A 144,179-nucleotide genomic window follows, 5' to 3' on the forward strand; every position below is an offset into this window, starting at 1 on the left:
TAACCCAACATGAGATCTCTGTCTCTTAAAACACAATATGTAAATATAGTGTTTAAGTTCTTTTGGTTATCTAAACCAAACTAGATCATGTGGACTGACTTTCTGAGTTTGTTTCTAAAATTAGGGCTGGTTGTATAAAGTGTATTTAACTTAAAGAAGTATACAGGCTCATTTATTTTGGTGTATCGCTACTTTCATGTAACTTATTTACTGCAAACTCAAAATAAATTAGTATAACTTGCACCTCATTTTTTGCAGGTATTTATTTATTTTTGAGGACAACAGTGTGCACATTTTTAAAGTTAAGTCACCATATCAAATTTTATAGTATAGCATTACAAAGCAGATTGTCATGTAGTATAAATGTGACCGTGAATGTCTCCGACTGCTAGCGTGAAGAAACAGGAGTTTCTACCAGCCTTACCCACCTCGTCTAGATTCAAGGCTAAGTCGGAGTCTGCATGCTGTTCTCTATTTAGGAACTGTGAAGTGGTTTCGGTTGTGTCAGTGCATGTCTGTGTGTGTATGTAGGTGTGGTGGTGGGGTAAGAGTAAGGCCCATGAAAATCCCACTGCTAAAACTACCCGCAGCTGCTGGGGACACAGGGTGCATTGTCAACTGCGTGCGTGTAACACATCCCCACTTTTATGCCAACATACAATGAGTTTGTGTATTAAAGCTTACAATAGTTCTTGTTCAATTAAACCTGACCAGAGCTGCACTTTATGTAATATCCTCCCAGTAGATGATTCTGAACTAATCAAAGAAACCTAGCACACTGTAATTTTCGCATGTGCTTGATGTTGTTTCTAACAAAATTAGAAAGAATTAAATTAAAAAACAAAAATGGAAATATACACTTGAAAGTCTTAAATTATCACCCTTTAAAACAACATGTTAAGGGAAATGCTCTTGATGGTTTCCATGCAAAATACTGTATACAGGCTATTAACTGTGCCATCTGGTGGACATGTTGATCCAAAATACTTTGCAGTTCTATTTTTAGTGAATGTAATGCTATAGTGGGAATTGAACTCCTAAATCTTTGGAGAGTTCGGAGAGATTTAAGCAATAATTCGACCTCAGTAGTACACGTCCTGGCACTCTAATTTGGAGTGAGATACGCTGCGCAAAGTCGAAGCTCCCTGTCACAAGGAGCTTCGACTTTGTATTTTAACATGGCTTAAAAGGGTTGCTGCGATTAACATGGAAGCGACTGTACTAGTGCCTTACTTGCGATCCTCGAGCACAGCAATCTCATTTTTGACCTGGTGGAACTCTCTTGCCATCCTGCAGTGTTCCTTGTACACCTGAACGCTCTCTCTCAGAGACACACAAGGAGGCACTGGCTGCAAAAGGTCAGAGAGAAATAAAAGATGTAAAGCATGCAACATGAGAGAGATGAAGTATTAGTTCTGAATCATATCAGAGTATGGTACGCCGTGTCCTTTACGGTTTCTTGGAATTTGAGCCGTCAGTTTTGTTGTTGGCTGTCTCAACAACAGTCCAAAAGAGTAAATCTGCTTTAAAATCATCATATCTGAGAAGAACATTTAGTTAGCAGCCAATTAGATTAATTTAATTCTTTCAGCTTGAGTAAATTTATTTTTTATAACCACTAAAATCCTGTCTTAAATAAGGCAGAAGGTCCCACAAGTTATCCTTTTAATATGTGTATATTGTGTAAACAAGAAAACACTTTCCAAACTTTCCAAAGCCTCTTCTTTGTATGTAGTGTGTAATAATACACTGTCTGAAAGCTATATTTAATGGTCTGGTACCATTATCATTTGATACTCTTGTTGTTTTGGTACTCCACATACAATTTATGTGCCCCTGTCAATGATACTCGATGAAGGATAATTCAATGACAACACTAACCGTATGGGGAGGGCAAAGAGTGAATTGGGTTTTTGTTTTGTTTTTTCAATTTACAGAGGTTGATTACTACAACCCAGGTTGGTTCATATTTAAAGATTCAACTGCTTCCCTGACTACAATGGAGATTTGAAGGAAAATCCCAGCAGTATCCAATTTATTTGTAACCAGCAATGTCCAATGTATGTTTTTTTCTTTTCAACTGTTGTTTATTTTCTATTCTATTTTTTACATATTTTCTGATCTGCTTCTTTTACCTCAGTAAAAATGTTGTCGGAGAAATTGTGTAGTATTTATAGATGTAACTTTGTACAATATGGAGCAAATAACAATGACAACAGTGAGATTAAAGCAATTTAATGAAATCCACATGCAGTGCTATACATTCTTAGCTTTGTGAATTTTCTGCTGTATTCATCCTCTTGTGTGCTGTACTGCAAACAAATGCATCAGTACTGCTGTAGGATGCAGCATGGTGAACAGATACCTGTAGCCGCTGTTCAAGATCTGGGAAAGTCTGGGAGAGGTCCTCCACATCTTTTACATCTGTTGAGACATCTTTCATTTAGAATTAATTAGAGTAAAAATGTTACAATGTTGCGCAACATAATGTTGTAACATTACAAAATAATGTTACAATACATTTATAGCAAAAGAAAGCTTGTCACAGTGAAATTGTAGATTTTCAAATGATATAAAACTTATAACATTATACTACCTTTGCCACCTAGTAGAAGTATAGATCTACTAGAGTCTACTAGATGTAAACAGAAAACACTGTAAAGAAAACTGAAAAAACAAAAGAATTTAAATGATAAAAAACTGTTCAGAATAGCACAGAGGTTTTGTGTATTTTATTTAGTGCTAATTGCTGTATTAATGATGCATTAACATACTGTATACCACATGTAAATCTGAGATGGTGATGCGAATTTACACTGCTTAGTATTCCAATATGTAAAATGCTTCTTCAGAGAAGTTATACGTTTAGCTGAAAATCCTAAAAATAAGTAACCGCGGTAACTGCAGATGTCAGATAATTTTAATTGCCCGAAACCTACAACATTTTCACCTGAAATACACTGAAGTAAAAGTAAAAGTATGAATGAGCTCAACTTTGGTGTCATTTTGACCAAAATATGTCATTTGACTTTAAACAAATCTCTAGACCTGCCTTTATCCATGGAAAATATGATAAAATTAGAAATATTTTTGTCTCAGAGTGATGCTGAAAAACTAAAACGTATACCCTACTTTTAGGCTTAACTACCTGTTATCTGGCTGTTCTAAAACCTCAATGAAAAGCCTTCGGTTGAGCCTGTAAAATCCTGTTGAAATCCCTGAATGATGACGTATCGTCATATCTTCAGTGTCTCACTGTACTGTGTTACTTTGCTCTCAGAATGAAGGCTTACTTTATGTTCCTAGAGTTTCTAAAAGTAGAATGGGAGTCAGAGCCTTCAGCTATCAAGCTATCAGGACTCTCCTGTGGAACCAGCTCCCAGTGTGGGTTCAGGAGACAGACACCCTCTCTGCTTTTACGATTACACTTTTCTTGTCTGCTGTCTCCCATAGTTTGCATTTTGTTCTGCAGTTGTTCATGATTCCTCACCGTTCCTGTTTTCTATCTTTTCTTCCCCCTCATCTCCAGCTGTTCACAGCAGGACCAGCCCGGTTCTCTCAGAAGTCTCTTCCTGTTACTGATCACTGTCACCCAGTGCTGATTTCCTTCCTTCTGATACTCATATATATCAGGTCTTATCATAATTCATCTACAGAAGCTTGGAATTTGCACAAAACTAATAATTTTCCAACAACTGCAAAATCAAGAACTGTATGAACTTTCTAAATGATCAAACCTTGAAGACAAACAATGCACGGTTTATCATTTCACCTGCTGTTGGTGAAGGACAGTCTGAAGCATAAGGCCTCTCTTAAAAAAAAAAAAAGAAAGTGTGAATGAAAACTTGTAATCTTAAACTCTGCATGGTAACATTAATGGCTAAATTTAGTGCCAGTAAAGTAAGAATGTGTCAATATTATTATTGTTATTGCTTTTTTAGTTATAACTTTTTATAACTTTTCCCATAAAAAGACAGATAACAGTGTTTTCCTTGGATGCGCCACTTGTTCTACAGGCTTTCCTCCGGCTCATAAAATGGCCAAAATTGAAACACTATATGGGTCTCTTGTATGACACCACAACATAGCAACATAGTGCTGCACTTATAAATGAGCCACGTCCTCTTACTGAACAGGAGTAATGAGATGTCAGGTTGAAAGACAGGCAGGATAAGAATACAGAGGGACATCTATGTGGCAGGCAGACAAACAAAGTAAGCAGGGCAAACAAAGTAAGCAGAACAAACAGACCACATGTATAGACAGCGAGTGGTTTAGATAAATAGGAAGCCAGACAGAAACAGACAGGTTGTCTGCCCCAGCTTCTGCCCTGATAGTAATGCCCCCCTGGAGTTGTGGAACACATGTGGAGAATCCCAGGATGATGCAACCTTCTAAAAGCAGGAGAATTAGACGGCCTGCCAAAAACCATGGGGGCAATTATGATGTGGAATAAATACAGTTCTCATGCTTAGAATTGACACAGTGTGGGGTTATAACTATGCCAGGCATGAAGCCATGAAAGGCCTAGGGGATGATCCCCAAACAGAGCACAGCTCTTAGCCCCCTTGCTGAGAAACATGAGTTCAAAGACACAACAACATGATTGCCAAGGGAAGATCCAAAGTTGGACTTTGGAGGTTTAGAGTCTGAGCAGCTCCAGAGCTACACCTACGTACAGCAAAGACCTCTGTGACCATTCATCCATCCATCCATATATGTTATCCTCATAATATCCTCATGAGAACCATCCTATTCATTTATGTCCTCTGTAATAAACAATTGTTTTTGGTCTATATCTTTTGACTTATTTGAGCTATCCTAATAAGATGGACTAAATAGAGGACACTCTGGTCTTTCCATTGATATCTCATGCGTTTGGGTGGCCTCTTTTAGCTCCATAGAGAAAGGAAATCACAAAAAACATTCAATGGGAAGATTCATTTTTCCTCAGTTATCAGGAGGATATGAATGATAATGGATATTGATATAGTATAATGAAAAAAATGATAATTCAGGAAGAGACACTGAATTACAAGCAGATGATCATGAGACGATCGGTCTCTGTTGAAAGACATATTTGAGTATCTGCTTTCTTCTGTGGCCTCATCTTGTTTCCTAAGAGAAAGACAAGGGATTGGGGGGGATCAGAGGGTGGAGCTGGACTGGAACTGTTAACTGCTTATAAATTTAGACCAGTGTTCTAAAAGCTGAACAGTGAATCAGGCAGCGGGACACTGTTAGTATTAGAGAGGAAACCCGACTCTGGCATTGCATAGTTGCAGCTGCTGTCCCAGTGCCTGGCCCCACTGCAGTAAAATATCCTGACAGACAGCACCTAGAACCATAGGTAGTGTAGGTGTTTGTATGTGTGTGTTACTTAGGGACAAAGACAACTGTTTATGTTTGTACTAATAAATGATGGAATATTATACGGACTATCAGCTGACTTGTATATGTTTGCGCATGCAGATGCATGCAAGCACACAGCTGCACATACACAAACGCGTGTGATTTTTTCTTTCTTTAATATGCTATGGTCATACAGAAATAGAGAGAGCACCTGTCTCAGTTACAGTGTAGAAGAATGAAGACAGTTAAAGTCACAGGGTGTGCGGGTTGTATCATTCACATGTTCCCCACATACTGGAAATGCAGTGAAAGTTGAACCTCGGGATTTATTTGGTGTTGAATGCTATATACGTAACTATCCTCAAAATAATGTGTTAACTTCATTTTCGGATACTGCAACACAGATTTGTGCGTGTGTCATTCGATAGCTGGTGTTGTGTTTGTTAAATTTAACAGTTACATAAAAAAATACAAAGTAAACATTTACATCTGTTTACAGTTACCGTGAGATAAATGTAGACTGATTACATTTATTAATTCAATTTTTTGTGATTACACAGGTGCAGTAATCCAAGTACTTGTAGAATTTAACATGTTACCATTACTTTGCAGTTTTTCGGCTGTGCAAGGAATCCTTCCAAAAAATGAAATAGCAAAGCTATCGTAGCTAGGCTGACAGATAGGCTTACATTTTGACAATTTTTCATTTGGCCTTTTCTATGAAAATTTGCTTTCCAAGTCAGGGTCATGGGGGAGGTGGAGCCTATTCCACCAGTAACTGGGCTAGAGGTGCTTTAAATCCTGGGCAGGTTGCCAGGCCATCACAAGGCTAACACAGGTAGTCACATTCACAACATTAAACCTAGCAAGCATGTCTTAGGACTGTGGAGGGAAGCTGGAGAGAACCTACTTGCCTACTTCACACAGCAGGCTGCTAGTCTCTAAACCAGGACCTTCTTGGTGAAATGAAACAGTGCTAACTGTTGCACCAAACTGCTACTAATCTCCACCTGCCAATCAAATAAATCCTAAATGGTCTAAACAACCTGCCAGTGCTATACCCGAAGCATTTGAACATATGTGTGCATTTGCTATGATTAGAGTGATGTAAATTTCCTTAGCTTATAGTACTCCTCATAGTACTCAGTAATGCACGTGGAGGGCACATCCACAGTTAGTGCCCTTGTAATGTAGTGTTGGACTGAGGTCTGTACAATGACAACAAATTGCTGATAGATAACCATAACACTGGCATACTCTCCAGAATCAATACCCACTATGCACTGCTGAGCCACAATTCCTGCCATTTTCTGTGTCATCTGCATTGATCATTTTAGAGAGTAGAGACAGAGGTGCTCACAGACTTGTGACGGAGGTTACACGTTACAAGCTCATAAAAACTGGAAGGCACGCAACCACCTCAAAACAATGAAAATGCACACACACTGGAAGTACTGATGTGCACCAGAAACTATAAGCTCATCATAAAACTGTGTTATTTTACCTTGTGGATACATAGCTTTGGACAATGTGATATATATTTGTTCTTATGCTGCTTTTTAGTGTGTTTTAAGCTCTTGGGAGAAACATACAGCACTGACCGTACTGGAGGATAATGTAACTCCTCAATCTATAACAGATTCACACTTTTGTCTATACATGAAGTCAGCATTTTTTAGAGTAAGGGTGGTAAAGGTAAGGTTTGATTTGACAGCTGTATAACTCACATTTAACCATCCCTGATGGAATAGCACCTGCACAGGCCCACATGCACACCATCTGTGGCAAACCTGAGGAAACACCTAGACTACAGCCTACAGCATCTGAAAGTTGTTGTTATTTCTGTTTTCTCACAAATTAAAATAATTTGTTATAAAAAATAAAGTGACTGTTAAATTATTGAAATGATTAAAAAGATTGCTTACATTGACAACAGAAGTTATCGGTAACGTGTTATCATTTTTAAAGTAACTTTCCAAATTCAGTGAACTAAGCATAATATGAGTGTGCACCTACAGTATGTATTTGTGTGTGTTTACCTGAGTTGTCATCAAGGCTGAAGGCAATTCTAACTTCAGATTTATCAGGAGACACTCTTCTGGTTGAGGTGATCATTTATCCCTTTGTAAGGTCACAGGCACACAACAAAGCTGTTAACACAAGCCAAATGACCCCATGAGAGACAAGTGATGATGCTACAATGACACAGTTAGTTAATCAGCTAATAAGAAATAAAGAAATCCGAATAGACTGTTAATAAATTCAGAGATTCTAACTGAAAGTAGTTTCCAGCTTCATGAATGTAGCAGTTTCCATCTTTTCAATGTTTTATGATGTGAAATTTGCATTTTCTTGATTTTAAATGTCTCCTTCTGTCTAAGAAATTCAAAGGCATAATTTTTTTAACTGTTTCCACATCTCAGCTTATTCAGCAGATCAGCAGATTAATCGGTAGTAAGACCAGGAATGTAGAACTAGAAATTTTCTATCTGCCATGGAACGCACAAACTCTTTTTTATCCCAGCATATTAATGTGATTTTACCTCACCAGAGAAACTAAACACTGAACTCAGCAGGTGTACAGCAAACCCTTTGATATTAAAACCACTACAAAGGAGCCCTATCAGAGCACACACACACACACACACACACATACAGGCACACAGCCGTCGGTTTCATCATGCATTTGGAGTAGCTGTGGGATTAAATAATTTGGGAGCTTTGACAGACTGGCTCTGAGGTCTGGATTTTGCATTCCGCTTTCCAGTGAATGTACTGGCTTTTTATAACAGTGCGTTTGCCTGCTTTAACCCTGGTACACTCACTGTCTCAGCCAACACACCTCAGTGACCTTCTACTGCAAAGAAACATTCTTTCAAACCATAATGCGTCCTTCTGTAGGGAAACAGAAGGTCCGATTTTGGCGACAGATCAACACAGGTGATGCATCTAAATGCAACCGTATTATACGTTATTTAATCAAAACTGTGATGGAGACTATAGGATATTCCATAAATATGCACCTCTTCTGCACGCACCCAACAGTTGAAATGCACCGTCTGTGCCAACAAGTCATTATTACCTGAAGCAGCAAGAATTCGACGCAGAAAAGTCAGTGTTGAAGTTTTAAATCAGGTAGCAGTGTGAGTCCTCAACACCGATTCGGTCCGCTTCCCGTGAGGTCAATGTTGAGGTCTCTTCAGAAGAAAGGCGTCTCAGCCGTCAATCCGCAAATCCCAGCAAAGATGGCACCACTGTCTCTTCGAGAGCTTACCTCCGCTATCTTGAGACTATAACTCTATTATTTTGTAATTATCAAAGTTTACGTTTTCCAGCACGTAGCCAAGGCGTCAATACATTAGTGACAGTCAGAGGGACTCCAGCAGCTCATGTTTGCGCAGGCATGTGCATGTTATCCACAGAGCCACGCAGCGAAGAGCAACACAGGGCGCAGGCAGAGGAGGAATGCCGTCCGCTGTCCCCCTGTGGCGGCCCGGGCCCAATTAAAAGTCTCAGATGACATGACTTTAGCCCGCAAAAATGCCCATAGCTGCGGCACTGCTATGAGTGACACGGTCACACCGCTCGGATGGTGTTGGGCTTTGCAATAGCTGTGCAGTGAGGCAGTTGTTCAGAACGAGCATCTCGTGTTATGATAGCTCATGTGGACGACAAAACAGGGCATCCTTGTGTGTTTATATTTTGATTTATGGGGTTGCAGTAGCCTCCAGCTCAAACCTAAAAGGGTTAGGTGATACACTGTTTAGGTGCACCTAATACAGTATACATGTTTTGTATACTGGTAGTGGATAAGGGTTAAGTTAATATTACATTGTGCTTTAGAATGATATATGCTTTTTTTATTGTATTAGATACAAATTAAAAGTTGGGGTTTCATCATCCCATCGTTGTCAGAGAATTAAAGGGAAAACTGTGTATCTAGAAATATCTGTGCTGTGACCCAGTAGCATAGGGACCATTTAAAAGCCAAAAAGCCATTTAGACATAGAGAGTTTTTACCGGAGAACCAATTTTTAATGAAGCTTTCAAATGTAAAATGCTTTACTGAAAATGCATAAAGAGGGGTCCTAAATCGGACGCTAACTATAAATCCCAGCATATTTATAATATGCGCCAGATAAAGCTTGAGTCTGCAAAGTCTATTTAAGAAAAAATAAATAAATAACTGAACGTCCCGTGTAAGAACTGCAGAGGTTTTCAAAAGTTTTCAGTTTTTTATTCACAAGCCCAGTTCCCCTGCACACCAGCAGATGGCAGCATTCACCCTGGATTTTTGCAGCCAGGACTTCACATAGCAGGAGAGAAAGGCAGGCGCAGGGAGGGAGAAACAGAAGGGGATAGATAAATAATGCTCTGCGCCTCTAAGAGTCCTCCTCCCTCTCGTTTGTCTTCATTGACAGGAAGGTTGACAGAGATGTGCCTTATCAGCCCCAGAGACTGTTCATTACATTGTGATGGATGGGACGCACTCAAATGTCTGTGCCTCTTTTATTCCGCAGTCATTATTTAGATTTGGGCCTTCTGTACTTGCATGTACAGTTAAGAGCTTTATATTGTAATACATGGACAAAGTCTGACAGGTCTGAAGGACTTAAATTGGTGAGAAACAAGCTTTTCTCCAGAAATGTGATGAAATCAAATTTAAACTTTGTCCTGCTGAGTTTTTCCTGTTCTTTGTTAAAGACTCTCAAAACCACCTTAGAGAAAGTGCATTCTACTTCTCCATTTTGGCATTGAATGGAAAACAGCAGGCTCTGTAATTTACCCTTTTTTTTATTTGTTTTCTGAAGGCTTTCTGACAGCTTTCTTCTTCCCCCACAACTTCAAACTTACTGACAGCAAAAACAGACAGACGCCACAATCCCTTCATGTCTCCACATCTCTCTTTCACCTCCCCAGGTTGAGAGCTCTGTGCTTTGAGATCATTGCGACGAAGAGTTTAAGCCAGAGACAACAGAGCATTAGTCAGGTGAGGACATCCTGGCTTAGCAATAACGGTCAGTTTAGCAGCATGCCAAGGTTGGAGTTGTAATCCATGGCCTCATTCGTGATGGATTAGATAATGATAAAAAAAAAAATACTGCCTTTGGTTTTGATTAAGAATTATGGGGTTAGGAGATTAGGGGCAACCAAACGCTACGTTGGACTGAGCCCAATCCCAGAATTAATCTGAATACCAAAAAAGAGAAAACTCATTACATGAAGAGATTAAGAAACGCTTGGTCGAATTCTCTCAAGATACACACAAACCAGCATACAGAGTCTACAGAGAGAAACGACAGCACAAAACCTCTGACTCCAACAATTTATAAGCTATTTACAGCATTTAGTGCTCTGTCCTGTTTGAAATGTCATTGCATTAGCTGCTAAGATCAGGGAAGTGAAGGTCAGTTTTGAATGTCCTGACATTATCAAGACTTAAACTTTAAGATGATCCATTAACAGTTTGTCTTAGTTTCTGTCCCCTTGGAATTGCTTCCTTACTATCATTTGGTTTGTAATATTCTGGAGTTAACTCTAAAACCGATTGCAGTAATGTTTATACAATAACTGAAAGAAAGGAACAGCAGATGGCTTCAGGCACAAAGGTGGACAGAGCACACACCCAGCTAGAGTTCAGGGCAGGTGAGCGGAAAGCCTCAAATGGTAAAAGGAGGACACAGTCATGAAAAGTACACAGGTTGGGTAAGAGCTGGTTATTCAGTCTTTGATCTTAAAAAAAAGTCCAAGAGGACAGGAACAAAAGTTGATATGGGGAAGCTTTGACTGTAATGTGGGGACTGACCAAAAGGGGAACGAGAGTTGGATTTGTCAGTAAAGACTTTGTTGTCACATATGTTAATCAGTGCTGTGCCGGGGTATCCGTTTGATGTGTGTCAAGTGTCAAAGTTGGTATCCTTCACCGTGTCCTCAGGAGTAGAGTTCCAGCAGGGGTGCGTGAATTAGTTAGTAATGCTGAGAGATAATACTGCTGAGGCTCCTAAGAACATTTTCATCAGCATAATCCTCACCTGTCAGTTGAGACATCTCTTGTTTGAGTAAGAGAGGGGAATAAAGACACACTGAATGTGTACAGTAGTCAAACAATATTAAATTTAAATGAAGCTGTCATAAGCCTCCATCCCTAAAACCAAGCTTTTATAAAGAATACTAATGGGAATATTCTGTATTTCCAAAATATAGGCTTTTATTAATTTTATGGTTCAGTCTGAGGCTTGGTGCTGTAAATTCTAAATCTGCTGATGGGTCTACTGCAGCGTGTATGTCAAGCTTAAAATGTACTTAAATGTAACAAATCTCATTGTGGCATGCAAACATCCACTGGGATCTACTGTCACTCCTGGAAGACACGATTTCTCCTCACGTTGTCAAATTTGACAAAGACACGCTGAAAAAAAGGAGGCTTATTGAAAAACAAGACTGTTACTCTCAAGGGAAGGAAAAAACTGTGTTTGTCTTTGACCTCCTTACAGCTTACAGCATTATAAAACGTCCTTTTCACTTTGTCCTTCCATTCTCCCTGTATTATATTCTTTTTTCTGATCCATCTCCGGGATGACATCATGATCACAGGTGTTTGTAAGGAGTCTGTGTGTGTGTCTGTGTGTCAGGATTGATGTTTGAGATGCTGGTACTGGAAGGCTATAAAACAGCAGGTGTGTTTGTGTCTTTCCTTAGAGGTCGTTATCTCTTTTCGCAGGTCAGCGTTGGCTCAGCAATCCTCCCTGAAGCTACTTCAGTGTGTGCCTACAAGAAACGCACACACACTGCTGCCAGCAAGAAACGAGAGCAAGAAATCATTTAAAACCATTTAAAAAAATGCAAAAGTCTTTTTATTGTTAAAATCAGTTAATTTTTGTCATTAAACGATGGGAGGTTCTATAAAGTCTGCAGATTCAACTCTGCGGACGCCTTAACCCAAACTACAGCCATGAGGGAACATCGATGGTTTGCACTATGACAGGGATTTCATTCTTGCGGTCATCACCTGTTTTAACATTATTAATGTTGATACAAGGCTAAAGTGTTGTCAACTACATTTACGGTACAGTATTTAATGCGTTATCCATACACAAGCAGTCTACAGGTGCTCAGGAAATAACGTCATAGCTGCTGGTGGCCCACACAAAAAAATAAGAGAACTGGAAAATGATCAGATACCAGTCTCTGCATTTCCATTTCTTTTCTGATTCAAAGCTTAAGTGTTGGAATCTCGTCTCGCTCCCTCCCTCTTTGAAGTACGTTTGGGTTGACAGAAGATGCAAGCGGACCTCGCACCGCCGTGAGGTCGTGACCTCCTCCGGATGCCTTTGTAACACTGCAGGGAGATCCCCAAGTCTTCCATCACGGCGCTAAAAGACACACACTGCCAGAGAGATAAAGAATTAAAGGCCGGAGTTAAGACACCAAAATAAACTGATTTCCAGTAGATACATGCTACTAGGAGTTTGGGTGAAGATGAATTAGAGAACTGGTTTGAGTCAGGTGACCAGGAATGGGAAAACTCACATATATTGTAAATTTTCTCTGAAAGAGTTGTGAAACATTTATAAACTCTGTTGTCTCATCATGAAAACCAATTACTGACAGAGATAAAGCACAGTGTCTGCTGTGCATTCTATTGCAGGGAGCTATGGATTTATAGTATGGTAATCATTTGAAATTATAAAAAAGTAGGCCATCTGAAATGAAAAGCCTCAGGCTTATCTGAATCTGTAGAACAGTACATTGCATTGAACACATTAATCTTCAATCGCAGTTATTTGCCTTTTATTTTGCCCTACTCTGGATGACGTGCTCATGAAATCATAATTCACAGCAGAAAGTCATCCAGTTTTTATCTGCTGAGCTTTACAACATAGAAGAAAACCTTCCTGTTCCATCCTTGGGCTTCGGGCTTCTTGATCTAGTATGGGTTTCCTATGAATACCAGAAAAAACTTCTTTTTTGACCTGAACAACTGACAATTCAAGTTTTTTGGTGACTAGTTGTAAAAACAAAATCATACCTGATTACAACAACAACAACAAAAAAGTTATATTTACTTTACTTGTGAAAATACCAATTTATCACTGGATATGCATACATTAAATACAATGTTCATTCTTGTATAATTTAAGTATCTTATCAATTTACTAAGTAGGTTATAGGATATGCACTCGTTGCATGCACCGACTGTATGCCCTGTAACAGTAGTAAAGTTATTAATTCACAGTAGTAGTTAATATTTGCTTTATCTGACTGAATATTGCATTCACTCTCATACTGCCTTTCAGAGAAGAAAAGGAACACAAGGTCAGTCCAGGGATAAAGTGAAAATTATTTTCCTCTGCAATACCATCCATCATTTCCTCGCTGAGAATTCTCTGCAGTAATATAAGTTATTAATGAAAGGACGACTTTACTTCTGGCCCCGGATTTGTGTCAAGGGACATCTTAACTCAACACATTGTTCAGTCACTGCTATCCTAACCTCAGCCAACCAAACCAGTCTACTAATGAGCTTAATGAGGAGGAAATATTCAAATGAGTTTTCCTATCTTTTGATTTCCCAAAAGGCATTGAGAGTATACACAAAAGTCTACTGAGACTACACTGCCAAAAGAAAGGGTACTTAACCAGAGTGAAGAAAACATCAGTAGGGAAGACCGGGGATAGTTGTAACATTTTTGACATTTCTGTCTGTAAATTGGAGCTCTTTTAAGGTGGTGGATTCAAAATGTAATGCAAAGTATTTACATGTCTCTGCTATTAAATAGTGCAGCTATTTTCTCTGCAGCACAATTACTCATTACATGGTATGGCCTCAAACACAAAGAGTGAAGTGTTGCAATTAACCCCATAGTCTGGGTTAGTTGTAACATATCCTGGGGTAAAATGTAACGCAATGAAATAAGGATACTGACAAAATCTTAACATGTAATCTTTGTTATTCAACACCTGAATGCACTTAGAGCCATTTATGTAGCTATGTGTGTGTGACAGAATGCAGAAATCTAGCTTTTCCAACCCCTAAAACAAATTATGGAATTTTCAAAACTGAATATTTCATTAATTTTGGTTGGTCTTCCTTGAGTTTGGCCTCATTGGCTCAGTGGGCCTAACCTACAACTCTTGCACCAACTTTTGAACATAACAATGAAGCTGAAAAAATGTAGTTGTGCGCCAGTATCGCAATTCCATCGCAATGTCCATGGGAAGAAATACTTTTTTTCATGGCCTTGGTGTGGTTTGCATAGTGCTTCAGAAAGATGAGGAAATCTGTTTCTCGCACCCATCCTGATTTATTTCCACTACCAATACTTCCTACTGCCCATCTCTGACAAAGTGGTCTGCATAACGTATGTGTGGGAGCACAAACATTGGAGGAATTGTGTTGCCAATGGCATTAACCGCATATACAAAGGTGACCAGTGAACCTCTCTGCTGATGTCGTTGCCCCAACTTGTTTAATATAAGTTAAAGTAGTAGTGTGGTAAGTTGTAACATTTGCATTATTGTTACAACTAACCCAGATTTTTTCTTTTACAAATGACCCAGACTCCTATAGCCATGAACTAGCTAACATTACAGCCAACGGCTAAAACATTAGCACTAAAGACCTACACAGAATATATCCCCATAGACATACAAATAACATGATTTAGGTTTGATGAGTTTAACTGCAAAGCAGATAATGCTATTAAACGTTGAAATAAAGTTTAAAAAAATTACTATTTATCTTCTTAGATTGTCTGTGTTTGCCAAAATGTGCTAATTTTTCACATGTGATAGAAGAACTGAATCGGGCATGTACAGGATGAATCACATCATTTGAAACTTGGCCCTGATTGGAGAAATTGGAAGTCTTACAACTGACCCACATTACAACTATCCCCGGTCTCCCCTATAGTGCCACACTTAATGCACATTGTAAAACTAGTTGCTATAATTTAAAGCTATATTGAATTTTTAGGATTTTTAGACTCCACATTACCAAAAATGTGCAACTATTTTGAGTGCTTTCTGGAACGGAGGCTGTATTTTAAGGCTCTAATCATTAATTTGCTCCTTACAGATAAGAAACAGCATACAAATGAGAGGGGAGGGCAAGTCATCACGGAGACACGCCAGCACGATGCCACAGAAACCACTTGCAAGTACTGTAATGCAAGTACTGCTCCCACCACCCTCATGAGGGAGGGTGGTGGGAGCACTTTGGAAATAAACAAGCACTTTGCAGGTACACGCTGAAGGAAAAAAGGGTCAACTATAGAAATGATTAAGGATTAGGTGACGCTGAAGGTTGAAGGTTTAGCTATGCTGGCATATTTTGGGAACAGTGGCAGGGAGAAGGACACCCGGTTACAAACCTATCAATAAGAGTGAGCATGTGTTGTATTTGTGTTGTCATGGCTACTCAGTGTCATCGCCCAGTAGCCTGCCACTCTCTAGATCTGTAGATAAGGAAGTGCCAGAGGAGGAGGTGGAGCCACGGCGCTGAAACTGACGAGACTGCACCCCATAAAAGAAACAAAATGCCTGATGCAAAGAAAAAAAGGGATGGATGAGAAAAGATAACACAGAAAAACTTGAAAAAAAATATTCTGATAATAAATAACAATATGGAAACAACATGAAAGAAAGAAAAATAAGGCAGACTGAAAACACGAATCATGCGCATGGCATTGTTGATCTTTCATGATATAATACTGCCTTTGTTACGTGTGAAATGGTATGCTTTTCTTGAGAAATATATTTGTTACCTCCAAAAAGAAGATTAAAATCATGTGAACTGAAGGATAATCCAGTACTGATATTTGTAGTATATAAAAAAAACACCCCACACAGACCTTTGTGTTTTATTTGACTACAATTTCTAGTTGTATCAAAACCTAGCATTCACTGTGTCAAAGCAATAAGTCACAAATCATTCTAATGACTGTCTAGCCAAGACACCGGCAGCAATTGCAAATTTTAATTTGAGTAATATCACTCAGATGAGCCATTGATTTCAACAAAAAAACATACCTTCCAACACGCAGAATGAGGAATGAACAAAATTTTGCTCGTTGTCAGTGCATACTTCCAGACATTAATCACTTCTGCTTTTAAACGATCTACAGAAAAACTAGGTCTTTTCTAAAAAAAGAAAAGAAAAAAAAACCCAACCCTCTACTCAGAGCAAAATGTAACCTTTAATCTGGTCATTTCGCATCATCACACAGCAGTTTATAGCATCACCTCACTTACCTCCTCTATGTCGGCGTTCCTGCGGGCCTTGTAGATGAACTCTCCAATGGCCACGAACACAGAGAGAACCAGACCGGCAGCCAGGACAATGAAGATACCGCCAATGTTTTCCACGCCCAAGGCATTGGCTTCCTTGTTGTCCTCTTCTGGACAGCCGTTTCCTCTCCACCACTTCTCTTTCATCATGTGCAGCTTCCCTTCCTCCTGGAGCTGAAGGATGGCAATGGTCACTTTATCCCTGTAAGGAGAACCTGGTGAGAGGGAGGGTAGAAAAAAGTTTTTAAAGTCAATCTTTACAGTTTACATCACTACATTTATATGCCACTATTTGCTCATTATTATTTGTTGACGAATACCATTATCTAGCATTAAATATCCATGCTATTAAATTGGATATAAATATTTATTGTGTTTTTCTGAAGTAGTATTTTTTTTTTCAGAAACAGCAACAGTCCCCAGAACTGGAGCCTTACTTTTATGTGACATAAGACTCAGTCATAACCTTGCAGACATAACATGCAAAAAAAATATGTCACATGCAAGTCAAAACATGTCCTGCATGTGCTTCGTCTGCCCTTTTAAAAAAATCATTCCTATGTGATGGGGAGGGCACATTCTCATGTTAAAGCAGAATTTATCTGAGTGATCTAAGTCTGTAATACTAAGTGATGAAGATTATTTTCCACCTGATTCACCATAATTTGATTAGCAGAACAGGAATAATAATAACAATTAGCTGCAACTCCACCCACATGCATGTGAACATGATGGCAGTCACCACTTGCATGAGACTCTGCACATTTTTATTTTATTTTCCTACGCGTTTGAGATGACAAGAAACTAAAAATTCTAAAAACTAAACACTGCCAATATCTTTCTTTCTCCAGCCGCTAAATTTGGAAGGTATTTTTTGCGTGCGAGAACAGTGTGTCACACCTTTTGGCCTGTGAGAAGTGCTGCAAAAGAGTTGTGTTTAGTTTGCGAAGAAAGAAGGAACATGGCTACAGGCTGCACACAAGATTTCCCAGAATAACTATTTTGTCTGTACTACACTGGGCTTTTCAGGTTGACCAGCTCTGGAAGAAGACTTTTTTCCTTGTTTGTCCTTTCTGTTGTTGTTTTGCCTTGTTGGAGCTTACATTGCAGTATACAGAGTTTTGTACATTTTTATTGAGTAAAACTAGTCGACAGTCTTTGATATATCCACACACGCGCGTGTGTGTGTGGGTGAATTGTGTTGCTTAGATTGTTGAGATATACATTGCTGTGCTTGAGAGTCACCATCTACCGGAACCAAATTCCTTGTATGTGTCTGTGCATATACATGGCCAATAAACGTGAGATAGATATCTATCTATCTATCTATCTATCTATCTATCTATCTATATATATATATATATATATATATATATATATATATATATATATATATATATATATATATATATGGTTTAAGAATTCTTAAACAGTATTAAGAACTCTTACACCCTATAATCACTATTTCCTGTTATTTTCTGCATCCCCCCTCTTTTCCTGCTATACTTCCACACTCATACACAACTTTCACTCTATCAGAGCCTATTGATCAGTTGAGAAAAGCGCTGAATGGACTAACTTTTTAGCACAGCGTGGGCACAGCTACCTCTGCTCCGAGGGATTTAGCCTAAAGCAGTGAGCCGCTCATCTGTGTTTATCTCTTAAGGATGTCTTTAACCTAAACCTGACCATGTACCGAGTTCCCGTGCTCTGAAAAAAACATCCTACCAAACACACTAAACCACTACTCTCCACTACAACAGCAAAAAAAGTATTTAGAGAGACTGGTCCTGGTCTGGCCTTCCTAGATAATGCTTTGTCATTTCTCTTGCTTTTACCACTCTATGCACATCTCATTTTTGTGCTTTTTTGGCCAGCAGGGAAGTAAAACTGAATTCAGAGAAATAATAGGTCAACATCAAACTGGACTGGATTAGAAAAATCCTGTACAAGAACAGTTAATGCCAACTTAACTACCCAGGGAGGCTTTCTGTTTATTGGCCCTCTCTGTCATACTATGCTACAGATGCTCCTCCATTCTGTGGTGGCCTTTAATATTTTCAACAATGCAGAATGTTTTCTACAGGAGCAGCAGAGTGAAAATTAACAGGCTTGTCAGGTTGGCTTGCTGTTATCAAATAAGCCTGAATCTCTGACGGAGGGTTTCAAACCTACATCAGTTGCAATACCTTTGCATCTTGATAAGAGAAGAGAAGAAAGAGAGATATATATTAAGTATTGCTTGAGTAAACATCCAACAGTCCTGACATCAAGTGCAGAGGTTGACCTGCTTCCAGTTCAAATTCTAACAAACTGGCCTAAAGCCTTACAGCTGGCAGAGCTTTCTGATGGAAGGGTATTTGCATTTTGAGGATAAAGGGTAGCTGCTCTGCACTTGAACTCCTGAGAAAAATATGCAAATTCCTAATGAAATAAAAATTTCTATCTCTCATGCAAAACATTAATTTACAGACGTTTCTATAAAAAATATTTTCAAGTAAAATAAGACCACCAGGATCTTTTAATCAGAATTTAATTTGTTGTGCTTGAAGATATGCAGTAATTGTCTATGGCTTGCTTTAATTGATATATTTATTTAATAAGAAATGAGTCTTGCTGCAGTGAAATATGTCAAACACAAGGAGTTCTCAATTCAAAATATGTGACTCTACATGACTTTTTTCTTTACTTTTTCAGGGGCTTTTCATTCGGAGATAGGTGACAAAGATGATGTTGAGGCATAAACATCTTTCTTGTTCATCCTACCAATAGGTGTTCCTACTCCATAGCCCTTGGAGTCTATGAGACCCCCAATCTGTGTGAGGTTGCAGTTCCTCTGGCTGATGTACTCGATGCTGGTGGACTCCATCAGCATGGCGTAGTCTGTTGTCAAGACGCGGGTGATACCTTCTCTGTTGTTCTTAACCAAAGCGGTGTTCTTCCTGCTGCTCATAAAGGCCCACATCTTTTCATAAGTGGAGATCTTTGATTTCTAAGGAGCAAAGCAGCCAAAAGTTAATAAAAAGTGTACAGTGTTTAAAATAGACTTTGTGCGTTCGTGTCTACACAAGCGCAGTTATATGTGCTTAACTGGATTTCAACGCTTCCATAAATGCATACAAGTTTAACAAGCAAGCTGTGTGGGACTGTGTTTCAGCGGGAGTCTCAGTCGATGTGTGTGAGTGTGTGTTTCGCTTTGCTCAGTCAGAGAAAATGGGACAGCTGTGTTCTAAATCTCCTCCAGCTGATTCAATTTGTTCAAGCCATCAACACAGCCTGCTTCTTCCTATCGAGGCAGCCATAATCACTGGCTGCAATCTGGGAGGATAAAGCCGTGCATGGATCACCCCTGCTGAGCCACAGGAGGCACAGAGCCAGGGTAGCTGTGAGGCAAGGAAGTGACAGCCCACCCAAGGACACTAGTACACTAATGCATTATATAATAGGAACTCACAAATTACCGTATACTTCAACACAGACACTCCCAAATTCTCGATATGCATCGTCTCCATTTCCCATCATACAATCCTTCTTGATGGATTCACATCACCAGCCATGAAAGAATTTATTTATTTATTTTTATTTAATTTCATTATAACAGAATTTTGGCAAAAATGCAGGATGATACAGAAAGGAAATTATATGATTTTAAGAAGTATCTGTTCCCGTGAATTATGTTGAGAAACTGTAATAAACTCATTTTGACAAAGGTAAATTACAAATTTAGTGTTGAGGCACTAAGGCTATGCCCAATGGCTGATGTTAATTTTGGTTGGTACTGTGACTCCTGAGTTATGTATTTAAATATATTAAAACCTCATAGTTTTAAGAAATATGAAATATTGCTATGGATGTTATTGCTATGGGGTGAACTGTCACCCCATAGCAATAACATCCTGGGTTTGAATCCACCAACCAGCTGACGATCTTCTCTGGGGATTCTGGCCTCCTCCCACAATCTACAGACATGCTCATTAGGATAACTGGCAATAGATATGAATGGTTCTTTGTCTCCCTGTGATTAACCAACAGTGACCTGTCCTGGGTGTATCCTGCTTTTTGCACAGTTGGTATAGCCTGCTGCCCGCATGTAACCCCGAATTGGAGAGAAATGGAAAAAGATTAATGGATGGACAAACAGCCTTTTGCAAGCACTTAGTTTTACTGAAAGATAACAAAACATTTTCTTAAAGGATGCAAAAATCAAATATCTATGGTTTGCATTCAGTGTGAAAAATCACTTTCCTCTCCAGCAGCATTACCACATATTCAGTTCGTCACCATGGAAAACATATAGCTTAATATAAACATAAAGAGAGAGAAAAGCCCTTGAAAGACAGATTATATAATGTAATACGTATTGCGTCACATATTTCTAAAAGCCTCATACTAGACACTACAGCAGGTTTACCTTGAAAAAAGTCATAGTGGATCCATCCCTAACTGCACCATATTCAATCCTGGTCTGCTTTGCCAGGTCATCTGCTGAGTCGATGGGTGCGTCCATTCGTTCCACTGTGAGGAAGGCTGCCAAGTTGGCCGTATAGGATGAGATGATGATCAAGGTAAAAAACCACCAGATGCCACCAACTATACGTGTGGATAGAGCTTTAGGCATCAACTCTGAGCCTGGAAGCACGGAAAACAGAACCAAGGGGTTAAGAACGAGCACATGTGGTAAAGGTTTAAGAAAGGGAGAGTGAGAAACATGTTGATAATGCAGGAATCATTTTGTTAATATCAGAATAGTGAAACTAGAATAATAATAGGTGTTGTTTGCATGTTTAAAAGATGGGAGAAACCGATTTACATTGTTCTTAATCGCAATATTTTTTCTTAATCCTAATTGTGAGATTCACAGTAAATACAATGGTACACTTTAGAAGATCTGACAAAGGAAAGCTGAAAGTAAAGAAAATGTAGCAGCACATGTAAAAAGTAATGAAGTGCAACACCTAAGCACCAAAATAAGCAAAGTGCTTTATATTTTTATTTGAAGGAAATTGGGGAAAACATATTCAGATAACTGGAGAATACATTTGCCACTTTTAGGGTTTGAGGTTTGGATTCATCTGTGCTCGTTTTTTTATTCACTCTGAGTGAAAAGAATCCCTAAATGTGCTTCTAGAGAAGAACCCACAGCATCAAAAAGCTCATATGCAGAATACAGTGCGGAGAGTATAAAACCTGCCTGAGCTTGTTTTTTGATAAATGCTGAAAGGGAATCAGTGCAGCAGGAGACATGTAATTAAAGCTTTATCGGCAATCTGATTTACAGATAAGAAAATAAACCAACATTGAAATTTGCACGAATCCAAAATGAGCCCCACTTGCTCATCTCTTCATTTTCTGCCTTTCTAAAGAGCTAACAAATTACACACATAGCTTACTGATAGTTACACTTGGCTTGCACTCGGCTGATATTGTCAGTAGGTTTGCTGACCACTCAATCAGGCACGTCAGACTTTGCCTGCCCAAATCTCCTGCCTTTAGAGAGATAAAGTCCTTATGATGTGCAACATAATTCTTATAATAGGGTTTGGATGCAATTCATGTGAACTGGAGCCAGGATACATGGAAAGGGCATTCAAAGAAAATAGGAGGAAAATATTGATGTTTGGCATTAAACAGCTCACAGCCGAGCCGCTGTGCAGGGTTTTCATTTACTGTAGCTCTGCAGTAAGACCCCAGTTTTTGCTGCTTCTATTAGTAAAGTTTTAACTTTTTAAACAATAGCATTTTTGGTTTGTGTGTGCTTGTGTCCTAACCTGATAAATTTAAATCAAACATTTAACTGATGTTTCTTGTTATGTTCACCATCGTTGTGCTAACTGTCTGTCTGCTGTGTGCTGCTGGGTACATAGTGTACAAAGAGTGAGATCGAATCTGTCTGAGCTGAAAACCATATTTTAAAAAAGAATTTAAGAATGCACAAATATTTTTAGGTTATTATTTTTTGGGGGGGAAACAAAGCCACTGCAGAACTACCAAAAACTGCAGTGAAGGTTGTTTCCAAAGTGAGTCAATGATTATAGAGCCCCAAATGAATAATATCCAGGTGGCCTCCGATTTGATCTGACTGCAGGGACACACTAATAGCATAAAAATTTTAAAGCACACACATGTTGGTAAATGCACGTTTTGCCAGGTGTCTGAACAGAAACACGTTCTTCATGATTGTCAAAGACACCGTACATACCAAAGCATTTTGTTAATTTGACAGTCAACATACAATTTCATCAACCGACTATATAAAAATAGTTTACTTTGCCGCATCAGCGCTCCAACTCCAAACCAGAAACTGTTGAGTAAAGTGAAATTGTTCTGAATTAGAGTCGAGGACGGGTTGCACGGGTGTGGGTTGTACCACTCGTAAGGAGTAAACCTGCAAGACAACGACAGAAAGGAAGCGAGATTAAAAGAAGTACGGAACCAGTGTGCTGCAGGTAATCATAATTCAGTCATGCAGTTCACATTAAAACAGGCTTCCATTAGTGCTTCAGTGCAATCTGCACTTTCACAGAATGCAAAACACGTATTTTGAGTCTCACATTTTCATTGTCACTTACAGGTTGCAAGGTGCAACCAGCTGGCAGATTTCTTTTTCGTACTACCGTAGAAAAAGGTGGAGAGTTTGCAATTACTCCCAGCTACTTAACAGCCACAATCAAATCCACTCTGGCAGCTGATGGCTAAAAGCACACTCTCCGTTATTTCTGAGTAGCAGAAATTTGCTAAAATATAGTCGAGCCAAAACATCACAGCTGATTTGTGATTCTTGTCAGGCTCGCCCACTTTTTATTGTTCTAAAAAGCTCTGTGGTGGCATTCCTTAGTAACCAAAGAAGAGTGTGGCAGAGCTGAGCTGGGGCTTTGGACAGTTCATCACACCTCAGCTCGTCCCCTCAAGCATCAGTGCATCCTCTCACCTGGCAATCACAAAGAGGACGCAGCTGACCCCTGTGCAGGCCAGCAGCACGTACATCCAGATGTCCGGAGACAGGGGATTAAGAAATGAGAACACGCCTGGATTGGTGCCGTTAGGTTTCCGGTACAAGATACTGATGCCTAAGGTCATGAAGGGCTTGGAGAAGTCGATAACTTTCTCTCTGACATAGGTGATGGTTAAGGGAGCCACGGCAAGGTCTGCAACCTAAAAAACACCAAACAAAAGTAACCCACTGCAGGTGAAGTGAGCACTGTTCAAGGGCTCTCATCGGTGCATCAGTATTCACATGATGAATACACCTCGTTAAAAGATTTTCTTTACTTGAGAAAACTGTTAGAAAGCAATGTAATATTTATTTATAGCTCATAACTCTGGTCAGATAGCTTTGTTTTTGTTAGAAGCCTTGTTAATATAGTCAGAGGGAGCATTGATTTTTATCAAAGAAAGAAGCTTGTACTGGTCTTTAAACAAGGCCTGCAAACAGGCTTGAATGAAATCTGTGAATTCAACCGTGGAAAACGTTACTCTACTTTATTTCCCAATTTAATTTGAGGGGTTTACACTTTATCTAGTAACTCACATGGTCGATCAGCTCCCGGACCATCCCGTTCCACTCTCCTTTATCATTCTGGGCTCCATATTTCCCATCAGCCACCAGTCTGACTTCATACGTAAAACCCAAGATGTTTGAGAGCTCTTTCAAAAGGTCCAGACAGTAGCCTTCGTAGCGATCATTCCCAACCAGCTCCTTGTCTGACTTTCTCAACATCACGTAAGGATTTTCCTGTGTAAAACAAAACATTCATCTTTTTATGGTATATTCTTTATTCTGACCCTTTTTTATGCTTAGTATCCTAAATGAACTAGTTTTGTTATTTTAGCTTGTAGATCCTTTGCATGAGCACGTGCAAATTATTTTATGGACGGGATTAATAAAGAATCGGCTTCGCTCTGTGCTGACAAAACGAGACAAAAACTGTGCAGCCACATCTCCTAAACACCTCTTTCCGTCTTTGTATCCTTCTCCTTTTTCATTGCATTCCCATCTATTGTTCCCCCTATCTACATTAACCATATCTCACATGTGCTTCCCTTCTTCTTTCTATGCTGTCCTCTGTTTAACCTTCCTACTCACCAGTATTGTGGTGACAATGAGAGTCCTGTTAGCCAGAGAGTCTGTCACATTGTTATTCTTGTCTCGCCTGGACTCCTCCGTCAGGTTCATCCCCCTGTACGAGTTCCACACAGCAATCTGCAAAAGCAAACAGGGCTTCAGAATTATTGAACCACATTTGCTCCTTTGATCAAACACAGGATGTTACATTTGACACCTTCTGGAGTCTCTGTGTAAGACTGTTTTGCAGCGTATAGACCTTTACTTCTGTTTAAGCTTTAAACAACGCTGCGTTTTTATGATTAGCGATCACCTGTGCAGGAAAATAAGCTGACTGATTACTCCACTTATTTCAGAAAAATAAAGAATAACGAAGTTGATTTAATCTCCAGATCTTAATGGGAAAATAGAACTTGCTCTGACACACCGCATATTAATCATATTTTCTGATTCGCCGAACAGAAAAATGAAAAAGAAGTATAAAGGTTTAAAGACCTGACACTGCCTCCTTTTCAACTTTCTGCTTCATTCACTATTCTACAGCATTTTCCCTTTGCTGAGCTTTGCTCTGATGATTTTGGGCAAAGAGCTAAAAAATGTAATTTTATATACAGCAAATATGAAACTGAAGGAGCAGTTTGGACCAAACAGATTTTGAGTACAACAATTTCATTATGACAATTATTGGATCAGTTAGCACTCGTATTTGAGTAGCATCCAGTGATGTGCAAAAGTCTTGAGCCACCCCTCATTTCTTTGTATTTTGCAACCTAGATGCTTGACTTTTGAGCAGTTTTTTATAAAAGGTGGTCTTGAGGAATAGTTCTCCAGGCTTTCTGAGGGTCTTTTAAAGTTTCTTTGGACATTGGCTGCTTTTTCACTCATTTTCAGTGCAGTCCTTGTACCGGACTGTTTTTAGATAAATTATTTTTGTTGTTGGTTTATCCACTTAACACTGACCTATAAATCATTCAAGCATTAAAAATGACACCTAACTCAAGGGATGAACCAGGGTTGTGTATACACATAGCATACATGTGAGCAAAGAACCCAATTTAAATTATATCTTTAGACGCCATCAGCTTGTTGCAAAAACACACCATTTGTTTCCATTTCTTATGTTTAGCTACAAAAATGCTAAAGATAACACAGTTTGAAAGATATAAAATAGTATTTTTCCAACAACTTGATTCTCAAAAAGCTATCAGATGAAAAAGGAGAAGACAAAAGAAGATGTGGCAGACCGAGGAGCTTTCCACAGAAGATGAGCATTATTTCTTCCCTTAAATAATAGGAAAAGAAATCCAGCTAAGACCTGACACAGGACCTGAGAGATCCATCTGGGTCCCCATTTGATCCATATATTGTTCATTTTCCAGCATGACAATGATTCATGCTGAGAGATGAAGCCATGCCGTAAAATCAAAACTGGATAGAAAAACACACAATGGAGCACTATCGGTTATGGATTGGCCTCCCCAGAGCCCGGACCTCAACATTATTAAAGCAGTGTGGGATCATGTTGACAGAGAACAGAATAAAGTGCAGCATCCAAGGAACTCTGAATATCTATAATGGAGCCTGGAGAACTATTCCTTAAGACTACTTCAAAAAATTACAAAAGCGCTTTCCTAAGAGAGTTCAGGCTGCGTGTTGAAGAATAAAGGTGGTCGTATCAAGAATTGATTTTTAAGTTTGGGAGAACTATAAAAACGCTGGTCCTGTTTTATTTCCATGTTTGAACATGTTTCAATACAAAGAACATAAAGGAATGTGGGATGGATCAAGACCTTTGCACAGTACTGAATATGTTACTGAAATACATCCTTTACTTTAACCTGAAATAACTGCTGCTGACAGCAAAAGGGAAGCCCAGTTTAAATATATAAATATATAATACTGAATAGTAGAACTACAGTGCAAACGTGTTACAACAATACCATCCAGTAACTGCTAAACAATTTATTTTTCTCCATGTTGTCATTTTAACAATGAGCTGAAACAATTAGTTGACTAGCAGCGTGACAAAAAAGTCATTTTTAATTAAAATGAACAATTATGCTTCATCTCAGATAAAAAAAAACAAAAACAATAAGAATTGTTGGGATTTTTTTTTGTCTTTTTTATTTATGTGATCATGAAATTAAATGATGAAAAGCATTACATGAAAAGACATCTGAGGATATTACGCTGGGCTTTGGGAAATTATTTTTGCATTAATTTGGATTTATTACATTTCTGACCATTTTTTTCTAATAACTACAAAAAATAATATCAAAACCAAACATTAATTAAAAAAAAATTCAGTTAGTAAACTTAAATAAGTAGTGGAGAAAGGGAAATTACACCAGCAGTCAAGAGAAAAAGAAGGGTAGATAGGGTTGGGAGGAAGAGAGGACAACATGGTGAATGAGATTGTCTTAATCATCAGACCAGGCGGCATAATCCAGACAGTTATCAGATTAGAACAGATGTCTGGCAGCTGGATTTTTTTTAACCTTTCAACTCCCTTTGCTTTAGCAAAGGTCATGACAGGTCTGGAATGAAGCTAAGAACATTAAATTATTAGGCCTTATTGTTAATAGAACTAAAGTAAGTGCCAGATAAGCTTTTCTCCTCTGGCGAGTCATTCTGTGAACAAAAATGTGCCTTTTAGTATTTTTATTCAGAAACAATGCCCTCTCCATTCATTCACTGCCTAAGAGGATGAAGAGAAGTGAACGCATCAGTACCTCTCATTAAACTGAGCTCTGCAGAAGGTACAGTCTTATTTTTACAATTTATTTTTCTGAAAATGGCTGGGTGGGATTACCTATTCCAAAAGATGAAATGCTTTTCACTCTTCATTACACTCTGTCTTATTCTGTTAACCAAGTCCGACTGATGGAAAATGTGTTCACTTATAACCTCGCTAAAAGCACTCCATATCTCCACCGAGTTACTTTTTGCAAGGGACCATAAATCTGTCTTATCTGTGGACACTGCAGATGAGGAACACTGTGAGTGGGGATGGATTGAATTAATTGCATTGTCCTCAATCTCCAAGATAATTTGTCAGAGTGAGAATATTAAAGATGTGGAGAGTATTTTGGTCTAAAATTGTTTGGTCTTGCATCATTTAGCTTGCGTTACATGCTGTTGTAGAGGGCTGCTTCTCCTCTGTCGAATATCAACAGTATGATTGCACAGTTTGAAGTTTAGGTAAAAGAGCAATCGAGCCAAGTCAATGAAATTAATCCTAAAATATAGCCTAGGACATCCGTACCGCATGCAGCCAGCATCTTTAAAACCCCCGAGTCATGGATTTTCTGTGTATAGCCTTGCAATTTTATCGTGTACACCAGAGGAGCTCCCAACAACTAAGTGTGCTATAAAAACTGACATGAATTGGCTCATATATGCTGTGAGGAAAATGTTATCTGTGAATCCTAACGCTCATCCTCATCCAGAACCAAATCAGAGTGGAAAACCGTTACCACAGACTTAGTAAGCCAGGCCAAGAAAGCTGAGGAGAAAAAAATATATATTTTCAGGAAGTCAACAACTTTAAAAAAAAAATACTTTTTTTTCCTCAAGAGACTTTCACTTTGTTTTGTCTCATCATCCTCTTCAGAGTGTATTTAACACTCCAGTGCCCAAGAACTAACACAACTGCAACGGACTGATAATTCATTTTTTATTACCATAAAGCCAGGCAATTTATGTGATGTGCTTACTATATAATGGCATTTCCTCTGAGGTGAGGCTTTTGAGGACTGAAGGTATTGAATGGAATTAAAATTACAAATAAATCAGAGCTTTTGCAAACTGACAGTTCCTGCCTGCCTACATACCTGTCTGACAACTGAGACAGACGCAGGTGCTATGAATGAATCGAACATTCACTCTTTCAATCATCAAAGCATTGCTTTTGCATAATTGCTGTTAAAATTTAATTTAAACTAGAAAGGAATCTGAATGGAGTTATGAAGTTGATTTGTTGTATAATCAGTGCACCAGAGGGTGTTATAACTCTGCTCTTTGTGCCAATCAAAGGCCAGGAAAGTAAATCTACTCCTTTTATAGATTTAAAGTTTTTAAACTTGAGATGAGGTGTTGCTTATGCTTATCAGATTCTTTTTGGTACAAATAAATCTAAAGGTATTTGGACAATGGCACATTTTTGTGTTTTCGCCTCTGTAGAGCACCACAGGGAGTGCAGACTTTGAGCTTCAATTCAAGAAGTTTAACCAAAGTGTTGCATTAGCTGTTTAGGAATTACAGCCATTTTTATACATTGTGTCCCATGTTCAGAAACTGAAACCTAATCACTAAATTTTTAATTCAATATTTTTGTTAAACCTCTTGAATTAAAGCTTAAAGTTTGCACTTTGAATATGTGATTTAGAGTCCTCTTTAGTGGTGTTCAGAAGAAAAATTTCAGTAAATATCATTTTTCAAAAACATGTGGCCCTTATTGAGTATAACCTGCATGATTTCCATTAAAGTACGTATGAAGGCAATCTAATAGCGAAGCAAATTATAGCTTAGTAGCTGACAGAGAGCTATTTTTATATATTTGCTTACGTCTTTCCTGCCATCAAAGAATGTGAAATTGCAGCACTTACTTCCTAATCCTAATGGAGGTACAGCTATATGCATTTAAACAAAGTAAATTTGTACTTTTTTTCCTGAAAGTTTTGACGAGTGTCAAAGCAATGCCTGCACCCAAACAGGGGAAAAACTGAAACGTCAAACACATGGCATTGCTGCACACAAAATCAGTGAAGAAAGACAAAGTTGACAAGGCAGGGAGCAGCAAGGTGCACGGCATGTAGAGTGAGAGTAGGGCAAACAAGAAGAGGGGGCAAACAACAAAGGCTTCCACCAAACAAGGCACTGGCACAAACCTCGATCCACCTTTTCGTGAGGCGGCTTCCGCCCTCCACAACACCCTTTAGGAATTGTGATGAGAGCAACGTGAAGCACAGACAGCGTGGAAATTAATAATCAGTTAGTGCAGCATTATTAATATTCATGGCTGGACAATCTAAAACAGCTAGTAAGTGTGTTTTAAAAGGATGTAAGTACAGAAAACTAAATGACTAATCAGCTCTCGCTCTCGCTCTGTCTCTCATATACACAAACACAAACACATGCCCTAATGGAACGAATAAGCCAGTGCGAAAGCAGCATGAGAGCGTTGTAATTGGCTGTTCCAGGCCTCTGTGCTCACCCTGGCAATGCCGTCCTCTTTGAGGCTGATGATGTCCAAATCAAAGTCTCTCCTCAGGCCATCTGTCTTGTTAAGAACAATGTGCCCTGTCAGTCCATCCCACTGTGCCTACAAAAAGGGGAGAGAGAGAGATTTACAGAGAATTGGAAGACCATCTGAGTTCCTCGTCTATCCAGACCTTTGGAAGTCGGACTCTAGAACAGGCTGCTTGCAGGAGAAGTGAAGGAGGTCCATGCAAGAAGAGAGGAAGCTTGAAGGCTCACGGGATCACAACAAGTGAAGATCAACAGGTTGTGTAGTCTCAATACGCATGAAAGCTTTTGTTTAAAATAGCCAAAGCAATTATATGCATACATTTTTTTTCTCGCTTAATCAAATAAAACCAAAAATATTTTACCTTTTTCTGAATATACTTCCTATTGGATGATTCCCTTTGCTTTGCATGTATACCATTCTTTTCTTGTTTGTCCTGATTATTGACAGACTGTGATGGAGGTACATCTGGCACCTCTTTTTTATTAGAGAAGAGAACAAATATAAACCCTACAGCTATAGCACTTCAAATTGAAATGTTAATGGACTGTTCCTTTTTATTTCACAAACATTAAAAATAATTGCACCACATGCAACCATATAATGTGTCGCCTTTTTAGGAACTGTCTGCGAGTCTGTCTTGCAGATCACGTCAAGTGCTGAGATATTTTTAGGGCTGTCTATTAGGAACAACAGGTTTATGATCTACCCACAGATTTGTTCAATCATGGGACTGTAAGAACTGCTCCAAAAGCTTCAGCTTGTGTTTCTAGCAGTAGTTGATGGTGGAGTCTGAGGTCTGTGTTAGATCATTGTCCTTTCAGACAGCCTTGTTTTCATTTCACTTTCTTCACCGACTACACATTTGCATCCAGAATTTACTCAGATTTAGTGGAATCCCTTCTTCCCTCTATCTCTGCACTGTTTCCTGTGCCTCAGGCTGCCTCACAACCCCAAAGCATAATATTTTTGTCCTTCTGACAAATTCTTCTCCCCTTTGTTTTTTCACAAACCTACTTTTGTTGATTGTGGCCAAAGAGCTCACTTTTGACTCCATCTATCCAAAGCATTTGTCTGCAAAACCACCCCGGCTTACATACGATTTTGTGACATTCTGTGGCAACAGTCATCCCCTGACTTTTGCCGTTTCTAATCTGTCTGCAGATTTCATGCACATTTAACAAAAAACTCTTTTTTAACATCTGTTTGGGGCCAAAATCCACAAAATGTGCATTTTTCTCTGATCTACCCAAACCTTTGCTCTAACTGCGTACTAAAAATACAAACTAAGTTAAAGTAAGTTCACTCCACCTTTTACTTATTTATAATGAGAAAAACTGAATACAATCTTTTGATGCATGCCAGAAGTGTAATTTGCTAGCATCATTCAAAGAAATTCAACAAAAAACACACAACTGTAGAAACGGACATGTCTAAAACATTTAAAGTGTGCAATGTGGCTCTTTGTTCTGTGTTTCCTGATTAAAGCTGACTAAGAAAAAAAGTGTTCAGACATGTCAAATAGAAATATGCTCATTTGATCCACAGAAACACACACAATCGCCAGAGGAGAGTGATAACATTTTGGTTAAAGTGCCCAGGATTTGATTTCTGTCACTGAAATAAAAGCTGTGTCCTCATATTCTGTGCTCTCTTGTCAGCAGTACTTTTTAATTGAGTGTAGTGAGAGAAATATCACTATTGGATTTTTCCCCCCGAAAAGGCTATTATCAAGTGATGAATAGCACATGAGGACAGATGCTTCAAAAAATGAGCAGTGGAAAACAAAATGAAAAGCTGAAGAGGAGAGCCACTAAGATGCTGGGGAAAAAAAGAAAAGATAAAGAAAAAGTGTGAGAGAAGGAAGACGGGGGGCATGAAGAGGAAAATATGAGTGAGGCGCCTGAATGATAATGTTCCTTCTCCGTGGCAGGCAACGGTCCTCTGCTGGATTTAAGACTTAAGAGATCAAAACACTCGTGCATCAAAGGCCTCATTTCTGTCTGTAGGCATCAAGTCTGACTGTTGGGCTGAGCCGCACGCTTTAAACTTATAAGTACATAAATACCGTGTATTTTCATGTTGCGAGCTTTCAGAGGCAAAGCGCGGACTGTCAGAAGGGACCTATAAAATATTATATCAGAAGAAATGATCTGACACCCAGTTTTGGTAAATTTTTATGTTTGCATCTGAGGCATCTGTTACAAACATGCATCAAAAATGCATCGTGTTTAGGCTAAAGGCAATTGAAGCTCCTTAAGCCATGCTGCTGATCTTGCATGTTTTTCTAAGTTCCCAATAACTTATCTAACACTGACCTCTTTAAAAAGGTTCATGAAGCGCGGACCAAAGCGCCAAGGCTTGTGGCGGTGACACTGCAGGGAGCTGACGGTCATCTGAGTGGCCCGCTGGGACGCGACAGCAACCATGTACACGGCATCATACATCAAAGCTGCGTCTGTCTGTAGAGGATGCAGTGAGAGAAAGTTGCTTTTTTGTGTAATAAAATTGCACTTAAATGTCAGTTGTAAACAGCTAAATTATGAAACCAAGAGAGCAGGTTTTGCAGATAAAAATGCTCTAAAAACTCTAAAAGTTCCTCTGGGAAAATGTGCAAAACATATAATGTTTGGCTATAACGATGAAATGAATATAACTGAGAAAATCAGCATTTCAATTCTTACTAAGCTTACAAAAGCATTACATGTTAGCTCATACTTTTTTGTTTGCAACTGTATGATGCAGCTTATAGAACAGATGTGGCTTTTTGCAGGTGCAGGTGTTTGTTATGTAAAATAACAGCAGCTTACGGTCATGACTCCATCCATCAGACCACTTTCTTGTTTGGGACCCTGAAGTCTTTCCATGGCCCACCTGTCCATTGTAGATGCGACCCAAGGGTCATCAATGTTCAGCAGTCTAAAACCAGTCATGTTGACCCCGCTATAGCGGTATGGCTCGAGATCCAAGGCATATAAATCCTGCAAGAGATGCAAGATGAAGGTAAAGGTGCAAGATGGCAGGAAGGATGTGCTGTTATGTACAAATGTAAGGACTGGTTCAAGGTGTAACCAGTAAATTTAAAAAGCCAGTTAAAGGAAAAATGAATACGCAGATCTTTATTTTACTTATTTGCCTACTATCGCCTTAAAAAACTATAATAAAACTTCAGCTGTGCATTTTTCTAACTCACCAAAGTTGTAAAGAAAAAATGGTAGTACTCTGTCATCATTCCCATTGATGAAAGCTGCAACAAAGGAAAAAATAAAGTAAGAAAAAGAAACTGCCAAAAAATGTATTTTTTTTTAATATCATGATTTCTCCAGTGCTGCAGCTAATGTAGGAGCTTGATAACAAAGTAATTTGGCAGGTCATTTCTCTCTTGCACAGCACGTCAAATATATCATGCATTTTCTTTAAGAGTATTCATCAAATTTATCAGTCTTTAGGTATGAATTAAATAGCTGAATTCCCCGAAGCTGAATAAAAAGGACAATGAAAGTTTTTCTAAGTTTCTGTTTCTGTAAGATTGACACCAAAACCTATCTGGATAAAAAAAAAGAAACAAATTGATTATTACTTAATAATAGACAATGGATACAGAAACAACACAAGCAAATAATACAAATGTAGTGTGAGAAACCCAGCAAGTACCAGGACAGCAGAAATGGGTTGTTATTAAATATGCAAGACGATCTCAGCTCTCTGTATGTAGGAATCAGTGCACGGGGCACCGTCCCGTCCCCTGTCCCCCAAAAGATAAATAAATGTGGTGTAAAATCCGTGGTCTAAACAAATAAACTTCTGAAATGAATCTTAGATAAAGTACTGCACAGACCTGCTTAAGGAGCTCAGCAGCCATGCGGTAGGAGCAATCAAAAAGAATAAAAAACTCTTTGTCTTTCTTCAGTTCCTTAAGCAGCGGTCGAGCATCCTGGTTACCCGGCGTCAGCTGGCGGATCTTGATCTTCAAGTTGAACTTTGCTGGCGCTTTGATCAATTCTTGCATCCGCATCAGACCTTTTAAAAAAAGTTAAAAACAGTAAATTATACTTTCCCCCTCATTAATTCTAATTGTTACTTCCTTCTTGTGGTCAGATACAAAACATACACTACATCATTTTAGCTTCTCCCCAGACTGATCGCTATTCTGTTACATAAGCTGGACGCACGCCTTGCTTTCCTGTAGCCTGAACGTGTACATGCACAATAGAGTGTAAATGCGCAGGTGTGTGTTTATGTGACATTTCAGGAAGAATAAATCTTTGGAAATCTATAAGCTATGACATTTTAGCAACAGAATTTCATATTCTCTGTGTTGTGGGCAGTTGCTGTTTATGGGAAACCGCAGGATGTGGAGGCTATCAGTGTTGTGGTCTGGATGTCTGCAGTTGGAAGTCAGAGGGCAGGAACATTGGCAGCTGTCTGATATGAGGCCCTGGTGCCCTGTCACAGATTGGGTTCACTGGCCAATGCGATGGAGGTGACTTTGTAAGACAGAATTTTATTTTGTAATTACGACCATGACATATGAATATGTTGCCAGGTCCAGAAAACGCCAGCTAGCTCCTTTGACCTCTTATCCCTCTCAGTTCTTCACTTTAAATGCCATGCCATTTTAAGGTTGACAACCAGCCTTACAGGAGGAAATAAAATCAAAGATAAAATGCTGTCTTCAGTCAAATATTATTAAAACACTGAACTTGAAACTTAAAACGATGTTTTTTTGTTTTTAAACAAATATCTATATTCATATTTTACAGCTGGATGATAAATGTTTATAGCACTTCTGGTTATTGTCACGTGGTGTAAAAGTTATTTTTCAAAGTCATAATGGAAATAAGATATTGTGAGCGATTAATCACTGAGGTGCAGTCAAGCAGAAACGTCCAGGGCAAAAAACAAACAAACAAATTACATAAAATACATGCACACATACATAACTCATGGCCCAAGCTCCAAATACTAAAATACTGCAGTTACTCAAACGGACACTTGCAGGTGTTTCCATTAGCAAGGACCATTATGGCAGAATTATAAATATTCATAGTCAGGTGCATACAGGAGTTTTGGTCACTAAAGTTATTTGAAAAGCAGTTTTTTTTCTTTTCTTCAAACTCACCAATTATATAAAGTATTTGTATCATATATCAGTATTAGGGAGTGGCTGCAATGACTTAGCACACTTAGTCTCTGCTAATTTGAGTCACTGAACAGTGTAGGTTAGGTTTTTGAGGGTTTTTTGGCTTTTGGCTCGAAAGAATTAGGTGATGATGTCCAAAAAGAGAAAACTGAGAATTTAAAATGGGACTTTGTGCAGCAACAGGTAACATCACAATGACTGTGGCTGTTGTTAGCTCAGTAGAATTGGCTAATCTTCTTCTTGAGCATACTGATTTATTGCATACAGATAAACTGAAAAATAGTGAAATAGCTTTGACAAATTCACTTAATCCAAAACCACCTGACTGTATCTTAAAAGTGCTCTCTTTGACCTTCTTCACATTTGAATCCTTGAAGTAATGTATTAATCAAGTGCTTGTGAATCAATTTTAAAAGCTACAACAGCTAACAGAGCCTACCTGTGCTGTCCTCATAGACCACCGTTAGCTTCCTCCATTTGAAGAACGTGACTACATCCAGGATGGCCCTGGCAATAGCGGTGTACTCCGGATACAGGTTGATGAAAAAGGTGTCTTTGTTGTCCACCGATGGATGTTTCCATCGTGTTTGTATGTGAGGGACTTCCAGAGCATTGCAGATAGATTGAACAGCACTAACCGAGGAGCTGTGAGAGGGGCCAAACACAGCAACCACCCCAAGAGCGAGCTGGTCACACACTAGTGGAAAAAAACAGAACAGCAGAAAAGCAGCTGGATGGATTTGATTGTTGCAATCAGATGATTCTTGATTACAGGTGAAGACTGTTAATGTGCTTCCAAATTCAAGTGTTAAACTGGTTATGTAATTTAAAGGGATAGCATTAGACTTTGATTTAAAAAGTAAGTTGTCTTCCAGCTACAGGACAGAATTATAGCTTGCTATTATTTTCATTGTGATCACAAGTAAATTGTCAAAAAAACATGTCCGTCTTAACCAGATTCTTAACCAGAAGCTAGTGGTTCTTTATGTGCTTGATAAATACTGAATCTACCAGTAACATTTCATTTTTGGATTTTGCGGAAAACGTATGCATTTAAACTAGTTAAAGTCAGCGTTTTAGACTTTAACTCCCTACCTCTCCTGGAAGCCTCAAAGCCATCAAAGAGGTTGATCCTCTGAATGTCGTAGGTAAGAGTGGTGTTGGGCATCAGGGTCTTGTTGCGGTTTATGTTGTTAACAGCAAACTTGAAGGCCAGCTCGTCCGTACTCACTAACTCGCTCTCTCGGGTCTCAAAAATCCCACCTGAACATTGAGACAGACGAGAAGGTTAAAAAGAAATCATTTGTGTTGAGATCAGGAGACAGCTGCAAAAGACCGCACCTAGTGCATACGTGTTCTGCACCAAACCACTTTTACTGCACTGAGTTTCACTTTATTTTACTTGATCAAACATAGGAAACCACCACCAGAAGACCAAACATCATGACCTCAGTCAGCAGCTAAAGTGAATTAAAGTCAAGATGTGCTTTGTTCTCGGTAACAGCTTCATTAAAGATGTTATATAGATGAGATGCAACGCCAGTAGGACTAGAAAAAACAATTTTGGCATTATAAGCACTTAATAACATTATCATCACAATATTATCAGCTTTTCAAGCTGTTAAAAATGTTAATAAGTCATTAATATTCATCCAGTCTTGGTAGTAGAAGATAATAGGATAATAATAATAGTAATAATAATAATAATGAATGGACTAAGTCTAAATAGTAAAACACAAATTGACAAGCAAAAGTATTTTTATTCTGTGTAAATAATCATTCTGTACATACGATAATTTTTAATCGTACAACTGTTTATAACTTGCATAGTTAACATTTCTGTATAGTTTTTCATATTTATATCCTGTTCATAGCCTGTACATACTTATAGTTATAGAATATTCATAACATACTTCATACCGTGTACATTATAACATACCATAATAGACCCATTTCTGTAATATACTTACATACCTATATTATTGCTAATATATATTGTAATATATCTATATCACTTCTGGATGGATGCAAACTGCATTTCGTTGCCCTGTACCTGTGCATGTGCAATGACAATAAAGTTGAATTCTATTCTATTCTATTCTAAAAAGTTATGAATGGAAACATTATTAACAGTTAACAATGACAGAACATTTTAAGAGATAAATGTGCCATGTCAAAATATAAGGAGATGATATTAAAGTAGACAAAACATAGACTTCTTTTCCTTAATAGATGGTATAGACAGGTTGAAGTCCTATACTTGTTGTAAAAATCGACAACAACAACAACAACAACAACAACAACACAGCCTCTTCACAATTACACCATCTATTCTCTGCTTTCTGCATTAATGGTGGTCACATTTTACTTTCTTTTTACGCAAGCTATATCTCTGAGTCATAAAAACGCTGTAAATCCATTATGCGCACAGTTAAAGTTTCACTGCCTTCAGCCTGAGTTTTCTACAAGCAGAGAAGGAAATTGAAATTGCCATGGTCGCATGATAATGATGATGAATATTAAGAGCTTGAGGTAAATAATCGAAAGTTTGTGACCGGCCATAAAAGACATTCTGAACTTATTGCTTCTCACACAGGAAGGATGGTTCGTATAAGTACTTGTTCTTCCACTCTCACTTTTACACTGCAGAGACCCAAAGCTGCATGTAACGTCGTAGGAACAATGCTGTTCAGACAGAAATTGCCCTTAAACTCCTCGTCAACATCCAATGATCTGGGTGAATTCAAAGGGCAGATGAAATGAAAGTATAATTACTTCCACTGTGTGAAAGGGCAAGAAATAAAAAAGGCTATGGAGTTCCTGAGATGAGTCAAGGCATCGCAGTCAGGAAAAGCAGAAGTAACTGTTAGTCTTTTAGTAGGTTTTTTCACTTTTACCAATTCAGTTTTATTTATATAGCATCAAACCACAACAACAGTTGTCTCGATGCGTTTTATATTGTAAGGTAAAGACTCTACAATAATACAAAGAAAAGCCCAATGACCTGTAATAATACAAAGATAACCAGGATAATTTTCTGCGACTGCAGATGCAGTTTCTTGATTTAAAACACGTTCTATTATCTATATATTGAATTATTGGCCCGGTCCTAAAACAAAATGAAATTTAAAAAACATTGTAACACTTTTAGGGCAATTTATTTATTTCTACAAATTTATTGGTTTTCAAATGCAAGTTAATGGGTTTGCATGTCTTAAAATAAACAGTACTGTAACATGTGAATAATATTACCCTGTGGATCAGGGATTTTGTATCACTGATCAATAGGCTGTCACGCTTCACAATACAGCTCACCACATTGTGTGTGGTGTTGGTCAAGGCCAAGCAGATAATGAGCTTAGCTCCAAGGATGGTGTTCAACAACAGCCTGAGATAAAATAAGGAGTGGGCAGATTTCACTACATCCACAAAATCACATTAAATTATAGCTGAGATGTTGTAAAGATATTTGAATTTTTTATGATATTAATGCTGATATGGTGACAGGCAGCATACAGAAGAGAAGCAATACCTTAAATAATTCAATTCAGCTTTATTTATATGACACCAAATCACAACAGCAGTTGTCTGCTGTATGGTTTATATTGTAAGGTAAAGACTCTACAATAATACAGAGAAAAGCCCAATCATCAAAGATTCTTTGAGCAAGCACTTGGCGATAGTGGGAAAGAAAAACTCCCTTTTAAAAGGAATAAACTTTCAGCAGAACCAGGCTCAGAGACGAGAAGCCACGTGCCACAACCAGTTGGGAGTGATGATAGAGAGACAGGACAAAAGACACACTGTGGAAGAGAGACAGAGATAAATAATAACTAAAGATGACTGTAAATGAAGAGTGGTGTGTAAGAACAAGAAACACTCAGTGCACCAAGCAACCGGATATTCTTGTAAGTTTTTTTTAAAAGTGGTCTTGAGCAACACTTTTCCGGGCTTTCTGGATATCTTTTAAAGTTTTGTTTTGGTCATTGGTTGATTTTTCACCAGTTTTCTGTCCATTCCTTGTACCTGACCATTTTCAGAGGATTCTCCCTTCTTTTCTTTTTAAGCCACTTAAGACTGACCTATGAAAGAAACCTAATCTAACCAAAGTGACGAACCAGTGTTGTGTCTGCACATTACAGACATTTTATTGTTCAAGCAACAATTTTACATTTTAACTGGTATATTTATGTTACTAGCAGCCTGTCACAAAATCTTATTAGCAACAACTTTGTTGTCATTCAAACAAACTACCAATGTAGTAAAAACGTACTTACACACAGTATAACACTGTCAGTCATGAACTGGCCTCCATCATCTTGATAGAGAATGGAAAAAGGGCAGCAAACATCCAAAAGAAGAGCTTTGGACTATACATGCATTTCATAACAAATTGCTGCACCTATTTCCCATTTTCCTAGCAAAACATAAAGAAATGAGGGATCGCTCAAGACTTTTACACCATACTGTACAAAAAATATCAAAGTTCCAAGCAGCAAAAAGGCAGAAAAGAGTCAAACAACTGAATAATACTCTGGTAAAAACATACAAATTATCAAGCTGTGCTTTATCACTTCAATTTGTACAAATCCTCAAAAAAGAAAGAGCAAAAAGAAAAAGTTTGGCTTTATGGGATGTAGCTGCGAACATTTCTGAAAGCATATTATTAATTATTATAATTATGTCATCTCAATCTCAGTGAAATGGACTTTAAAAGTAGAAAAAACTAATTTCTTCACAAGTCGTTATGTTTTTTGGATTTCAAAAACGGTGTTATTGGTGCATTCACTTATAAATGCAACACAAAGGCTTTTCAAATCCAAGTGAACAATGGTATTCACTGGGTCTGCATTGGTTCAATGCCCACTCCAGGATTATAAGAAATGACTTATCTGTAAAACCACGGTTAGCATTCTGTGCATGCTTAATGAATATTAATTTGAGCACAAACACCACAGATTCCCACGCACCCGCATAAAATTCACAGTCACATTTAAACAGGTCAGCTATTGTTTGTTTCCCCCTGCTGCATAATGGGGTTAAAAAAAATAGCCAAAATCTAATAATCTGATATCAAAAATAAATAAACAAGTAACCAAATTGAATCCTCTACCCAGCAAATCATTAGTATCAGCATAGAATTTCACAATTGGTGGATCCCTAAAATAAATCATTATAAATGACACCAAATCCAATTATAATCAGAGGAAAACAGTAGCACAAACTGTGTGTCTGAGTAGCCACTGATGCTCCAAAAACTCAAGAATAAATCTGATCTTTGTGCCAGACTGCCATGCAGACCTGATCAGCGTCTTCACCAACCCACTGCGGAGAGATAAATATGTTTGTGTCGGTGCATGAAGAACTGTGAATGATCCATCTTCACTTTGCTCTCTAATTACAAACAATTATGTTTTACATCCGTCATGTGTGATTCCTTCTTGGAGAGCAGCTTGAACTCTCCTGTGGCTTATGATTGCTGCACTTACAAAAGTTATATATTTTTTTTAAGCAAGGTGTTTTTCCTTGCAAATGAATTCATGTAACTAAGAGCACTAAAAGCATTCGTTTATAATCCCAATAATGAAGAATAATTTGTCACAGGAATGCGCTTCTGCCTGGCACATAAATGGACGTGAAAGGTTTTCGGGGGACCTACAGGCTCTATAAATGCATTTGAACAGCGGTTGTGTAGATAAGGGTGACCATAAACATAAAATCTAAGTTATTTTTTAATTTATTAAGAGAAAATTAGTGCTTTTCTAAGATGGGTGTTATTCAGCAGTGTTTTAATGATCATTCTGATGCCATAAAAAACGACCAATAATATGATACCAAAAAAATCCCAGATCAGAGACAAAACCCAAGACGTTAACAATGTGTTTTAGTGAACTGCCACAAGATTCTCCTTTTTCATCAAAAAGACGTTTGATCTGATGACAATATGAGCTCATTTTCCATTTGCATAAAGATTACTGAGATATTTCAGTACTCTGGCACAATCTGGATACAAACTGTGTGCACAAATGAGGGAAGCTTAGTCTGCTGTGTTGCAGTATATCAAAGTCCCAATTTGTTTTTATGCAACACAGTTCCAAATGATGATCGATTTAACCGATTTTTCATCAGACCTGAAGCCATCCAAATAATGTGGCTTCGGTAACCCTTACAAATTAGCAGTCATTATTTTAATGATTTTATTGGTCAGTCACGATTGTTTTTGATGGGTTAGCGCTCTTTTCTTATGCAGAAATCAATTTTCTTTGAAGCCAGTATAGTCATTAAAGCTGTAACAAGCTGTCCCGGGGACTGCCACTAAAATCTAGTGTGGCTATTTTACATGTCAAAAGCCTTTTTGCCACATAAATATGAATACTGGGGGAAACAGCAACATCCATTAAGGTGTTTCACCATTTTTACTTTACTGTAAAAGAAACTATATTTTTCATTTTTTCTTTTATTGTCTTTTTCAGAGCCTTTCATTAACTCTTGTCTTCTTCTCTACTCTTATTCATGATTATTAAAACGGCTGTTTCAGTCCTAATTTGTTTGCAGAAGTTTGTCTGGCACACACTGTAGTTGAGTCACCGGAGGGCAGTTAGACATCAAACTGCCACTCAGTACCAGAGGTAGATGAAAGGTGGCGCTTTCTAACACTTCCGAAAGATCACTGAGCTGGATGAGTAAGAGAGTTCATCTTTTTGCTCACGATGACAGAAACTACAGCCATCAGTTACTCTGAAAACAGTCATTGCCACACACTTTGGACAGGCTATGAAGCCACAGGTAAGGGCAAATACATCTGGGAGGATATAAAAGGGGCCTCAGGTGTCGCACTGTCGTTCTGGCTGAGGAAAAATATAGGAAACATTTTGTTCTCAAGAGCAAATCAAGGGAGCTGTGTGACGGGCAAACAAGGCAAACGTGCAATTGGGGAAGTAAAAACTGAGGAGAGAAAGAGAAAATAGGGAGACACAGAGAGAAACAACACCAAGAAATTACTGCAAGGGCACCGAAAGGGCAAGGAGTGAAGTCATGGTGTACTGTGTCAACCGAGCGAGTTTTTTAAAAACATTTTCAATACAAGTGCAAAAACTCTGAGAGGTCAAATGATGTCATGATGTCTGATATTGCTTAGTAACAGAGAGAAATCTCGAAAATCAAAGCCAAGACACTCAACATCCTCTATATTTGACAAATTTAAAATACATAAACGTCTAAGAAGGAGACTTTAGATAAATTATTAGTTGACGTTTGCCATATCTTGGCCCTGGTTTTGAGATATGAAAGCCATATGTTTATAGCTGAAATCATGCCCGACAGAGTCTCTCTGCCAGCATGCTGGACATGTACAGATGCCACTTTATTACTCGCAATCCTGAGTTTTATGAGACTGGAGGATCAATACATACAAATAAATAAGGTCAGTCAGGTAGTTTCATGACTGCAGCTTCTTCTTATGTCTCAAGGACAAAAATACTGGCTACCTACTTGATAACTGTGTTTCTGACAGAGCTCATTTAGCCATAGTCTATCTATCTATCTATCTATAGTATTTATCTAACACTTCAAGGCACCAAAGAGAAAACTTTAACCAAGAGCCCCACCCTACGCTGACCCCCTATGAGCAAGCACTTGGGGAAACAGTGGGAAGAAAAAACCCTTTTAACATGAACATGAACAAAAACCTCTCGCAAGACCAGTGCCTCTTTTCCCCTTACTCCTCAACCAGCTGCGGCAAAAGGAAAAAAAGGGAAAGATGCAAATTATGGAAGAGAAAAGAAAAAATTTAATGACAGGAGTGAAATGAGAGGCGTAGGCAACTAATGCATATTGCATCGTGGGGTGTGCTCCAGCAACCTAAGGCTATGGTAGCATAATAAGGATGCTTCAGGGTCACTTGATCCAGACATATAAGATTTATCAACAAATAAAGTTTTAAAAGTTTTGAGCGTGTTTGTCTGTACTCCACATGGTAGCTGCTTCCAGAGGAGAAGAGTCTGACAGCTGAAAGCTCTGGCTTCCTTCCTACTTTTGGAAATCCAGTAATCAGTAAGCTTGGCGTCAGTGAGCAAAGTTCTCTGTTGGGATGATATAATACTATGAGGTCTTTATGTTGGAGTCACATTATTTAAAACTTTGTTTGTGAGAAGCTTTTGAATGCACTTCTAGATTTAACAATGAAGCCAATGAAGAGAAGCCAATAACGTGCCAAAATGAAGTAATTTGCCCGAGAAGACATTCATTCATTTTCCTAATAGCTTTTCTTAAGTGTTGAAATAAAATCAGGTAATCTATAATATTAATCAGGTCCTCTGTTTATAAATGTAGGTTACAGCTCTTGCTCAGCTTTAGCAAATCGATTTAATAGATGGCAACACCTGGAGCCAAACGTTGCAGTTCTTTGATTTCTCCTTCTTCTTCTCACTCTCTCTCTCTCACACACACACACACACACACACACACACACACACACACACACACACACACACACACACACACACACACACACACACACACACACAAAGACATTGATATTATCTGTATGTAAATGTTTTGGAGTTGTGAATTATTTCTGGGCTTGTGTTGTTTAAGAAGTCTGAACCACCAAAACTAAACACATCGGTCCTGAATTATCATGAATTTTAATGTGTAACCAAGGGCTACACTCCTGATGATAAAACCATGTGCATGTGCAGCTGGACTTCACAACAAACAGGAACCAATGCTGTGCATGCAAAACAAAATTTAAATGTGTGGGCATGAAGATTATTAAAAGATAATAATAATTGGAGCTGACAGGTTGGAATCCACTTGGCTAATGTAAGCTCTGTTTTAGAAATCAACCATTTAGCAACCTGTTATAACACCCAGGTCCCACCCCCAACACTCAGAAATGTCTCATATTTATTTTTTCTTCACTTCTTAAACATGCAACCTCTGCTTTGTAGACTGATGTATAGTTTTGCTGAGCTTGACACAAGAGACAATATTGTCCAATTAATCTGCAGAAGAACCAAAGTGCCTCTTTACCAAATGTGGGTTCACTGTACAACTTAAATACATAGTAGATCCAATATACAATTTACAAATGTAATGTGGAAACTTGAAACATCAGGCCACATACAAGATTGGGCTTTTCAGTAGAGACAGTGTGGCTGTTAAAGCAGAACAAAAATGGAATATTTATCAGTTCTTTACAGAATCCTTAATCCTTGTCTTAACAGACAACTTAGCAAAGAGCTTATTTTAAATAGTGTCTTTAGGGACTTTGTTTCTAGCAGTCTGTTGCAAAAACATATTTGTTTCCAAATTCTTCTGTTGAGTTTACAAAAATACCAAAGATAACACAGTTTGACAGGGATAAAATCGTATTTTTCACCGAAAATATGATTCCCTAAGCATTATTACACAAAAACTTGGCAAATCTCTTGGTAGTATCACTAAAAATAATAGGAAACTGAAAAAGTGAGAACAGGAACAGACACTGCAGGGCTAAAATCTATCTATAGTAGATGAACAGTATCTAAAGGTCATGTCCTTAAGAAATAGGAGAAATACTGAGATAAGACATCAGAATCAGAATCGTGTTTATTGGCCAAGTATATGTGCAGACACATACAGGGAATTTGGTTCCGGTAGATGGTGGCTCTCAAGCACAGCAATGTAAATCACACACACACACACACACACACACACACACACACACACACACACACACACACACACACACACACACACACACACACACGTGTCTATATATACACATTACACATACATACACAAAGCTGTGTAAACCAACTATAGATAATGAATCTAAACTTATATACATAAACTACAGAAATGAATGAGGTGGAATGAATACTACAAAATGTACATAAGGTGCAGCTGCAGTCTGGCAGTGGGAGCAGTGTGACAGGTCAACTGTTAAGAAGGGAGATGGCGAGGGGAAAGAAACTGTTCCTATGTCGGGTGGTCCTGGTCTGCAGGCTTCTGTACCATCTGCCAGAGGGCAGCAGATCAAAAAGTCTGTGTCCAGGGTGTGAGGGGTCTGTGATGATTTTCCCTGCCCGTTTCCTGGTTCTTGAGAGATGCATCTGACCCTTCAACTGATCAACAAAACTTCATCAGAAATGATCTCAGTGGAAGGGTGGCTGTCAAGAAGTCTCTCTTAAAGAAGGAAAACAGTCCATAGAAAGTGTGGAGGCACTGTCTGGTTTGGTGCTGCATTTCATCCAGTGGTGTTGGAGATTTTGTCAAAATTGATGGAATTATGAACACAGGAAAGTACCATCACATGGAGGAAGCCAATGATTTTTTTTTCCAGTATGATGATGATCCTAAACACACTGCCAATGCAGTAAAAAAAAAAACATATCTGGGTAAAAAATACTTCTCAAGAAGCCCAAAGAACTATTTCTCAAGACTACTAACAGAAATTACAAAAGAATTTCAAGCATAAAGGTTTTCACACCAAAAATTAGACTTTCAAGCTCATTATAATAGCACAGACTTCTCAAGTACTGTGTTTTCAGGCATATTTGCAGATAATTCAATTAATCACTGCATCTAGTTTCCATTTTCCCAGCAAAATATGACTAAATGAAGGGTGGCTGAACATCATGGAACTTTAACATTTATTCTTTAGATGCATAAAATATAAAATAAAATAACTCCTTTAGCCTATTGCTAAACCCAAAGATTCAAATGGGTGGCAGTGACAGCAATCCTAAATGTATTCAGTCAATTAGATCCACATATTCGAGTCTGGCCTGACTCAAAGCCTGAAAGTGATATGCTTGGATAATGAACACAGCCCTCAGTGCTCACCAAGCTCCTCCTGTCTAATCAAATCTAGGTGTAGCCTTCTGACTCCTCACCTCTACTAAGCTGATGACAGCAGGATTGAGAATAACTGGCGGGCATATTTTGAATGAAAATGTCTCCAACAAGAGTGTGTGAAGCCATGACAACATCCAGAGAAGAATCAATAATCTATTACTTTTACGTGTTTGTGTGAAACCTCGTGCAAACCCACTGTTGGTGAAACAACTGTTCACGAGCTTGTTTCTGTCAGAACTGCAGCATTTGTAATTACAGTTTTTCTCAAATGCTAAAACACATGTCACAAACGTTACCACCAGGTCCCCCAATGTCCAAACACAACACCCTTCTCTAAAGCTACATAAACACAACCACACCTTCCCACTGCAAAACTCAAACTCCCACACCAAGAGAGCAGCTCGAAGCTGTCAAAACTATAAACACTATACACAGCATTACACACTACAGCAAAACAATTGAAAACACAATGCTCAATTTGTGAGAAGGTTCTTTGTTTCATAACTGCCAATGCATATTTTAGAAACTATACAGTAACGGATCGTCGTAGATCTCTGCAGAGGATTAGGCATTTAGATTTGTGAGTTTCATATGAGTAGTATAAATCTATAGAAAATCCTGCATGTACGTACACTACTGTAACACAACTCAATGCAAAAACAGAATCTATTGCACACAACAGTAATCTTGAAAACATGAACAGGGTGTGAAGTTTTTTTATTTACGTTATTCACACCACACACACACCACAATCACTGTGCGGCATCATGTCGCTGAGCTGTTGCTCGCATCTCGTCCGTAATGATGGTGCGAGGTTGTCTTGCTCTCCCTCCTGGACCTTCTCCTCTCCCATGTTGGCCTTCTCCTCTTCCTCGTTGGTCGCTCCTCTTCCTCCTCTCATTTGAACTCCTCTTCCTCATTGGCCTGCTCCTCTTCTTCCAGGGCCAGCTCTTCTCCCTCCTCTGCATCAAATTCCTCTTCCCCTGACTCTGCCTTCATCCATTGTGTTTGTTTGGAACCTTCAGCATACTGTGCACTCTGAACTTGCTTTTACATGTGGGTACAGCATTAGCAACAAGTGTCTTCAATTTTGAGTCATTGTGTGTAGTGAATGACGCCAGGTGTGTTCCCTGTGTTCAAAGATTGGTGACTGTGGCAAGCATTTTGCATCACATGGGCTTTCATTTGAGGATATGAGCAGAGTTGTTTTGCAACATGTGTTTTAGCAAGGAAAAATGTGTTTAGATTTATGAGTACAGAGGGTTGTGTTTTGTGAATTGTGTCTTCATGTGACATGTGTTTATGGTACTGGAATATGGTGGCTACATTTAGTAAATGTGTTTAGACTACTGGTCATTTGGGTTACAGGATTGGCTTTTGTGTTTTAACATTTGAGAAAAACTGTAAAAACACATTGATCCGCAGCATTTCAAGACTTTCTATATAATTACATTTACCAGCAAGTTGGTGTCTAGTGAAGATGATGAATTAAACAGAGGTGTGAGTTTAAATTAATTTTATTTTAGTCAGAGGGGATATTTATCTTGTATTGATTTCTATGTAAACTATCTTTCTCACATTGCTGTTTATATAGTAATGAAAATGCAAAACACTGAATCTGTGGCAAATCGATCTCCTTAAATACGCGAGTAAAGTTGTCAAAGTATTTTTTTTTGAAGCTGTACGGTAATCGTTTCCTTTGTATTGACCCTCAGTGAAGCTTAATCCCAATCATTAATGATAATAGCACAATCACTTTCGATGTGTATAAAGGCTGAAAATTCGGATGCAAAACGGCCATCGCAGACCCAGAGTGTTCTTAAATCTCAAAGGGAAAATGAAACAGGTCACACAAACGCTAGACTTTCGTTCTGACTTTTCAGTCAATTTACAAACGCAGGGAAACGACATCAGCACCGTGCGTAAACTGTTGCGCTTACCGATTCTGAGGACTTGCGTGGAGCTCAGAAAGAGCTGAGCCGCGAAAAGAAAATAGCCAAAAAGTCTCTTTCTTTCTTCCATTATTCTCCCTCTCGTTCTCGAAGTCACGGCAAATGTCGAGACCATGACAGACAGAAGCAGCTTCTAAACGAGCCCGGGCACACCTGACGCGCCATGCCAGCGCGCAACCCAAGTTTTATTCCCAATTTGATGATCCCACTCTGCATCACTCCATCGCGCAGAAGAAACCAAAGACGACGACAACAATTTCCACGTGTCCAACTTTCACATGCAAAGTCAAATCAAGTCACGTCTTCTTAACATAGCTGGCTGCGGTGGGCTACAGCAAACGCGTCCACGAGAGTCCGTGCGCCTCCGAGGATGCAGATGCCAGAGGGGAGTGAGGGCGCACGAGTCGGGCCAAGCGAGCTTAAATTCAATTAGCTTCCGGTGAGCATTTTCAGAATAGAACTCAAACCTGCCTCGTCGTGGAGGTTTTGCAAAAATACGTAGTAGGCAATGGATGGAGTTTCTTTCTTTCTTTCTTTCTTTCTTTTTGCTTGTTTTAAAAATCTGCATTGACCCAAAGTGTGTAGACGATAGTTATGAACGTTCGAATAAAGATTTTGACATTTATTACCGTATTTCAATCAACTATTTGGAATCACACTGAATCATGTTTTTTTTTTTTTTCCTAATGGTAATCAGAATTAATTTTGTCAAACTTTCAAAGCTTTTACTCTGAAGGTACTCGCGGTCTGATTCAGCTCGTTTTTGCTAGTTTGGCTGCAGTCGCTTTGGATTAAGGAGCATGGCAGATGGATTGGCAGCGGTTCTCCCCACCGGTCCTGATGAGAGGAGAATAATCTTCAGGTTACAGGGCAGAGGCCAGATTATCTCTCACTTCAGGCAAAAACGAGGTTTGTATCTGATTGGATCACTGGATGCCTTCCCATTCAGTCCCATGACTCTCACAAGGCAGCAAAAATAACGAATTGTTGTGTAATGCGCTTTAACATCCCTGAAAGAGAATTGGCTCAATCATAATGACTTCCGGTGGAGAATCATTTTTATTACCTTGTGGAGGAAACTCATCTGTCCACTACTTGACTGAAAGCTCCATGGGGTTTGCCAACTCTGCGCTACTGCTTAATATTGTGACATTTAAAAACGGGCAAAGACACCAACAATCTGGCATCTCACAATCTTGCAAGTCTCAAGCAAAAACCCATCACATCAGAAATGACATTTGTTTATCAGGATGTTTGCGAGCTCTTTAAAATCTGGGAGCCAAGTGATCTAAGACAACCAGCTAGCTCAACCTGGAGCCCTGACAAACAGCCTATAGACAAACTTAATTAACTCGGAAAATGACCAGCCTGCGTCTCCAGAAATAGGCCTCGGGCAATGGTCCTGGACAAAAAATAAAGGGGGGGAGGGGCATCTCGTCTGATATGAATACCGAGCAGAGTCGTCTCCTTGTAAAGTTTTTTTCTGTGCCACACATGTAGAATACCTGACACTCCAGCAGAAGCAAGGGTAAATGTATCCTTGTATCCACAACAAGGATACATTTTAAACAGAATTGGTGTGTACAGCTTCTTTGTGGGGAAAATTAATTACGACAGATAATGCGACAATAAATTGTGGTTGTTGGCTGCAGAAAACGAGTTCCTTTGAAAATGAAGAAATGGAACATTCACACCAAACTACATTTAGAAAAAGATTTATTTTTACATTTAAAAAAAATCAAAAATGCTCCACAGTTTTAAACGTACAAAAGGGATGGGGTCGGGGGCCAAAGGGAATCATTTGCTTCCAAGGACAAGTGATTGTACCTCAGTCTCAAGACCGTACTGACCATTCTGAGCCAGCTGGCTAAAATCTAAGAAACCAGCTTCATCATTAAAAAGACAGAATTAAGAAGAGAGTATATCATTTCCATCCATGTTCCCTTCATTCTGAAACGTAGCTGCTTACACATCCCCCCGACACACACACACAAACAGTTGGGTATTAAGTGCTTGTTCAATACATCCATTAAGGTGCGCATGACTATGTTGAGCACAGCAATCAGCAGGTTGTTATTGTTGTGACGACAAAGCGAAACAGCACAGCCTGGTGGACAGGAGTAGTAACGCAGAAGTGGAAATATATATAGAAAATGCCACACGACAAAAGTCAACGCAACAGATGAAAGCTGAGGATGACGTCTGAATCCATTAGAGCAGTTGTGGGCAAATAATTTTCCTCAAGGGGCCACATGAGAAGCTGGAACTATTGATTAATACTGAGCAGAATGGATTTGATCAGTATTCAATTTGTGACCCCTGACGGGAGGTGAATCGCCCAGTCCTGTATTTGAGTGAAGCTGGTCAACTGCATGACTGCCCCCCCCCCCCTTTAAATTATAGTACAGTCACTAACACGGTCCTTTCAAACACAAGAGACAATTCAAGTAAACAGGACTATAGAAATTACTCTGGTATTTATCACAGACATGACGACGACATGGCCTCAGTGGCAAAAAAAAAAGAAGAGTCCAGAATAATAATGGACTTGATGAAATCAATTAGTTACCAAAATAAAAAGACATTTTATTTGAGAAACACAATTAAAGACTCATCATTCACACAAAGGGAAAAATAGAAGCTTGTTTCTGGCAGCAAACACACAAAAGGTAGTTTGTAACACTGGGCATCTGTATGCGATGTAAACATTGAAAAATTACAGTATTTTTTTGAAGGCAGTAATTAAATAAAGAACAAGGTAAGGATATGAGAGGGGACAGTGATATTTTTATACAGCTATACAAGTCAACAGCACTCTATTGTTCTCCTGATTATACACTGTTGTGTAGCTGATATTAAGTTAAATTTTTTATTTTTTTTACAAAGCACAATAAAGCTAGTTAGATGTCACCGTCCTTTATGCAGCAGTCGTTAAGCCAAAAGCCCCTGAAGAAAAAAAACGGAAAAAAAAGTAACACACAGCCCTTGAGTGTTCGAATACAAACGTCAGAAAAATATAAACACCCACATTCCTGTGTTGAAAAATAGACTTTTTGGCCTGAAGGTCACAGTTCAGTGGTGATGTCTCCTCTGTAAAATGTGTGCGTGGTGCAGTAGCTGCCTTTACTTTCTGTGTCTGTGCACACATGCACTTACTGTTTGTTTATCCACATGAAGACACGCTTGCTCATTGACTCGCGTGCACATCCAGTGCTGTGTTCCTCATATGTTTACCTGCACTTCCTTGTTACTTTTTCCCCCCCTCTGGGTGCTTCAGTACTTCAGGATTGTCAGAACACGGGAGGATGTGGGTGAGGTGGAAGGAGAGGGTTGTGCAGAGATACAGGCAGGATTTGTTGAGGTTCCCCAAATTCTACACTTTTAAAGCTTTTATCTGTCCTCACACCTTTTCTTTGACTCCTACATTATCCTACATAATCTTCATCATCTATCAGAAGACGTCACTGTTGGCAAAGTCGTCCCGCCGCACCCAGATGACATCGTGGTCCTGGTTTGTGGCCCCCTCCACAGCACACTGCTTCAAGGAAGCGACCTTTAAAGTTGAGGTTGCACTGCTCGGGAGAGAAGCACCGCAGGAAGTAATGGAGTCTACCAAGCTGGAGTCATCCCCATGCTTTGTTCGATCAGCGTCCTCCTCCTGCATGATCTCACACTCTGCTCCTCCATTCAGGTTGATGTCTTTGCCCTGTAGGTTCAGTCCTTTCATCTGCTCCTCCAGGTTGTCCAGTTTCGTCGACATGGCTCGGACAGACGTGCAGTACTCGTCGTCGTCGCTCAAAATGTCCGTCTCCTTCACCTGCCCGACATCGGTGCCCTCACACTGATTTTCATAGCAGCCCAGGTTGAACTGCTCTTCCACCCAGCGGTCCGTGTCCTCTCCCTGAGGTTTGCAAGGCTGAAGTTGATCAGACAAGTCGGATTTGGAGCAAGGGCGGGAAGAACGAGACGAGGGGTCTTCATGAGTGCTGTTGTTGTTGTCTCCGTGGAAAACCAAGTCGGTATCGATGGTGATGCGGTTCCTCACCAACCGCCTGCGAGCTAGCGTTCGAGATGGAGCTGAGGCTAAACAGAGAAAGACAGGAAGGCGTCACCAGTCAAGGTCATTACTCTCAACCCAAACTAAACTGAGAAGATTTTAGTTAACTGAAATAAACATCAAATTAGACTTTTCCTGTCTTTCCTAATTAATGCCAAAATATGATGCATTTATAATAAAAAGTAATATACAGAACTATAATCAATCTGTTACTGCCTAAGCATGTTTGTCTGCATTGCTATTGAAACAGAACATATATTCAAACTCTGTCACCTGCTCTGTTCATGGTGGGCCGCACCCCTTTAAGGGCAGAAAGACGCTTGCCCCCAAATGGGACATACTGCTGGCTGGGGGGAAGACACTCTGTCTTAAGCAGCTGCCGTCGTTGCTTCTCCCTAAGGATGGAGTGAACTGCTTTCAGGAAGTCCTTCTTACTCTCTGGAGAACTGCAGATCAGACAAGAAAACATGAAAGACCATGAAAATATTGTAAGAGAGAGGTAGCTTCAGTTTGATGGGGTTCTAACTCCCCCCCACAAATCTTCATTTTTGTAACTGCTGGGGGTCTGCTAACTGTTTCATGCTCTTATTTGGAACGCTCTTCCTCAGCCTATCAGGTCAGCTGAATCAGTGCCTAGTTTTGAAAGACTACTAAAAATAATTTCTATAGGTTCTCTTTTCTTCAATCTTTTGCCAATTATCTGTGGCCTTTTGTGTGTATGCAGGAAAAAATGACCATGACTTTGTGAAACATGTATAAATATGTACATTTAATTTAAAAAAATGTTTTTTTAAAGTGCTATACAAATAACCTTATTATTCGTGTTCATACGTTTTGAATCTGTATGTGCAGTTTTACCTGAAGCACAACTGGAAGCTTCTCTCTGGTCTTCCTTCAGATTCAGACCTCGTGTGGACAATTTCACAGTCCGCCGTGGCCTCTGAGTCTGAGAAAGGCCCAGAAGAGAAAAGATGTGAAATACATTTGCAGAAGTATTCAGTTAATTTCCATCATCAATTTCTTTTCCCTTAACAACAGGCCATTAGGCAGATAAACAGCCTTGTTTGGGCTGAATCGCCGGAGGGTGATTTAAAGTTCAGTTAGGACACAGAGAAGATGTGAGAAAGAAGGCATGCAGATCTACTAATGAGTATTTATCTGTTGTGTCTACAAAAGGTTATTTATTTTCTGCAGGAGAGGAAAGCAGCATCACTGACAGGCCTCCAAAGCATCTTAAGCGTCTGTCACAAAATGCTGATTTATAACCGCGGTTATTTTGGGGAACAGGGTAACATGCAAATGATCTTTTCAATGATCTTGGCATAAAAACTAAAAAAAGAGCAATTTTGCCTTGGATAGTCTGGTAATGGCTTTAGGCACTTTAAGGTTAGGCTAATTAATGCATTAAACAAGTCATAGCCTCTAACACATAGAAAATCCAAAATCCTTTCATGATTTTTTCTCGTTTCTTCATGAAAACACTTTTATTAATGTAAATTTTGAGCTTATCGCTACTCTTCCTAAAAAAAAATAATAATAAAAAAAATGTTGATATGTTGTTGTCCAACACATTCATACATTATAGACTAATGGTCAAATAATACATTTTTATTGCACAGGTCTTCTATTTGAAGATATGCTATAACTAAATCCATGTGTTTCTGGTGTAATTAGTCCATTCATGTTTATGTAAAACTCCAAATCAGTCCTCAAAATGCTAACAGTACCTACGGGAAAATATTAAAAATTGCTGCATGTTAGTATATTTAAATATACTCACTTGGGAGGGTTCGGACTTGCAGAGAATCGGTTGCAATCATGTGACGGAAGCGGATGGGATCTTTTTCATCGCCCCCAGACCCGCGATGAGATGCACCCTGAAAGATAGAGACTGGTCAGATATTTAATGCATAACCGCTGCAGTGCATCAACATGACAGCAGAGAGCATCAGAGTGCAGGGAGAGAGAGGGTTCATTGAACAGACACAAGTATCTACTATACTGTACTATGGGGAGCGTGCACACACGCAGTTACTGCAGCTGCCAATAACTGCCCTCACACAACCATGAAACATTAGCTTAATTATTTCTGTCCCGCATGCAATGTAAAAAGAGAACACGTTAAAAGCACTTCAGAGGATGTGCACCCTCCATCACTGTGTCTTAAAATGCAATTAAAATTAAAAGTCCAAAAAAGGTACTTACAATTTTTTTCCTGTGCTTAGAGCAGTCCTTGTAGACAAATACAACTGCTGTTTTGAACACTGCATGCGGGCAGAGAGAGAGAGGGGGAGAAAAGAAGTGAGAGAATTGATTAACAGGGTCTGCATTCGTTCTTTGCGCAACAAGCAACTTCTACTCACTGTCGCCTTGCCCAAGAAAGCACATATAATAAGCAGATGTAATATTTATTGTCAAAAGTGTCTCAGCTGAGTGCATTTTAAAACACATCCCAGGCACTTCTGAGTAGGTGTGTGAGAACTGCATATCACACCATTAATAATCACTTCACTCAAAAAGTGAAAAACAATGTAAAGATCCCAGTTTGCATGACTGGGTCCATTTGCCCATTAACTGAAATAGCACCGAGCAGTACCAAAGCCTGACAGTAAAGCCTCACACGAAACAGTAAAGTATTCATAAATGCAGAGCAAGTGCTCTTTCATAAAAATGTAACTGCATGTAGCTCCTCTGATAAGTTTAGAAATGTTCATGATGAACAAGAATGTCATGGCAACACTGGTTTATTTTCTGGGATGATATTTTTACATCTTTGACATAAAAAAAAGGTGCAAAAGTTGTGGTTTATTACATACATGACAGGTTCTGCTTGGTCACATATTTGAAACAACTTGTTTTGGCAGCATCAATAGTTTCCTGGGAAATACCCAACTTTCACAGACAGACCACATATTTGCCATCATTTGTGGAGACCGTTCTAAAATGTTTATCCTAGCCCCGTTCATCCATCAGTGCAGGTGTTCATTGAGTTGAATGCATCACCTTTATCTCTCCAACATACCTCCAGTCTCTTTATCTCATCTGACCTCAAATTTATACTGGGTTCAGTGCAGTTAGCTGCAAACTCAGGTTCCTCTTAAGGATCCTGACCATCAGAACCAAGTTCTTCTGCGCTGAGGGTTGTAGATTATTCCGAGAGATATTCTTGAGTTGTGTTAATCTTCAGTCATATCTACACTGAGTTTCTGAGACTTTCCCGTTGCACTGTGTGCCAATTGAGCCAATGAGAGTTGTCAAATTAACTCTTTGAGGGTTGCGATAGAGAAGCTACTAGCTGTGAACTGTGAGGACTAAAGGGGAGTTAAGAACAAGGACATTAAGTAAAGTTAAGTAGCTTTCAGCACCACTGAATTAATAATCTAAGTTTACGTCATTTCAATTTAAAACAGGACGGCACATTACTTAGCATTAGTACTTGGATCCATTATGTAAATGTGACAGCAATTTTTCACCTGCAGTCCCTCATGTGGGTGTTGATTTCTATTAATTGTGCTTGTTCTACAATCATTCTGCCCCATGAAAAAAAAAAAACCCTGTTAAAATTATGAAAAATAGAATATAATAATGACATTCATGTCCATTATGCAAACTTCCAGCTTCAGCTGCATCTATGGCAGAGTGCACTAGAATTAGCAATGCTTGGTCTACACAGGTTTTTAATCTATCCTGTGCATAAAGACGCAAACTGTATATTGACCTTTTTTGATTATTCATAAAGAAGAGCTGAGGCTGAAAATGAAACCTATGATAACTCAAAATGTAGACAGTTGATCAGTTTAGGTTTGTAATCACATTAAACATCAGTACAACAAATCCCCACTTTATGGAGACTCTGTTATATTGTAGGTATATCTCTGTGTTATGTAAGGAGGTATTCCCGGCAGCCTGAATTTCAGGTGGTATAATCTACATAAAACCGTACCAAAAGCAGCTAAATCCGGGTCCTTTTTGCTCTTGGCCAAAGAGGTTTGAGGGTTTATCCATGCCACTGTAGAATGTAGTAAAAGATCCCCCATCGAGAGGTCAGCCACCTGTGATGCATAAAGTAAAAAAAAACAACATGTTAACAAAAAAAGCAAATAAGTCACAGGATCATTCACTGGGCTTAAGGCTGATACATTAATGTGTTCTACCTCTTTTTTATCAGCAGTCTGCTCGTTGATCAGCTGGTCAAAAACAGCGCCGTACTCCTCATGAAGCTTTTGCATCTCATTGATGTGACTTGCAACTTTGTTCATGGCCTTAATTGCAACTACATGGGGCAAATATTTATAGTTAAAACCCCAAATCATTGATTCACCAACACCATATCCTGAATATACAAAGTTCTATGTAGCAGGCGAGTAGATGATGATGTACCATTTCACCACAGTTTTAAATGCTCAATGAAAAAAAGGATACTTACCATCCAGGTGGTAGTGTTCCTCACTGTCCGGGTCAGTGAGAGAATAGAGCTCCCTTAGCAGAAGTGGATACTTCAGCACTCTTTGGATTGGTTTGATCAGGTAAGACTCGAGAGTGGATGAATGTTGCTGTCTGGGATTTTTCTCAGCCAGGAAGGCCTTGAATTCTGGATCGGTCTTTGCTGGAGGAGCGGAAATTTAAACACCGATTTATTTTGTGTAAGGCACAAGGTAACGCAAAGACTTGCTTTTAAAAATAGTAAGGGGTGACTGCATGCTTGGCATGAGGCAAGAATCTGTTAATGTTTTTACCTTTAGCGAGGACCTTTGGGACTTTGGTGTGACTGGCGCAGAAGGCGCTGTAAATCTTAAAGCGATCAGCATAATACAGGAATGACCCACCCAACGAGAACAGCACCTTCTGCAAAAACAGACGAGCATAACATACAATCATAAGATTATATGATCGCATTTAAATGATGGCAACGCACATTATGTGGAAATTCCAATTTTGAGAAGCTGCTAAATAAGAAAGAGTCTCAACTTTTTCTTTTTTTTTTTGACTAACATAAGCTCTTTATTATGCGTTATACAAACAGCAGTACCAAGGGGGAGTGTTCCCTAAATGAGACAAAATAATTAGAGGATTTGAAGCCAAATGAAGCAGTTGGGTCTAAAATCAACATTCATTCACCTTAAATTGCTCCACCCTTTCCAGCCTCTCCTGGTCTGGCATCAGCCTGATTCCATCTTCCAGCGTGCGTAGGAACTCCACCTGGAATTCCACCATCTCTCCGAGGTTACCAAACAAAACGTCCAGCTGCAACACACATCACTGTCAGCACTACTTTCGAGCAAAAATCGTGTATAGGTTATGGTATCTAAGCAGTTTATTTCAATTCTTGGATAATAAATATCAAGTGAAGAGTACCTCATCCTGAGTCAGGAAGCTCTTTTCCTGCAAAGGTTTCAAGTAGCGCTCTATTAGGCAGTTCAGATCCTGAATGAGACAGATATAAACAAGATCAGCCTGTCATCAGATGCTCGAGGAGGAATGAGGCATGTCTTGTGTCTGTTGATTTGAAGGCTATTTAATGAATCATTTGCAAAGATTTTAAAGAATGGATAGAAGTCAACCGCTTGCGGGTTTCAACATAACTCACACTGACACAAAAGTATTTCAGCGACGATGACACAGGAACACACTTGGCAAAACATTTGTGAGTCTGAGACCGTAGCTGCATTCTTGCGGCACGCTCAAAGAACACTTCAGAGACCCTGTACTCACTTTGACATAAGTCTTCTCCGTCTCCACCAATTCATTGATGACCTTGCGCAGTTTGTCAGCGTGGGAGAGCTGTTTCTGTGTGGCCGCGGCTGCTGTGGGTGGTAAAACCGACACAGGGCTCGGAGAAAGGGATGACGAAGACGATGAGGAGGACGACGACATCGGGCACTCGGGGGGATTGATGTCATGAAGGCCGCGGCAGAAAACAGTGACCTGCTCTGTGCTCTGCTCAGAAAGAAAAGGAAGCAGAGCATGCAGAATTTTTAAGGGACCGCTTTAAAAACCACTCACAAAAATTAATAAAATAACTAAATGACTATAATATGTAGGTTTATTTTGAGACGTACGCATTCATCATTAACAAGACATTAAACGCATTCCTACAGTCTGCTATGTATCAAAGACACCAAACATGAAGTCTAAGGAGCTTGGAAAGAAAAGAGTCTGGACTTTTTTAATTTGCTTGAAGACGCCTCACCTCTCATCCGAGAAGCTTCTTCAGTTCTAGGGTCAAATGAGGGTCCTCTTTTGAGGAAGAGAAAGAAGCCATCTATGTCCTCTGTGAACGACCATCTTTGAACAGAGGCGGTGGCTTGCGACACGAACTGTCTGCCATCCAGTTCTGAGATCCCTTCCCAGACGCCTTAACGCCCACTCACATCCTGGGCCATCTGACCTCAGGAAATGATAGGGTGTGGTTAGGTTTCACAATGAGCCCACCCGAAACCTTGGCTGATTGTGACCCACACCCATTTTGACACCTTGGCTCGTGCGATTAGGTAGAGGATCATTAGGGGGGTCCATTGTCCCTCTTGGGGGGATACTCCCACAGGGTTTAAAACTGGGACTCTCTACCATTTGACCCTAGAACTGAAGAAGCTTCTCGGATGAGAGGTGAAACGTCTTCAAACAACTTAAAGAAGTCCAGAAGCTTTTCTTTCCAAGCTCCTTAGACTACAATGGCCTGGATGACTGAGAACCTTCACAGACATACCAAACATGAAGAAACCTGCTAGATTCAGATTGTTAGCAGACCTAATAAGGGACTTGTCGCCTCCTGCTCCTTTTCTGCAACTATAAAACCAGCATTCTCTGATATTACTCTTAGAACTTGTTCAGTAATGACCAGAAACACATGTCACACATCATCCATAACATTACACACTGGAACCAAACACTGAGAAGAATATATTATGAACATGAACACAACAGAGCGCTGCATATTGAAAAATGGACAAAGTGAAAAAGCAGCAGCATCCAAACCAACAGGCTGAGTGTGTTTTTAAAAAAAATCTAATGTTCTACAAGTAATACAGCAGCATGTCTCCCTGCTGCACCAATGGTTATGAGTCTTTCCAGCATCTGCCAATACTTTCTACAACAGACTTCCTGTAGGTAAAGAGGTGTCTCTGAATTCAAACCCAGAGTTCAATAGTTTTCTTTGCAAGCCCAGGCAGGCTGTCACAAGGACTGAGTTCTTCTGAGAAATCTAGAAAAAAATAGATGTACATGTGCATATTATAGATTCTCTTTCTAACACCAACTATAAGAGAGCTCAACTCTAAAAATCTCATTAATTACCAGTCCTCCTGTCCAGAGATGACACTGAACCTTTATTGTTTATTTCCAGTGTACATGTTAATCATTTATAAAGCAACCTTTAAAGAAAGGCAAAAGAATGTGATCGAGAAGAAAACTACAGGTAATTTAAACTCTAAGGGACAAACAAAGACACTAAAACCATCACAAAGTAAAACTACAAACTGAGTCGTGTCAAGCTGATTGATGATGCAAGTTTAAATCTGTATTATCTGTAGGCAGCACAAAACAGGTTTGATCCTATTTCAATCGCCATTTACTTAAACGGGATGCCACCAGTGTTACTCACGGAAGCGCTTTTGAGAACATATGTTACAAAACTATCATTTTTATGGGTTCAGTGAAAGTGTTTACTTATTGTAATCTCTGATATGGCAGTACACCTCACTGTGTGCTGCTGATAGCTGATTTACATAAACTGGTCAGCTGGGGAAGTAGCTTGTCTTTACTGATTCAATGCCTTGTCTCCTGCTGGACTGCAGCAATGACAAACATAATTTTCCATTGTGGTATTCAAACCAGTTTTGCAAGTTTGCTACACACACACACACACACACACACACACACACACACACACACACACACACACACACACACTTGTTTGCACAGCAGAATTGGGCAAACAAAGATTATCGACAGTCCTCCTATCACTAACTAACTACAGTCACAATAATAAACACTTACCACAAAATGAACTAAAAGTCTGAATACAAGTAAAATGACACAGGTAACTGAATTTTGTGTAGCATCCAAATAATTTACATTGCTTACAAAGGTAATAACCGCATTAAAAAACATATCCACAATAAAGACCCTTTAAACTCCCCAAACTGACCTTACACATCGCCGAGAACAAGTTTTATCAGACATTAAATCTTGTTCACCGAAAACAGAATACTAAGGACCGGAAAAGCATGCAAGGATGAATGTGCTGCGATCTGTGCAGTGAGAATTCCTTCGTGTTTCTAAACACAACAAGCCGAGCAATGACACTGCCATTTTTGGCCCTAAAAGCGAGGTCTCGCCCTTGACTGCCGAGTGGCAGATGGGGCAGTGGCAGAGACAGATGACAAGAGATGGGGAACGAGGAAGGAGAAGAAGAATGGCAACATGATGCCGCACCATGACCAATAACTAACTTTCACACTGGCAATCTAAGTGACATAGAGAAAATTGTGAAGAGCATAACTAATAGGATTCAATGACTATTTATCTGGGGTTTATTTAAACCCCAAAACAAACAAGTGCAAGCTTCGATCGCAGATTCTAATGTGCAGTATAACAGTCATTAGCTCGTCCAGAATCGATGCCATTTTACTCCCCATGCCACTGAGATATAAACACGATATAGTAAATAATAATAATAATAATGTCTAAAAAAAAAAGGGTAGCTCATACACTCAAAATGTGTCATAAGATACAAATATTACATAAAATATTAAAAAGGGTTGTACAACTAGGGATTGCACTAAGCATAAGCTTAGCATTGCTGGTACAATACCATGACATTATCACTAACCTTTGTGGGATTGCATCCACAACACAAGCCACCTCTCACACACACACACACACACACACACACACACACACACACACACAAACAAGAGTGCACAGCTCACCAGCTGTAACATGTCATAGATGGATTCGGTCGGTGGCTTAGAATTTCTTCTTCTCCTAAAAGCGGACATCCCGGCAGGTGAAGTTTCGACGAGAAATCAGGTTTTCATTTCCTGTCCTGCTTTTCAATTCCAGAGTGCTTCCACTCTTCCTCTGCCCCGGGAAGGCTGTGTTTTTCTGCCCTGTGCAGAATGTAGAGTTGCCGAACTTGTCCAGCTAAACTGATCAGAAGTGCTAAAGGAGATGCCTGCTATTCAACACTCACCCTCCTCTGCAAAACACTGCAGCTGGTAAAATCATTACTGTGGCAGCTGAACAAATGGGTCATTAGGCAGACTGAACAGAACAGATTGCAATGAACAACAGCACTCCCATGTCACCTTATCCTACAGCGTCTATCCAATCACTTTCTATTTTTTCAATCCACCGGCTGTCTCTGCATGCTGCCCTGAGCGCCAGTCTCCACTCTCTTCTTTGCCTCGTATCTGTCCTCGTTGCCTCTTCCACTTTTCTGTCCAGGTGTTTGAGAGGAGCGGTGGCAGGCGGCGTAGAACAAAACATTAAATAACAAGATCAAACCTCACACCCTCATGAGAGATGTAAGAAGAGATGGGAGGAGAAAGGAGGGAGGAGAGAATGGGTGTTGAAGAGGCAGTGGGTGGTGGGAGCCAAACACTCCAACAGGCATCTGCCTTCTCTCTCTCTCTCTCTTTCTCTCTCTCTCTCTCTCTCTCACTCATCACTGCTGAGAAAGACTTATGTCACTACATGCTTGTATTTGAACTTGCGCTCCGTTTGGAAATGGGTTTTAAGAAATACCGTGGTTAACGCAATTATTTCTAGAATAACGACAAAAAGAACACGTGGAAACCAACTCAGAAAAAGTTTGTGCCCTAATGCATCAACTATGCATCCCACAGTCAAACCAGTTCTTGCCATTTCCAGAAACTATGTCACACAGGTCAGAATAAGTTCTTTCTGAACATTGAAAATGGCAAAAAATAAGTATATTCCACATAAACGATAAACTTTAATCCTTTTTATAAAAACAACAGTTGGAGTGGAGAAAGAGAGTCGCAGCTTTTCTCCAAGTCCAGCACATGCAGTCTTTATTAGCACAGTGACTAAATGTACTATATCCTTGACTCGGAACAGACAGGGAGGAAAGTCTAGTATGACAGAGGAGCATGGAGGCAAGCACAAACCTGCTCTAACACCCATCAGCTGAAACCATGCTGAGCGAGAGCCAGAATAACCAGAGATTGCTCATATCCACACACTTGGCACACAGAAGCACAGCACACACATCATTTCACAGCTATGCAGTGAATTTTGACATGCAATAAACACACACACGTATAAGTAAATGGAAATGTCTAGCAATTCTTACGGACGTGCCTCCAATGCCTCCTTGCACAGTGTTTGTCTAAAAGAACAAGCATTTACTTGTCAATATTTGAGCATGGACAGGAAGGAGGGAGGGAGGAGAAAGGAAAGGAAAGGAAAGGAAAGGAGGATATGTCTTGAAGTTCAATTTCACTGGAGATCAGGAAAACATGCAAATCCATAAATCCCTGCAAGGACTGATGGGATATACAGAGAGAGACTTAAATCATATAATCTGAAAGCATGATTATGTTACGACATGAGTCTTCATAAATCTGCACAGGAACATTTCGAATTCAGAGCCGTGGATTTGCAGACTACAGGCTTCAACTCAAAGTTGTAATGGGTGAAAAAAGTTAGAGGCACTTTTTTTATTCCCTTAAACAGCAGCAACCAGCCAGTTCTGATAACACAGCATTAGAGGATTAAGTCGTGTACATTTGAATTTATTTAAATTTTGGAAAACCATCAGAAAGAATGTGTTTTCTTGGTGTGTGTTTACCAAAATATTCTAACACTAACATACAAATTGATGTGTTATTTCTGCATCCTCAGTGTTGACTTTGTGAAGATTATTGCTGCCTTAGAGGCTTCATAAATCAGCACAGTGCTCCCTCCAGTGGAATTTCTGTGGAAGAACAACAGCATCTGAGACAAAGGTGAAAAGGCCCGATTGGAGGGAAGGGGGGCAAGTGAAAGCATAACTGAAGACTTGTGCCACTTATACAGTCATAATAGCCAGAAGCTATAATAATTATATTAAACAAATAGACTAACTCCAAATGAACAACTGGAATTATATCATCAAGAATAAATCAAAACAAACCTTGATAAAAATTGCACACCACCCTTCAAACACTGAATAATGTATTTTCTATTTCAAATGCCCTCAAGCCAAACTATTAGACATTTGTAAATTATTATCACACTTGTCAGTGAGGCTGACTACACCTTGGAGAACACTAGCAATCACCGACATCTCTACTATCACCGTTATCCTGAGAAATCGGCGCTTTTTTCTCTGGTCGGTTTATCATAGCGGGGAGGTTGCTCTGTGCTTTGTCTAAAATAATGAACATTCCCATATCCCCCGGCTAGCCAGACACTCATTTATCTCCACTAAATGATGTGAAACACTGTGGAGAATGGAGTAATTAGAATGTGGGGATAATTAAAATTGTCCCACTTTGCCTCGTTTTCCTCACTCCTCTGCCACCATGGCACCGCAGGCGCTGGGTGAAATGAGGTAAGACGCAATCCGCAGCACTTCGAAGCTTTTCCAAACAGGAGACTTGAGAAACAAAAGGCTGATCAACATAAAGAAAGGACAAATAGTTTGGGTGAATGTGTGTTTGTTTTTGAAGAAAATGCCACAGTTTTGGCAGTCTGTGGCAAGTTTGGATTGAGCATCCAAGTGTTCAGGCTAAGGTCAGTGCCCACAGCCGGCTGGAGAGCTAAGGGAGCGGGGCTGTTTTAAGTGCCAACGGCATCCTCATGTTGTTTATGGTAATGAACAGCAGGGGGTTCGTGAGGAGGAGGGTGGAAAAAGACCCAAGATCAGAATGAAACTACAAGGACAGAAGGAAAGAAAGGGCATTCAAAACAAGACGGCAGATGAAGGTGCTGGATGAAAAGAAAAGAGCTGCTGTGTCTGATGGTCATGGTCACATTGTTGCTCTCAATGTGGAAAATAATATGACAGTAAATCAAAAATCTAAGGAAATTAGGGGTACAGCAAAGGTAAAGATGAAAGGAAAGGATGGAAAAAAGCAGCAGGGCACAAATCAGACAGCTCGTGTTAGACGAGAGCAGGAGGTGAAAGACACAAAGCTGAGATGAAGATCACTGACTTAACACTTGTGTTCTATTCTTGTTTACTGGTTTGCAGTGAATATTTTTTCCCTCTTATAAACAATCCCGATTAGTCAAGTACATTAGCCTGTATGGCTGTGTGGCTGAAAGAGGTCGATTCCCCGAAAAGGCTTTGGATTTGTTGGCCATATATTTCGGATCCCAGTTTTGACTGATTACTGAATTTAACCATACAGCAGATACACAGAAGAACAACTGTGAGGTTAAAACGGCAAAGCAATTTTCAATGTTAATTAAAAACTGCGAAGAGTTTCAGAAAGTTTTGTGCGGCATCTTCAACTAAATGTTTTCTTTCATCATGAGTTCAAATTAGAGTCTCATCTATATCAAGAGCAAGGCAAGCTTTTCTTTAAGTATTTCACTCACTTCTAAAACTGGCACATTGGAATCATGGAGGAGTCTTCACTGAAGCTGCATTTGACCTCACCCATTAGCTCTCCCTTGAGATTGAAACTCATTGACACAAAATGAAGAGTGAATACAGCGATGTCCCTTCCCTTTCTTCTTTGTTCATGCCTAGGTTATCAACACTGGTCCAAAAAAGGAAAAAATGTTTCCGGTGGTTACTGGCTATCAGACAGTGTCATGGTAATGGAAGTGACAAGCGTATCAGAGGGAGAGTGGATGGCACACGGCCTGTCCCAGCAATCACTGCGTCGACCCTGATCAGTCCAGACATAATCTTAATTAGAAAGTGATGCTGTTCACTCACCTGTCTCCAGTTCAGTGTTCCAGAACGCACACTCGCACCCAACACGTACTATGTGCACATCTGTTAATGTGCCAAGACACATACACACTACATTTTGCTATGAATACGGTGCTGCTAATGCAATATGCTGTCAGCACCACAGAAAACTGTTATCGGAGGAAGAATATGGTTATGATTACAGTGTTAAATCCGTAGGATTCACAGACTCACTGTAACCATCATGTTGGGCTTATATATGCCCTATATATTATGACTGTGACAACAGAAAATCCACTGAGAATCTCCCATCTTTTTAGACCAACACTTTTTTTCTGGTTTCATGTGACATGCAGAAACAATTCAAAGCAAAGTAATCAGAAAATCCACACACGTTCCTGCATTTAACAGGATCTGGAAAAATTACACAAAAAAGAGCATAAATCAACTGTTGTGTGTCTGTACGTATTTAACTGTGTCTTGCTACTACAAGTTTAAAAGAAACTGAAGCGGATTATTGTGTCATTGTGACCCCCTGTGGAAATGACCCATGTGGTCATTGCCAACAATGCCATTTCACAGTTATTCAGTGACCCCTATGTGGGAAACTACAAAATAAAGAAGGTCAGTTTGTATTCTGCATCATATACATGCATACATATCCTTATGGATTGGCATAGATTAGCAAATCACTAGCTCATTAAAAAGGTATAGTTAAACACCACAGTGTGCATCAGAAACAACTAATTGTGAGTTTTTCAGCAAAACAATGTTCTTGGATATTGTAGGAGCTGAGATAATAAATCATTCACGCAGAGGGAAAGACAAACTATTCTGGAGAAACACACTGCATGCCTAAAGAAATAAATAAGAAATTTGATATTACAACATTTTTGTGACAGCCTTTTGCAAAAATAGCCACACTGCTGTTTTGTTATGTGGCGTTTTACACACACCTTTTTTTGTATGTGTAATTTTGCCCATAGTGTTATTCCTGTATATAGTCCTGTATATAACACAAACAATAATTGGTGTATGTTTTTTTTTAATGTTAAACTAGATACCTTGTATATAACATATAACTTGGATACATTTGGTTGTGTAGATAGTGATGCATTTTTTACATTGTTTGATCAATTGTAACCCAGGGGAGATGAGATCATAGTGCATCTTTTCTTTAGAAGTCTGAGGAAAAGCATCGCACATTAAGTATCATGCTAGGGCTTACTGGTGTGCCGGTCAATCACTTCTCATATCTGCTGAATTTTTTCATCCAGCACTCATTCTATTGAACCTTTTAGCTTTGTTCAGACTTAGTTTGGCAAACTCTTCTTATATAAAACATGAAAGCAAAGCGACTGCTGAAATTTGTTCAAACATAAATCCAGCCTGTGTTGGATTGTTGATCAAATGATTGTGTTTTCCTTTGCTGTCTGGCATGAAATGTAAGAAATGTCCCCGAAGATGTCAGGCTGCAAGATGACAATGCAACAAATCAAAGACTAAGAAAGCTAAGACTAAAGCTGCCAAAACATCAAACACTGAGCACCAAAAACTCCATCCTCTGTTGGGCTAAACTGTTATTTTTGCATGTCTGAATTTTTTACCTGGCTTGGTGTGTGAAACTGTGGCTTTGTAAAACATATCTTACTTTGTATCCAGTCCCAATGCAAGTTTTATCTTCCGGATGATCCCTGTGGCTCTGCAAGGACAGACAAGGTTCCTCCTCATAAGTATCATCTGGGCTCTCCAGTGGCAAACCTGACACATCATCCAGGATGTCTTCTACAAAAAGGACAAAAGGCAAAGCTGACAAAGAAGACTACACATACACATACCTATACCAAGCTGCTTTCATTTATTTGTGCACTTCATCTGCATTTACTTTGAGAGCCTGGGTGAGTCTGGCTGATTTTTAAAAGGTCACAAGTATGTAGTCGTAACTTTTTAATGAAAATAATAATTTAATAGCATCCTCTTTGTGTTGGATTAAAGTGACAGCAATTAAAGATTCCTATAACCTTTAGTGTTTCTTATTATGATATCACTGTTTAGTAAAATTAGTTATTATTCCTTCCATTTTAAAGTCTCTGTGCTGAAGAACTCTTTTATACACCTGTGTCCTCAAAGCATGACATCATCAATAACCTCCATCTGGCTGCTTAAGTGTTTTTCTCTCCATCTGACCCTTTGCATATGGCATATTCTGCATGATGACAGCTCCACGCTGCTGAAGGATTCATATTAATATTCATATTGCTCCGAGTTCCAAACAATGCCAGCTTGTCAGGCTGCGCATTGCAAGTCCTGGTTTATAAGGAATACAAATGATGCCCTTGCACAAATAAAAAGAGCAGGTCAAAGGAAGGATGGCGGCTGCCTGCAGGTTAGTTATCAGACAGCATCCATGCATAATTAGTAGATCGCCCTGTTCACCTCACTGCATGCAAAAGATGTATCTGAAACCTCTCTTTTTCACCACAGAAAGTTGGGTTTTAGAGGGTGAATGATCACGCAACACAAGATATGTGAATGCAATGCTAAGGACAAAAAAAGGAAGAATCATTTTGTTCTTTTTCCTTTATTGTCATTCATTCAGAACTATGCATGTCTAAGTAAATATGTCAGTATATAAATATCAACTAAGAAAAACTGCTTACATGTAGATTATTTTAAAAAGCAAACAGCTTATTCAACTGATCCCCAAATCTTTTGAGACAGGAAACCTTACCTTGGCTCTGGGAAAAAATGTCTGTGGCTAGGTTTTGTTCCACATCAGAGCGCCGGGGTGGACAGGAGCACACCATCCGAGGATCCAACTGGGGCAGGGTGCTGATGCTCAAGGTCAGGGTTTGGTTTGTAAATGCAGACATCATGTCATCCTTCTGGAGGGCAGATGCCTCTTTACCATTAAGTAACAGAATCTCATCCCCTGCTTTCAAACCTGACAGAGAATCGGGCAAAAAAAATGTAACAAATGTGAAATTTCACTAAGCATATGGTAAAAAACAGTTTAAGAAACAAAGTCAATATGAAATAAATTATTGTAGAGAAAGTTTTCAAACAATGCACAGTCAGTAAAAGCATTATCTGTGAGTTCATGACCCAAAAAACATCCAACCAACAGCAGAATTCCTATGGGCCGCTCAAAAGCACTGCTCACAGATGACTTATGTAAACAAAACTTTTGCACCATACTTCCCAGCAGCACCTCGGAGACTAATCAGGTGCTCCGAGATGCAAATGTGTTCCATCACATCAAAAATGCATCCTTCTATGATTGCTTGCCTGAGGCAAATACTGATCTAACAAGACGGGGTGGGTTTAAGAGGCAAAGTACAATGTCTGTCTATTCCTGTCCTGTCCTGTCCTGCCCACTGTGTGTATACGTTCTTCATGGTACAATAGGTGAACAAACAAAACACTGGAACATAGCTTCAGTTTGAGCCTTGCTCTTTGTCTTGCTGCTCCTCCTCTCAAGCACCTGTGCCCCATTCTGTTAATTGAGAATCATCACTCAATCAGCAATCCAATTAGCAGCTAACCTTATCAATAAACCCAATTGGCTGTGACAGCTGTTTAGAGATGTGGCAGCAGCCTCATCTCATCTAGTAACACACAAGGGGATTTTTGGACATGTTTTGACTGCAGTCATCTGTGAGTATGAGCTTATCTTCCTATTTCAGTCTCATTTTAAATTATTTGCTGCAACAGAGACAGCAGCGACATTATTCAGTAGGATTCTCATAGAACAGCAACACACAGTTACATACATATAGACGCATAAGGCACACATTTAGCCTTAAGTTATGACCTAGTTGTCTGAAATGTGAAGTGTCAGCTGTAGCAGAGGCTTTATTGGGCAGAGAGAGATAACCCCTCTGGTCATATACGGCTGCGTGTGTATGCCTGTGTGCAATGCATGGATGTGCCTTTGTGTGTGCTGCTGTGTGAGGAGGGGAAATGGGAATTACAGTGAAAGAGCGAGAGCGGGAGTGAGAGAGAAATAGACCCTTTGGGGCTCCTTGTCCAGTGCTGGCCTGGTTTCTGCATGTACCCTGCAGAAAATCAAGCGTGATGTCTTTCAATTCCCCATTCACTCTCTGCACTGTTAATAAACCACACACATACACACAGGCTCATCACAGTGCTCATGTGGACCCACTAAACTGCATCTAACTCTGTGATTCAGCAGAATATCGTGCCCAGATTGCAATAAGATGCTTTGTCGTATGTGGATGCTTCAATCTTTTTCTACTTCTAACATCAACTGAGTCCTGTGTCTTTTGGCAGCCTGCTAAGATAGCAGCTTTCAGATTGCTAATACACTAGAGGGCACAATCTCACACTTGAGTAACCTTGGTCTGACCCTGGGGCTTAGTTTTGGGGCATGTTATTTTCTATACATTAGTGTTGTATCTACCAAGCAGCCATATGTTTCTCAAACCCATTAGAGTGTCACTGTCTCAGTTAGAAGATAGGGACCGGTGAAGGGGAGGGGGGGGGTTGATCTCCAGACCCAGCAGTGCAAAGCAGAGAGTAGAATAGAAAACAGCCACAAATCAACGCCTTATAAAATCTCTTTGTTCTTGTTTTATGGTTTGTTTGTTTTTTTTTATTTTATGGATAAAGGTTTTGGAACGTCATGCCTTCAGAATAAAAGCATAAAAACATCACTTTGGCCATTGTTCTTGACTCTAGCATCTCTTGGCTGGGAATGCGTTCTCTATAAGCATCACTTGTAAGTGTGCTACAGTAACGGGTTAATCTCCTTTACACATGTCAACGTATGCATAAAATGTGTACCTTTCGCTGAAGCCATTCCTCCTGCTTTCACTTCAGTAACTTGGAGCTGCTGCACCCCATCCTCCTCTAAAACTGCCACAGAAAAACCTGCAGACATAGATAGTTAGACACAGAGAAATTCATTTAATTCCTTCGGTCGTCTTTGAAATATTTCTATTTGACAGCGTAAACTGCTGTATAACCACAGCAATTAAATCCACTCCATATCATGTGTGCCCTTCATTTGGGTAATTCCCTTTTATTCATTAACAAAGCATGACTAGATGAAGTCCATTAGAAAATCAATTTGAAACAGAATTTATGGGTGTGTCAAGAACTGACTGCTATTGTCAGAAATAAGCATACCATATCCGTTGTTGCAAAACTCGGCTTTGTCAAACTGGACGACTTTGGTACTTTTGGGATAAATCTCAATCTCTTTGTAGAGCTGTAAACACACAACAGCACATATATAAATAAATAATTGTAATTAAAGAGAAACAAACAAATAGAGATAGATATATCTATATATAGGGAAAAATGGATGGGTAGCAGTGTTGTTGGACAGATAAGGTCAAGGTCATGCTGTTGTTATTAATAAGAAATGAACAGGTTCATGTATTATTCTGGCTCCTTAGCCAAGCAATTGTATCTGAAGGTTGTGGGGTCAAAATCCAGGTCAGGGCTATGAAGTGAGTGGGTGCTCAGACAAGACCCTGAGCTCACAAAAGCCTAGAACATGGACACAGCTGTGTGTATGCAGCAACAGACAGGAACAGAAGTCCGCAGTGTGTAGTAGCCTTCACTGAGGAGAAATAATAACGTAATATCATAGACTAAGGATGAAAGCGGGTGAAATGAGTCACTGATCAAAGCAGGAAGATAAAAGAGCTCTTGAGGAAAAGAGCGAGTTATAAAAATGATTGTGCTTTGAGAAAGATTTCAGTGTATCACCTACAAGGCGCAATCAAAAAGAGGATTTGTTTTGGGGTTTACAGCAGATGAATAATGCGGTGGTGGTGGGGACTTTCAGTGAGTGTGACTGTTCTTATGATAAATAGACGCACACAAACACAAACGGCGACTTCGTAGTGCACACAATAGACTTGAAATGCTACTTTGCATAATTTATAGTTTATGCAATAGTGCTTCTTTTCCATCCTGGTGATTTTGTATGCACGGCAAATCAAAACGGCAACCAACTCATGAAAAATGCACAAGCATTCATCCATATCTGACAATAAAAATATGAATAAGAAGATGGCAAATCCAAATAACATACTGCAATAAACTTAGAATCACACAAACAGCATAATAATGTGTGCTGCATGTCTTTGATTAACTTATATGGATATTTAAACCTAGGATATTCACCTGGTTATTACTTAAAAATATATATCTAATGTGGCTTAGTGTGTATTTCCTCACCAGATCGGAGATGTCCTCTTCAAATGTGGGAACATAATAAAGTATTTGGTTGTCAACCAGCACCTTCAAACGCAGGTAGTGGCCAGAGGGATCGATCTTATGGGTCTGGGGGCAACAAGAACATATTACTTGTACATGCGAGTACATGTTTAAGCTTTAAAGTATCTGGTGACTGGCAATAAGGAGAAAGGTAAAGAGAAACCAACATAAAGTGTGTCATTAAAATGTTATGCCACCGCCTACCACAGATACTTCAAATTTCAGTCCACTTTGACATCAGTTCAACAAATGACTGGAACTCTATTCAAAAAGACATTCCCTATATTGAGTTTTAATAATAGTGCTGGGGAATGCTGTCTAACATGCTGGTCCAAAATCATGGACGATAATGATGATGGATGCTCTGCTTCACTCTGTTACGTTTGTGACTTGCATGCACATATGCGTCATTAGGCAATATTACGCCTATTATGTGTCTCTTGCTGAAGCCAATTAAGGAGAAAAGGTAATGAAGTTAAAACAAGTGATGGACTGTGAATGACAGCAATATACAGTGTATCCTGAAAGGTAAGAGCATTATTAAAAGATCTGTGACTCTGTGAGAACTGTCATAGAAGTAGAACTGAAAGAACTCGGTTACATTCAAATTCATATATGTACATTGAAGAAGACCGTATATGAACCGCTGATAATGTGCATCAATGTGCTGTCAACAATGACAGCTGACAGTAATATGGCAGATCTTCATTTTCCTCATATAATTTAATGGTATTCTGACCTCTCTACAGGGCTGTGTCTAATTTCTTAATACCTTGGGGATTGCCTGTGTTTTGAAAAAGCTGTTGAGAAGAATTAATTGCATTCCTAGCCGCTTGAATGCTGTGTGTGTCATTCTGCGTCTGCAAGCTAGCAGGTAATAAAGCTGCATATTGGAGGTGGGTGACAGACAGCCACACTTCCAAAGCCTCCAAATCACAAATGATTTAGTGATCATAAAATCCATTGAGAATTTGCTAATTAATGATGATTTATCACATGAATCATGACATAATTCTCTCAGCTGCCTTTACAGGTTTAAAGTATCGGTGACTGTATTGGTATTGGCAATATTGGCCCTGTATTTACTTTGGATCAATACTAAAATTTGCAGTATTATAAAGTGCTACTGTGTATGCAATAAAAAGAGGAAACATTGTGCAGTCTGTCACTTTGCAAACTGTCAATCTAAAGTACATCAGTGTTACATTGGTGATTATATGCAGTGCACTGTGTAAAATGCATTTCTCTTATGTGCAGTCTCTGGTAATGCAATATTATCAATGCTGTTTTTAATGGCCCACCTTGCAGACAGTGTTCAAGACTTCCAGTGTTGTCTCTCCGGGCTGTATGACGGCCAGGATGGGCTGGTTGTTCGGCAAACACACCCAGGAGGGTTTCAGGTACTCAGGAACCCAAATATCACTGTCTACATTTTGCTGAGGAAGACTTTTCACAGAAGCTTCTCTCTCCTTCTGAAAATAAAAACAAGCACAGACACTCAGCAAGTTTAAGTTTATGCATCTTTGAGCAGCTGCAGTGGCAGAAAGCATAAACAGACAAGGCAGATTTAATGCAATCGTGAAACTCACAAACAGTAATTCAGTAATGACACTTGTACTGCAGTACAAGCTTTTTGCATTGCATGTAGCACATGTTATATAGCTTACACTTGCATTTTTATGGGTGTGTTACTGTTTTTAAAGCATAATCTGTAACCTTTCGGCCCATCAGTCTGACCTACAACAATCTGGCAGCCTTGTCAGCCGCCTTGCTGGCTTCTATTCCCCCCATCTGTAATATATCTCCACCTATCGAGTAACAGCATCCACATTTATTCTTTCATTCTTCTATCACGCCAGCCTCCAATTAATCACTGCCTCTCCTTCTGGTGCCCTTTCCCCCTATCTGTACATCATTCCATCAGCTCTCTCCTCCCCATCTTTCATTCACGCCATACAATCTGCCGGCAGTTAACAATCAGGCCCGGTGGTCCCTGTCGAAATGAACTTCGACTTGGCTGTATCTGTACGCGTGTGTGTCTGTGTGTGAATCTGCGTGGTAGAGATAAAGTGAAACAAAGAGGGAAACAGCCACAGTAAACTACATGCAACAGCACATTTTTATATTCACAAACACAAACAGGCCACATGCGCAAACAAAATACAGACGCGCACACATTATCTCAGACAGACAACAGACTGGGGGGCCTGTAAGTAGTACCTCCCCCAACTCCCTGAACTCCCAGTCCTGCTCAGCACCATCTGGCTCCCCTCCTGGCCTATCTAGGATGCCTCTGCTGGAGGGTGGTGATGGTGTGTGTGGGGCGGCGGGGTTCTCAGATCCCTGCTAAACTCTCCTTTCCAGCTTATGCTAACAAAGGGATTCCCCAGAACAAACAGCAAATTAAAGCTGGGAAAGTCAATCAGATGTGAACATTTGGAGCTATTCTTGCTGGAAATGCTCAATGAGGAAAATCTTTGCCACTGATAAAGCATTTCCAGCTCTAGTTTACTGCCAACTACAGCACGTTACATCTTATGCTTTTCTTTACAGTCATCCCATACACTGCCAGCTGAAGCCTGGCGTGGGTGGAAAAAAAAATTGATCTCTCTTTGTGCCACTGGGGGCCTGCACTGCCAGAGCAGGTTATTGCTGCAGACTTAGCTTCTGTCTGCTTGGTTCAGACTAAAGCCTATCTTTTCTCTTCTCCTCATCTCTGGTGCTTTTTACCAGTGCTCATAAAATATGGATCCAGCAGGCTTGTCCTATACAACCTATGTGCAACTGGACATTTTTCCTTAAAATTCATATAGATTTGTCGCATACTGGAAAACTACATTGATATGGTTGTCTTAGGAAACATGTTTTTCTTTCTTATGATATATAGCTAATTATTTGCAATTGTGTGCAAGTGTGGTCAGTACAGCAGTTACAAGAGAACACAGATGGTGTGAAACCAGCGAGTCCTATGGTAGCAAATGTCTGCATATTTGTTGAAACGTCAGAACACTAATGATGTGAACATATCAGATTAAATTTGTCTCTGTGGGATTAGCAGACAGAAAATCCCCCAGTTGATAGCCTTTTTGATACTGATAAAGATGGAATTGCCTGAAGCAAATTAAATAAAGGGACTCTGTCCACACTGCTCAGAATATTAAAAAACTGCTGCAGAAGATGACAAGGGTTGTTTATTCAACACAAATAAACCTGAGCATTGTCCAATGACGCTGAGAGAGACACAGATATTCTGCCGCTTTTAAAGCTTTATGAGTCTGCAAATGTCTCCAATCACTCTTCATCGAGGAGAGAAGCAAACGTCTGAAAATATTAAAGCAAGGGCTTTAAAAACGACCTAAAAAAATGCTCAATGGTGCAGAAGGGTGCAGGGATTTTGTGCTTTCCCTTAGATAACCCACCCTGCAAAGAGCCAGAGCCCCAAAAGGATCTTAGTTAAGTGAAAGGAGGTGGAAAATCTAGTGATGTAGCTGGCCTCGGGGTCTTAAGAAGCCCATTACCCATTATACAAGAACAAAGATTCATCTGATGCTCCAGTGATTTTTCCTCTTGGTGTATGCAAAAAGCAAACAATGAGAAGAAATGAGTCCACAGCCACACGAACTCTGCTGATTTGTGGTGAATACCAAACTAATAAAGGGAGGAGGAGCTTCATGTTTAGCCTAAGGGAGGTTATTACTGTAAATGGTGCAATGTGGTTGTCAACTCCCTTTAATTTCTTGATGGGAAATGATTGCACTGTACAGCAGAAGTGGGAACACGCTGATACTGGATTATATGTATTTAGCACTTAATTTCACCCAGTGAGGAGACGTTCAGCTGCACTATTACTTAATGTTCAGCAGAAACAGCAAAACTGCTTCATCTTCTGGAATGTTAAAAGAGGGCAGACATAAAATATTACATCGACAACAAAATTTAATCTAATGTAGGTTTTTACACAAACAGAGTTAAAAGCTTACAGATTTTTCACTGGAGGAGTCTTCGAACACCTTCTGCAAAGACTTTCTCACTGGCTCCGCCCCATCAGCAAACACCTGCAATAACACAAAGCACCGCAAAATTAAAACACACATAAGTATAGTTATTACTTTGACACCAAGAAGCAGTTTCAAGCATAAACTTACGAACACACAATATTTAGCTGCAGTAGTATTTATTCACCAAAATCGAATTTTACAGATTTCAATTAAACATCAAGCACTGCAAAGTCACTCAAAGTCAAACGTACCTGGTCAATTGAAGGGTGTCCTTTGCTCTTTCTCCTAGATGCGGTGTCCAGACCCCAGAGTGAGGAGAAACGGCTTCGACGTTTACTGAAGGTGCGAGGGAAAGGTTGGTTCCGCCTTCTCATGCTGCTCTCTGTACGGGCAGACACCTGTGACAGTGACAGTTACAGAAAACACAACAGAAATGAAACAGACACCTTTAACACCCGAATGAAAACAGTTTGACACACAAAAGCAATCATTTGCAGCAGCTACTGAATACTTTCAACCTCTAATCCCCTTCAGTCACCTACGACTTGGCACAGGGAAACTTTTCGTTCCCGTTTTTTGACTTCTCTGGGTTCAATCAGAGCTCAAATAGTATGAGCAACTATGCATTACACTAATATAGAGCTGGTCAGACATCAGACACGTACACTTCAAACATAACATCTTAAACCACTTTTTAGACTCATCTTCTCATTCCCCACATGAGAGGCCTTTATACTGTTATTACAGCCCAAATCTACTGTAGAAAGTAAATGAAGGAAAAAACAGAAATATTGCTTTTGTGACCAAAAACTTTGAATACCAGAGCTGAGAGAGAGAACAATTATATTTCCCTTTAGGCAAGACAAATGAGTTCATTTGAATATTTTTGCAATTCATTAATTAGTAGCCATGAACAATTATTTTAATTGCATTTCATTTCATTTCAGTAGTTTTGCGTTACATGTATTTATAAATGTGATTCTCCTTATAAATATGCCACATTTATCATATTTAAGCGATGCAATAATGACATTTCAAATTAGTCAGAAGGGATGTGGTAATAAATAGAGTAAAAAGAATATGAAAGGGACAGGAGAGACATAAAAAAGGACGGTATAAAATATGGCAGATACGGAGAAGAAGACACTGAGGGAGCGAGACACAAACAAAGGAAGTGAGGGTGTAGGCAGTAAAAGGAGGGGGAGCAAGGGCCAGAGAGTGTTAAGCCTGTTTGTGGGAAAGTGCCTCAGGGATGCTAGCTTGCTAAAAGAGTTTGTATTGATCGACCAATCACAAAAAACACTGTCAGTGCTTGATGTTGTGTGTGCGTGCTAGTGTATGTTTGGCATATCCGTTACCTTGCTCGTATAAAACTGCTCTGTAGAGAAATGTTTTCCATGTTTTGCTCTTCGTTTTTGCTCTTTCTTCTTTGGATGATACTACGCAGAGCTTACAGCTCAATGACACACAATCGCATAGAGATCAGGTTGGGTTTCATTCTGTACATTCTGCAGCACTGAGATAATAACTTGGGTTTCAGAGAGGATTTATAGGTAGAATGTTTTGCTTTCACTTTTCTCTCAAGCTTTTAGGATAGCGTGTATGTGATACATTTTAATATGTGGTGTGTGTTTGCTACCCAAGTCTGAATCTCTGAACCTTGTTAAAGTAAACCATCTATGTAACCTTAGCCTTGAGTGTTAGGCTTAAGAGTCACAGCTGTTTTTGCACACTTAGAATAAAAAACTTGCATGCATCACTATGACAGAAAGCAGAAATAATGCAGGTGTTCATTTCACATTTTTGATGCTACCAACACATCAACTTTGAGAGCTGGCACTTACTTATATCTACTTAAATTCCATCACTTAAACAAAATCTTTATAATGAGAAAATTATTGCTATAATTCACTTGTTCACCAGTTTTAATGTTGTGGCTAATTGCGTGTTACAGATAAAAACTCACTCCACTTTACAGCGCTCATGCTAACTTTGGGCCTGAGAATCAAACCAGCATACTTGGTTTGTTCATTTGTTTCATAACCTTGGGGTATATGGCAGTATCTATTTCTTTGAACATTTGTGAGGCAAGCAGAAATTCTTGCTTTCAGTAGGCGTATGTGACAAGGCACTCACAGGCAGATAAACACACCCACTCTTCAAGCTGGGCTGTTATTGAGGGTCGACAGTTGGAAACCTCTCATGCAATCTCTACACGGAACATGTAGAGACACGTGAGTCTGACTTTTCAGGTTTGGATTCATGAGCTCCGATCAAGTTTACTAAAAAATTGCAACCTGAAAAACACCTGGAGTGAATAGTCAGATACCAGCACTAAACATGTCTAATCATACCAGTGCATGGAAGGAGGAAACAGAGAAGATCCCCAGTCGTCCCATGGCAACTTTTGTGGGACGTGACGCGAAGCCCAGGAGGCGTTTGGGATTGGGAGGTTCACCGCCCTGCAGACTCGCCAGGTAGCAGCGGCAGCGGAAGAGATCTATGTGAAATCTCTCCAAGTTCTGCTCCCACAAGAAGATCTATAAGCAGCAGAGATTACAGAGTAAAAAGTCATGCGTGTGTGATTATGCAATATAAACAAACTTTGCTGATGAGATCCAGATTTATTCAGTTTTATCTCTAATGAGAACAACAACAAAAAATAAAAAGATAAAGAACCGACGCTGTGTTAGGTGGTTATTCGGCTGTTTCAGGAGAAGTGAGATGTGGGAGTACTGCAGCCCCTGTGGAGAGGTATTACTCACCAACACAGCCCCCACCAGTTGGTGACCTGCTGTTCTACGTGCAATGTATCACAGGGTGGGCCGTGGGAGGTGAAACACGGGGACACACACTCACAGTGAAACACAAAACTAGACTTAACGCTGCATTAGTTCCCGTGGTCACCTATGTGGAAGTGTGAAAATATTAACACAATTAAAAAATATAAAGAATTACGGAAGTAGAAGTTTTAATGTTTTTTCACATTTGTTTGTTCCCCTCACCTCTCCTCAGATTTATTTATAAAGTTTACATAAATATGTACAGATAAAATAAATAAATATAATTATCATTCAAATAATTGCAACAATTCTTATATGTTTTATATGTCATTATATTTCCACACTTTCCACTTTTTGATCTTTTATTTTTCTTTATCTCTGTGGTTAATCCCCATTTTCTTTTTTTTCCACAACTATATCCTTATATATCCTTACAGCTCCGTGACTCAACTGAAAGAAGTCAGTCAATGACATAAACCCTGCTTGAGGCTTGTTTTCTTCTTTGATGCCACAGTTTCAGTTACTATGTCTTTACAGCAGGCAATCAAAGTGCTTCCTTTTAAATTGCAGCTCTTTTACTTGATGAGGATTAAGTGCTTTCTAGTTCCTTTTATGTTACATATAACAAGAAATAGAAAGAGCATTATGCAACAACACCAGTATAAAGACAGATGCAAAGACTTGCTAGGACAAGGAGGCTTATTGTTAATGACCACACTTCTAGGCTTTTTTTCTTTTTGTAAGATTTTCCAGTCAGTACTGGCTACCATCACCAGCAACTCCAGACATCCTGCATGGAATAAGCCTAAATCAATGTTCTTTTGAAACTGAACAAAAACGGGTTCTGGAAAAGATTTGAAAAAGTTGCAATGTTCTTAAAAGACCTCTTGAATCTAAAAAGATTAGTCAGGTTTACCTGTGTGCTATGTGTCTGTATGCACTGCGTGCAAGTGGACTCGCATGTGTTTCTAAATGAGCGCCAGCTGGAATAAGTGAAACCATTTTTGGTTGGAAAGGCTGCTTTAGAGCATTTTTGCCTGGATGACGGCATGCTGTAAAGATGATTTAGTGCCATGATTTCAGTGCCGGAGAGTGTCGGTGCAGTTTAAGTCACATCTATAAACTGCCTTCAGGTGTTTTCATTCAAATTAACTGGAAGATAAAGAGGTGAGGACGGTTTTTAGCCATGAGATAACAAACCTCCCTACAGTCGCATTTTATGGGCATAAAGTGTTATTAATTTGCAATATTATGACAAAATTAAAGGGCATTTGTCTCATAGGTGTTGTTTCTGTAATGCTCCACCACCTCATGTACAGCTTTAATCTGTTTGACCGCTTTCAGTATGTCAGACTCCTTGACACTTAGCTCCACTTTTAGCCCCAAACGACCACCCGATTGACCCCATACCTGCTCAAGTATGGTCTTTCTCTTCTTGCCATCAGTGACAGTGGACAACTGCATGTCTCCCATTTTCTTCATTTTCTCATCCATATCAATCTTCTGCTCCAGCTTGCGGATTTCAGTTCGCAGCAATCGCACGGTGTCCTCCCTGTGGTGCTGCCGAGCAAGAGCAGTAGCACACGCCGAGTGGATCGCCGTGATCCAGTTTTCCAGTTCTGTTTGGCCTGATGTCTGAACAGAAGGAAGGGACCATGACAAAGTGAGTAACGATAGTGAGCAGATAAAATAAAGAAACTGACAGCTGAAAGAATTTAATCATGACTTCCAATATCGGCCTCTGGGAGGAAATGGTCATTATAATCTCATCATCATTTTATTACTTTCTTCCCATTCAGTGAGGAGAGCTGTCATGAATATAAATAGACAGATTTTAATATTACACAATGGTCAGTCTGGTGGATCACTGTCACGGTGTGACAGCGTGGCCTTTAAGCATGTCAAACATAAACACAAGGACACAGGGCTGCCTATCTCCAGCACATGATGAACATGTATTGGTGTGCCACATGCAAATCCCCTAGAGGAAAATAGCTTCCAGTTTCCTGTTTCTCTTTATGTTTGATGCTGGTATGTACAGTAGCACCAAATAACAAAGACAGGATATAAAAACACTTGACCTGTATGCATGAATGCCAACCTGATTTAACTTTAACTTGCATAAAATATTGTCATGCCAACTCAGCTTTAAGAGTAGCCGATGTTTTAAATTCCAGTGCTTCTCTCACCTGGAAGAGGAAAGCATCTCCCACTGAGTTGCTGAGACAGAAGACAAAGTCTTTCTTGGGATGCTCAGGTACAGCTTGGACAATGCTGTTCTCCACCCACAGCGCGTGTTTGTGAACGCTGTTGTGGTCGATACCTGAACGGCCATCGTATTCATACAGGAAGAGGGTGCAGCCTTGAAGAACGCACAAAAAGAAAGGAGTTAAAAAAAAAAGACAAAAATATGTTTTTTTTGTTTTGTTTTGTTTTTTTACAGAGGTTATAATAAGTACCCTTAAATCAATTTAAACATCCTTCCTTTCCCTGAACTTTATTTAAACAACGATTATAAAACGTAATAGTTTAATACATGAACCTATTTTGCTATCAGTACAACTAAACCTATAACATTACATTATGAAGATAAGACTGATTTATTTTTAGCATGATGCATAGAAGAGATGCTCTATCTTATGCATTTCAACAGGACAGGATCGGATTAGGCATGGATTTCGCCGTAAAATTAAATTGTGATGAAGCTGAGGGGAGGAAAATGCAAGGCTGCACTGAAGAGCGTGAGAGAGGACAGCAGAGGTGAAAACCAAGGGCAGGGAATGTGTTAAAGCTTATATGAATGTAGTTTAACAGCAGAGAGAGTGTATGGAAGATTAAACAGCTTTGGGTTGGTTATCTGAATGAGATTAAGATTATTTTCTTAGTTGCAGAAGCATTTGAAACCCAGCCACAGAGGCCACAAGCCAGGAAGCTGCTAGTGTCGGTCGGATTGCGGCAGCAAGTTCATTCAACTTAAAATCTGTGCCAACTCAAACATGTGGCACAAGAGAGGTGTTAAAGAAAGGAATGCACATAGGGTGGAGTGGGTGGAGACAAATGTCAAGGGTAATGTGTGAGATAAGGATAGCAGCAAGACTGAGAGTGAAGGTTTACAGGAAAGTAGTGAGGTCTGCTATAATGTAAGGCTTGGAGACGGTGGAGCAGACACAAACACAGGAGACAGAGCTGAAGATGCTAAGATTTTATTGCTGGAAGGAGAGAGAATAGAAAGATTAGAAATCAGTAGATCAGCAGGACAGCTCAGGTTGGATTTGGACATAAAGTTCCAGAGGCAAGGCTGAGATGATTTGGCCATGTGCAGAGGATATTTTGGAAAAGTGATGTTGAATAAGGAGCTGCCAGGCAGGAAGGAAAGAGGAAGACCACATAGTAAGTTCATGGATGTAGTGAAGAGGGACATGCTTGGTTTGCGTGACAGAGGAGGATGCTAGAAATAGAGTAAGATGGAGGCAGATGATCCAGTGTGGTGACCCCTAAAGGCAGCAGCCAAAAGAGTAAAGGTGCAGAAGCATTTTTATGTACTAACAATTGTGCTTAGTTAAGCATTCATAAAGTACTCAGACTGAAGCTGGATGGACACCTGCTGCCTTACAGTTTCTGCCTATCTATCAGTCACACGCAGGTAAAATCCAACACAAACATTAAACATAATAGTGCTGAAAATCTGTGCAACACCTTTCAGAGAAACCCAGTATTGTTTCCACTTGCGTCTCGCTGCAGGTTCCACCTTCTTGTTTTTCTTATGAACCAGGAAGTTCTTCACAGCCAGAGTCCCTGCTTTCCTGACTGTGCCGTGTGCACAGCTAATCAGAGTGTCAGGCGGATACATACTACTGAGTGTGCCGCTACTCTGCTCATCACTTACAGCAGAGCCTGCCTCCTCTGTGCAGTCTCGGCCCCGATTTGTCTGACGAGAAAAGATTAAGGAATTAGAAATACACGGAATTTACCTATATTTTAATAACATAGGAAAAGTGTAACTAACCCAGGCTTGATTGTCTAGCTCCTTCCGGAAATTTTCATAAACTCCCCCCTTGCCTCCTTCGCCTCCTCTTCCGTCAACTCCTCCAGCGCTGCTGCTCCCACTGTCGCTGCCATTAAAAAAACTGCTCTCTGTAGCTGAGTACACTGAAAAAGAGGCAGACATGGCCTTACACCGCCGGGAGAGCAGTTCTCCTTCTCCATCTATCTCAGGGGCAACGCCATCAATCCCACTGTCGCCATACTCGCTCCCCTCGCCTAAAACACCAGAGATGTCCTGTCATCCAGAAAAACAGGGTAGAAACAGATTAAGCATTATTAATGGACGGAAACTGGTTTATTTGCACAAAATCAGACAGAGAAGTAACAGCTTCAATCTGCATAACACAAGACGTTAATTCTCTCACACAGAACTGACAGCGTAGGCTGCACAAGCGGTTTCTGCATAACACAAGACGTTAATTCTCTCACACAGAACTGACAGCGTAGGCTGCACAAGCGGTTTCTGGGTTTACTTTTGTTTGTATACATGAGTTGGCAGTTGCATAAGTGCACTTTAATATCCTTTTGTGCTCATTTTTGTATGAATTTCTGATTTTAAAAAAAGGCTTTCCACTTTGAGTATGAAATTTTCTGTGCTTTCACCAAACTGAGTCTCCCTCTGTTCTTTCTTTTTGTTTCGCTGTGCTGTCAGTCTATTTATATCTAACAACCCCCTCAGCCTGACTAGATGAATATATAATAAGCACTTATGGCGATCTCTATCCAAGGGTGCTTGGGGGTTCTGGGAATGCATTGAAAGAAAAGCTTGGTTCAGTATTTTGGTACTTTTTGTTTAGCAACTTTGTTTTTATCAGTGACGCACGGCAACTAGGGAGGCATGGATATTATTATTTATTCTACTAATTTAGCTTTTATGTTTACCTGCATGAACGTTACATAAACTTTACTTTCCTCCTCTTACCCTTTGATTTTATCTGTTTTAGTAAGATGACAAAGAAAATCCTCTAGATAAAGTTCAAAGTTCAAAATGTCTTTGTCGTTCAAAGCTCAGTATGTGAGCAGAAGTCCCACGGTGACTTTCTATCTGACTATCTTTCTGTGTAATCCTCTTCCCAACTGCACAAATATACAAACATGTTTGGATGCTTGGATTTGCAAAGATATAACATGCATATACACCAGTCCAGAGCACAGACAGGAAATTCCGTTGGTTGTCAACAACATGTTAATTACTTGATGAACTGGTGTCATGTCTGTGATGCCCCTGAACTTCCTGGACAGCACTGGTAAACAAAGTCCTCAATTATTCTAAGTTTAGAAGTCTGTATTTTTTCCAATACTGGAAAAAAATAGAGCAAGAAGACTTTTACCCTTAGTCCTGTTCCATCTGCTTTCAATACTTATCGGTATATATATTCATGAAATACCTGAGTAGTCTGTGCGCGTCGTCCCTGGAAGGTAGGGCAAGGTGTAGCCGGAATACCGAGCCCAGTCAAGCCTTCAGAAAGGCAGTGTGAGCGTCGGCAGGGGAGCGTGAAAGCTCCATACCCCCCACCATCATCCTCTGCTGGAGACATCAAACCCTCCTCCACTTCCCCGTCTCCGTCGCACTCGGCTTCTCTGCAGTTTTTTATGTAACGGCTCCTTTGCCCCCTGAAGCCCGGACTCTGCTGGCTGCACAGATGGTCCAGAGACGATGCCCTCTCAGTTGAGCCTGGAACACACACACAGGTGGTTATTGCAGAGCACAGTGTGTATTTGTGGGCAAGGTGAGTTCTGATTACTGTCAGGTACTTTCAGTTACCTCTGAAACATTTGACCTTCTCCATATGTGCCTGTGTCCTTCAGTGAAAGTCTGTGATTTTTCTTGAGTGATTATGAATCTGTGTGTGTGTGAGGCAAACCCATACATTATTCTGAATGAGACGACCACCTATGGCAGTGCTCAGACCTTCAGCGGTTGAGTTACCAGGTACCGCCTGCTGTCACACTGAACCCCTGCAGCTCCTGCACAAAACCAGTTAAGCTAACAACCCTGTGATCAGTTGAACTGCTGCAACTGATAGATGGCAGCTAACCTTCAATCAGCAGATTTTCTCAGATCATTTTCTCCCTACTCAGTGAGTGCCTGCAATTTTCCCACTACCCTCCCCCTCATCACCTGTTCACTGAATCAAATCAACAGCTTTGAACATGTTCCCCTGAACTTTTTCCCCCCCACTTATTAGCCATCACCAGTGTAGCTGTCGTTATTTTTGGACAGCTACATTGTCTTGTCTTTTGCTTTTATTTGTTGTTGTTTTTTAAATAATACAAATAGAAATCTTGAAATATATTTTAATTCTATTGTATCAGAAAATATGTCGGTGAAGACTTCAAGTCATCAAATAAAAGCATAGGCCCCACATATCCTGTCACTAATGATGTCTACATTTCTGAATGAGAAAACTACACATGCTTTCTGCAGGTCTATACAATCTACCGGTAAATATGATGCTTTTGCTTCTGTGTACATTCTCACCTGTGCTGCCTTTGCTGCCTCTAGGGCATCTAAACTGCCCCTCCTCCTCTTCTCCTCCATCGACCATCTCCTCTGTGCTGGTCAGATGCTCCTGGCTGAGGTCAGACATAGAAAACTCCAAGCTGTCTTCTCTCCACATGTCTGCTGACTTTGATCGCTTCTTTTTATTACTTGCTCCCTCTCGGGGTCCTTCAGTCATTTGCTGCAGGAACCTTTCCTCTGCAATAGTGTCCCCTTCCCCCGTTGAGTCCTCTCCTCCATCCTGGGCAATGGTGTCTGCCTCTGAGGTTTCGGGAGTCGGCGTGGCCAAGGGGTCATCATCGTGCTGATAGGACTCCGGCCTCATTGTCATAGCGACACGCTGGGTCCAGTGAGGGTTGATGCCAAATTTGTCAAACTCATCTGCTGCATTGAAAAACTCTAGTCCGTTCTCTACCAAGGACTGAGGGATGCTCGGGGTGCTGGAGGAACGGGTTGAGGCTTCAGAGTTTCTGTGATTCTGCTTCACTGAGGAAGAGTGCCTCGAACGGCGGTTGATTTGCTGCTTGTTGGAGACACGGAGTGAGCGGGTCGTGTGCTTACGGGAGAGATGTCTCGGCACATCACCATGGATACTACTCTCTCCATTTTGACTCTCCACGTTTCCCATGATTCAACTGTGGATCAAGTAATAAAGTTTGCATATTACATAATTTAGACAACTTCTTCTTAAAAGATCAGAAACCAGATACAAAAGTAGTTTAAAATTATTCCGTAATGTTTGCCACATCATACGGTATAAGATAATATATTTGCATCTTTACTTGTATGCACAAAGTTTATGAATCACAGAAAGTCATTAGCACACACAAATTGCATAAATGGGAGCTGGTGTCTTATCTAATGGTGAGTGAACATTGTCAAATTCACAAGTAGCAGCACAGATTTTAGACAACACGCATATCTGCCATCTGTTGTACATGGATGACTTGCTTTGTGGAGATCAAAGAAAGAAGAAAGAGTTTGAATTAAATAAGAAAATTAAAAAAGATTTAAAAACTTAATCAGTCCTTTCTGTTAAAGGAGGCGTCTGGCCTTGAGATTTTGTTAGTAGCCTTAAAATGTGTTCATTTCAACTACAAAAACTGTCAAATACTCAAAGCAGGTGCCAGACCCCTGGTCAGATATTCTGTACTAGAATATCTATCTATGTAAGGTCAGTCGATTTTGATAAAAGAAAAGAAGAAAAATAACCTCACAACTGGCAAAAGTAGTGGTTTAGATATACAACTTGTTTCTGAATCAATATTAAATTGACAAATCTGTCTTTTAATTGCAATGTCAAAACATTTAAACAAATATTCCTTGTGTGCCATACTTCTAAAAGTAAAAAGGTTTGAACCAGCCCTCTGCAAGATCTAAATTGCTGGTAATGAAGTAGATCAGTGTGCTGCATGAGAGGTTTGATGGCACATTAAAACTTATGGCTCAAAAGTATCAGTGGTCTCATTTGATTTGCACAGCATGCTTGGATGTGTACGCACATTATATAAAAGGTTTGTTAAAAGTTTCCTGCTTTTCCATTTTATCCCAGCCTGCTGTTCATAATGCATCAAAACCTTCTTTGCTTTTCTAAGTGCCTATAAAATCTTCAAAAAAATGAAATAGCTGAAGTTATAAATCTCTCAACTCTGACTAATTTAAGTGTTCTGCCAGTGCACTTTTGAACTCCAACACAAATGCACTGCAGCGCCTTTTCTCCCTGAGCAGTGTTCAAATTATGCACTAACTATATTCCCAACACAGAGAATCAAAACAATCAAAGAAATCACTTTAGAGCTGTGTTATTTTCATCATGAAGTTATCTCAGCAGCCCACTTCACCTCAATCTCTCTGTTACACAAGCACATGGAAGTGCTGAGTCAAAGGCTGTCGGATCAGTTTGTCCTCAGAGAGTCACACATCATCAAACCCACACCATCAGGTTCTCAGTGTGGGCTCGAGCTGCAAAGACACTGGTGAAAAAATCTGCCTTAAAAAGTAGTTGTTTTTTTGCTTGTTTAATCTATCAGTCCTTAAAAATCTATTATTTCTGGAGATTTGTGCATCATTAAAGTGTGAAAACTGTAGTTACCGATGATTAAGCAGCCACATCACCAGCTTCCCCGCATCAGAGCGTTGCGATCCCATAATCCTCCACACATCCTCATACGGTGGTGTCAGTCTGCCCTGACAGAAACAAGGAGAGAGAGAGATCTTTAGCAGTGCTCTCACAACTTCAAAGTGACCTGATGTGTCAAACGCACACAGAGAAGAAGTGAGAAGACAAGTAGAAGGAAGGAGTACCTGCCCAGTATGTCACATAAAGCTGGTCAAGTAAAGCTGAAAAGGCAGCTGTGAAGAATGCAATATAAGACGGTCTGTAGAATATGAATGTGGATGATAAAAGGGAATAAATCACAATGGTTTTTAAGATAATGCAGTTTGACTAAAAAAAAGACAGAGAAACAAGAAATAATCAAATGCACACATATAAACAGCTCATCAGAAACAAAGAAAAGACGTATTGTCTGAGCCTGAAGGGTTTTTTTGGGGGGAAGGGAAGGGGGGACTCACAAACAACCACAATTTCTTCTAACTCTACCCTGAAACTCACTGCCCACCAAATCCACGCAGACGTGTACCGGCGTGTGCACAAAACATTTTGGGAAACACCCCCTGTTTCGGTGCAGACAAAGAGAAGCGCACACACATACACACCAACAGCAAAATGACAGAAGATGAAAGAAGCTATGGGAACGATTTTGTGCTTAAGACTCAATTAAATGATCCATGCCAACACGACCTAATTTTCTCTAATACCAGCCCTGAGCTGCGCAGAGTAGACCGAGATTTCCATAATGTGCTATGTATAGTGTGAAGGAATGCAAGAGCAAACATGCTTGCTGTTGTGAACATTTGCCCAGTAGTTAGTCTGCTGCAAACGCATTTGACTGCAGCCGGATAAGCCAATGAGCAGGAAAATGATGGAAGAAAGCCCTCGTGTTGCCATGTACAACAATGTACTTTCAAAGCATATGGCCACTAGCGCACTGTTTGGAGCATCTGTTTTGAGATACCACATCTGGTGAGTCACCTGTTTTTCGAATGCAAAAGCATCAATTGTTCCCCCGAGGTCTATGTTGCAGGTTTAAGTAAAATCTTAATTTTACTAAACTTTGACTGCAGCTGCTATTTTTTTCTATTAGTGTTGTTGTTCTATATACAGTAATCTTTTTTTTTTTTAATTCTCTGGGGCACAAAAACAATAAGTCAACCGTGTTACAGTTCTGGGAAATGACACAGAAATGAGACTTTAGATAACAAGAAGTAAACAGGACAATAAGAGAAGTGAAGGCATCTGATCAGAAACCTGATGGAAACTACAAAGAGGATTTTCAACTCTGACTTTGCACCACAACACCATGTGTGCAAACGCATCCGAGATAGGCTAGTGCAGCGCATCCCAACCCCAGCTGTGGGAAGCAGTTACATAAGCTGAACTTGACCCTGATACAGCTCTCCTGCCTCTCATGCAGTCCTTTATATCTCATCTCTCCTACACCCTCTGTCCCACTGAGGCCGACCCACATGCTGCCCCCCACCCACCTTAAAAAAATAGGCTGAATATTCATTTTGGGCTTATGGCTCCTCTGCTGGTTCATTTTTAACAATTACTATAAAAACAGGACTTCATTGTCTCAGCTGGAGTGCTTTATAGATTGATTAACATGTGGAGTAAATGCAAATCACTAACACACAAAAACACTGATGACCCTTTCACTGAATTTACATCCTTTTTGCAAACCCATATATTCTATAACATACAGGCTATGTCGGGAAGGGGCAAAACACACACACAAATGCACAGGGGTCAAACAAACAACACAATCCTGAGTGACAAAACACAGGGGAAATCAAACCACTGCCTTTCCTCTGGCAGTGTACAGTCTAAAATGTTTAGTCTCTTCATTTTTCCTCTTCCCGGTGCCCCCCAGCAAGGCACCGCAGAGGGAGAAGGGTAACAAGGAGAGGAGGGAGAGCTCTCTGTTAAACCCCTGTAGAGCTGAGAGGTGAGGCGAGGCTGGAGGCGAAACACATGAAGAGGGGTGGGGGGAGGTCGAGTCTGGTACAGACAGAGAGGGAGGGGAAAAAAATACTGGGGTATGACAAGAAGTTTGATAGGGAAAAGTGAGAAAATGGGAAGGAGGAAGAAATAAAGACGGCGTGAGAGGGAGAGATAAAGTCAGAGAAATTGGGGGGTCCTATTGTTGCTGAGCTTTAAGAGGATAAGTAGACATGTGCTCAGTCTGCCTCTCTTCAGGCTTAATTGAGGGAGCCGAGACAAAAGGGGAAACATAATTATTCGCTCTCTTTCTCTCAGCCTCTCATTCTCGCAGTATATTAACGCATCGGGAGAGTGTATTACCACGGCGCACCGTGCAACAGCCGCCAAAGCATCATTACCATGCACACATGCCCACTCGCAATCAAGCACACACATGCACACACACACACACAGAGGGGACAAAGAAAGAAAACTGGAGACAACAAAATTCCATATTTAATCTCCACAACTGAAGATAAAGAAGGTAAGCATTGTCTAAATATGTCACAAACAGCAGCACTCACATCTGTCTGACTACAAACCACACAGGGCCGAGGATTACCGGGACTGGAGGCTCCTTTTACCTGCGCTGCCGATAACAGCTCTCTACTGGAGCTGTCACATTCATTGTGCCACATTGTGACTGTTGCATTAGTCAGTTGCTCAACACCTATAGGCCCGCACGTCTATCACCTAACGCATGAACGTAGTTTGCTGTGGCACACGGCGGAGTACTGTGGAATAAAGGCAGGCGCACACTTTCAGTCAGACACACCTGCAGGATCCCAAGAGAAATGAGAGCTGGTTTTTCCGAGTCACAGCATGCATTCACACTTTTTGGAAAAATACCAAAGGCCTGTCAGAACACACTCAAAGGAGACACACCCTACTCTCCCCTGCCAATCTTTTCATCTCTGCACCTGTCTCACAGCACCGCCCTACGTGACACACAGCTCAGCTCAGCAGACGCAAACTGTACGTGATGCTGATGTAGCTCTACACTGTATGCAACTGAAGCCAAACAAAACATGTCACTTGTTGTCTTTCATCTCGTCACTGTGTTGACTGTATTCTGGAAAAAAATGTTGCAACCAGACACACTGAATTTTCACAAGTGAATCACTGAGCTCACTGTTAAAGACAACAACTCATCACGACATCATAGTATTTTACAAATTTACTTCTATGGCGGCAAACAGTCTCTCACATGCTTTTGGGCCGCTTTGAAGCCCTTAACGACACTCTTTAGATGTGCTTCATCCAAAAACCTAAAAAATGATGCTTAAAAAAGGAGATCAAAAGAAATAAATCCAATCTCTGCTAAAGACTGCAACAGTGACTACGCTAAACATTGCTGAAACCAGAAAAGCTCCCAGCTTGACTGACCTTTCTTTACATCTTCAAACTACAACACCCCCCACGAAGCTCTAAAACACATGACGTAATTATTGGAATCACCCTTCCCTGAGGCCTTTCTCCTGCACCTCTCACATTCTTTGAATTGTTACCATTTCTCCTCCCACTTGGCGGAGTGAGGTTTTATGCTTACTCTGGGGAGTTAAAAAAAAAGGAATTACTATTGGAGGAAAATTCAATCCAAAAACAAGTCCAGACAGACTGCCATGGGAATGTGACAACAAGGCCTTATCAGAGGATCTCTATGCTCCTCTTTTTTTCCATGCGCACCTGCACACACCACATGTTAGCAAACCACCAAACTTACCAAAATAAGAGCATGTTTGGGTGCAGGAAGCCTCTTGGTCCAAATGAATAAGAATCACTGGGGTTATTCACAAGTATGCATCTGTTTGCAAACATAGGTGGGCACATTGTTCACATTTGAGGAGGAACCACGTCTATCTAATGCCAAGACAAGAGTCAGATATGCTTTTGAAAATATAATAATAATAATAATAATACATTTTATTTGAGGGCGCCTTTCAGAAACCCAAGGTCACCTTACAAAAAACACAATTAATAAAAGGAACAATAGTCATAAAATACATAAAATAAGTTAAAATTACAAAACAGAGCGTGACAACAGATAAAATCAGCATTAAACCATTGTTGCGACGGCAGTGCACGCTCCGCCGCACTCCCACAGTTCTTTTGAGACAGGACTGCCTGAGACATCACCAGCAGAATTCCCTGGAAGAGGGAGATTAGCTTCTATTCATCCTTCCGGGATCTGACAAGGCACGCGCCCCAATTCTAAGCTTAAACACACATGCAGATACACAAACAGTGTGTGGCTGCAAGCACGAGTCTCGACTCCTTAAATCAAACATTAATTTCTTTTAACTGGCGAGGGACAAATGATAATTCCTTCCTGAAGAGGGCTTTCATTTTGAGGCCACAGAAGCAAAACGCAGAGATGACAGAACAAAGTGGAGTGGAAGGATATGAGATGATTGTTATTCATTCACTATGTTCCCCACTGCTTGTCATCCTCTAACACAGAAGCGGAGAAAATTAGACTGGGTTTTATTTTAGTAGACAAAACAATTCCTTAAAAAAATGTTTTTGGAAGGCTAGAAAAAAAATGTAGCACAGATTGGCAATGTGACGTAAAAGACTTGAGATTTGGGGTCAGTGTGGCAACCGAGGATCATGTTTAAAAAAAAAAGATAAAGGCCAGTGGAATTCACTGTCAGCCAATTCACTCTGCTTGGCTCCTCAAGTGTCACTAACCTCATTAAATACGCTCCTCTGGCTTTCTAAGAGCTTACGCTGTATGCTCCTTAACTCAGATTTCAGCTGACTGTCTCTGCAGCAGGGTGCAGTCAGGGATTACCATATTTTAAAGAAGATTTTCTTCTACCTCCCGCTCTCCATTGAGCGAGGAGCCTGAAAGAGTCAATGAAAGTGTGTAGATTTTGATGCTCTGCTCTGTAGCTACTGCTACAACCTCAACTATCAGGAGTCGCTGCATGAATTCAAAGTCAGGAAACCCCACAATTTAACCTCCATTACAATGCAAGGCTTTTACACTAGAAGATCAAGATATCTCTGTATTACATCCAACTCAGACTCTTGTTGTAGGTTAATATGTGACATGATAAGGTCAAAACCACATGTTGTAGCGGACTGACTGGCACGTGAAAAACTACCGTGTGCGGTTTGTTAAATATTAATAAATCATCCCCTTTTTTGCCATTGCTCAATCAACGCTCACTCGTCCTTCCTGATGAGATGGTGATTGCGCAGACAATCGGTTCGCAGTCATCAAAACCAATCAACTGAATATTCATGTGGTGATTTTCTGCTTCAAATATGTGAGGAGGAGTAAAAGAAATGGGCGTGAAAACATGTTGGAGGAAGATGAGTCAAAAGAAGGAGAAAAAGATGAAAAAAGAATGACGCATTAAACTAAAAATTGGAGTCAAGACGAGGCAAAAATACAACTAATCTGTTACTATTTTTAATCAAGTACAGTACTATACAAAAGTCTCAAATATTATGCCTCCAAGGAGCATGACTTCCAAATGATTTTAAAAGAAGTTCTTGGGTAATAGTTCTCCAGTCTTTCTGTAGGTCTTTCACAGTTTTGAATCTTTTGGCAATCACTAATTTTCAGTTTCATTGTCTTTGTTTGTTTGTTAAGTCATTTAACACTGATCTATGAATCATAAATGGAACCTAACTCAAGGGATCACCAGATATAACAGACAACAGCAAATAATCTTTTTGAAATTGACCCCCTAGGTGATTTGTTACTAGGAGCCTGTTGCAGAAATGTGCAATTTATCCACAATTCTTTTGTTATATCTCCAAAAAATGGCAACGATAACACAGGTTGACAGGCATATAATAGTATTTTTGCACCAAGGTGAATCCCAAAGAGCTGTAAGAAAGAAGACAGCAGAAGACATGGCAGGCCTAACATATTATCTCCACCAGATAAAAAGTCAAGACCTTCAGAAACTTGGTGGAAAAACTCCACTAAACATCTGACCTGAGAGATGCATCGTGCCCTTCAGCTGATTTATCTACAGATTGCCAAAGCCTCATCAGAAACAGTCTCAGTCCAAGGATAGCTGTCAAGAACACACTTTTAACTCGGAAAAGACACCAGAACTTGGCTGAAAACAACAGGAATTACAGAGTGATAAATTCAAATGTCTGGGTTCAAATCATCAGCGATATAAACAGGAAAGGTCAGGAGTGAGGTATCTACAGCTATCTGCAACACGGATGCTCTGTCATGGTTTGAGGCTGCGTTTTAGTCAGTGGTATTGTCAAAACTGACTTGAATTGAAATTACTAACACATGCAATACCATCTGCAAAGCATCTGATTGGCAGCACTTTTATTTTTCAGTATGTTAATGATCCCAAACACACTGCCAATACAGTAAAAGCATAAATATCAGTGATGGCCTCCCAAGAGCTCGGACCTTACCATTAATCAAACAGTGTGGGAAATTTTGACAGAGAACAAAAAAAGGCAGGGAACATACAGATAATAGCTCTGAATATCCTTTAAGAAGCCTGGAAAACTATTCCTGAAATTACAAGAAAGCTTGCCTAAAAGGGTTCAAACTGTGGTGACGAATAAAGTCTGAACTGATCACCTCACCAAGGTTAAAAAAAAATCATGGCCAAATCCAAACAATCTTTATATTAGCATCTTCAGAAATGTAAGTCAAACCCCGGCACTGCCACGAAGTCACACACTGACACACATCAACAGTCAAAGACAACCACAAAGTGCTTTCAATGGAGCCAAATTGGCGGGTAATACTTCTGTTGTGCTCTGTGCTGGCGGAAGGGACGGTGAAAAAACAGAATGAGAGTGGGTGTGAGAGAGGGATAAGAGGGTTTTAGGCAAAGGTAGACTGATTGAGGTGGGAGGTTGAGACAGGGGGATGAGATGAGAGAGGCAAGAGAGTCTGAAAAAAAAGATGATGATGGTGGTGAAAGGGGGATGAGAGGCTGTTAATGCGGCGGGGAGCTGGTGGAATCGAGTGTTGGGCCACAGGTAGACAGATGAGAATGATGTGTGCTGAGGCGGAAGGAGACACGAGAGGTAAAGAGGTGTAGTGGTGCTGATAGGTCCTGAGGGGCTGATAGAGATGGATGTTGTGTCAGTTCAAAGTAGGCCAGATGTGAACAGACCTGATTTGTTGTCAGTAATGACATGACTGCAAGACTATCAGAAAAGAGAGCCATTGAAGAGGCCATTGTGTGTGTTACAGTGAGTTAGGAGGTGACCAAACCACTGTCTCTAAAAATGATGGGAGCAATTGTTCCAGGAAAACTGGTAGTTTGCTACTGTTTTGATGAAAAAGCTCAAATATGTTTGCAGTCTTTAATTACCTTTCAAAATAAAAGTTGCTTGCAGAAAATGGGAGTTATGCACATTAAACACAAAAACAATTAATCTTTGCACACAAACTGAGATTATCCACATTGATGTAATTCTTTGACTGAGTTGTTTACACAGGACTTATAGGATCCAGTCTTTCTAACAAATACGAGTTTACACGATCTGCTTGAAAATGGTTATTAACCCAGATATGTAAATGGACTTCTGTGCTAATTCCACGCCTGAGCTCAGTGAAACAAAAACAGCAGGATTAATCTTTAATTATTACAACTATACCAGTACAAGTTTACTTATATTATTGAAAATGATTCAACATTTCAGAGTAATGCCAAGAGAGTTAATAATACACAAAGCAACACTGTTATCACTTAATTAAGATTACTGCTAAAACTATAGTACTACCCTAATCATTACCAGAAAGCAAGAGCGAGGCTTTGGCACAACAACAAACTAGGTAAGGCGTAGATTAGTGGGTACCGTGGGAGTACTAGAAAGCGAAAATTAAAAATTAAGGGAAGAGACGGTATTGAGACAAAAGCGGGGGAAAACATCAAAGTATAAACCTGTCAGAGGTAATGTAATGAAATATGTTAGCAGCAGAGGAATGGGCAGCACAGAGTGAGGCCTGAGGGAGTTGGGGGAGGGGAACAGCAGGATTTGGAAGTTATCTTAGTGCATCCGTGCACCTGAGTCAATAGCAAGGATAGCAAACAAAGTTTAGCTTGAAGGAGACACAGGAGACAATGTGTTGCAGCGAGGGACAGGGGTAACAAATGCTCAGGAAGAATGTGACAGGCAAACATCGGCTCACTGTGCCGGCTCTCGGGTCAACACAGGTCACAAACCACCAAAAACAATACAGTTTAGTTCTGGGAAACTTAAACCTATACACTATTCAAAGGAATTAGAAGACGAGATCGTTCAAAATAACATGAAAATAAAAACACAAAACTATGGCAGTAGCTGAAAATATAAGCTGGAATTTCAAGGCTAGGTTTGCAACACACATACTATAATTTTCAATATGATCTAATTTGTTTATCTCAGTTACCACCACACAAACTGTGGTCTCTTTCTCCATTTGTTCATCTCATGCAGAAACAGAAACATAACTTGCGTGGCAGTAAGGTGTGAAGCATTCAGAGAATGACACAGGGGACCGACGCCCAGTTCTGCAAATTTCACCAGCTGAAAACCACACACACCAGTAATTCTAGTAGACAATAGGTCAGTTTCCCACACACAGGAAGACTAAAATAAGTCTAGGGCTGAAACTAATGGTTATATGCACGACTGAGTCATCTTTCTTTTTTTCTGATTATCACTTCTAAAACCTGTCATAAACATCATGAAGACTAGTAAACCACAGTGGGCTTGTTAGAACACGGATCCTCACATTACTATACCCTGATTCGAGCCAATGGGGATGAGATATCTTGTGGCAAACACAACACTGTTGTTGAGATGAGGATATCAACGGCATGTCACTTACGGGGCATCTCTTCGGAGGATGGGGTTGGATCTAGGTCAATGGGTCCATTTCCTTGGAGTTGATCTCTTGTGCAGGCTAAAGCTAGGGGGTTATTGTTTGGACTTTGAGTGGCTACAGTGAATAGATCCTCCTCTGTCAGTGCATTAGTGACCTGTAAAAGCTCCACACGACCGACATCTGAGTGCCAGCCTGAGGGGAGAACAACAAAGACAACCTGACATCACGCAGGCACATATGCACACACTTTCACGTGCCTAAAAGCTAACACACCACAGGACAATAACAAAATCACTCAATATGAAAGAGCCCTCATAAAGGACTCATCACAGCTTTTTCTATTCTTACCCCAAAGAAACTCGCTCCATAGAACAAAGAAAAGTCATGCAGCTTTGCCTGTAAGCCCTTGCTTTTGTCATTCTCACACACACACATCATACTGTACATACACGTACATATTTGCACACACTTACAAATGCACACACAGGCTTTTCAGACTGCCTTGCAATATCCCACTGCATCACTTCCAGGTCAACAGGCAGGGACGTAAAGTGCGACTGTGTGATGAGAACTGAGTCGCCTGCCAGCTCTTATGAGGGGGTTGAGGAGAACGATGGGGCCGAAGAAGGAATAAAGAGAAGAGACAATGGCTAAGTGGCCTGTTTCCTGTGCTTTAATTATACAGCCAGTGAGTGTGAAGTTAGACAGAGAAACAGATTCCAAACAGGAGAGTAAAGATTTCCAATCAGAGATAAAAAACAAACAAAAAAAAGATCCCAGGAAGGCCAAATCTCCCAGTGCAAACAAAGCATAAACACAGTCATTGAAAAAGTTCTCTGCACTGCCGCAGTAATACTAGCTCTAAATCCCTACTCAGCACTTCACACACACACGTGCATTTCCTCTCTCGCACTCTGAGGTCTTTTAAAGCATTTTCCTGTTCAGGTTATCTCAAAGCAAAGCTTCCTTTTTCCATGAAACCACACACTTTGAAACGATATTCTTTAGAAGGACAGGTATAATCTCACACTGCACACATCCTGTGGAGACTGATCGCAAAGTATACCAAATTATACATATTATGAATTGAGGGTGCCCTAGAAAATAAAATCTAACCGCTAAAATGCATTCACACACACGCAAACGTGTTTCAACCTCATCAGCTGGTATCCGGAGCTGATGTGTGGGCTGGAACACCACACTGATCAGAGATAATGGGCAGACATGACAAGGGTGGTAATGCTGTCACACAGAGAGTAAGGATTGAAATATTTCATGATGGAGCAAGAGACGGAAAGAGGGACACAAAGAGAAAATAAAGCATGGGAGAATGAGGGAGGGAGTAAAGGAAGGAAGGAAGGAGGAAACTCCTAATTCATCAGCAGACAGAACAGACAAAAGGGAGGAAATGATGAGAGCACATGCCAGCTCATGTCAGACACCCCTCCCCTGCTTAGACCCCCGTTACAAATTAGAGGCATCCCTTCTGCTTTTTTTACTTCTCATCAGGGGGTTAATGTTAAGGAGTCTGGGACAATGTTCTCCACCTGATCTGCAGTGCTTAGGTAACAACAAAGTAGTCCTGCTCAACCAGACTAGTGACATTTCATAATGGAAAAGCAAAGACGTTAGTATGACATAATCACGCATAGTCACATACGCATTTCATAATTTCCAAATATTTCACAAGTGCCCAGAAACATCCAGATGTGTATGCAGTATATGTGATATCCAAATGATTTCCAACCTATTCAACTTTAATAGGGAAACATGTGTGACCCATCAACCCCCACTGCACGGTTTATGACATTACGAGATTTTATTAGTCATTTTTATTAAATACAACTGAGGAAGTTAAATTATCCAGAAAGAAGAGCTGGGGGAATATTTGAAAAATGTATCTTTGCTTTTGATTTTTTTGCAGCATAAACATATTTTCCCCTGTTCCGTAACTCATCTTACTAACCCACAGATTCATCTCATCCACTTGATCTTGACCCGCTCGGTTTCAGAGCTACGGCCTTTTTTGTTACAATCTGCATTGCAAAGGGATTCCCTCTGCTTTTGCGTATAGCCGGAACTGAACCAGCAGAGTAATTAGAGAAACTCAGTGAAGCCAGAGAAGAGAGAGGGAAAAAACAACATTTTAACTTCCCCCCACCCTCAGCTGTCAGTTTTCCCTTGCTTTTCCCAAAACAGACTTCAGCGATATTTCTCTTCTTACTTGGCTCCAAATGACGGCAACAGACAGTGAGAAACATGAACACACACACACGTAGAAGACACACACAGAGAACCCAGAGGCGCACACTGAAATACAAACATTTAAACAGCTTGATTGCATGTGGGGATGGTGGTGGGGTTGGTGGGGAAGAGCATAAGCCCCACATTTGTTTAACAGCAGAAATGAGTGGACCACAGAGGAAGAGGGATAAAAGGTAAATTTAGAAAATAAGACACATATAAAGACTGTTCCTGCATCGTGTGTGTTATATCTTTAATTATTAGATTTATTCACTGCAGTAGACAACACACAACAGACGATGATGAAGAAAAATACTATATTTGTTATTTAATGTATGCAGGAAACTGAAATTTACATGAAAAGATCAGAGTGTATAGTTGATTTGGTGACTCTTATTTAATACACTAATTATACCTACGTATCAGTGCATTTATAAAGAATATGTGTTAATGTCGTCACGTGAGATGGACTACATCAGAAAGCAAAATTCTCTTCCCCCAAAGGAAACTCGTCATTGTTAAGTTAACTTGTTTTGTGATTAAGACCTATCCAAGCTGTCGGTAAATTCAATGTTCTCTCTGAACTGAGCACACACAGGCCTTAAAAGTGAGCTGATAGAGCATGAGAGCAAGTGTATCAATCTGGGTCAGTATGTACACCTTAACAAACAGACACACACTCACCAACCCAGAGGGTTCACTTAACAAAGTCCCATCCCCCTTTCATGCTCACACACATTATTAGCCTACAGTATACACAGCACAGTGTGGTTGTGTGGATGTGCACATATTTGTTCCGTGCACACGCTTGCGTACACAGTAAATGGACACAAAAAAACCTGAATGGGATAATGGCTCCATCCCTCCTCTTTTCCCCCAGCTTTTGCAAAGTCTGTCATTTTTATAAATAAATAAATATATATATATATATATATATATATATAAACAAAAGTGTGCGGATATATACGCGCTTACACACACACACCAGTTTTTATCTGTCACTGTAAATCCTTTCACGGATCGCTTCCTCAAAAGACCCTGCCAATATTCAACTTCCTCATGGCAACTGAGGCATTGAATTGTGGCAAGAAGGCGAGACAGATAAGGTGAAGAAAACACAAGAAAGCGACACAGAGATCTGGTTTAACAGTCATCAGAAGAAAGAGAGAAAAGCAAATATTAACAGAATGAACACAGTTTTTCACCAAGTTACAAGGCAGAGCGGGGAAATTGATTTGCTGTAGAGCTCTTTGTTTTACAGTTTGACTCAAAAATGTGCTGTGACAGCTCTTATCGGGATTCTGTGGAAGAGAGGCGTGTAACAGTCTCTTTAAAAGTTTGCCTACTGAGCTGTTATGATTTGACTTTATATAACAGGGATATCTTTTGGGGTTAGCCCTTTGCTTGGCTTATCAAACAACCACACCGATATCAAACCATCTACTGTAAATACTGCTGATAGGCAGTGAGGCGTTTGCTTTCCCTATTAGGTCCCAAAACAACAAAATGACAGCAAAATGAAAGGATTCCTCACATGGTCTCTGCTGAGTAGATAATTGGTGTTGAGAAAAATCTCAAGCCAACCACCAAAGGTTTTTTTTTCCTTCCCAGCAACGAAGAGGGATTTTAAGGGTCGAGGAAAGGACAGCAGAGACTACTTGCCCTTTGATCCGCTGTAATTTTTTTGCTGTCTGGATCCTGGCACAGCTGAGACCTCACACCTCCTCTAATGCACACACGTTTGAGTGACAGATGCTAAATATGCCTGCAGTGTTCAGTAGGAAATGGATATTTGAGGAATCCCCACCAATTTTTCTGTATTTCCCTTACTTTACAATGTTTCCCTACTTTTTTATCATGTATTGCTGCCTACTGCAACTCTGCTAAGTCTTCTGTACCAATCTGCCTTTAACTGCTGTTCCCTCAAGACTTTCAGTAGCTCTAAAGTCTCCCTCTTTGCCAGTCTCATCCTCCGCTTCACTCTTTTGCTTTTGCTTTTCTCCTCTCTTAATATTCCCACACATACGCACATGCACAGAGCAGGCTGATGTCTTTATCCAAATTTCTCAGTGAATCTGTCTTTCTACATCTTCCATCGTGAACCTTTGATGGTATAATGTCGAGGACTGAGTGCTTTTTATGCTTCTTCACAGAGCAGATGCTAACAAGCTTCTGACAGGCCATAATTACTGAAAGCAGCACTTGATCTTTTGATCTTGAAATGAGAGTAATCACACTTTTATCTCAAGAAATTTCATAACTCTGCATATCAGATCTGTTACAGTATGTGAACGCACACAACCAAACACATGCACTGGATATAACACGCCTCACCGTGTTTCCCCTACTCTTAGAGAACAAACGCCACAGCTCAAAGGGCACTGCCAGGTGCTGTGGGTTCAGAGCTGTTAAGGTATTTTATCATCATTAAATTAGCACCACTGGGAAACTAGGCAAAGTCCCAACACAGAAAATTAATGATTGATAAGCTCCTTTCATCGTCACACATAAAATGGCCATGCAGGATTAGCATTTAAGCAAAATGGGCTTTCTGTGCAATTCTCGTGTATTTATTTCAATTTGTGTGTGACAAGAAGTGAGCGGAAGAACCTAAAGAGCGGAAGAAAGAAAAAGGCATCCCCCAAACAGTAACAGAGCCTATACTGTACTAGCAAAGAAGAGTAGTCACACCATGTGTGGTACTGCACAGCATATCTTAACACACATAAAGACGTACACACAGGTATGCCACAAATCGTATACTCTATGAAGATGCACACGTGCTACACACAGTTAGTAACTTATCTAATCACACATAACACAAAGCCAGTCACCATAGGCAACAGTTTCTACCTCTCACAAAGCTCACCAAACGTCCTCAAAACAAGAAACAGGTCTCTTTACCTTTACTTAATAGGTCCCCGTGCGTGTTGCAGTTAATCCCCTGAACTGGTAAAAACACAGCCTGTGTGCGTCCTCTTCAAGAATTAAAAAGAGGGAAATCCTTGCATCAGTGAAACGTCTCCCGGACTCCAGCGCAGCTTTTACGCACACACACATTAGAGCTCATACTTGAATACTTGCTGTCTTTTTGCGTGCCTACACCAGACTGAAGGCTTAGTGGAGGGTGTGTGTGTACTGAGTGTAAGCCCGCCCCTTTTTTTCTGGTTTCCCCTTTTCTCTCTCCCACATGCGCTCCAACCCAGCCCTCCTTCTCCCCTCTCTCATCTACAGCTCACTCGCTCTTTCTCTCGCTCCAATTTCGCCTCCTCTGGCTTGCCAGCGTGTATGCTGGGTCTGTGCCTCTAAGCCTAAATGTCCCAGTCCTCTTTTTAATTGCTGGCTTTCTGGACTCGTTCTAAACACAAACAAAGGCACAGTGGAGTGGAGTGGACAAGCATGGGCATGCACAAACACACAAGAAAACGATATTTGCCTGCAAGGAAAGATAGGCTGATATAGTAAGTAATTCTGGGGAAAGATAATAGATAGCCCAAACCAACGCTCTACTGATGGTAAGCTAGCAGGAAATACTTATCAGCTAGCTAACTTGAGAAAAGTAAAATACCCTGCAAGGCACATGTGGTTTTGAATAGAAAGGTGAAGATATTGCGTGGTGGAGTACATGAAAAACGCATCTCTCTCTCACTCTCTGTCTCTCTGAAGCCTTTCGCACAAGCTGCTGTTGCTCATGTTATGCTTCTGCTGCAATCTTGTCTTTTCTTCCATCATTTCTGTATTTACTATTTTATAACCCAGCCAGCATTCTTATTTCAAGTATCAAATAAAAAAGGATTAAGTCTCTTCTGATGTTTTTGACTATTTTCTCTCAATTTGACTATTTTGAATATCAAGAAACATGGTGCTGAACCTTTGCAGCCTTCTGAAATGGGTTGTCAGCTTGGATTAACATCATCTACGGTGGACCCTCAAAGTCCAAATCACTGTTGCAGGACTACATCATATATGGGATAGCTATTTGCCTTGTGGTCAACACAAGCAAACACACACAGACACACCTTATAATATATACTTCATAATTACTGAGACCAAGAACAAGAAACAAAACTGTGAAAGAATTATTCATCAATGAGTTCCTAATAAGTCATTAAGTACAACTTCATAAGAGATGCTGATTATTAACTGGGGATAAACTATGTAAGACACTAAATAAGCGAATCATTAGGTAAGACTTAGATCTAACTGCCCACTGTATTTAATACTGATTGCCTCTGCCTCAAAAACAAAGTGGCAGTAAACAAAAAGTCATAAAAACATTAATCATACTCAGTAGTTTCTCAGTACTTGAGCATTAAAAAAGAACAACTGACTTTGGAGTAATCTTGAGTATTGTTTTGTACCACTTAATTTTTATTGCTGAGTTATTCAGGTGTGATTCATTTAGAAAATGGGGAATTAGATTGATTAGAGATATTTTAAACCAATTATTCCCTAATGGTTCAGCAATAGCATCTTCTAGGCAGTTCTTTGGCAAACAATAATTATCTTTAAATATATCCTGGATCTGGATTTGAGAAATGATAATGAGCAGTATCAATAATGAGGTATTTCCCAATTGGCTCCTCGTTTATTCTTTAGTAACTAATAGTTTTATGCTTTTTTAACCTAATTCATTTAAGATTCAAACAGGAATGCCAAGATCAAAGAGCAGGAAATGCAAAGAAATGATCGTTTGGGCTTTTATGGAGCTAAAACCAGGTTTAGCACAATCAAGAAAGAAAGTAATATCCTTCAGGCATTTTTTTCAAAAGGAACATTTTTGATTTGTCGGTTGTGCGGGAAATTCAGTGGGGAGTTTCATCCAGAACTAGTGAAAGTTTTCCATCTCAAAATATGCTCAGTGTTTCTGCAAATCCCAGTAAGAAAAATGCGTAAATTACTCTACAACAATCAGTAACTGTCTCTCTGTCTGCAGATAATTTGCTCTTTACTGTCTGGCAAAAGAGCTCTCGGAGTTCTTAATATTACCAAACTTAATCACCAAAAACAGAACATTTATGAGGAAAGACAACCGCATTTATATAATAGGCCAATGATCCCTGTTGTCTTTGTTTTCTGCACTGTGAAGTTACTGAAATAGCTGGTGTTTAGGTGTCTAGCATTTATGCAGGCAAACATGTCAGGACAAAGGCCAGGAGAGGTTACAGATCTACCCAACAAAAGGACCTCATACAGTCTCCACAGGGGAAAGAGGGGAGACAGTCACAAGTACAAAGTCACTACATGATAATGCACAGACAAAACACACACACAGACACACACATGCATTCACAGCACTTTCCCCCCCAGGCACATGATGACATTTCAGCACCTTACTGAGACTATCCCACCGCTGTGCCTCTTGCATGACATAATTCCTTTGCGTAGGATTGTATGCATGGACGTCCACTTATGTATCTGTCTCCTAGTTTCCCTGTCTACACATCAGACCCGATTACCTTCCCAGTCTTCCGTGTTATCTAACAGCATGACTGGGGAAGGTAGTGTCGTGCTGTGAACTGGCTGAGACAGGAAGTAGCCGGTCCTGGAGGATGAACAGAAACCTGTTCCCACACTCCAACCCAAACATTCCTTTATTGGACTGTAATGCAATTATCCAAGGAGTGGGAAGAAATTAGTCAGTAGTTTAATGATAACTCCAAGTTATGTACTGTATGTGATGGCATGTTTGAAAAAGTAGAAAACAGAGTTGGTAAAAACAACAACTGCAGGTGGAGAATGTTATGCAAGTAGAGAAGTAGGGGGGCTGCAAAAACATCAGGATGTTGGGGTGTGTTTTTTTGTTGTTTTGCTCTGTCTGCACTCATCATCTGGTGGGATCTTTGTGTAATAAGAACGCACACACAGTCTTCTGTCAGCTGTGTGTCAGAGTTTAGGATAGGGCAGGGTAAATGAATATCAAAGCCCATTGACCAGTAGAGTTTTCTATTGAATAAACACTGGTAGGAGCACCACTACACAAGTGTTTTTCCCCTCTCTCTTCCACCCCACCTGAGCTGGCCTTTCAGCACAATAGACTCCACCTTTTGATCCTTATCAGATGTCATCACAGTGTGTATGTGTGGGTGGCAATATCAGTTAAGAGCTGACGGGATGAGATCGGTTTCTCATTTGATGGTTCCTGCCATCTCTGTTGCCAAACATATCATATTGAAATTCATGAACATACTGTATTGGAAAGGGAACAAAAAAAAAGTGCACATCCCCACCCCCAACCCGCCAACATCCACCGTGCCAGATTTGATAAAATCATTATCATCAGCCATGCGAGTAGAACTGTTGAATAATGCATGCATTGCTGGTCCACAATAGCACATTCCTCCTGGCCTTCTACCTTTCTCCAGGAGTCATATTAGCTACTGGTTGCTCTTTCCACTGCTTAGGGTCATAATAGCTAGTCTCTATTACATTTTCCATTAGCAGGGGACATCACTATAAAGACACATGTAGAGCAGTATGTGGACAAAGCATGTGTTGAATAGACAGACACATGGACATGCCTACAGAGGAAGACACAACTTCACTCGTGAATAGTGACAACAGATCTGACTGACTGGACTTTTAAAATAAGGTGAGCATCAGTAGTTAGACTGCATGGTTGTCTAGTGATTAACATTATGACACATACACAGGAGCTGCTCATCCACAGAAGCCTGTACCATGAAGCTCCCATCACACTCTGTTTGTGCTGATGTAAATACTGGTGTGTGACTTCATGGCTGAGTTGCTGTGGTTCCTAAATGCTTTCACTTTGTAGCAGTACCATGTGTGAATGTGAATTATCTACTGGGAAGAACTTTAACAAACTGTCTCATTGCACTGGTACCACGCTTAAATTCAGTAAGCATTTTAGAATAACCCCTTTTTTTTTTTTTTACAAATGTTTGTAAAGGCAGACTGCATGGCTAGGTGCTTGATTTTATAAACATTTGGCAATGAGACAGCTGAATTCAAAGATTACTGTTCATATCGCGTACGCTGGATATCTTGGGTTTGGCAAAAAATGTGATATTTGTTATTCCATTCGTCAAGTATACTGGGTTATACACACCCCAACATGCAACCATGTATGCACATAGAGCACACATACTGTACCTTCACTTGTTTATTTATCTCAGTTTCTTGACAAATACCTTCATCTCAACCAATAAAATAAATGTTTATGCATGTAATCATTTCAACAGCAAAAGAGAAACACTATAAAGATCCACATTACTGGATGCGATGTACATATGCTTCCAATTCTATTTTAGATGCTGCAAGTGAATGAATTCTACTTCACTGTTATCAGCCTAGGAGCTGATAGCCCCTAGGAGCAGATGGACAAAAAGAGCAAATATACTGGTGAGTTGATGTTAACAATTACTAATGGGCTAGCTGGTTATTTCCCGTAGACTGCAAGGTCACACAGTACCACATTAGCCTAAAGCTTTGAGTCTATAATGAATATTCATGTGGGAGAGGTTAGTTCATTACCTGCGGTGTGGTTATCGAACAGGAACATTATATATTGTTCTTTTTATTCTGGTCACTCTCATGTTACTGCTCCTAAACCACTGCTGCACTTATGCGGTTTGTTAATAGGCTTTTACAGCAAAGACAAACATGACCGTAAGCCCATTGCCTGCTGTCTAAAAGAATGGAGTTAGTAATTTACATCATTGTTGTGTCAGATGCAGGAGTGTGCTATTGCCACAGTGCAGTTAAATCTGCCGAAGACTCCGTGAAGTTGAGTTAAGCAACTTTGGATTGCCCAGAAAAGTAGAGTGTTCATAATAATTCTTTGTAAGTGAGGTGGAAGCTAGCAACATAGTCATGTTAAGAATAAAGACCCAGTATTTTTAAACAGTTTCAAAATCAGTACAAGACAAACATAAACACAGAGGCATTGATGGCCTGCCTTGGAGTAAATCAGTAAATCCCTGATTCCCTTTGTAAATTTATGGGCTGTATTACAGTTAGCTCACACAGCTAGCTCAGTCCATACTAATAAAGCACTCACTGAAAAACACTGGCAGCAATGTTTAGCCCTTAATTAGATAACACACTGAAGTAGCAGTTAGACCCTCACAGCAGAACCACTACAAATCCTTTCCCTGGAGACACTACAAAATCATTACTACACTAAACTAATTTACCATATGTCTTTTTGTAGCTTATACTGAGATAAACAGCATGATAAATTAAACAAGATGGGCACTACAGTCAACATGAATTTATTTTGGAATCAGGTGGGTTTAAGACACAATGGTAGGAGCACGAATCTGGGTTGAGATGAGACTAAAATAGTCAATTAGTGCGCAAAGGGAAAGAAATATGTAACGTGTGTTGGAAGAGTCAGCAGAGATGGAGATCTTTCAACAGAGGTCTACACGAAACAGGGATGCTTTAATACAGTAGAGACGGCAGTTGTATCCACATAGTAATCCATTAAAATATACACAGGGCACCTGAAGAGACAGTGCATCATTAATAATGTTTTTTTTTTTTTTTTATATTCTTTATTTCTACAATATTACCTCATAAAGATGATTACAGGCATTAATTAACACAGTTTACAAGAGAAAAACGAAACAAAACGAGAAGAAAGAAAGACAGATAGAGAGAAAGAGAAAGAAAAAAAAAAGGAAAAAAAAATTATATATATATATAAAATAAAAGGAGAAAGCTCTGTCGGGAGTAAACAATTAACTAAATTGGTGGTTTCAAGCTTTAAAGAGAAAATTCGGTTTATAGGTATTAACGTATTGGACCCACTTATCCCAGCACAGATGGAACCAGGCCATCCGGTCATTAACATGAGCTGTTACTTCCTCCATCCTATATATCTCTAACGTAATTTCCCACCATAATGACAAAGTCGGTATGTCTTGCGAGGACCATTTCTTTGTTATACATTTCTTACTTGCAACCAATAAAGCTCTTAACAGACATATGTCATTTTTGGACCAGTTCTGCGGTATACAGCCAAAAAAAATTGTCTTCATATCCTGAGGGAATGTACAGTTAAAAATGCCTTGTAATATACCATGAATGTCTTTCCAGTAAGTCCGTAGCACAGGACAGTCCCACATAATATGGGTGTGATGGGCTCCTTGGTATCCACAGTTTCGCCAGCACACGGGAGGATTCCCATCATAGTGAGCCTTTTGACATGGAGTGATAAAGAACCTTATCAGAGTTTTCCATCCGAACTCCCTCCAGCTTTTGGAGGAAGTACTCCTCCATTGCCATTCCCACATCTGAGTCCATTCTTCCCTAGAAATACACATCCCTCCCTCCTTTTCCCATAACATCTTCACATAATCAGTTGAGTGTGGAAGCTTATTCATAAAAAAATTGTACCAAAAAAAAATGAGTCTTGTGTCAACATCCCCACTGTACGCCTGTCTAAATAAAGTTACCAATTCCACGTTAGTATTTGACATCTGACCGATTGTTGTCTTTATATAGTGTCTTATTTGCAAGTATCGAAAAAAATCCTGTTTTTCTAGATTGTGTCTCTGTTTCAGCGTGTCAAAACTAATAAGGTTCCCATCCTTTATCAAACTATCATATGTAGATAACCCTTTAGCAGGCCAGCTTTTAAAACGTGAGTCCAATTTATTCGGGGCAAAGTCAGAATCATATGCATACCATTTGAATAAAGCCAAATCCTGTTCAAGTTTGAATTCTTTCACGACTTTTCTCCATATATTAAGTGTGCACGACACCCAGGGGTTATGAATCTTGTCAATATATTTTCGAATATTCGAGTCCATCAGGACAGCTTGTATTGGGGAGGAAAACATATTCTCCTCTATAGTCTTCCAGTGTGCTTGGTAGCTTGTATCACACCAATTAACCACCGTTTTCAACTGAGCAGCCCGATAATAATTTTTTAGTGATGGCAACCCCCATCCTCCCACCTTCTTATGTAATTGTAAAGTTTTAAAACAAACCCTCGGCCGCTTCCCCCCCCATATAAACCGCGATATTATTTTATCCCATTCATTGAAACGACTTGGATCAATGGATATTGGTAGTGTTTGGAATAAATATAATATTCTTGGCAAGATGTTCATTTTAATAGATTCAACTCGTGAGTGTAAAGAAAGAAAGGGGATCATGTTCCATCGCCTAATATCACCCACTATTCTCCTTTGTAGAGAACCAAAATTCTCCTCAGATAGTTTAGTTAAATCCTTGGGAATAACAACTCCTAGATATTTCAATGATTGTGCTTGCCAATTCATTGGATATTGAACAACCATGTGAGCTGGGGGGTTGTAGTTATAGCTGAGAATTTGAGTTTTAGACATATTAATTTTATATCCAGAGAGTTTCCCAAATTTTTGACACAGATTCATCAGCGAAGGCAAGGAGTTAGTGGGCTGATCTAAATAGATCAATATGTCATCCGCATAACAAGCAAGCTTGTGTTCCTGTCCTGCAATAGTGATCCCCTTAATGTCTTTATTTTGTCTAATTGATTGTGCCAAGGGTTCTAAGTACAATGCAAACAGGAGCGGGGACCAAGCACAGCCTTGTTTATTTCCTCTCTGCAGAACGAAGCTATTTGAGAGAGAACCATTAACTTTAATTCTTGCGGTGGGGTTAGTGTATAGTGCCCTCACCGTATCAACAATTCCCTTATGTAAGCCGAATTTATCCAGGACTTTATATAGAAAGTCCCAATTTACAGAATCAAAGGCTTTTTCTGCATCAATACTCATAAGCATGGCTGTACTCTTAGATGTCTGTATCTGATGTATTACATGAAGAGTTCTACGTATATTATCCTGGGTCTGTCGTCGTCTTATAAACCCCGTTTGATCATTGCTAATTAAGTCAGGTAAAAATTCTTCCATTCTCCTGGCCATTATCGAAGTAAACAATCTATAATCTATGTTAAGGACAGAAATAGGTCTATATGAGCCACACTCCATTTTGTCTTTCCCTTCTTTCGGAATAGCCGAAATAATTGCCTCCTTCCAACTCGGTGGAATTTGCGCTGTTTTTAACACACAGTTAAAAGTAGTAAGTAGTGTAGGGATCAAGTCCTGTTTGAATTCCCGATACCACTCCGCGGTGTAACCATCGGAGCCTGGTGACTTATTTGATTTCAGCCTATTGATGGCATTCATAAGTTCAGCTTCCGTCACCTCCGCTATCATCGTTTTATTTTGTTCCTCGTTAAAGCTTGGTAGGCATAAAGAGTTCAGGAAGTTGTCCATTTCGTGTTCAGCCCCCCCTGGGACTCCCGCATATAATGTTTTATAAAATGACTCAAAGGCGTTTTGTATCTTGCAAGGATGAGTCATTATATCCCCCGTCTCTGGGTGTTTGATTTTAGTTACAGTATTCTCCGCTATCTTCTTCTTAAGTTTCCATGCTAAAATTTTCATTGATTGCGATCCTCCATCATAATGTTTCTGTTTCAAATATAACAATTTTCTCTTTATCGTCTGTATACTCTGCGTATTTATTTCATTTCTAATCATTGTTAGTTTCTGCAAGGTGCCCGCTGAAGGCTTATGTTTGTGCTCACTTTCTAATTGTTTTTGAATCGCTTGTAAATCTTCCATTTTTTTCTCTCTTGCTTTTTTTTGGAAGGAGGCAAATGCTATAATCTTCCCCCTCATAACAGCTTTTAATGCGTCCCATAGTATCGGGGGTAAAACCTCCCCATTATCATTAATTTCAAGGTAATCTTTGAGCTCTGCCTTTATTACTTTCCTAAATTCTACATCTTTAAGCAGGGATGAATTCAATCTCCAAATTGAAACTTTTGGGTGTACATTCATATCAATCGTTAGGTACAGCGGTGCGTGATCACTTATATCTATCAAGCCCATCTCGCATGTTAAGATTTTATCCCTATCTCTTCCAAACATTAAAAAATAATCTATCCTCGTGTAAAGTGAGTGTGGGGCTGAAAAATGAGAGTAATCCCTCCTTGTAGGAAAGCGATTTCTCCATACATCAATTAAACCCACCTCATCGAACAGTGCTGAGATTCTTTTATATAATGTACTCGATCCCGGCTTCTTTCTTTTAGAGCTATCTAGGTCCGGTTGTAGGCGTATATTCAGATCACCGCCGCAAATTAAAGGGCCTTGAGTTTCTGTCACCATTATGTTAACAATGTACTTAAAAAAACTTAGGTCACTTCCTGGTGGGGCGTACACATTCATTAGAGTAACCTGATTACCATCAACTGTTCCCCGTACCAGTATAAATCTCCCATCCTTATCTTTAAGTTCAAATGACTTTTCAAAGTTCAGTGCCCTGGAAATCAAGATTACCACGCCCCGTCTGCGGCCTGATTCATACGCTGAGGAGAACATATTTGTAAAACCCATCCTCCTGAGTTTTTCATGTTCATTATTATTCAAGTGTGTCTCTTGTAAATATACTATCTGCGCTCGATCTTTCTTCATTTTATTCAAGATTCGACTTCGTTTAATGGGATTCGTGAGCCCATTCACATTAAAAGATATAACCTTAATTCCTCTAGTAGTCATTTATCCGAAATAAAATATCCAGACTTAATTAATTTATCAACTGGTAAACTCCCTTTAACAACCCAAATAATAAACAACCACAATCGTCCAGAATCGGACAAAGAAAAAACAAAACAAGACAAAAAAACAAAAATAATAAGTGATTCCAAGGTTGGGGTCAGTCCTAACAGACCCTGGCACGTATATCCCATAGACAGGGGGAAACCTCCCCTGACTGGAGGGCAAGGGCCCCTGCTAGCTCCTTTAAGGTGCATTTCTCCACAGTCTCTCTGCAATCTTAATCATCTAATAAGGGAAAAGTATTTGTTATCTCACCCATTGCGGCCGCACAGTATATCTCCATTAGTCTCCTGTCGTAGAGGGAGAGCACCTTCTAGATAGCTGAAGCTGCTCACTATTGGGACTTTCTCTATGTCCCTCCGAGTCACACCGCTGCGACTTTCCAATCTTCGCCCACGTCAAATTTGACAGCTGTTCCGTTAAGGTCTGCTTCTGGGCAACTTTATCAATCTGAAATCCCCTTGTCCGCATGTCCGCGGTTGCTTCCTCCGCCGTCGCATAAAGCATGGTTCCCTCTTGATAGAAGACCCTTAATTTAGCAGGATAAGGAGTCTGGAACCTTATGTTCTGTTGTTTCAGAGCTCTTTTAGCTTCAGCGTAGCCTTTACGTTTTCGCAGAATAGCTGGTGCATAATCCTGATCGAAATATATTTTCTGACCGTTCAACAGAACAGTCCTCTTGGCCCACGCTTTACGCAAAACTTCTTCCTTGGTGTTGTAACGTGCAAAACAAATCAATATCGAACGTGGGGTTCCCTCTCGGTTCCTCACTGCTCCCGGGGCCCGGTGTGATCTCTCAATACCAAGCTCTGTGCCCTGGGGGAGGTCGAGGCATTCCGTCAATACTTTTTCCACAAAAACTGTCATCGAAGACCCCTCCACTCCTTCAGGGACATTATACAGCCTCAGATTCTTTCGCCGGGCCCGGCTTTCCTGATCCACAATTTTGTTTTCTTGCTCGTTGATAATTTTTAACATCTTTAGCATCACCTGTTCCGCGTTTTGGACCCGGTCTTCCAGCTTTGCAATGCGGGTTTCTGCTTCGGTTATCCTGTTATTGGCTCTGACCAAGTCGGATTTAAATTCTTGGAACTCTCTTCGAAAGTCCCGTAATTCTTCCAGTATCATGGTCAAGCCCGAGCCTTCATCCATATTGGCCCTAGTATTGACTTCATGTCGAGATGGCGATGCCGCTGCCATAGGCCCTTCGTTTACACGTTCTTCTGCTGAGCTTTTCTGTTTGTCTCTTTTCCCCATGTTCACCCCGCTTGTAACTCTACTATCTATCAAAAATTGGTAATAATTTTGACACTTCGCGGGGTGAACGAATCATATATGAGAGAGCGCTACTCGTTAGGCTGCCATGCGTTGGGATGACGTCACCGGAAATAATGTTTAGTCAGGATAAACTCTTCTTAATACTCCAAGATGACTAAGCCAGATGCAGAATTAAGTTGTGGGTATCTATGTGCAGTTTTTCTGAGCGATCAAAAGACAGGAAATAATCACTTGTCACTCAGCATAGCTCAGCCCAGATCACCAGAGTAAATACATGAAATCATACTCACAACAATAATAACCTTCAATGTAAACCAAGAACAGAGATAATTATGGTGCTGGATTAAAAAACAATTATGTGGGATAGCAGGACATGGGAGGGGTGAAAACACTGTATTTGTTTCTATGTTCTTTTGGCTTACTTCAGCTTTCTTACTTACGCTTATTTGTAAAATAAATACGTACCAACAAGCGGCAGCAAAAAATAATACGTGACATCTGTGTGTGTGTGTGTGTGAGTGAGTGAGTGAGCCAAAGACAGAGTGAGCAAAAAATGGAGAACAATGCACCATGTAGGTCTGTCATCTGGGCGGGCGGGGGGTGCTCAGATGACTGTGCACACAAAATAACCTTCTGACCTCGTCACAACCTCATGAGCACTAAACTGCACAGCATCATTTCCACTGCCCCATACAGTCTCACATACACTGACACATACACACACCAGACTGCTCTTTTGTTATGAGACCCATGAGCTCAAACTCTTGTGTGGTTACAGCCTCAAACATCAAAAGAGTTCACCACTCAGGGACTCTTGGACAAGGCTTTAAATGGATTCAGATGTGACATCCTGTCAAAGTGCTAATATGTCACGTAACATGGCTCAGCAAGGTAGATGAGAAAGAACTCAAAGGCAATGAAAGGATGCCTAATAACAGAATAATAAACCCTTACTATAATTGATAAAAACTACAAACATATATATTATTATTTCAGTAATGATTTAGATAGCTAACTGGTAGCTGCCCAATGGAAGCACCTGCAAAAACCTCTCCTACGCAACCACCCAATACACACACACACACACACACACACACACACACACACACACACACACACACACACACACACACACACACACACATTTCCTGCTCATTTAAGAAATTTTTATGTATGGGTTGTTTCCAGGTCAAGCCGCAGAGACAGAATTAGACCCTTTCTTGTCCTCCAGTTGTGCTTGTCTCACTGCATCACTCTTTATCTGTAACAAACAGCCATCTCAAATCCACATCATCTAGCCCAAGGGTTGCCTGTACTGGACAGGGTTAGCCTATAGTGCTACAGGCAAAGTTTAGTTTCAGCATTCAAGATATTATTGTATAATATGACCATTATTACGAATTTTGCAACGATTAACAAATTAATGCACATATTTAATACTAATGAAATAAATGTTTTTTTGTTCTATAGCATTTTGTTTATCAGTTTGGTGATTGGTGCTAAAAAGCCGACAGTTTCTCCCTAAAAGGATTAAGAACAGTAGCATCTTAAAAGGTGTAAAATCACAGCTTTTAATGCAATCACTGCTGCATCCACTGAGTTTTAGCCAGTTCAGCTAAAAGTTGACAGCCCCAGCAAAAAAAAAAAAAAAAAGCCAACGAGGGAGGGGGGAAAAGAAAATTGGAGATGAGGTTCAGAGGTTGAGTGTGGGAAAAGGAGGGGAAGGAGAGGGAAGAAGGGATTAAAGCCTCAGAAGGTATAGTGTTGCTCTGAAAGATGACGGGCTGATGGCTGCTCCCACAGGACTGACTGGAGGAGTAATCCCAGCAAATGGAAGAGTTTAACAGTTACCACCCACTGAGAGAGGAACATAGAGACAGAGACAACCCACACTTACACAAACCACAACATGTACACAGACATGCACACATATGTACACGAACAGCAAGCACAGACAATAAACTGATGCACAGCTTTGGGACCACAGAGAAGCTATACACAAAGACAGAGACCAGTTTTCTTTTTTACATCTGGGTGCTAAAATTAAATCATCAGAAAAATAAAATATATACAAATTTGAACAAGCAGACACTAAATGACAAAATCCTCCAGAGTGCATAGGTGGCAGGTATTGTGCTGTAGAGTGTCAGGTGTCCTCATCGTCTAACTTGAAGCTTTCTGTATGCATCAGCAAAACCAAGGGCCATTGTGCCCTCAGAAGAAAAGAAAAAAGAAAGAAGACAGGACTGAGGGTGTTTTTCTGCTGCTGTGTCTGTGGCAGACTTGGACTGCTGCAACCCTACTTACACATCGTTTGGTAGGTTTATGCTGTCTAGCAAGCACAAATAATTAAAAGTAAAAACAGCCAGAAAAATGCAGACAACAGGAGGCAGACAAGGATGGGATTTAGCGACACTAAAAGATGCTGCCAAGCCACTGAAAAAGCCAATATTTCATTTGATAATTTGACACCACAAATAATAAACAGACAACAAATATTATGTTATTGTCCCTTTTTTTTATCCTGAATAATTAAAAAAAACATGCAATGTCTCACAACATCAAATGAAAAGTGCTCAGATCTCAAATATCATAATAACAAAAACAGTATAACATTGTGTCTTGTATATTAGATTACTTGTTGATTGTTCTGTTAAGGACATGTTTGCTATCGTCATTGTTCTTTGTAGGATCTGTATTGTTCGCATTCAAAAAAAATGCTTTTACACTAATCACTGTGGCATTTAAACAGGCGATCTGATGCTGAATTACTGGATTAGTGAATTGATTTTTCAGTTAGTAGAATTAAATGGAAAGCACTGGTCATATATCTCAATTATGCCCCATCATAGAAAGATGGGCCCTCTCTAGACGCTCTCAGTTTCTCTCTTGCTAACGCAAGTACCGGTATCTGCTGCTTTCGGTCATGTGACAGCAATGGATGCTGATCTTTACGTGTGTGAGGTGAAGCGGAAGAAGCTGTTTTTCATGTCAGACAGAAACTGATTGTTCCTCTTGATACGATACTTTTAAAAGAGTGTCAAATTGCCCTTCCTCTTTACCTTTAAATCGATTAAGTGATCAAAAAGTTTGAACCACAACCTCGGGGTCAGTGGCTTCAGTGTCACAGTTAGCGAGCAGCTGCTGATCCTGTTGAAGGGCATCAGTGTATAATATGTAGTTCAAGACTAACCACTCTATCCACAGGTTTAATTTTAATCTTTACCCAAATGTTGTTTAAGCTGAACAGGGAGTGTTGTCATAGTAACTATCAGCACAGCTGTGATTTGGTGACAGACATGAGAATGGAGGCCAAGTTTTCATATTCAGTATAGGAATATAACCGTGTATGATACTGCTTTAATAAAATAGCAATATTAATTAAGAGCAATAAACAAATAAAAGTCTAACTGTGTTTGATAGCTTAATTTATTCATTGCTGTTTCATGGGCTTTTAACTAGTTTGTGTAGATATACATATCACATCAATGTCTTTTATTTCTCCTGCAGTGTGTGGAATAAGTGACAGTCACTTGATCTGGCAGGAATTTTCTCCATGTTTTTTTTGTGTTTGTTTGTTTTTGCTGCTGATGGATGGAACTCTATTTTTAGGAAAAACTCCACTCCACAAGTGATTGTAATTCACACTCAACATCATAATCTCTCTGTAGGTTTCTATAAAGCATCTCACCTCTTACGTCTATCTGCCTCTCTAACATCTGTAGCAGCTGGTTTACTCCCAGGAGAATGGAGGTATACCAGGAGCTGCCTGTCACAGCTGTTACTCTTATAGCCTGCAGATCAAGGGCTTTTGCACCAGGTGCAGTTTTGCGATGGTATATTTGGAGAGGTGCAGAGTAGACAGGATTTCTTTGCTCCTAAAATATATATTCCCCTCTGATTTTGTTTAGGGGGTAGTTGTCTATCTTCCAGGGTTCGCTCCTTGCTTTCATCCTCTTTTGCTGAAGGGATGGAAAGAATTTCATTCATAATTTTAATTCTGGCAGAGTTCAATTCCACCATAAGGCCGGGGTCTTTCTGTGTGGAGTTTGCATGTTCTCCCCGTGTTTGTGTGGGTTCCCTCCGGGTTTTCCGGCTTCCTCCCACCGTCCAAAGACATGCAGCTTGTGGGGATAGGTTAATTGGATAATCCAAATTGCCACTAGGCGTGAATGTGCGAGTGAATGTGAGTGTGAATGATTGTCTGTCCCTGTGTGTTCGCCCTGCGACAGACTGGTGACCTGTCCAGAGTGTACCCCGCCTCTCGCCCTATGACAGCTGGGATAGGCTCCAGCTGTCCGCGACCCTGATAAAGGAGAAGCGGAAGTGAATGGATGGATGGATGAATTTTAATCCTTTGCCTTTACCTTTGCCTCTGCTCTATAGGAAGTTAAGAGCTCTGCAGGCTAATTTACTGTAAACAGCTGAGCAACTGTAAGCACAAGATTGAATAAAAATACCCTGAAAAAAAATACAGCAAAGTTGGTTCCACTGACTCACAAACCTATGTATGATTGATGGATGGACTAATTGTATAATTTAAAAATAAAACCAAAGACAAACAAGTTATCATAAACTCAACTTACATCACCAATCCATCCACCGTTTTGGTACTACCACCGACTTTTAAAGTAACAAAATAAAGGAATCTAATGTAACACAATTAATATACAACCAATATACATGATCACTGATATGATATCCCTTTACATTAAATAGCAACCAGCTGATTTGGAGATTAAGCAGATTTTTCTTACCTTACAAAGTTCCCTTTGTTCTCACTCTGATGGTACGGAAGTAAAGAGCCTATCAGGTCAAAAGGGTGGAATTGTGTAGACTGCCGGGTGTGTTCAACTGATTGACATAATATGATGTATTATTTTGGGTGTGATGATATCGGAAACGGTAAAAATTGAATTAGAGTTGATGATCTGGTATCGGCTGATATTCACCATGTTAACTGTAACTGGCTGACTGGCGTACTGGCAAACAAGATTAAATTCACCAGTGGTAATGACATATGATCAGCAGCTGGGTCCCATCAAATTTTATGGTCAGTATTAGCTGGGATCAAGTCACATAAATTGTTATAAAGACTTTGTGTTCATGTAAGAAATTGTAAGTAAATAGTGAAGGAGAATAGAATAACAACTGTATGGGTGTAATTTAGATGTTGCTTTAGAAAACATCTCCATCAGTTAGTACAGTTAACTAGTTTGTTAGCAGAGTTTGGTCAATTAAAAAAAATCGAAATTATACAGCACAGATAGACTGTTCAGCCTTTCTCGTGCTCATATACACCAGCAACAGATTGTTCACCTGAAGCCAGTCGGCAGAATGATGACCCTCACTCTAACCATCTCTGTGTAATTGCAGGTGTTTTTGACTCACCTCCCTCAGCAACAGGAGACCAATTAAAACAAGTTAATTGCTGTCCAGAACTAACAAGACTGGGGGCACCACAAGTAATTAATGAGATAACTTTAAACACCAGCAAGAGATTATTTCTATCCCTTGTGTGCACACAGCGTGAGTTATGCTCCTATGCTATGCAGGAAACACAGCCTAATCATACAATTAAGGTGTAGTTCTGATTAATGGTTACATTAATGTAACAAGAACATACTGCATTTAACTGCTTATGGGTTACCTTTGGCTAATTTGCATCAGTTGATATATATTGGTGCACAGTGGAGGTCAAGTGGTCTTGTATCCTCCTCAAGAGCTTATGGCATATGTCGGTTTTCAGAATGTTACACAGATCTACAACAAAATTAAGTAATTTAATGTCATTTGTTTTCCCCTTGTGTTCCACCTTTCCACCAAATTTCATAGAGTTTAGTTCCATAGTATTTGCTGATTTACAAACAAATAATGAAAACACCTCAGTTGAGGAAGATCAAGCAGAAAAGAAAGTCCACACAGCACAACAGAAAAATGCATCTAAGACTACATGCGAGGCTAAATCGTTTGTAGAGGTGCATTCAGAAATTAACAACAGAAAATTAGTTGCTGATGGAAAAAACATGTTTGCTTCGGTTCTTAAATTTTAGATTTTCTGATTTATTTAGTTTTATAATTTTTTGCATTAATGAAAAAAATAAAATATTTGGGGGTTTTCAATTTTTGTTTGCACAAAACCAAATTTTAAATAACTCATGTTATTTTCTGAGATTTTATAGGTCAAACAATTAAGTGAGAAATTACCCAGCTGATGCAGCCCTCATGTTTCTCTTCCAGTTCAACTTGCCTGAGCATATTTTACTTTCCAGAAACGTTTCACAAGTAGATGAATAATTAAGCGAAGCATGGTGAGAAGTGTATAATTCCAGGCTGGATGTTTCAAAGGATCCAAAATATGCGCATATTAGCACAGTAATTTCCTCCTTCATCTCAGAGAGTGTGGGGGTCAGAGCCAAGACTTTCTCCTTTATCTGGAATGGACAGAAACAAGAAGAAAAAGACTGTGAGGGAAGGAGCAGCTACACACACACACACACACACATATATATATATATCCTGCTGGGAACACTTCACAGCTGTGCAGGACATCTCGTGCACACACGCAAAAGAGTGTTTAATGCAAAAATCTCAAACATACACACAGGTGCCCACAGCACAGAATGAAAGTTCAAATAAAGACAGAATGTAAAGTTTCTCCAGGCAGCAAAACCTTTAATTCACTTCCCCTTTTCCGCTCCTGTATAGACATTTGCTTTGATAACAGCTAATGGGGGTATGAATTTCCGTAACAGAATTCTGTTAGCAGGGGAAAATCTGAATGAACCAACTAGTAGAACAAAAAGGGTTGTGTAATATTTAAAACTTATTCAAATCCATTTATATATGTAAAATATGTGGATAAGTGACAAAAATGTCCCTTTTATTTCTTGTGCTTTGATGCAAATGTCGTGTTAACGGCTGTGAAAACACAACATAGTGACCAGAATGTAAGTGCTGTCTGTGTACGCATTTATATAATACATAAAGCCTCCAAAGCTGCTACTCCATAAACTTTTAATGTACAGACAAGACTTAATTTCACTTTAACAGTCTTATTAAATTATGATATATAATGCAATATTTGTTTAACATGGGTTAAAAAGCAATAATCATTGAAAAAGATAAGTCATTCCCTGTTTTTTTCCCCTTTATGACAAGCAGCATGTGGCTTTTTAACATGATATCAAGAACACTGCATGCTCATGAGGTAGTTCATGTCCTAAAGTACACCGCCACTTTACCTCCTGTCTTAGTTTGTATTCGAAAATAACCTATAAAATAAACACTATTCTGCAGTGCATTAGACTTTAAACTGGTGATTGAGACTATAGATTCATAATAAAAGTCTTTACTGTGGCATTAATTAATTGGGAAGTGATGCTATTACCATACAGTACTACTCTTTGCATCCATAAGCTTACCCAACTGCAGCATAGAACTAATGCATTTTCAAACAATTTCACTTTTCAGAGCCAGATTTCATCCATATTTCATATATAGACTATAGTTACATCTCAAGTATAAGGTAGTATTGGAACAGTAAGGCAAAACTTACAAAGCTAGTATAATTGCACGCAAAAGCTTTATAAGAGTGAAAAAGTATAGGCAAAAATAATTTGTTCATACCGAAACTGCAGATTTGGATCATGCTAATAGCTAGAGATAAAGCCATCCTTTCTAGAAAGAATAATAAGCATCTCCTTGAGTACACAAAACCATGAACCTTAACATTACTTTTATTAAAGGTTGAGAGCACAAATGTATATTGGCGTTATAAATATCATGAGAGTATTCAGTGGCTTCACTCTCATGATCACATGACACATAACTCAGAGGTCAGAGGTTAGGTCACAGGGGCCTTGTAATTAGTCTGGCTACAAAGCATAGAATAGCATCATAGCATGAGCACCGTTTATGGCATCTCACCCCTGACCTATGGCTCCTAGTCTCTAAAATATCCCCGTGGTAGACAGTGGTAAACAGTATACAGGAAAGTGAACTTTCACCTTAGAGTATGGCAGAACCTCAAAGGGGAGTTACTATATATACCTCAACATGAGAATTCAAACTAGAATTAAACTTCAATTTTAATTTCATCGGTAAGCGTACAATGTAGTGCCTAAATCCCAAGAGGGGGAGTGTACCTTAAGTCACAAATACTGCAGTAAACGTCATAAGCCAGCCATAGGTGCTGTGTTTTATTGAGACACAAGCAAACAAACATGCAAATATATTTTAAAATCCAAAAACAGAATTCAAACAATTCTAACAAGCTTGAACGTCAAGGTAGGTAGTCTTCAGGAATAGTGCTCCAGACTTCGTGAAGGACATTCAGAGTTCTTCTTTGGATGTTGCCTGACTTTTGTTCTGTTCTCTGTCAAGATGATCTTTGCAAAGCTGTCTGTTAGGTAGACACAATACTGGTTCATCCCTTGAGGTAGGTGCCTTTGTTGCGCTTGTTTAAGTGGCTTAACAAACAAAGAAAAATCCTTTTTAAAGGTAGAAGAACTAAACTGAAAACTGAAAGTGAGTGTAAAAGCATCCAATGTCAAATAATAAAAATTCATAAAACAAACTAAAAAAGAACTTCAGAGAGCTTGGACAGCTCTTAAAAGCACCTTGGATGCAAAACATAAAGAGATGAAGTGTAGCTCAAGACTTTTGCACAGTCCATTACCAATTTATCGGTGATTGCATTTTCATTACGAACCTGAATATGAAGAAATTCCTTTATACACCAGTTAGGAGACCACAGATCTAAACTAGTATTTTTATTCTCTCAATTCGACAACCAGGAATGGACAAAAGACACAAATGTGTAATGACTGGGAACACAGGTGAGCCCAAAACAATATGCTCAGAGATTAAGAAAACACCCCGATGACCTTTACAGTATCTTCTTGGAGTCCATTTCTCAGTGGAATAGAGCTGTTTATTAGGCAGGGGTGCGGCCATGCGTTTTGTGTGCAATTCATAAACACGAATCTGTTAAAGAAAAGCCGGTACAGGCTGTTCGGTTGGAGTGCTGGGCCATACACATTCTACTGCAGCCTGGGGGAGTAACAGTAAGAGCCCTCCTCCAGAAATGTGAACACACTGGTTCTCCTCTGTGGCGTTTCAAAGCACAAAGCTGGATGCCTATTTAAAAAATACAAAAAGTACAGTACACTCACTCATACAGACACTTAGGCATGCCAGTAAAGTGTCTGTCCCTCTGCTTAGCTTGCATAACTTAGTTAAAAAGAACTAACTGTGAGTCATCCCTATGTGAACACCAGAGGGAAGGCTTTACTATCACAAGTATGACTATGTAGATGTGGGTGTGTGGTATCAGTTAATAGGCTGACATCTCTTCCTTTCTTTTCTCATATGATGCACACGCAGATACATTTGTCACTGCAACTACTTTAGAAACAAATATTCCTGTAAGACTGGTATTTTGGGGAAGAACATACAAAGCCTCTGAATTCTAAGCACTACCTTTCAGTGAATGTGCTGACAGCCATTTCTTTATTTGACACTAAAAGATTTCGAAGAATGAGAAGCCGTATAGTGTAAAGGTGACAGTGACAAAAATAAACAAATAAATGAATAAAAATAAATCTTCCAATATGATCTTCAATCAGCAGCTGGTTAGAGTCTCTGTTGTTTTTCCATAAAGTTCTGTGTAGTTTTGTTGGATTCTCCGGCTGCCATGGCCTCCCTACCTCAATGCCAGCTGCACTGGTAGTGTCTATTATTCATCACCTCCACTCCCAGGCTATTTATACCAACTTTTACAGCCAGCCTGTCTTTCTGTTCGACTGGCTGCATCCATCTACTTGAATAGAGCTATCTCAGCTTACAATTTTAGGCTGCCTCAGAGTTCTTGGCCAGATACAAAATCACTTCAAGTTTAAATGCTTTCCCATTTAAAAGAATATTGCAATCTTAAACCCTGCAAATTCAAGTTCTTTTCATAAAATACTTGGTGCTTTCATTTTTTTTTAACATTTCTAGTACCTGAATGTGTTCACTAGCAATATATTAACTGTTAAGTAGCAAGCACAGCAACATAAATTTTGTTTCATGTGCCTTGTTAGAGTATATGATTATTCTACTCCACATCTTCATGTGCAATTTAAATTGCACACGCTGCAGCTTGCCATTGGATTGCTCCCTGAGGCATGGACTTCACTGAAAGAGCCTCCAATCTCCCATTTACCCACAAGAAGAGTACGGTCATGTCAACTCACATGGGAGCAACTTACATTCAAATGAAAATGCAATTTAAGCAGCCACGCACTTGTTATCGGTAGGCAGAGGTGTGCATACTGTCTGAGATAGAAACACTGTTTGTGTCTGTATGTATGTGTGTGTGTGTGTGTGTGCGTGCGTGCGTGCGTGCGTGCGTGTGTGTGTGTGTGGGTGGATGCTGGTCAGCATGGGTCACAGCTGTTCAGTCAGGTTTCTGGATGAATGGATAGCCCAAGATTTTTTAATTTCAGCCCAGCTTCCAACGTGATATTTCAGCAGTTTGACACTCATCGCCTGTGTGACATGTACACCAGAAGTTAATATTTACAGGAAATAGCAATTAATAATTTAAAGTAAGGATTTTTTCCCTTATGTAGGTCCTGATCAGCACTAACACACTAACTTGTGGATGTTCGCCTCCACTGATACATACGTATTCTTTTAGTTTCTTTAAGTAAAAATGCACAAACTGTGTGACAGGATTTTTAATCTTAATAAAAAAGACAAAAGCTGTTTGGATTAATTTGTGTTGGAGAACAAAACCAACAGCTAATTGTTACAACTGATTCGCGAAGAGTAAGTGCCCCCTCTAGAGGAAGATTGGGGTATTACACAGTGCAGAATTTATATTCATCAGTTTTATTGTTGTTACCACTTTGCAGGAATTCCCTGCAGCAAAATGAAATTTCATTTAGAGCAAGGAAATCACTGTGACTTTCATTTGCAGTAACTTTATTGTAAATTAGATTTACAGCAAGATTTTTCATTTAAATTTGCAAAAAAAAGTTACTGTAAAATTACAGTAACCTGTTCATAGTGTTGTAAATGTGAGGTTAATTAATTTACAAAATATTAAAATGTCTTTTTAAAGTTGCCTGATTTTTTGTTTTGTACTGTATTGTAGTGAAACATCTAAAGCCAATATTAAGCCAGCTTTTCCCAACCTTTAAATACTTCTCATTGCCTTTGAGATATTTGGAGATAAATCACCTGCACGGATCCTACATCATCTTTTATTTTCCAACAAGACAATGACCCCAAACACACCTCCAGGTTGTGTAAGGGCTATCTGACCAAGAAGGAGCGTGATGGAGTGCCAGATGGCCTGGCCTCCACAGTAACCTGACCAAAACCAAGTCGAGATGGTTTCAGGATGAGATGAACTGCAGAGTTAAGGCAAAAGGGCCAACAAGTGCTCAGGATGGGAACTTCAAGACTGTTGGAAAACCATTTCAGGTAACAGGGTTCATACACTTCACCTGTTGCCTACTGGTGGTGGTCAGAGGGCCTGGTGGCGCCAGTGTCTGGCAGCCTCGCCTCTGTCAGTGCGCCCCAGGGTGGCTGTGGCTACAATGTAGCTTGCCATCGTGAATGTGTGTGGGTGGATGACTGGATATGTAAAGCACTTTGGGGTCCTTAGGGACTAGTAAAGCGCTTGATAAATACAGGCCATTGCTGTTTGTATTAATGTTGAAGTCCTAAATTATCATCTTTAAATATTTAATCTTTCTCACTGCTTTTCTTGAACAAGCTAACATAAGAAAAACTGGAAGATTTCAGCCATAAAATAGTCATTGAAAATGTCAGTGAAATCTATGGGGCCCTTTTCCAGTAACTGACTGGTGTTTCATCCTTACATGTTTTAGAGGATCCAAACAGGTTAAAAAGGGGCCACCTTCAACTACAAGATCAATCACACACACAAAAAGAAACAACTTAGATGAACTATTTATTTTTTTCCTTAAGTATACAATTGTTCATCACTTGTGCGTTACCAATTCTTTGGGATGCTCACATGGAAACATAACCCCATTCATACAATTGTCATGAGGAACAAACAGGACAAAGCATAGCTCATCTACTTCACTGGTGACTAAAAGTCACAGAGAACTGAAAAGGACAAACTGTCACATCAAGTAGCTCTATTGGTCTTGTTAAGTGCTCTATGAAAAACAAAACTAAACTCAGTGCTTCATGTTCTGTTAAGTTGATTACTGGGTAATTCCAATGACTCCACAGGCCAGACGTCCACCAGCATTACCGGTCTTCAGGCTCTCTTCATTTCCTCCTTTTCCCAGGTCATCAGCCTTCTCGTGGATCTAATACAAAGGGCAAAAAAGGTTTTCATAAACAGTTCTCAAAGCTAAGCCACATACAGTAACTTCAGGCTCGCAATCTGGAATATATCACTTTCACATATAATGAGAATAAAAGGGAAATGAAAATAAGCAGAAAGGAAATGAACAAAGTGACAAAGGACTGTCATTTTTCACTTACCACCATAGTTCTTCCAATGATGGAGTCACGACCTGTGAGGGAGATAATTTTGTCCGTGATGTCAATCTTGGCAACATTATCTGCTCCTGCAGTCACATTCCCCAGGTCTCCAACATGCCTGTTTACAAAGGAAAAACAAAACAACCTTGCTTTTATCCAGGGGTGTCAATATGGAAAATATGAAGGAGAAAATATGGAATAGTAACTGTTTTCATACTTTTTACAGCTTTTCCTATTGATGCAGGTTTTCCCCATGATCATTTGTACTACAGCAAAGTAATTAAGTACCAGTCAAAAGACAGATAGTTAAAAAGTAAAATAAGTAAATAAATAAAACGTAATAGTTCAAAGAGTTTTTTTGTTAGTTTTTTTTGTTTGTACCACCTACACTACCGCTCTGAGCCACATGTGTATAAATAATAAATATTTCATGGATGGAATATAACCTACAAAAATCTTAAGATTTACAAACATCACCTTAAGATTGCTTAAGTCTCTTTTATTGTGGTGAATTTTGTTTTAATGATACAACACTGCAGAGTGTGACGATGGCATATGCTGGCCTTACAGTTAGGATTCATTCCACATAATCTATCCAGTTTGAAATCAGCTGAGCATATTGTTTGTACGTTCCCTTCTCTGACTTTCCTGCATCACTTTTAATTATCACAGGTTGCCTAAACTGGTGACATTTAACCTTTGTTCCACATACATGCAAATCAAAGCTACAGTCAAACCTAGTGTAACGTGAAAGTATTAAGCATCATCACCTAACACAGACTGCATGCAAAATTCTGCAAACTCACCTGGGCCATTTCTATATGAGAATCAATCTATTCAAGCAAACAATTTGCAACTTTGAGTTAACTGAATGATAAGTAATCCAAGGCTATTTTTGGTCTTCCTTAAAATGACACAGCCATATCACAACAGGGCCCCTCTTGACATGATCTGAAGCTTATTTTTAAAGCACCCTACTGAATCTTTCAGTCCTTTGTAACCATTTATATTACCTCTTATTGTAGCCACTGCTGAGAAGTAGTGATGGTGCAATGAAGCCCCGTGAATGTGTTGAATCTTTCTGGCCAATTGCTTCGCCAGAAGGCAAATCACAAGAAGCTCATTTGAAAGTACTGACATTTACTGGTCATTCAATGTACAGCAGCTCTGTTGTGATAATACATGTGTGCTACATACCAGTGAATATGTAAATGTAATATATACCTCAGAGATTGATTTGAAAAGATATGTTATTACTGGGAGGTATCATGTTAAAATCCTCCCTAACTGCTGATATTTTTTTTGGCCTTTTTGTTGATCCATAATGTGCATAAAATCTCCTTGTAACTTCGTGATGATCCTCAGAATGACCTCAGATCCAGTTCATGAAAAAAAATTAACTCCCACGTCTTTTTAACAGCTCGAATCACATAACAAGGCAGTCAGGCAAGTGGCCACGTGATATTCTAAAGAATACAGGCCTAGACAAAGGTTTCATTTGGACACACCCACTTTGCTTAACACGGGCCTTGGGACTTCAGTGTCAGACGTAACATTACTACTGATATGCAATATATTAACTTTTTATACTGATACTTTTTCTTCAGACTCGACTCACCTTTCCGCATCATTAGGTCCAGCATGATTCTTGCTGTAGGGATTGAAGTGTGGACCTGCACTAATGCACCCTGGGAAAGAAAATATATATTAAACATATTGAACTATTGCAAATTTAGTCTAGATTACCTAACCTAGGTGATGCAGTAACATTATCAAATTCTGAAAATTAAGAAATCCAAGTCTCTTTGGATTTGAATCTCTCACACACAGAAACTTACCGTTTGTGTTATCTCCAAAAACATGGACATGGAAACCATGCTCACCAGGGGTAAGGCCTTTGATTTCTCCTGTCAGCTTCACAGGGGCTGAGTCATTCTAGCAGATCAAAAACACAAATACAAAAGAAGCTCTCTAAGCCAGGTGGCTAGAAGGACAGGAATATTGAATGAAGATTACTTCCACTCATGCTGTTGAACGGAAGTAATCATTTCTTATAATCAGGTAAGGAGAGGAAAAACAAAACCGGGCTGTAGGATTTGGTGCCAAAAAATTAACAGACCTTTCAGATATACTACAAAAGGCATACTCTCAAATATAAACCTAAAAGATCTTATTAAATCGAACTACAACAACAGTAATGTTCAATAAGTTTGTTTTAAGGCATGGTACGGTTAGTTTAAACTGCACAATCATGCTTTCTGAAAGTTATTACTGGAGGGTGCAATGCATTTTCTATGGAAAAGGACAGGTGATCATTCATCACGTCTACACAGCAGGAAATCTCTTAGAAAACCTCCAAGCACCTTAAGGCAACTGTTGTGATTTGGTGATCTAAAAATTTTAAAATGCACTGAACTGAAATCAAATGATTGGTTACAAATATTACTTATACACTGTAATTTACACACAAAGTCTTCTTTGATGTGAATGAGTCCGTCTCTTTGATAGTGGACCATGTGTCTTTGACGGTTGCACCGTGCACTTTACCCTTATCAAGAAGGCCAAATAAACGAAAGGCAACGAAAACAAGGACAGGCAATGACTCGGCAGAAAAAAAGGACAGGCAATGACTCGGCAAAAAATAACGAGCAAATTCGCGTTTGCTCGTTTTGACGGATCACAATAATATCGAAGCATTTTGCCGGCTGTTTCGGAGTTACAGCAAAAGCATTACATGCAGAAGTGCTTGCCTGGTTAATGAAACCACATCTGGCCGTCTGTTTTATACTGGCCCTGCAAACGTTAAATTTACGCAACAAGCGTCTTTCTTATACAAACAGCCTGGGCGGCCCTTAAAAAAACACACCTTTAACCATTACCACTGCACAGGCTTTAGTGGTCAAAGGTTACTGCTATAGTGACAAGCCAGTGATTTCATATATCCTGCTAAATGCGTGGTTTACACAAGCAACCTACTTTGAAGTGCAGAGTAAACTGAGGTTAATTAGCAACGGGGTGGCGTTGAATATGAGACCAGACTGCAAGAAAACCCACGCAATTGTGCACGAGCTGTCATTCACAAGGTAACGCGTACCTAGCTAGCAAGCCAACAGCAAACTAACCATTAGACAAGCTAAAGAGAGCAGAACTTGGCTAGCTTAGCCGTCAGCGATAACGGTAGCGTTTCGCTTTTAAACGGCTAAATGCGTAGTTTGTGGGATGTTTTTTTTCTCTCAACTTCAAAGAAGAATAGCCCGTCTTACCTCCTGTTCAAAATAAACTGTCCCACTAGTGTCGCTAGTTCCCTTCAAAACGCAAACAGCTTTCAGCACCATCTTTGCAGAAGTTTCAGACACTACACCCAGCCGTGGTCTTGCTTTTGACAAGCGATTACGCGATACTACATAACTAATAGGCGGGTGTATGCTACATCAACCAATCAGAATCAAATAAAATTAAAAAGGGCACATTTTGATTGGTCACCGCTAAAACAGTGTCTTATCAGACAGACGGAACAAAATCTCTATAACGACTTTATAAAAATAATTAAATATATAAAATACACAGATAAGTGAGAAATATAATTTTTTTCGAGAGTAGATCTGAGAAAGTTCCCTGTACTTAAAAAATGTCATATGCATCCTTGTGAGTAGGGGTGGGTTTTAATAATCGATTCATCGATTAAAATCGATTCTGGCTTGGATAACGTGATATCGATTCATTAAAATCCTGAATCGATTTTTTATATAAATGTATTTTGCCCAAAATTCCAGAATCTCAGCTCACAAAATTTTGACAACCACCAAACATTTAAAACAGTAAATGAGAGCAGGTACACGGCTTCTGCACAAAGAGGTAAACACAAAGCGCAGACCGCGGATCAGAATCAGTGAGATGTCGCCTTTCTCACCCGACGGCACGGACACGGTCGGGGCTGAAAGCCGACAGCTCGCTGATTCTGATGTTTTGGCGGGTCCGCGCTTTGTGTTTACGCCCCTTTTGCCCTGATTCTAAAGCTGTTAGTTTTATCTCTCTCCGAACAATATTGACCGAACCAGCAGCAAAAGAAGATCCAAACTAAGCTTCACATAAACATCGTCAAGGACTCGCTCTTACTTTTGCCGTTTTGCTTCCACCACAATAAAAAAAAAAAAAAAAAAAAATCACACTTCATGAGTATATGTTTACTGCTGCCATAGGAGTTGAGAGTAAAAAGAAATCATAATCAAGCTGCTAATCAAATTAAATTGATTAGTGTGAACACTGCTACAAAAGCAGAAATTTTGACAATTTGTAGAAAGATATCAGCAATGATCTTAGAGGAGCATCTGTTGCTGCCCATCAATCTGAGAAGGCGTATAGGCCATTTCCAAACAAAACCAAAGCCAGCATATCAGCACGAGCACTACACTAACTGCCAAGCACTGTGATGGAAGAGTGATGATCTGGCACCTTATCACTGCGGGCACCAAGCAGACCATGTGGTGGTACTCCTCCGTGTACCACAGTCAAATGTGAGGCCATCTATGTTACAGCTAAACCTTGAACAAAATTGAGTCATGCAGGAAAACAATGGTCCCAATCACAGCAACAAATCTACAACAGAATGGCTGAAAATGAAAAGATTCGAGGTGCCACAATGGCTCAAAGTACACACCTCAACCTGCCTCAAGTGCTGTGGCAGGATCATAAGTAAACATCATACATCATACTACATAAGAAAAAAAAATTGAACACAAAAATAATTTGGTACAAAAATAGTTTATTAAAAACAATATCCTATGGTTGAAATATTGAAGATTTAATGTCCATGTCTTCTGCTTTTTTTTAACAAATCATAGAAACATCTGTCAATTTTCAAACCACTAGGAGTTAAAAACGTTAAAGCAAAGGGCCTCTGTTGTTCCTTCCAAGTCGACGCGTTTCTCTCAGATAAAGAAATCACAGATTATTAACAGAAATTACTGCGAGTCTTTCAAAATCGTCAGTGATACAAGCATATTTACAGCAGTGTCCCAAGCAATGTTCTTCATCTCATCGCGTTAGATATACCCTCTTTGTCTCTGTTTGTGTGAAATTGTTCGGGAACAAGTATTATGCTTGCTGAATCTGGGCTTGTGATTTTAACAATATCAGATACAGTATGTCTACAGTGATACGGAGACCTAGTTAGTAAGCTGTGTTTTATCAAAGAGCATAAAAGCAAATAGCCACAGGATTCATTCTGTATTTCCATGTAGTCAAAACTAATTTATGACTGTGATGGATGGACGAGAAAGATGGGAAATGCTTCCAAAACACAACAGGACTCTTGTGTGTGATCCAAAAATGGACTTCTACTAAGAGACAAACAACCACGTACACAGAAACTTGTATCTATCCTTGTGAGAAGTGCAAGAAACCCGGGACCCTATGTTATTAGTATTTGGCTTACAAAAATTGTTCTCCCATGTCTCAGCAATTAGGGGACAAAAAAAAAACAAAAACAAAAACCCTAAACATTCTAGCTCACAAGAATCTAAAGCTATTTACATTTTTCCTCCCCCTGAAATTTGTTAGGTTATTTTCCAGCAAAACATAGTGTTAGGAGTTATGAGTTATTTCTGATCCTCACAGGGTTAATCAAAATGCTCAATATCCACCTAAGCTTGGGCCTGAATATTTGCACATTCTGCATAGTTAACAATAAAATAAGATTTTTATCTGCTGAATCTGAGGAAGTCTTTCTTTAGCTGAGGAAATAAAAAACAAAATGCACACACACACACGCACATTAGGTACGAATGTCTTAGACCGGAGGGGGGGGATAACGTTTTCAGTGGCATTTTACTTGCACAACTTTATGCTGCAAATATTGTTTTCAAAATTTGGCAGGCAGTATAATTCTTAACTTTACCAGTAGCGTCTTCTTTGTTTCTACTTTTGATGATCTGTTATTCAAGGTGACACGTTGATTTGCTTGCAAAGGACTTTTATTTAAGCAAGACAATTTCTGAATGTTCAGATCACTCTGACTACCAAAACAAAGCCAACCTCGGGCTTTTATTGACCTCATGTCAATATCAAGCTTAATCTACTTTACAGATTTTATTATAGATTTATACTGCCTCTGTTATAGTTTAGGTTCTTGGTTATGACCAGTTATACAGGTTTGTATCATATAATCAAATCCAAACACAATAAAAGATTCTGAGAGCTAACACACTGGGATCAGCGATGTTGTGACGATACAGTTCGATAACAACAAGTTTTATGTTTGTTTTTTTAAAGAAATCCTGTACTAGCGTGTCTTTAGAAGTACCGGTAATATTTAAAAAAAACTGTTACGCTGTGACTTTTTAAGGATACGGTATATTTCACAAAATCATCAGTTATTGCACTAAAGCTCTGTTTTTATTCTTACTGATGTGATTCAAAGGCAGAAAGTGGGGACATAACTGAAAGAAGGGCTGTGTTATTATTCCAACGTCTAACTCAAAGTGTATATTACCCAAACATCAAGGAGTTTGTATTTTCCATTTGTCTTCTTTTTTTCCTTTTCCTTATTTTTAAATTGCAAGCCCTGCAAGTAACTGAATTAGATTTTAAGGCCACAACAACTCCTTTCAAACCTGTGCCTTCCTGGATGTGAAAATGCAATGAGAATTTAGAACACAAAAAAGCAACGAGATAATTAAAAAACAAACAAACAAACAAAAAAGCCTAGGTATAATGGAGTTGCTTGAAAAGTTATTCAGTGTTTGACATGATGACAATTTGGCAAATTTAAAAACAATCTAAAACAATACCATTTACATCTTTGAAAACATCCTTTTTTCCAGTAAATTAGGGGCGTGAAGTAAAAGAAATGTGTCATACAAATCAGTCGTTTCCTTCGTTGGCAAACCAACTACAGCAAAAACAAATAGAGCTACATGAGCATGCAAACACTGTCCGTTCTTATAACCTGCAGGAAGGAGAAAAACTACGGCCATTTATCCAAAGTGATTTTCACTTGTTTTGAAACACAGGCCTAATTTTGACACGTGAAGCCTGACGACATCAATTTTCATAAGCTTAACAACATTTGTGGGAGATCTTTTCGACTTACTGCCCAGAAACTGTCAGTCAGTGACGAACAAACTGATTAGTTTGAATCAGTCTGCCAAGAACAGACTGACTATCATGGCAGAGACACGTTCCTATCCATCAGTGGTTCGCAGCAGTCTATGCAGCCTCCTCGTTTGCTTCTGTGGGTTCACTTTGAGCCGGCTCAGAGGGTGCCTCTTCTCCTGTAGAAGCAGTTCCCTCTGGAGGCGGAGCTATAAGTTCTGATTCTGGCTTCTTTTCAGAAGCTTCCACACCTGGCTCCTTACTGGTTTCCTTGGTAACCTCAGGGGTCACGCAAGGTTGCTCTGTACTGTTAGGGGTCTGAAATCTGTCCATGTTTTCCAGTTCGGCTAAACGGTCATCTTTGTCCCAGCGTGTGGCCCTCTCACGCCGTTCTGACCGCCTTGGCCTGTCTCCTTTTGCCTCGGCTCCTCTGCCTCTCTCACGACTTCCTCGTTCTGTTCCCTCCCCCCTCGCTCGCTCTCTATCTCCATCATCGCCCCTGGCACGTTCCCTGTCGCTATCGAGGCTGCTTCGCCTCTCCCTCCAGTCCCGCCTGTCTCTGTCCCGATCTCGTTCTCGATCCCGGTCGCGATCCCTGTCACGATCTCGGTCTCTGTCTCTCTCCCATCCTCCACCCCGGTGATCGCCTCCATCTTCCTGCCATCCTCCAAGCCTGTCCCTACCATCCATTTTATCACCACCTGCTCCTCTCCCTCCATCGCCAAATGGACGCCTGCCACCTCCAAAACCTCTTTCCCTATCTCGATCCCAGTCTCTGTCCCTCTCTAGCTCTCTGTCCCTGAAACCAGGCCTGTCTCCCCTGAATGGTCTGCTATCCATTTCTTCTGGCCCCTCTAGACTCCGAGGACCGCCTGGTCGGGTAAAAGGAGGTGGACCCTGAGGAGGGGGGCCATGCCCATGAGGGAAAGGAGCCCTTAAATTGTGCGGCGGGGGCATCCCAAAGGCTCCTTTAGGCGGAGGTGGCTCATGGTGCTGCATCATTTGAGGGTGTGGCCCCCTGGGCATCATCTGTGGGGGCATGGGGGGCATGCTGGGGTGAGGTGGCCTTGAGCCATGGGGTGGTGGGAAACGCTGCATGTGTGTTGGTGGGGGAACAGGAGGACGCTGGAGGGGAATCAAACCAGGCCGTGCCCCTAGAAGACCACCTGAGGGGGGTGGAATGCTGCCGGGATGGCCGCCCTGGGGCCCCACCAGAGGAGCACCTGGAGGTCCACCTGAAGGTCCACCTGGAGGAACACCTAGATGTCCGCCTGGAGGAGCACCCAGAGGTCCACCTGGAGGAGCACCCAGAGGTCCACCTGGAGGCAAGCCTACCTGGTTAACTAAAGACGAAAACCAAAGTATAGCATTAATATAACTACAATGTACTTATGATTACAAATAAACAATATATTTAAACAAACACTAACTACAAAATCTTTGGTACTATATTGCAAAACAACTAAGTGACTTCTAGCACTTTTCTATGTTTATTTAGCAAGAAAATAACACTTTAATGGTCAAACATAAGTCTCTTTAGAATGGATAGAGGAGAAGGGAAACATCACTTTCTGTGATAGGTAAGAAAGGCAGACTGACCCATAGATCCCATCTGATTATTAAAGATGTTGGGAGCCTCGAGGGCCTCGTCATTTTTCCGGTTTCCCAGACCTGCTGGGTCTAGAGGGGGGTCCTCAACTCCAGTTTTAGAAGGAGGAGGGGGACCAAGAGGCATAGCACCAGGGAGAGGAAAACCTGAAGAAGAGTAATAAAAGGAGTTAGGGTCCTGTTTGATTCAATTAAAAATGACTTGGACTAAGCTGGATGGGTAAAATCTGAAAAGGTGCACTTGTGCAGTTTGTTGAAGTAAAACAGCAAAATCAAACTGCCAAAATCTCATTCATAACATGCACGCAAGTTAGCAAATGAATAAATGTATTTCTGATAAACGTAAATGTGAAAAGAGAGAAATAACACTAGTCAACATCCACTATCCCCCATAAATATTAAAATACAAGAAACATGGATTTTGTTCTGTTTTACCCTTTAAATCTTTATCATTACGAACTTTTTGATCTCCTTCTGACAACATGATGGGAACACAAAAAAATCATGTCCTGCATGATTTGCTTTCAGTCACAATTCACTCATGAAAGCAAAACGATTAAGAGCTTTTTAATGACTCAATAAATGGGTTAACTGTCATCATTACATACCTCAGTCCCCAGCTGCCATCATTATTAAATAAAATGAATCACAAGTTAAAACTGACTCTTGTCCTTTTCTTATTTCTATTACTGGCAGTGTCCAGTGCTGCCCCTCAGCCTCCTAGTTGATGGTATCAATTTCAAACACTTATGTCGCTTTATTCTCAAGTTATCACATTCACAAGATTTTTGTCAAGGTCACTGAGATTCAAACTTGCCCCAGATTTTAAGTAGTAATTTGAAAATCGCCTTGTTTTCCAGTTATCGCATTCACAAACTTGGGTGTCCAACAACAATACTCTATCAGCCTTTTACGGCTGAGGGGTATATAAAAGAAGAAAACAAAAACACAAACCTGAGAGCAGACACTGTATAAAAAAGACCACAAACAAAAGTATGATTAAATAATAGAAATTGTTACCTGGAGGCATTTGCATGGGGTTGAAGCCAGGTCTGATGAAAGGAGGCAGCGGGACACCTGGAGGGAAGGAAGGTGGAGGCATGCCTATAGGCCCAGGAAAGACAGGAGGTTGGAGAGAACCCACACCAACCATTGGCTGCTGCATTGGAGGGACCTGAGAACATTTAGAAGTTACAGTTGATTTTAAATGAGAGAAGTGTGAGACAGTGTTTCATGTTGTGTTTCTATCCAGGTATGCCTTTACTGCACTGACAGTGCATTTGGGATCATTGCAATCCTGAAAAATGGAACTGCTGCCAATCAGACACTTTCCAGATGGTGGACAAAAATCTGACAGTACTTTTGCATGTTGATAATTCAGTCTATTAGGACAAGCTCTCTAACACCTCTGGCCAAAATGCAGCCCTGAATTATGGCAAAGCCTCTACGAGGTTTGACAGATGGCTGTAGACACACTGCTGGTACCCCTCTCCTGCCCTCCTCTGTACATACATGTTTGAAAATATTTTTTTCTTTTCATCAGTCCGTAAGACCTGTTGCCATTCGGTCCCGTTCTTGTATAAAATTTGGCATTGGTCAAAAACAGTAGCAAAATTTGTTCCCCATTTCTTTAGGACTTGACTTTCTGTCAATCTCCAGGCCTGCCACTCCCTCTGTTCTCCACTTGTCTAATATCCTCAAATGTTTCATGGACACATCACAAAGCATGCAGCTAGCAGCTCTTTGGGAATCACCCATTTTGTACAAAAATACTATTTCATGTTTCTGCAACAGGCTGCTAGTAATAAAGTGTGTAAAGATACAACTTAATTAGCCATGTAGCATTACATGTAGTTTTAGCTTAGCAAAAACGCATTTCTGGAAAAACATTATGGTACAAGGACCAGACTGAAATAAAACCATGTGTGTATACTGATTACCTTTTATGTTATTTTTCGAACACCAATTCTCCAATTTTCTCATCAACATAGTCCACTCAGCATTTACAAACCCACAACAATAGCAGTCAAACACAGCTGACTCCGTCAAGATTCAGAATCTGCTTCTTTTAAATTAGCAATAAGCAACACCTCTCAAAGTCTAGGATATGACGATACTGGTAACAGTTTATATGGCTTTTTTTTTAACCTGTGTAGGAGGAGCATTTGGGGCAGGTACAGGTACAGCTTGTGTCTCCTCAGGCTGCTGTTGCTCTGAACGGCCGTTGTGAGTGAGTTCCTCTGGGTGGTCGAGAGCCTTCCTCGTGCCACTCCACTCTAGAAAAGACAGCATTTTTTTTTTTAAATTAAAACAATATCTCTGAGGAACAGCATGATTCCTTAACCCCTACAAAATCGTACTGTATGTGTATAATAACTTTCATGGGGATTGGTTCAGCTTATAGTGCTTTACAGTTGACAAGCCAATAATAAGGCAGAGCAAATGTAATAAAACTGGTAAAAGCAACATGAGGTACACAGAAGACAGAATAAAACATAAGAACACTAAAAGTAATTTGATCTTTTAATTAAATAACAAAAATGAATTAAACTAAATAATTCAAAATAAAGTGTCTTCATTTTTTCTTTTTTTACCTGGTGATAAAGTGTCCACATCGAGCATTCCTCCTTCTTTAAGCTCCTCTAACTGGTCCTCTCTGACTTTAGACCAAGGTATGTAGGTGACACCCAGCTCCACATCCCAGTACTGCTTATAGTCAGCCTTTATGCCCTTGTTCAAAGCCCAAGCAATCTGATAAGTAAAAGCAACTTATTAGTTTTGCCCTTTCCTAACAAAACTAATACATGACAAAGCAACAATCAGTGTTGCTCATTCACCTTAATGGCTTTCTGGTTAACTTTGAATGTTCCCCTGCTGAGCTTCTGTAGAGCCCTGAAGGCGTCTTGCCTATGTATCATAACAATATAAGCACAGCCACGTGGAGGGATCATCTTAAAGAGAGAAGACAACAAAAAAACGAGTGTTTAAAAACAAAAAACAAGTCATACTCATCCACTTTATTGAGCCTGTAATTAGTGGGTTTGTTTTTTTTAAACATGTAGAGCCTTTGGTGCAAATTTGATGTCAGCATTTACTCCATTTTCATCACACTTATTAACACAAACTGTATCAAATACAAATAACAAAGTTGAGGCTTTGAGCTGTCTGTGTAACAAGTTCTATAAAAATCAAGAAAGTATATAAAGTCAAATTTACTACAAGCTGACTGAAAGATTTAATCAACAAAGTGTCGGTTGCAGGATGACCTCACAGTTAGATAAACTGAAAGCTGATCTCTGTGAGAGAACTTACATTGATGGACTCTATCTGCCCAAACTCCTCGAGTAAACAGGCGACATCTTGCTGCTGTGTTCTCTTGTCCAGCTGGCCTACCCAGAGAGTAGTGCTGCAAACTAAACAGGAGAAGAGAGCAAAGAGTTAGGAACTAAAGAATGTAACTGAAAGTCTTACGATAATAAACAGATGATGACTTACTGCTGACTGTCTCGCTCTTAATTGGTGGAAGACCTTTCTGCCGTCTCTCTCTCTCCTTCTCTCTCTCTCTGCGCTCCTGCGAGCGTGAGCGAGGTGAGTGATGACGCCGATCCCTTGAGCGTGAGCGGGATCGCCTGTGCCTGGATCGACGTGTACGAGAATTGGACCGTGATCTCCTTCGCTTTGGAGATCTGGGGAGCGGGGGGAGAAGACATTTCAACTCAAAGCATTATATTTAAACAGTGTATACTAAGAAGATTATCTACATATGGCAAAATAAACAGGAAATAAGATATAACAGTGTGAACAAGGAAACCTAGTTTGAAAAATTACATCCTGTTTTAGACGTTTACCTGGAGCCTGAGTGTGATCTTCGGCCATGTCTGCCATCTCTCATGGATGAATGGTCCACATCCATTGGCAAATCCTGACACAGTATAGAGAAGATACATTATGAGTAAAATCTGTTACAGCGACAGAACTACATCTCTGTGCAAGTCAAAGTTACAGAAGACCAAAAAACAAAACAATTTCAAAACATCAGAATTTAATTTTCTGACATTTTTCTCAATTTGCTACAATTTTATGCCCAACTACAATTTATTGTGACATCTTTATGCTACTGTTTGCCTACCTGTTGTTGCTGGGCTGCATTCTGGTGATGGTAAACCCCAGGGAAGCCTGGAGGCCCAGAAGAACCAGAGAGGGACATCCCTGACAGCATGTGGCCCATAGGAGGCATCACAGCAGGAAAGCTCTGTCCTGGTGGTAAACCGTGGACCTGGAGCTGCCCATTAGGAGGAAGAGGAACCTGAGGGGAAGAAAAACATATAACACGATCCCTCAAATCAGTTTCTCAGTAACAAACTCAGTTCTCCGTTTTATTTCAGATAGAGAGCATATACTGTAAACAGTTGTATGTGCATTTATAATAAGCCGTAGTATTATGTAATCCTATTGTTAAATCAAGCTACAAAATGAGATGTTAAGATTTGTCAATAAAGAAGAAGCTCTTTTTCATTTAAAAGTCTTGTTCTTTTTACCTGCTGTGAGATGTCCTGTGGTATATTAATCTGTGGTTTAAAGTGATCCATGTGCTGTGGAAAGGCTGGAGGCTGCTGCATACTGCGATGATAAAAATACACTATCAGCTCCACAGCTTTTATTTTGTTAAAAAAATACATTTTCATCAAAGCTTTCTGCTTTCTGGTATCACAGACTGCAGCATATAAAATAAATTAAGAAGCTTACAAGGGGGGCTGAGAGGAGATTTCATCCTTCTTTGTTTCTTCTCCAACTTCTGGTTCATCATCATAATCAAAACGGTCCAGCAATTTCTGCGAGAGAAACACACAAATAATGATGTTTTCTTCATGTGGCAACGCTTCTTCAGCCTTACTTTTCCTTTACTGTGCTATACCGTGTGATACCCTTCAGCCTTCTAGCAGATGCACCTATGATATAAATTTGAAAAGGTTTTAGGTGGGCATCTTTACCTTCTTGCCTGACGGTAAAGAAAATAAAATAAAATAAAGAACATCATGCAAATACAAGAATGCATTGTCACCTTGTCAAAGGCCGTCTTCTGCTGGGCAGGCTGGGTTAGTTGGGCGGGCTGGGAGGGAAGGGGAGGTTGTGGCGCGACCATGCCCAGTCCAGCAGAAACATTTGGGGCCTGAGGTTGAATAATCTGCGGTGAAGGCTGGGTGTTGGTCTCTGGCTTCACTGGGTGCTGCTGAAAGTTCTGCAGGATCTGTTGGAGCTAGATGCCCAAAACAGAGTGAAAGAAGAGTCAGTAATAAAGATGTGAAAGATGCTTAAGAAGTAACAAAAATACAAGAAAGTGAATAAGGCAACAATCTAATGCCAGTCCGCATTAGTAAAAACATACCTGCTGACCCTGTGAGGACTGGAAGAGCTGTGCCACGGCAGCAAAGGCATCAGAGTTGTGCAGCTGAGCAGCAGGTATCATGGTGGAGTTTGCCGTTACCACTGTAACTGGCTCTTTGGCTGGAGGTGGAGGAGAACCTGCCAGAAGAGAGAACGTTTGTTTTCAAATGCCAACATCATACATCAACATATTAATATTATATTAATAAAGCAATGCACAACCTCAAAAATTACCTGGCTCATCTGCGCCTGTGTTGGGTGCAGCACCACTGCCAGAGCCAGCTGCCATGTCCAAGAGGGGCTGAATAACTTCAATCTTGAACACCCCATTCTTCTGCCACAGGTTCAACACCCGCACAATTTTACTCTATAAATGAAAATATTTAGCACAGGACATTTATCATTACAATGAAGCGCTACCTATGAACAGATTTAACTTGGGCAGGCAGGTAATCCAAATATACTTACAACCCCCCTTCCCCCCCACCACCACCAAACTATAACTGGCAACTCATTTTATTATTAACATCTTTAGTCTTTTATCCTGCCAAGAGAACAATCACATCTCAAGATCAGTTATAGATTGAAGAAAAAAAAAAAAGGGCTTTCTAAGTCACAACTGTGGTAGTTCCAGTCATCATGGATAGGAAGTTATACAGCCCTTTTCCACTTTAAGTACTCAGAGTGGCTCTCTACTAGAAGCCACAATCATGCAGTGCTTTAAATGCTTTCTATCTATCACACACAATCACAGTCTGATGGATATGTTACAGGCAATTTGGGGTTCGGTATCTTGCCCAAGGATGCTTCGACATATGAAGTGAAGGAGCTGTGGGTCAAACCATCAACCCTGGGATTGACGATAGACTCACACCATCATCATTCACTTGCCTCCTGGGCAAACTCCAGCTCCTATATCTCTAGCTGGGGACAGGATTCCTTAAACCAGAACCTGCAGCAGGGGTAGAACTGGTTGATGTGCTGCAATGCCAAGCTCACTGGGACTACTGCACAGGAGTAGTGTATACTGAATAATTTGTTTGGGAAAGTGTGCATATGCTACCAGTTTTTTGCTCCTGCACACACGCGCCCATATGCCTGCACCACCCACCACAAGGAGAACGTAAATCTGTGGGAAACACTGAGACGCGGCAAATACTCGGGTTAATTTGCAGTGCAATTAAATTGTCACCAGGTCTCTTCTCTTACCCTGTCTTCCACGGGGCAAAGGCAGAGGTTCTCAAAAGTTCCTGTAATGTTTTTGGTGAACCTTGGTCCAAACACATCCTTGTCAGGTCCAAACTGGTGTCTGGACTGCCTAACAATGGAATCCACCACATATAAGCCTGCTACCTTATACTCAGGCTTACACTGGAGGGAAAAGAGGAAGAAAACAGCAGAGTTCATTGGTATTTAGTGAAGAGACACAGTCTGCAAACTTTAATGAAAACAGACTCGGCTCACCTTTTTTATAAACTTTTCCACAATCTGGACCACATGTTTGTAAAGCTGAGGAAGAGAGGAGCAAATGAGCATGCCGTTATATTATAGACCCCAAACATAACAAATTAAATAAATATACAAGAATCATTCTAATGTCGTATTCTTACTTTCATTGCTTTGATGGCAGATTTGGTGATGGAGATCATCTTTGCCCGAGATATTGGGGGTTTGGAGTCCATCAATGAGAATAACTAGACATAGAAGATAATCATTCTGTGAGATGGAGAGTCACGACGCTGGAGGAGTGTCCAGGGTGGTGCTGATCACTTCTATTTCATCACTACTCCTCATCCCATATCAAACAGCCACATTTGGGTCTTTACTGCATTCACGTTATAATTGCATTAAATGATAGATGCAGACCAGGTGGTATCCAAGCAATGAATATCCCAGTTTATACAGACTCATAAAGATTAATAAGGATCTTTTTTAACCCATCTGCTGTAACTGTTGATCGATGCTACAGCATGGCTCAGGGTAACTTGAGTTTATTTAGTCATACTGAAAAAGGAAACCGCATAAATAAATGGGTACGGTGAATTCACAAAACACCAGGACCACTATGATGAAAATGAATGGGCAAAAATCAGGCATATTTCCATTTTGTTTTCATAAATAAAAACACTTCAAAGAATCATGCAGTATTGTATTTCCCACTATAATTCACATCAAAACAAAATTTCAGCTGTTCCTCAACTCTGCCAAGGTGCAGTTGGCCTTTTTGAATGGTTTGCAACATAACTCACATTAGCTACAACATACAGCTTTGTGACAGTGTGTGCTTTTTAGCATGCGAAATGTTTATTCAGAATAAAATAGACAAGATGGAGAGGATCTGGAGAAAATGTAATTTAGACATCTATACACCTTTGACAACAAGGTTAAGATTGTATTCGAATATGAGTCACACGTGTGTGCGTATCTATATGTATCAAATAGTGATGTGCATTCATTGTCAGCCACTACTTTCTCTGCTTGGGTGTGAGACAGAAACTACAATTGAAACTGGACGATATCGCTCAAGAAGCATCGTGGGCTGTTCACAACCACGAGAGCTCAGATATGGTACAAGAAACATGATCTGAACAAGCGTGTTAAGATGCGACAAGAAATGTCTTTCTGCCCCTCAGTCTCTGTGGTGAGTCAAATTCGCGGGTGCAGGCAGAAACACCAAAACATGGCTTGACTAGTGTTTTGACTGGACTCCTAACAACATCAACCGCCTTTAGTCAGGCCTTGTAGTAACTTGGCCTAGCATCTTCTTACCGAGCACTGGTTTTAACATTAACGAGGCTGTAATGAACATTCAGTCTGTTTGTGTACAGTATGGTAACAAGCTATTGCTGTATTGATCTTTCTACCTGTGGTTGCGCGTTCTCATTTGCATTGTGTTGGTAACCACAACTTACTCCCACAAGCTAGCAAAGCGGCAGTCACTGGAAACGCTACTGACTGGATATTACTGTGTAAGCTTAGTGGGTGGCCGAAAATCCAACTATTCCTTCCAGTGGCATTCGTTTACTTCAGGGGTGCCAAACAAGCGCAACACTTAAGCCGAATAAGATGTCCAGTTAACTCACCGAGCAGGCCCACTGCTTCGACCAGCTAGGCTAACTCCAGTGCAACAGCAGCAGCTCCATGATCAGCAGCACCACACTAGGGGAGTTCAGACACTCAGCGAAGGCCACTTACCTCGTGGTTAAAGGCGTTGACGGCATCCATGATTGCCAGACGCTCCGAGCCTTCCCTTAAATTCCCGGTTCCCCGCTTACAGCGATGTTTATTAAAGAAAGGGTCGGTACAACATGTCCGCTCCCGGTAGCTAACGCCTGTTAGCTTCGCATTGGAGGTGTTCGGGTCGGCGGGTACGGCAAAGCATGATGGGATTCAATGTTGTTGTTCTAAGTTTTGTCCACAAGGGGGCAGCATGTTGCGTGGACAGTGTACATAGTGCCCTTTGAAGGAGACAAGCTATCGACACAAACATTTGTTTTGACTGGGTTGGGCAATGGATTTTCCCAAGTGGCCTTATGAGAAACTGGGATTGTTGTGGAGGGCCCAATCAATAAGCTGGACTTAGTTCTGGTCAACATTAGTTCTTTTTTAAAATCTGTTTATAACTACATTGGTGCTCTCGTGGCCCCTTGCGAAAATGAATTGGCAACTCCTGGGTTTGACCACTGTCATCTTTACTGCACTCCAAGCAGACTATAGAATCAAATCAAAAATGGCAGGTGTGCTTTGCTGTCATAATTTTGCAATAAAAGATTTTTTGCACTGATTACTCCTTAAATGTCTTATTCTACGATGATATACTAAAATCGTACTTTAATATATATATATATATATATATATATATATATATATATTGTCACAAAATACATTCAGATTTATTATTAACAAGTGCACTTTTTCCTCAGTAGCATCAATATAATTCTAATAAGTAAATATCTTTAATGTGCACATCATTGTTTACACTTCTCTTAAGTTATATCACTAGTAGAATGTTCATATGCAATATTATGCATAATATTATGCATAACATGTTATGAAGTACAATAAGAACATTTTTTAAATCAAGATATTTCAATACATCAATATGTGTGTACACAAAAAATCATCTAAATCCAGATGCATTTTTATTTTTCTAGTCAATTGAGCTTAATGCTTTTCAGTTAATGCAAATTTATTAAATTCCACATTTTAACTAAATTATTTGAGTAAAAATATACTTTAACTCATATATATTGTACTTAAATAAATATTTGGTTATATTGTTTAAGCAATTTTGTATTTTTTCTATACCTCAGTTAAATGGTTTATTTATTCCACTCACCCGTTGTCTCCCACTAATCCAATTTGGGGTCACAGGAGGGCTGGAGCCTATCCAAGCTGTCATAGGGCAAGAGGCAGGGTGCACCCACAGAGGTCACCAGTCTGTCGCAGTGTTAATGGAGTGAGACAACCATTTACATCCATGGTCATTTTAGACTCACCAAGTAACCATCTCAGGCGGTTCCATAGTGTTCTGGTTTATACATGTGAAAGGTTACTGGTTCAATTCTGAACACAAATCCAGTTTGGGTTTGTATCTATATCTAAATCTATATTGGAGGAAGTCAGAGGAGAACATACAATTTCAACCCCAGACTGGATTCAAACCTGCAGGATTATTTCTTACATGTGAAATTATGTTGCATTTGATTTGTCTTCATTGTTGTCTTAGTAGTACGATAAGAAAACCAGACAAAATATATTTAAACAATTTGGCCTTTAATATAACACATTTAACATTAACAGCTTTGACAAACTGCAGCTTCATTTACAATACTATTCCTTCAATAAGACAAGCATGTGTAAAATGTTACCACATAAATACACAGAAGGTTTTTAATGGTGCATTTATTCATCATGTGCTTTAAATATAAATTCAGTCTTAGTAGATTTTGATACAGTATTAACAAGTGCACTAGATTTTTAGAAATATGTCTCTTTTCTAGACATTTTTAGAGTAGAAGTGCTGAATGAAGTACTAATTAAATTATTTCTATGCAAAATTAGTTTCCTTTAAAGAAATTAACCAGGAAGGTGTACTTTTTGTGTCTTTTTTAAACACAGTCATTACTCACAGTGGAGGCTTGAAGAATGGGTTATATCTCCAAAATCTGTCCACTGATGATCCACTGATGATGTTCCATTTAATGAGATGTGCCTGAAAGTGTGGTTTTGTGGCGATGTCCTTCCCTGTGCATAAAAGCATTAACTACAAACTCCAGTTACTAAATAAAATGCCTTTTTCAAGGAAAACAGATTTGTTTGAACCATGTTTCAGTCAACATGACTGAAGAATAGAAGGAATGTGACAGAGATTCCGCAAAATGTTACATTTCTATGAAGTCCTTGTTCACAACATAATGTTTCAAGCCAAAAAAATCAAAACAAAAACACTTACACTTACAAAACTTTAGGCAAGCTTTGAGCACAGTGGTGGTGGCACCATTGTTTGCTTAACTACCTAAGGACCTGGACACTCGGCAGTCACTGAAGAAACAACGCATCAGTCTGAAGTCAAAGTAAACTTTATTGTCATCACTAATGTAAACACAGTGTGCAGATATGAGACGACATGGCTTCAGCTACTGCAGCCATCCTGATGTTTAAAAGAGGCTAACGAATCAAGACAATGACCCCAAGTGCAAATCAACAACAGAATGGTTGAAAAAGAGGAAAAAATATGTTTCTAATGGCCAAGTCAGAGTGCTGAACTTCCACTCACCTAAAATGCTGTAGCTTGATGCATGTACAATCAAAACATTAAGGAAATTTAATAATCTGAAAGGCTTTGTGGGGAGGAACAGTCCAAATCCTCTCTACTGTTGTGGAAATCTTATAAGCAGCAAAAAGAAAAGTCAGATTGCTTACTGCTGTCAAAAAAATTCATTTACTTTTACCAGCCTGCTTTATGTGTGACTTTGTGTCATTAATCAGATAACATTTGTTTGTTTCAAATAACTCAGATCACTGTCTGATCACTGAGGGTTTGGATTCCATTAATGACAGACAGACTAGTAATGATCACACCACAAATCAGTAAATAAAATAGTTCCATGAAGCATCTGTGATATCATATCACTGAGAAAACACC

General features: G+C 39.8%; 5 protein-coding genes across 6 annotated transcripts in view; all 5 read right to left on the reverse strand.

The window, feature by feature from the left end:
- The window catches only part of map3k7cl (map3k7 C-terminal like), a 13,215-nt gene extending 4,431 nt beyond the window's left edge, over positions 1-8,784 (reverse strand). The window contains exons 1-4 of the mRNA XM_085364534.1: positions 8,435-8,784; positions 7,392-7,502; positions 2,366-2,424; positions 1,234-1,349 (exon numbers count right to left, since the gene is read on the reverse strand). Of these exons, the coding sequence (XP_085220660.1) occupies positions 1,234-1,349; positions 2,366-2,424; positions 7,392-7,467 (251 nt within the window). The 5' untranslated portion in view covers positions 7,468-7,502; positions 8,435-8,784. The remainder of the gene's footprint in view (positions 1-1,233; positions 1,350-2,365; positions 2,425-7,391; positions 7,503-8,434) is intronic.
- A 3,787-nt stretch (positions 8,785-12,571) lies between these two features.
- grik1a (glutamate receptor, ionotropic, kainate 1a) lies at positions 12,572-48,003 on the reverse strand. 2 transcript variants are annotated; one of them, XM_085364523.1, is made up of 17 exons: positions 47,877-48,003; positions 36,190-36,357; positions 35,534-35,791; positions 33,790-33,971; positions 33,145-33,198; positions 32,762-32,932; positions 32,270-32,413; positions 29,919-30,026; positions 29,593-29,637; positions 24,725-24,841; positions 24,170-24,373; positions 23,570-23,793; positions 22,908-23,026; positions 21,053-21,270; positions 19,408-19,633; positions 16,606-16,856; positions 12,572-12,739 (listed from the first exon to the last, which is right to left on the reverse strand). In XM_085364523.1, exons 1-17 carry the CDS (start codon positions 48,001-48,003, stop codon positions 12,572-12,574), a joined length of 2,784 nt encoding a protein of 927 aa, XP_085220649.1. The 2 variants fall into 2 exon arrangements, with proteins under 2 accessions (XP_085220649.1, XP_085220650.1); XM_085364524.1 differs by lacking the exon at positions 12,572-12,739 and adding an exon at positions 15,769-15,894 and having other exon boundaries at positions 47,877-47,958.
- A 3,336-nt stretch (positions 48,004-51,339) lies between these two features.
- Positions 51,340-86,556, reverse strand: LOC146624257 (rho guanine nucleotide exchange factor TIAM1-like). Its single transcript, XM_085364520.1, has 28 exons — positions 86,492-86,556; positions 84,379-85,034; positions 83,285-83,571; positions 81,859-82,131; positions 81,549-81,780; positions 80,042-80,214; positions 79,263-79,487; positions 77,424-77,609; positions 75,321-75,467; positions 75,052-75,126; positions 72,373-72,543; positions 71,033-71,137; positions 69,971-70,052; positions 69,626-69,712; positions 67,551-67,763; positions 66,471-66,604; positions 57,658-57,882; positions 57,301-57,369; positions 57,064-57,189; positions 56,682-56,790; positions 56,372-56,551; positions 56,100-56,218; positions 55,889-55,997; positions 54,151-54,209; positions 53,726-53,822; positions 52,804-52,891; positions 52,219-52,391; positions 51,340-51,971 (listed from the first exon to the last, which is right to left on the reverse strand). Exons 2-28 carry the CDS (start codon positions 85,025-85,027, stop codon positions 51,340-51,342), a joined length of 5,025 nt encoding a protein of 1,674 aa, XP_085220646.1. The 5' UTR covers positions 85,028-85,034; positions 86,492-86,556.
- Positions 86,557-123,411: 36,855 nt separating this feature from the next.
- Positions 123,412-127,339, reverse strand: sod1 (superoxide dismutase 1, soluble). The gene is made up of 5 exons (XM_085364533.1): positions 127,210-127,339; positions 125,785-125,881; positions 125,565-125,634; positions 123,947-124,064; positions 123,412-123,768 (listed from the first exon to the last, which is right to left on the reverse strand). The coding sequence occupies exons 1-5, from the start codon at positions 127,279-127,281 to the stop codon at positions 123,661-123,663; spliced, it is 465 nt and encodes a 154-aa protein (XP_085220659.1). The 5' UTR covers positions 127,282-127,339; the 3' UTR covers positions 123,412-123,660.
- Positions 127,340-130,765: 3,426 nt separating this feature from the next.
- On the reverse strand, positions 130,766-141,387 carry scaf4a (SR-related CTD-associated factor 4a). The gene is made up of 19 exons (XM_085364521.1): positions 141,227-141,387; positions 139,642-139,725; positions 139,496-139,540; positions 139,241-139,402; positions 138,266-138,398; positions 138,033-138,169; positions 137,709-137,903; positions 137,393-137,478; positions 137,185-137,266; positions 136,776-136,952; positions 136,495-136,568; positions 136,142-136,332; positions 135,959-136,059; positions 135,484-135,597; positions 135,241-135,397; positions 134,795-134,922; positions 133,667-133,820; positions 132,638-132,793; positions 130,766-132,381 (listed from the first exon to the last, which is right to left on the reverse strand). The coding sequence occupies exons 1-19, from the start codon at positions 141,254-141,256 to the stop codon at positions 131,153-131,155; spliced, it is 3,435 nt and encodes a 1,144-aa protein (XP_085220647.1). The 5' UTR covers positions 141,257-141,387; the 3' UTR covers positions 130,766-131,152.
- Positions 141,388-144,179: the final 2,792 nt, after the last annotated feature.

Source organism: Diplotaxodon limnothrissa, linkage group LG10 (assembly GCF_057381915.1).
Source record: "Diplotaxodon limnothrissa isolate DT_005_m linkage group LG10, D_limnothrissa_male_GT1.1, whole genome shotgun sequence".
Lineage (NCBI taxonomy): Eukaryota > Metazoa > Chordata > Actinopteri > Cichliformes > Cichlidae > Diplotaxodon > Diplotaxodon limnothrissa.

What these genes read in the sequence shown, in the direction of transcription:
- grik1a (XM_085364523.1), bottom strand. Translation starts at nt 48,003, where the DNA reads ATGGTCTCGACATTTGCCGTGACTTCGAGAACGAGAGGGAGAATAATG. An exon ending in CCACTATGACTTTTTTCAAG is followed by an intron (nt 19,634 to 21,052) that starts GTAAACCTGCTG and finishes TTTGCTCCTTAG; the next exon opens with AAATCAAAGATCTCCACTTA. An exon ending in GGAACGCCGACATAGAGGAG is followed by an intron (nt 12,740 to 16,605) that starts GTAAGTGAGGTG and finishes TCTCTCTGGCAG; the next exon opens with TGTGTGTCTTTTAGCGCCGT.
- sod1 (XM_085364533.1), bottom strand. Translation starts at nt 127,281, where the DNA reads ATGGTGCTGAAAGCTGTTTGCGTTTTGAAGGGAACTAGCGACACTAGT. An exon ending in GGACCTAATGATGCGGAAAG is followed by an intron (nt 124,065 to 125,564) that starts GTGAGTCGAGTC and finishes CTTTGTAAACAG; the next exon opens with GCATGTTGGAGACCTGGGGA. An exon ending in TCATTGGAAGAACTATGGTG is followed by an intron (nt 123,769 to 123,946) that starts GTAAGTGAAAAA and finishes CCTTTGTATTAG; the next exon opens with ATCCACGAGAAGGCTGATGA.
- scaf4a (XM_085364521.1), bottom strand. Translation starts at nt 141,256, where the DNA reads ATGGATGCCGTCAACGCCTTTAACCACGAG. An exon ending in CAAATGCTCCTCCTACACAG is followed by an intron (nt 133,821 to 134,794) that starts GTTAAAAAAAAA and finishes AAATGTTCTCAG; the next exon opens with GTCCCTCCAATGCAGCAGCC. An exon ending in CCCCATGCAAATGCCTCCAG is followed by an intron (nt 132,794 to 133,666) that starts GTAACAATTTCT and finishes ACTCTTCTTCAG; the next exon opens with GTTTTCCTCTCCCTGGTGCT.
- LOC146624257 (XM_085364520.1), bottom strand. Translation starts at nt 85,027, where the DNA reads ATGGGAAACGTGGAGAGTCAAAATGGAGAGAGTAGTATCCATGGTGAT. An exon ending in TCTTGAACACTGTCTGCAAG is followed by an intron (nt 71,138 to 72,372) that starts GTGGGCCATTAA and finishes TGTTGCCCCCAG; the next exon opens with ACCCATAAGATCGATCCCTC. An exon ending in GCTTCCTGACTCAGGATGAG is followed by an intron (nt 57,190 to 57,300) that starts GTACTCTTCACT and finishes TGTGTGTTGCAG; the next exon opens with CTGGACGTTTTGTTTGGTAA.